At 48.0% G+C, this 117659-nt stretch overlaps 1 protein-coding gene across 1 annotated transcript; it reads right to left on the bottom strand.

Moving 5' to 3' along the window:
- Positions 1 to 2809: 2809 nt before the first annotated feature.
- Positions 2810 to 117438, bottom strand: dnai3 (dynein axonemal intermediate chain 3). Its single transcript, XM_073062514.1, has 22 exons — positions 117357 to 117438; positions 109588 to 109720; positions 101652 to 101836; positions 96208 to 96312; positions 91097 to 91225; positions 89236 to 89435; positions 87385 to 87501; positions 69287 to 69477; positions 65626 to 65750; positions 61022 to 61111; positions 59937 to 60026; positions 55134 to 55256; positions 50724 to 50797; positions 43271 to 43418; positions 41163 to 41247; positions 38619 to 38746; positions 34025 to 34088; positions 30854 to 30984; positions 28190 to 28394; positions 25156 to 25247; positions 23849 to 23959; positions 2810 to 3436 (listed from the first exon to the last, which is right to left on the bottom strand). The coding sequence occupies exons 1-22, from the start codon at positions 117360 to 117362 to the stop codon at positions 3308 to 3310; spliced, it is 2661 nt and encodes an 886-aa protein (XP_072918615.1). The 5' UTR covers positions 117363 to 117438; the 3' UTR covers positions 2810 to 3307.
- Between the last annotated feature and the right edge of the window lie 221 nt (positions 117439 to 117659).

Consider the following 117659-nt stretch of genomic DNA (forward strand, 5'->3'; position numbering starts at 1 on the left):
TCTTGTGCAAAGTTGGAGCATCAGAGCCTGAGGGGAGACTTGTTAGAAGTTTATAAGATCATTAAGATCCAGAAATAGAATAGACAGAGTTTTTAACTCAGGTTGGAATGTCTAATACCAGAGAGCATGTAGTTACGGTGAGAGGGGGTAATTTCAAAGCGGATGTGAGGGGCAAGTTTTTTTTTTACACAGAGAGTGGTGAGTGCCTGGAATGTACTGCCTGGGGTGATGGTGGAGACAAAAAAGATACAGCTGTTCAGGACAGGTACATGGAACACAGAGAATGGAGGGATATGGGCATTGTGTAGGCAGAGGGATTCGTTTAGTTAGCCATTTAATTACTTGTTTAATTAGTTTGGTACAATGCTGTGGGCCTTGGAGAGAGACAGGAACAGACTACATGGAAAAATATTTAATTTGGAGGAGGGCGAATCCTGATGTTATTAGGTAGGAATTTGGGAGGTGTTCAGGGAAATGCACAATGGAAATGTGGAGGTTGTTTTAGGAAACTCTGGGGTGGTGGAAAGGCTTTTCCCCATTGAGGCAGGGAAAGGATGGTAGGGTGAAGGAACCATGGTTGACAACAGACGTGGAACATCTAGTCAAGAAGTAAGATAGAAGGTTACTTAAGGTTTAGGAAGCAAGGATCAGAGAGGGTCTACAGAGTTACAAGGAAGCCAGGAAGGAGCTTAAGAAAGAATTTAGGAGAGATTGAAGGTGGCATAATAAGGCCTTGGCAATGGGATTAAGCAAAACCCCAAGGTGGTCTACACATACATGAGGAATAGGAGGATAAATAGAGAGAGAGTGGGACCAGGGGTCCCACATAGAGACATTTAAGAAACCCAGGCAAATGAATGAAAAAAAGGAAGCCTATGTGGGAGGGAAGGGTAAGATTGATCTTGGAGTAGGTTAAAAGGTTGGCACAACATTGCGGGCCAAAAGCTGTGCTGTATTGTTCTGTGAAAGTCCCATCAGTGAAGCATTGAACTTGAGAAAGGTAGTTTGCCTTTGACATACTACTCCCTCCTCCTTCATTCACAGATTCCCTCTGAGCAGATAAGCACATGGATAGGAGGGTATGGAGGGTTACAATCCAGGTGTGGTTTGATGAGATGAAGCAATCTGGGCCAAAGGGGCAGTTTCTGTGCTGTGGTGCTTTATGACTCTATGGACACTTTCAAGGGCTTTTCCCCTCATGTTCTTAATATTTATTGCTTATTTAATATTCAAAGATTCAAAGCATATTTATTATCAATGTATGCAGTATACAACCCTGAGATTCCTGTTTCCCAAAGACAGCCATGAAACAAAGAAAACTATGACACCTGCTCAAAGAAAATCATCAAACACTCCCCCATGTGCAAAAAAAAGCAAATTACATCAACAGCAACAAAAAATTGGGCAAAAATTACAGAATATAAAACACACGATAGAAAGAGTTCTGCAGACTGCCCCAATTCAAAATCATTGAAAACAGCAACAAAAAAGGAGTAATCGGAAACCAGGACAGAGTCGACTGTACTTCCTTAGAAGGTTGGCGTCATTCAATGTCTGTAGTGAGATGCTGAAGATGTTCTATAGGTCAGTTGTGGAGAGCGCCCTCTTCTTTGTGGTGGCGTGTTGGGGAGGAAGCATTAAGAAGAGGGACGCCTCACGTCTTAATAAGCTGGTAAGGAAGGCGGGCTCTGTCGTGGGCAAAGTACTGGAGAGTTTAACATCGGTAGCTGAGCGAAGGGCGCTGAGTAGGCTACGGTCAATTATGGAAAACTCTGAACATCCTCTACATAGCACCATCCAGAGACAGAGAAGCAGTTTCAGCGACAGGTTACTATCGATGCAATGCTCCTCAGACAGGATGAAGAGGTCAATACTCCCCAATGCCATTAGGCTTTACAATTCAACTGCCAGGACTTAAGAACTTTTTAAAAGCTATTATTAATGCTTTTTGAGATAGTGATTTAGATGCATATCATATTTTTTACTGAGTTAAGTATTGTATGTAATCAGTTTTGCTACAACAAGTGTATGGGACATTGGAAAAAAAATTGAATTTCCCCATGGGGATGAATAAAGTATCTATCTATCTATCTATCTATCTATCTATAACATCAACTACAGAGTCCAGTCCAAACCGCTTCGGTTATACCTTGCCAACGACACAGAGCTCTGGTACCATCCTCCGACTGCATTGAGAGAGAGAGTGACCATTTGAACGCAGGGACAGTCTGTTGGGAACAGTGAGCAAGAGAGAGAGAAAGAGAGACCATCACATGAGACACCTTCCTCTGGCACCCACTCACTTTCTGCGGTAGGCTCGATGATTTCCATCTTCCTTGGCACCCTACAGATGAGATTGGTGAGAAGTGTAGTCCATCTTTGGTTCATGCCCATTTTCAGGTTTTTTGGCCTTGAGGCTGCACACTTTACTCAAAGCCTCACGGAAGACCCTCGGAGACAGCAGAGCCCCAGATTGCTCAATCAGCCCAAAAACACACCAGCGAAACGCACTTGCTCTAACAGTAACAGAACCATATTTGAAAGAGAAAGACATAAAAGAAGTGAAAGGAGTAGTTAAATGAACCGTCTGGAGGATGTGGCCCATGGTGCCATCTTCTTACTACTTTTTCTCTTTTTGTATTTAGAATTTGTTGTCTTTTGCACATTGGTTGTCTGTCCATGCTGTTGGGTGTGGTCTTCCGTTGATCTGCTGTGTATCTTTATCTTTACTGTGAATGTCCATATGAAAATGAATCTCTAGGCTGTGTATGGTGACTCATTTGCTGAGGTTTCTTACATACCTAGAATCAACAGTCTTTTATCTTATCAAATTTTATTTTTCGATAATAAATTTGCTTTGAACTTTGTCTATGAGTCTATGGAGATGAGGAGGAATTTCTTTAGCCAGAGGGTGGTGAATCTGTGGAATTCATTGCCACAGGTGGCTGTGGAGGCCAAGTTTTTGGCGTATATTTAAGGCAGAAGTTGATACATTCTTGATTGGTCAGGTTGTGAAGAGATACAGGGAGAAGGCAGGAGACTGGGGCTGAGAGGAAAAATGGATCAGGCATGATGAAATGGTGGAAATGATGGGCTAAGTGGTCTAATTCTGCTCCTATAGCTTATGGTCTACTCCTGTACACACAGTCTCTCTAAGGGCTCTATGGGAAGTCAAATACAGGTCTATGACTCTATAAGTGCACAGATCTGTTGATGCTGATAACAGTTGGACTCAGTTGCTGAGGTTTCTTAAATACCTAGATTTAACATTACCAAATTTTATTTTTTAATCACAAAATATAGAGGTTCAAAGATTATCAGTCTTTCCAAGTTGGGCAAAGATGGCTTTCTTCTCCTCATTTAGATACATGGAATATTCCTTCTTCATTTCTTCCTCAATTTGTTCTGTTTTCTTTGCCTCGACATCCGAGGCAGCCTAAAATACAACAGAGTGTTGTTAAAGCCTTTTATATTCCATTTCAATGACAAAACATTCAAAAACTTGATGCCATCTCAAAGGATTCTTCCCCCAGGCAGTTAATCTGATCAACGGGGGGTGCCACGGTAACGTAGCAGTCAGCGCGCCACTGTTACAGCTCAGGGCGTCAGTGTTCGGAGTTCAATTCCAGTGTTCTTGGTAGGAAGGTTTCTATGCATCTTCCCGTGTACATGTGGGTTTCCTCTGGGTGTGCCGGTTTCCAGAAGACAGAGGAATGGTTTTAGGCCATTCGGTCCATTGAGCCTGCCTCGCCATTTTATCAATGGCTGATCCATTTCTCTCTCAACTCCATTCTCTGCCATTTCCCCGTAGCCTTGCATGCCCTGACTGAACAAGAACTTATCAACCTCCACCTTCACAACATCCAATGACCTTGCAACAAATTCCACAGATTAACCACCTTTGGGCAAGGAAATTCCTCCACATCTCTATTCTAAATTGGCATTCCTCTATTCCTCTAGTCTTAGACTCACCCAGCATAGGAAATATCCTCTCCACATGTACTCTATCTAGGCCTTTCAGCATTCGACAGATTTCAATGAGATCCCTCTTAATTCTTCCAAGTTGCAGTGTCTAAAGGCCACAGCCATCAATAGTTTCTCATACAAAAAGCTTTTCATTCCTGGAATCAATCTTGTGAACTCCTTCTGAACACTTTCTACGTCCTTTCTTAAATAAGCGGCCCAAAACTGCTCACAATACTCCAAAAGTGAGGCCTCACCAGTGCCATATAAAGCCTCAGCATTACATCTTTCCTTTCATATTCTAGTGCACTTGAAATTAATGTTAACATTGTATTTACCTTCTTCACCACTGACTCAACCTGCATGAAGACTCCCAAGTCACTTTGCAACTCAGAATTTTAGAAACATAGAAACATAGAAACATACAGCACAATACAGGCTCTTCAGCCCACAAAGCTGTGCTGAACATGTCCTTACCTTAGAAATTACCTAGGGTTACCCATAGCCCTCTACTTTTCTAAGCTCCATGTAGCCATCCAGGAGTCTCTTAAAAGATCCTATCATTTCCGCCTCCAACACCGCCCCCGGCAGCCCATTCCACGCACTCACCACTCTCTGCATAAAAACCTTACTCCTGACATCTCCTCTGTACCTACTCCAAGCACCTTAAAACTATGCCCTCTCATGCTAGCCATTTCAGCCCTGGGGAAAAGTCTCTGACTATCCATATGATCAATGCCTCTCATTATCTTATACACCTCTATCAGGACACCTCTCATCCTCCGTTGCTCCAAGGAGAAAAGGCCGAGTTCACTCAACCTATTCTCATAAGGCATGCTACCCAATCCAGGCAACATCCTTATACATATCCTCTGCACCCCTTCTATGGTTTCCATATCCTTCCTGTAGTGAGGTGACCAGAACAGAGCACAGTACTCCAAGTGGGTCTGACCAGGGTCCTATATAGCTGCAACATTACCTCTCAGCTCTTAAACTCAATCCCATGATGATGAAAGCCAATACACCATATGCTTTCTTCACCACAGAGTCAACCTGCATAGCAGCTTTGAGCGTCCTCTGGACTCAGATCCCAAGATCTCTCTGATCCTCCACACTGCCAAGAGTCTTACCATTAATACTATAGTCTGCCATCATTTTTGACCTACCAAAATGAACCATCTGCCACTTCTCAGCCCAATTTTGCATCCTATAAATGTGTCATTGGAACCTCTTCCTGTTTCTTCCCGTTTAGAAAAGAGTCTGTGCTTCCTTTGAGCTACCAAAGTGCATGGCCATTTACTTCATGACACATCTGCCACTTTGCCCATTCTCCTAATCTGTCCAAGTTCTTCTGCAGAATCCCTGCTTCCTCAACACTATCTGCCCCTTCCTCAATCTTTGCATTGTCTGCAAACTTTCTTACAAATCCTTGAATTCCACCATCAAAATAATTGATGTACAATGTAAAAAGAAGTGGTCCCAACTCTAACCTCTGCAGATCATCACTAGTCACTGTCAGCCAATCAAAAAAGACTTCCATTATTCCCACTCTTTGCATCCCGGCAATCAGCAAAAGCTCTATCCTTGTTAGCATCTTTTCTGTAATATCATGGGCAGCCATGTGTGGCACCTTGTCAAAGACCTTCTGAAAATCCAAGTACAAAGCATCCACCAACCCTCCTTTGTCTATCCTGCTGGTTATTTCTTCAGAGAATTCCAAGCGATTTGTCAGGCAAGGATTTCCCTTGAGGAAACCATGTTGACTATGGCCTATTTTACCATGTGCCTCCAAGTACCCTGAAACCCCATCCTTAATAATTGACTCCAATACCTTCCCAACCACTAAAATCAGGCTAACTGGCCTTTGAGTTTCTTTCTTCTGCCTCACTCCCTTCTTTAAAAGTGGAGCAACATTTGTAATTTTCATGTACTCCAGAACCATTCCAAAATCTAGTGATTCCTGAATGATTACCACTAATCCCTCCATGATCTCTTCAGCTACCTCTTTTAGAACACTGGGTTGTAGACCATCTGGTTCAAGTGACTTATCTACCTTCAGAACTGTCAGCTTCTCAAGCACCTTTTCCCGAGTAATAGCAACTACACTCACTTCTGCCCTCTGACACTCTTGAACTTCTAGTGTACTGCTAGTGTCTTCCATAGTGAAGACTGATGCAAAATACTTACTTAATTAATCAACAATTTCCTTGTTCCCCATTTCTACCTCTCCAGTGTCATTTTCCAACAATCCCATATCTACTCTCACTTTGACTTCCCTTGTCAGCCACAGTGTGTCATCTTGCCTTTAGAATTCAATTTCTTTGTTGGAATGAATCTATCCTGCCCTTCTGAATTGCTCCCAGAAACCTCAGCCATTGCTGCTCTGCTGTCATCCCTGCTAGAGTCCCCTTTCAATCAACCTTGGCCAGCTCCTTCCTCATGTCTCTATAATTCTCTTTTCTCCCGTGTCCTGATCATTTGACTTTAGCTTCTCTTTCTCAAAGGGCAGGGTGAATTCTGTCATATTATGATCATTGCTTCCTAAGCTTTCTTAAGCCTTTAACTTAAGCTCTCTAATCAATTCTGGTTTATTGCGCAAAACCTAATCCAGAATGGTTGATCCCCTAGAATACTCAACCATAAACTGCTCTAAAAAGCCATCTCATAGGCATCCTATAAAATCTCTGCCTTGGGATCTAGCGGCAATCTGATTTTCTCAATCTTCCTGCATATTGAAATTCCCCATGACTATCACAACATTGCCCTTTTTACATGCCCTTTCTATCTCCTTTTGTAATATATAGCCCACATCCTGGCTACTGTTTGGACTCCTGTATATAACTCCCATAACTCCAATAAGGGTATTTTAACCCTGCTGTTTTTTAAACTCTACCCACAAGGATTCTACATCTTCCATCCTATGTCATCTCTTTTTAAAGATTTGCTTTCCTCCCACAGTTCAAAGACGTATTGGTTAGTAGGTCATTGTAAATTGTCCTGTGATGAAGTAGGTGGGTGTTGGAAGCTCGTGATAAAATAGGCACTCTCTCCTTAATGGGAACCTTGCCTGACAAATGTGTTGGAATTCTTTAAGAAAATACCAGCCCGGATAGACTAAGGAGAGTCAGTGGATGTTTTGTATTTGAATTTTCAGAAGGCCTTTGACAGGGTGACACACGTGCTTAACAAGATAAGATCCCATGGCATTACAGGAACATACTAGCATGGATCGCTGACGGGCAGGAGCCAGAGAATGGAAATAAAGCCTTCCCCACCATTGAGCATATCTGCACCAAGCACTGTCACAGGAAATCCATCATCAGGGACCTCCACCTTCTAGGCCATGCTCTCTTCTCTTGCATATGATGACATATACGTACTTCAATAATACATTTAGTTTGAACTATACTGGCCATTGAAAAGCAGGGTTCTGCAGGCATCAGTACTGGGACTGCTTCTTTCATGTTACACGTGGATGATGGAATTGATGGCTTTGTGGCCAAATTTGTGAATGATAGAGAGATAGGTGGAGGGGCCGGTACTGTTGAGAAAACAGGGAGTCTGCAGAATGGCTTAGACGGATGGGAGAGTGGACAAAATGCATCGTGGAATACATAGAAACATAAAAAATAGATGCAGGAGTAGGCCATTCGGCCCTTTGAGCCTGCACCGTCATTCAGTATGATCATGGCTGATCATCCAACTCAGAACCCTGTACCTGCTTTCTCTCCATACCCCCGATCCCTTTAACCACAAGGGCCATATCTAACTAATACAATGTTACATTGCAGGGAAGTGTGTGGTCATGTACTTTGGTAGAAGGAATAAAGGCATAGATTGTTTTCTAAACAGGAAGCAAGTTCAGAAATCAGAATGGCAAAGGGACTTGGGAGTCCTTGTGCAGAATTCCTTAAAGGTTAATTTGCAGGTTGAGTCAGTGGTGAGGAAGGCAATGCAACGTTAGCATTCGTTTCAAGAGGACAAGAATATTAGAGCAAGGATGTAATGTTGAGGCTTTATAAAGTATTGGGCAGACTGTACTTAGAGTTTTGGGCCCCTTATCTAAGAAAGGATGTGCTGGCATTGGAGAGAGTCTAGAGGAGGCTCACACAAATGATCCTGGGAATGTCTGGTTTAATGTATGAGGAGCATTTGATGACTTCAGCGCTGTAATCACTGGAGTTTACAAGAATGAGAGGGGATCTTATTTAAATATATTGAATATTGAAAGGCCTAAACAGAGAAGACACAAACAGGATGTTTCCTACAGTGGGTGGGTTTAGGACCAGAGGGCACAGCATCAAAATAGAGTGACATCCCTTTGAAACAGGGTTGGAGAGGAATTTCTTTAGCCAGAGGGTGGTGAATCTATGGAATTCATTGTCACAGACAGCTGTGGAGGCCAAGTCATTGGGTATATTTAAAGCAGAGGCTGATAGAGGTTATGGGGACAAGGCAGCAGAGTGAGGCTGAGAGAGATAGTAAACCAGCCGTGATGGAATGGCAAAGCAGACTCGATGGCAAATGGGCTAATTCTGCTTCAACATCTTATAGACTTTTTTCAGTCTGGGGCTTAAATATTTGCAGATTCCTCATAAAGATTTTCATGGAGGAAGTATTTCATTAGCAGACCCATAATTACCCACTGAGCTGCTGCACTCACTCTGAGGGTGAGTTACTGGCGTCTTAATACCTGGCTGTCTGGAACTTCGAAGGAAAACAGATGTGACATTCCACAGTCTGCCAGATCTGAATGTTTTGAAAGAAGTCGAAGTTGTGTGACTGAGAAAGGAACAGGTCCACAACATCAACACAAGAGGTTCTGCGGATGGATGTTTCGAAAGAAGTCGAAGTTGTGTGACCGAGAAAGGAACAGGTCCACAACATCAACACAAGAGGTTCTGCGGATGGATGTTTCCAAAGAAGTCGAAGTTGCGTGACCGAGAGCAAGTCATGCTGTATCTATGGAGAGGAGTCGATATTTCAGGCTGAGACCCTTCACCAGATTGGGAAAGGAATGGGGAAGAAGCCAGAATGAGAAGATGGGAGAGGGGTTGAGGGAAAGGTGGACAAGCTGGCAGGTGATAGGTGAGACCAAATGAGATGGGGGTGGTGCTTGGGTGGGGGGGAGATGAAGTAAAAAACTGGAGGGTGATATGTGGAAAAGGCAAAGGGCTGAAGAAGGAGGAATTTGATAGGAAAGGAGAGTGAAGATAGAAGAGGAAGGAGGAGGAGAACCTGAGGGAGGTAATGGATAGGTGAGGAGAAGAAAAGGGGTGAGGGGGAGCCAGAATGGAGAAAGAGAGGAGCGACAATGTGGAGAAATTACATGAAGTTAAATAAATCATTATGCCTTATACCTCCAATTTCAGGTAACTCACTCCCCTCTAACCTCTTTCTCAGCCTTCCTTACCCACCCTGATCCTCCTACACCAATTCTGAACCCCGTTATCCTGTTTTTTTCATTCTCCTCAACACTATCTACTCATCACATTCCAATGGATTCACTGCTCCCACTGGTCCCAACTGCCTTCTCCACCTCCTTCCCTCTGCTCAATGCTCCATCCTCCTGTCCTGTCAGATCCCACTATCTGTGGCCCTTTGTCACCTCCCAGCCTCTGTCACTATCCCCACTCTCCCCTCCTCCATCTTCCTATCACCCTCCTCACCTGGATCCACCCATCACCTCCCAGCCTCTGTCACTATCCCCACTCTCCCCTCCTCACCTGGATCCACCTATCACCTCCCAGTCTCTGTCACTATCCCCACTCTCCCCTCCTCACCTGGACCCACCCATCACCTCCCAGCCTCTGTCACTATCCCCACTCTCCCCTCCTCCATCTGTCCATCACCCTCCTCACCTGAACCCACCCATCACCCCCAGTCTCTGTCACTATCCCCACTCTCCCCTCCTCCATCTGTCCATCACCCTCCTCACCTGAACCCACCCATCACCTCCCAGTCTCTGTCACTATCCCCACTCTCCCCTCCTCACCTGGATCCACCCATCACCCCCAGTCTCTGTCACTATCCCCACTCTCCCCTCCTCCATCTGTCCATCACCCTCCTCACCTGGACCCACCCATCACCTCCCAGCCTCTGTCACTATCCCCACTCTCCCCTCCTCCATCTGTCCATCACCCTCCTCACCTGGACCCACCCATCACCTCCCAGCCTCTGTCACTATCCCCACTCTCCCCTCCTCCATCTGTCCATCACCCTCCTCACCTGAACCCACCCATCACCTCCCAGCCTCTGTCACTATCATCACTCTCCCCTCCTCCATCTGTCCATCACCCTCCTCACCTGAACCCACCCATCACCCCCAGTCTCTGTCACTATCCCCACTCTCCCCTCCTCCATCTTCCTATCACCTCTCCTCACCTGGACCCACCCATCACCTCCCAGTCTCTGTCACTATCCCCACTCTCCCCTCCTCACCTGGACCCACCCATCACCTCCCAGTCTCTGTCACTATCCCCACTCTCCCCTCCTCACCTGGACCCACCCATCACCTCCCAGCCTCTGTCACTATCCCCACTCTCCCCTCCTCCATCTGTCCATCACCCTCCTCACCTGAACCCACCCATCACCTCCCAGTCTCTGTCACTATCCCCACTCTCCCCTCCTCACCTGGACCCACCCATCACCTCCCAGCCTCTGTCACTTTCCCCACTCTCCCCTCCTCACCTGGACCCACCCATCACCTCCCAGCCTCTGTCACTATCCCCACTCTCCCCTCCTCCATCTGTCCATCACCCTCCTCACCTGAACCCACCCATCACCTCCCAGCCTCTGTCACTATCCCCACTCTCCCCTCCTCCATCTGTCCATCACCCTCCTCACCTGGACCCACCCATCACCTCCCAGCCTCTGTCACTATCCCCACTCTCCCCTCCTCCATCTGTCCATCACCCTCCTCACCTGGACCCGCCCATCACCTCCCAGTCTCTGTCACTAACCCCACTCTCCCCTCCTCCATCTGTCCATCACCCTCCTCACCTGAACCCACCCATCACCTCCCAGCCTCTGTCACTATCATCACTCTCCCCTCCTCCATCTGTCCATCACCCTCCTCACCTGAACCCACCCATCACCCCCAGTCTCTGTCACTATCCCCACTCTCCCCTCCTCCATCTTCCTATCACCTCTCCTCACCTGGACCCACCCATCACCTCCCAGTCTCTGTCACTATCCCCACTCTCCCCTCCTCACCTGGACCCACCCATCACCTCCCAGCCTCTGTCACTATCCCCACTCTCCCCTCCTCCATCTGTCCATCACCCTCCTCACCTGAACCCACCCATCACCTCCCAGTCTCTGTCACTATCCCCACTCTCCCCTCCTCACCTGGACCCACCCATCACCTCCCAGCCTCTGTCACTTTCCCCACTCTCCCCTCCTCACCTGGACCCACCCATCACCTCCCAGCCTCTGTCACTATCCCCACTCTCCCCTCCTCCATCTGTCCATCACCCTCCTCACCTGAACCCACCCATCACCTCCCAGCCTCTGTCACTATCCCCACTCTCCCCTCCTCCATCTGTCCATCACCCTCCTCACCTGGACCCACCCATCACCTCCCAGCCTCTGTCACTATCCCCACTCTCCCCTCCTCCATCTGTCCATCACCCTCCTCACCTGGACCCACCCATCACCTCCCAGTCTCTGTCACTATCCCCATTCTCCCCTCCTCACCTGGATCCACCCATCACCTCCCAGTCTCTGTCACTATCCCCACTCTCCCCTCCTCCATCTGTCCATCACCCTCCTCACCTGGACCCACCCATCACCTCCCAGTCTCTGTCACTATCCCCACTCTCCCCTCCTCACCCGGACCCACCCATCACCTCCCAGTCTCTGTCACTATCCCCACTCTCCCCTCCTCACCTGGACCCACCCATCACCTCCCAGTCTCTGTCACTATCCCCACTCTCCCCTCCTCACCTGGATCCACCCATCACCTCCCAGCCTCTGTCACTATCCCCACTCTCCCCTCCTCCATCTGTCCATCACCCTCCTCACCTGAACCCACCCATCACCTCCCAGCCTCTGTCACTATCCCCACTCTCCCCTCCTCACCTGGACCCACCCATCACCTCCCAGTCTCTGTCACTATCCCCACTCTCCCCTCCTCCATCTTCCTATCACCCTCCTACCTGGACCCACCCATCACCTCCCAGTCTCTGTCACTATCCCCACTCTCCCCTCCTCCATCTGTCCATCACCCTCCTCACCTGAACCCACCCATCACCTCCCAGTCTCTGTCACTATCCCCACTCTCCCCTCCTCACCTGGACCCACCCATCACCTCCCAGTCTCTGTCACTATCCCCGCTCTCCCCTCCTCACCTGGACCCACCCATCACCTCCCAGTCTCTGTCACTATCCCCACTCTCCCCTCCTCACCTGGATCCACCCATCACCTCCCAGCCTCTGTCACTATCCCCACTCTCCCCTCCTCCATCTGTCCATCACCCTCCTCACCTGAACCCACCCATCACCTCCCAGTCTCTGTCACTATCCCCACTCTCCCCTCCTCACCTGGACCCACCCATCACCTTCCAGCCTCTGTCACTATCCCCACTCTCCCCTCCTCCATCTGTCCATCACCTCACCTGGACCCACCCATCACCTCCCAGCCTCTGTCACTATCCCCACTCTCCCCTCCTCCATCTGTCCATCACCTCTCCTCACCTGGACCCACCCATCACCTCCCAGCCTCTGTCACTATCCCCGCTCTCCTCTCCTCACCTGGACCCACCCATCACCTCCCAGTCTCTGTCACTATCCCCACTCTCCCCTCCTCACCTGGACCCACCCATCACCTCCCAGCCTCTGTCACTATCCCCGCTCTCCTCTCCTCACCTGGACCCACCCATCCCCTCCCAGCCTCTGTCACTATCCCCGCTCTCCTCTCCTCACCTGGACCCACCCATCACCTCCCAGCCTCTGTCACTATCCCCACTCTCCCCTCCTCACCTGGACCCACCCATCACCTCCCAGTCTCTGTCACTATCCCCACTCTCCCCTCCTCACCTGGACCCACCCATCACCTCCCAGTCTCTGTCACTATCCCCACTCTCCCCTCCTCCATCTGTCCATCACCCTCCTCACCTGGACCCACCCATCACCTCCCAGTCTCTGTCACTATCCCCACTCTCCCCTCCTCCATCTGTCCATCACCCTCCTCACGTGGATCCACCCATCACCTCCCAGCCTCTGTCACTATCCCCACTCTCCCCTCCTCCATCTGTCCATCACCCTCCTCACCTGGACCCACCCATCACCTCCCAGTCTCTGTCACTATCCCCACTCTCCCCTCCTCCATCTGTCCATCACCCTCCTCACCTGGATCCACCCATCACCTCCCAGCCTCTGTCACTATCCCCACTCCCCACTCTCCCCTCCTCCATCTGTCCATCACCCTCCTCACCTGGATCCACCCATCACCTCCCAGTCTCTGTCACTATCCCCACTCTCCCCTCCTCCATCTGTCCATCACCCTCCTCACCTGGATCCACCCATCACCTCCCAGTCTCTGTCACTATCCCCACTCTCCCCTCCTCCATCTTCCTATCACCCTCCTCACCTGGATCCACCCATCACCTCCCAGTCTCTGTCACTATCCCCACTCTCCCCTCCTCCATCTGTCCATCACCCTCCTCACCTGGACCCACCCATCACCTCCCAGTCTCTGTCACTATCCCCACTCTCCCCTCCTCACCTGGACCCACCCATCACCTCCCAGTCTCTGTCACTATCCCCACTCTCCCCTCCTCCATCTGTCCATCACCCTCCTCACGTGGATCCACCCATCACCTCCCAGCCTCTGTCACTATCCCCACTCTCCCCTCCTCACCTGGATCCACCCATCACCTCCCAGCCTCTGTCACTATCCCCACTCCCCACTCTCCCCTCCTCCATCTGTCCATCACCCTCCTCACCTGGATCCACCCATCACCTCCCAGTCTCTGTCACTATCCCCACTCTCCCCTCCTCACCTGGATCCACCCATCACCTCCCAGCCTCTGTCACTATCCCCACTCTCCCCTCCTCACCTGGACCCACCCATCACCTCCCAGCCTCTGTCACTATCCCCACTCCCCACTCTCCCCTCCTCCATCTGTCCATCACCCTCCTCACCTGGATCCACCCATCACCTCCCAGTCTCTGTCACTATCCCCACTCTCCCCTCCTCCATCTGTCCATCACCCTCCTCACCTGGATCCACCCATCACCTCCCAGTCTCTGTCACTATCCCCACTCTCCCCTCCTCCATCTTCCTATCACCCTCCTCACCTGGATCCACCCATCACCTCCCAGTCTCTGTCACTATCCCCACTCTCCCCTCCTCCATCTTCCTATCACCCTCCTCACCTGGATCCACCCATCACCTCCCAGTCTCTGTCACTATCCCCACTCTCCCCTCCTCACCTGGACCCACCCATCACCTCCCAGTCTCTGTCACTATCCCCACTCTCCCCTCCTCACCTGGACCCACCCATCACCTCCCAGTCTCTGTCACTATCCCCACTCTCCCCTCCTCCATCTGTCCATCACCCTCCTCACGTGGATCCACCCATCACCTCCCAGTCTCTGTCACTATCCCCACTCTCCCCTCCTCACCTGGACCCACCCATCACCTCCCAGTCTCTGTCACTATCCCCACTCTCCCCTCCTCACCTGGACCCACCCATCACCTCCCAGTCTCTGTCACTATCCCCACTCTCCCCTCCTCCATCTGTCCATCACCCTCCTCACGTGGATCCACCCATCACCTCCCAGTCTCTGTCACTATCCCCACTCTCCCCTCCTCACCTGGATCCACCCATCACCTCCCAGCCTCTGTCACTATCCCCACTCCCCACTCTCCCCTCCTCCATCTGTCCATCACCCTCCTCACCTGGATCCACCCATCACCTCCCAGTCTCTGTCACTATCCCCACTCTCCCCTCCTCCATCTGTCCATCACCCTCCTCACCTGGATCCACCCATCACCTCCCAGTCTCTGTCACTATCCCCACTCTCCCCTCCTCACCTGGATCCACCCATCACCTCCCAGCCTCTGTCACTATCCCCACTCCCCACTCTCCCCTCCTCCATCTGTCCATCACCCTCCTCACCTGGATCCACCCATCACCTCCCAGTCTCTGTCACTATCCCCACTCTCCCCTCCTCACCTGGATCCACCCATCACCTCCCAGCCTCTGTCACTATCCCCACTCTCCCCTCCTCACCTGGACCCACCCATCACCTCCCAGTCTCTGTCACTATCCCCACTCTCCCCTCCTCCATCATCCTATCACCTCTCCTCACCTGGACCCACCCATCACCTCCCAGCCTCTGTCACTATCCCCACTCTCCCCTCCTCCATCTGTCCATCACCCTCCTCACCTGGACCCACCCATCACCTCCCAGTCTCTGTCACTATCCCAGTCTCCCCTCCTCCATCTGTAAATCACCTCTCCTCACCTGGATCCACCCATCACCTCCCAGCCTCTGTCACTATCCCCACTCTCCCCTCCTCACCTGGACCCACCCATCACCTCCCAGTCTCTGTCACTATCCCCACTCTCCCCTCCTCCATCTGTCCATCACCCTCCTCACCTGGATCCACCCATCACCTCCCAGTCTCTGTCACTATCCCCACTCTCCCCTCCTCCATCTGTCCATCACCCTCCTCACCTGGACCCACCCATCACCTCCCAGCCTCTGTCACTATCCCCACTCTCCCCTCCTCCATCTGTCCATCACTCCTCACCTGGACCCACCCATCACCTCCCAGTCTCTGTCACTATCCCCACTCTCCCCTCCTCACCTGGATCCACCCATCACCTCCCAGTCTCTGTCACTATCCCCACTCTCCCCTCCTCACCTGGATCCACCCATCACCTCCCAGTCTCTGTCACTATCCCCACTCTCCCCTCCTCACCTGGATCCACCCATCACCTCCCAGTCTCTGTCACTATCCCCACTCTCCCCTCCTCCATCTGTCCATCACCCTCCTCACCTGGACCCACCCATCACCTCCCAGCCTCTGTCACTATCCCCACTCTCCCCTCCTCCATCTGTCCATCACCCTCCTCACCTGAACCCACCCATCACCTCCCAGCCTCTGTCACTATCCCCACTCTCCCCTCCTCCATCTGTCCATCACTCCTCACCTGGACCCACCCATCACCTCCCAGTCTCTGTCACTATCCCCACTCTCCCCTCCTCACCCGGACCCACCCATCACCTCCCAACCTCTGTCACTATCCCCACTCTCCCCTCCTCACCTGGATCCACCCATCACCTCCCAGTCTCTGTCACTATCCCCACTCTCCCCTCCTCCATCTGTCCATCACTCCTCACCTGGACCCACCCATCACCTCCCAGTCTCTGTCACTATCCCCACTCTCCCCTCCTCACCCGGACCCACCCATCACCTCCCAACCTCTGTCACTATCCCCACTCTCCCCTCCTCACCTGGATCCACCCATCACCTCCCAGTCTCTGTCACTATCCCCACTCTCCCCTCCTCACCCGGACCCACCCATCACCTCCCAACCTCTGTCACTATCCCCACTCTCCCCTCCTCACCTGGATCCACCCATCACCTCCCAGTCTCTGTCACTATCCCCACTCTCCCCTCCTCACCCGGACCCACCCATCACCTCCCAACCTCTGTCACTATCCCCGCTCTCCCCTCCTCACCTGGACCCACCCATCACCTCCCAGCCTCTGTCACTATCCCCGCTCTCCCCTCCTCACCCGGACCCACCCATCACCTCCCAACCTCTGTCACTATCCCCACTCTCCCCTCCTCACCCGGACCCACCCATCACCTCCCAACCTCTGTCACTTTCCCCACTCTCCCCTCCTCACCTGGATCCACCCATCACCTCCCAGTCTCTGTCACTATCCCCACTCTCCCCTCCTCCATCTGTAAATCACCCTCCTCACCTGGATCCACCCATCACCTCCCAGCCTCTGTCACTATCCCCACTCTCCCCTCCTCACCCGGACCCACCCATCACCTCCCAGTCTCTGTCACTATCCCCACTCTCCCCTCCTCCATCTTCCTATCACCCTCCTCACCTGGATCCACCCATCACCTCCCAGTCTCTGTCACTATCCCCACTCTCCCCTCCTCACCTGGACCCACCCATCACCTCCCAGTCTCTGTCACTATCCCCACTCTCCCCTCCTCACCCGGACCCACCCATCACCTCCCAGTCTCTGTCACTATCCCCACTCTCCCCTCCTCACCCGGACCCACCCATCACCTCCCAGTCTCTGTCACTATCCCCACTCTCCCCTCCTCCATCTTCCTATCACCCTCCTCACCTGAACCCACCCATCACCTCCCAGTCTCTGTCACTATCCCCGCTCTCCCCTCCTCACCTGGACCCACCCATCACCTCCCAGTCTCTGTCACTATCCCCACTCTCCCCTCCTCCATCTTCCTATCACCCTCCTCACCTGAACCCACCCATCACCTCCCAGTCTCTGTCACTATCCCCACTCTCCCCTCCTCTGCCCATCACCCTCCTCACCTGGATCCACCCATCACCTCCCAGTCTCTGTCACTTTCCCCACTCTCCCCTCCTCCATCTGTCCATCACCCTCCTCACCTGGACCCACCCATCACCTCCCAGTCTCTGTCACTATCCCCACTCTCCCCTCCTCCATCTGTCCATCACCCTCCTCACCTGGACCCACCTATCACCTCCCAGTCTCTGTCACTATCCCCACTCTCCCCTCCTCACCTGGACCCACCCATCACCTCCCAGTCTCTGTCACTATCCCCACTCTCCCCTCCTCCATCTGTCCATCACCCTCCTCACCTGGACCCACCCATCACCTCCCAGTCTCTGTCACTTTCCCCACTCTCCCCTCCTCACCTGGACCCACCCATCACCTCCCAGTCTCTGTCACTATCCCCACTCTCCCCTCCTCCATCATCCTATCACCTCTCCTCACCTGGACCCACCCATCACCTCCCAGCCTCTGTCACTATCCCCACTCTCCCCTCCTCCATCTGTCCATCACCCTCCTCACCTGGACCCACCCATCACCTCCCAGTCTCTGTCACTATCCCAGTCTCCCCTCCTCCATCTGTAAATCACCTCTCCTCACCTGGATCCACCCATCACCTCCCAGCCTCTGTCACTATCCCCACTCTCCCCTCCTCACCTGGACCCACCCATCACCTCCCAGTCTCTGTCACTATCCCCACTCTCCCCTCCTCCATCTGTCCATCACCCTCCTCACCTGGATCCACCCATCACCTCCCAGTCTCTGTCACTATCCCCACTCTCCCCTCCTCCATCTGTCCATCACCCTCCTCACCTGGACCCACCCATCACCTCCCAGCCTCTGTCACTATCCCCACTCTCCCCTCCTCCATCTGTCCATCACTCCTCACCTGGACCCACCCATCACCTCCCAGTCTCTGTCACTATCCCCACTCTCCCCTCCTCACCTGGATCCACCCATCACCTCCCAGTCTCTGTCACTATCCCCACTCTCCCCTCCTCACCTGGATCCACCCATCACCTCCCAGTCTCTGTCACTATCCCCACTCTCCCCTCCTCACCTGGATCCACCCATCACCTCCCAGTCTCTGTCACTATCCCCACTCTCCCCTCCTCCATCTGTCCATCACCCTCCTCACCTGGACCCACCCATCACCTCACAGCCTCTGTCACTATCCCCACTCTCCCCTCCTCCATCTGTCCATCACCCTCCTCACCTGAACCCACCCATCACCTCCCAGCCTCTGTCACTATCCCCACTCTCCCCTCCTCCATCTGTCCATCACTCCTCACCTGGACCCACCCATCACCTCCCAGTCTCTGTCACTATCCCCACTCTCCCCTCCTCACCCGGACCCACCCATCACCTCCCAACCTCTGTCACTATCCCCACTCTCCCCTCCTCACCTGGATCCACCCATCACCTCCCAGTCTCTGTCACTATCCCCACTCTCCCCTCCTCACCCGGACCCACCCATCACCTCCCAACCTCTGTCACTATCCCCACTCTCCCCTCCTCACCCGGACCCACCCATCACCTCCCAACCTCTGTCACTTTCCCCACTCTCCCCTCCTCACCTGGATCCACCCATCACCTCCCAGTCTCTGTCACTATCCCCACTCTCCCCTCCTCCATCTGTAAATCACCTCTCCTCACCTGGACCCACCCATCACCTCCCAGTCTCTGTCACTATCCCCACTCTCCCCTCCTCACCCGGACCCACCCATCACCTCCCAGTCTCTGTCACTATCCCCACTCTCCCCTCCTCCATCTTCCTATCACCCTCCTCACCTGGATCCACCCATCACCTCCCAGTCTCTGTCACTATCCCCACTCTCCCCTCCTCACCTGGACCCACCCATCACCTCCCAGTCTCTGTCACTATCCCCACTCTCCCCTCCTCACCCGGACCCACCCATCACCTCCCAGTCTCTGTCACTATCCCCACTCTCCCCTCCTCACCCGGACCCACCCATCACCTCCCAGTCTCTGTCACTATCCCCACTCTCCCCTCCTCCATCTTCCTATCACCCTCCTCACCTGAACCCACCCATCACCTCCCAGTCTCTGTCACTATCCCCGCTCTCCCCTCCTCACCTGGACCCACCCATCACCTCCCAGTCTCTGTCACTATCCCCACTCTCCCCTCCTCCATCTTCCTATCACCCTCCTCACCTGAACCCACCCATCACCTCCCAGTCTCTGTCACTATCCCCACTCTCCCCTCCTCTGCCCATCACCCTCCTCACCTGGATCCACCCATCACCTCCCAGTCTCTGTCACTTTCCCCACTCTCCCCTCCTCCATCTGTCCATCACCCTCCTCACCTGGACCCACCCATCACCTCCCAGTCTCTGTCACTATCCCCACTCTCCCCTCCTCCATCTGTCCATCACCCTCCTCACCTGGACCCACCTATCACCTCCCAGTCTCTGTCACTATCCCCACTCTCCCCTCCTCACCTGGACCCACCCATCACCTCCCAGTCTCTGTCACTATCCCCACTCTCCCCTCCTCCATCTGTCCATCACCCTCCTCACCTGGACCCACCCATCACCTCCCAGTCTCTGTCACTTTCCCCACTCTCCCCTCCTCACCTGGACCCACCCATCACCTCCCAGTCTCTGTCACTTTCCCCACTCTCCCCTCCTCCATCTGTCCATCACCCTCCTCACCTGGACCCACCCATCACCTCCCAGTCTCTGTCACTATCCCCACTCTCCCCTCCTCACCTGGATCCACCCATCACCTCCCAGTCTCTGTCACTATCCCCACTCTCCCCTCCTCCATCTGTCCATCACCTCCCAGCCTCTGTCACTATCCCCACTCTCCCCTCCTCCATCTGTCCATCACCTCCCAGTCTCTGTCACTATCCCCACTCTCCCCTCCTCCATCTGTCCATCACCTCCCAGTCTCTGTCACTATCCCCACTCTCCCCTCCTCCATCTGTCCATCACTCCTCACCTGGACCCACCCATCACCTCCCAGTCTCTGTCACTATCCCCACTCTCCCCTCCTCACCTGGATCCACCCATCACCTCCCAGTCTCTGTCACTATCCCCACTCTCCCCTCCTCCATCTGTCCATCACTCCTCACCTGGACCCACCCATCACCTCCCAACCTCTGTCACTTTCCCCACTCTCCCCTCCTCCATCTGTCCATCACCCTCCTCACCTGGACCCACCCATCACCTCCCAGTCTCTGTCGCTATCCCCACTCTCCCCTCCTCCATCTGTCCATCACCCTCCTCACCTGGACCCACCCATCACCTCCCAGCCTCTGTCACTATCCCCACTCTCCCCTCCTCCATCTGTCCATCACTCCTCACCTGGACCCACCCATCACCTCCCAGTCTCTGTCACTTTCCCCACTCTCCTCTCCTCACCTGGATCCACCCATCACCTCCCAGTCTCTGTCACTATCCCCACTCTCCCCTCCTCACCTGGACCCACCCATCACCTCCCAGCCTCTGTCACTTTCCCCGCTCTCCCCTCCTCACCTGGACCCACCCATCACCTCCCAGCCTCTGTCACTATCCCCGCTCTCCTCTCCTCACCTGGACCCACCCATCACCTCCCAGTCTCTGTCACTATCCCCACTCTCCCCTCCTCCATCTGTCCATCACCCTCCTCGCCTGGACCCACCCATCACCTCCCAGTCTCTGTCACTATCCCCACTCTCCCTTCCTCCATCTTCCTATCACCCTCCTCACCTGGATCCACCCATCACCTCCCAGTCTCTGTCATTTTCCCCACTCTCCCCTCCTCACCTGGACCCACCCATCACCTCCCAGTCTCTGTCACTATCCCCACTCTCCCCTCCTCCATCTTCCTATCACCCTCCTACCTGGACCCACCCATCACCTCCCAGTCTCTGTCACTATCCCCACTCTCCCCTCCTCCATCTGTCCATCACCCTCCTCACCTGAACCCACCCATCACCTCCCAGTCTCTGTCACTATCCCCACTCTCCCCTCCTCACCTGGACCCACCCATCACCTCCCAGTCTCTGTCACTATCCCCGCTCTCCCCTCCTCACCTGGACCCACCCATCACCTCCCAGTCTCTGTCACTATCCCCACTCTCCCCTCCTCACCTGGATCCACCCATCACCTCCCAGCCTCTGTCACTATCCCCACTCTCCCCTCCTCCATCTGTCCATCACCCTCCTCACCTGGACCCACCCATCACCTCCCAGTCTCTGTCACTATCCCCAGTCTCCCCTCCTCACCTGGACCCACCCATCACCTCCCAACCTCTGTCACTATCCCCACTCTCCCCTCCTCCATCTGTCCATCACCCTCCTCACCTGGACCCACCCATCACCTCCCAGCCTCTGTCACTATCCCCACTCTCCCCTCCTCACCTGGACCCACCCATCACCTCCCAGTCTCTGTCACTATCCCCACTCTCCCCTCCTCCATCTGTCCATCACCCTCCTCACCTGGACCCACCCATCACCTCCCAGCCTCTGTCACTATCCCCACTCTCCCCTCCTCACCTGGATCCACCCATCACCTCCCAGTCTCTGTCACTATCCCCACTCTCCCCTCCTCCATCTGTCCATCACCCTCCTCACCTGGACCCACCCATCACCTCCCAGCCTCTGTCACTATCCCCACTCTCCCCTCCTCACCTGGACCCACCCATCACCTCCCAGTCTCTGTCACTATCCCCACTCTCCCCTCCTCCATCTGTCCATCACCCTCCTCACCTGGACCCACCCATCACCTCCCAGCCTCTGTCACTATCCCCACTCTCCCCTCCTCCATCTGTCCATCACCTCCCAGTCTCTGTCACTATCCCCACTCTCCCCTCCTCACCTGGATCCACCCATCACCTCCCAGTCTCTGTCACTATCCCCACTCTCCCCTCCTCCATCTGTCCATCACCCTCCTCACCTGGACCCACCCATCACCTCCCAGTCTCTGTCACTATCCCCACTCTCCCCTCCTCCATCTGTCCATCACCCTCCTCACCTGGACCCACCCATCACCTCCCAGTCTCTGTCACTATCCCCACTCTCCCCTCCTCACCCGGACCCACCCATCACCTCCAGTCTCTGTCACTATCCCCGCTCTCCCCTCCTCACCTGGATCCACCCATCACCTCCCAGTCTCTGTCACTATCCCCACTCTCTCCTCCTCACCTGGACCCACCCATCACCTCCCAGCCTCTGTCACTAACCCCACTCTCCCCTCCTCCATCTTCCTATCACCCTCCTACCTGGACCCACCCATCACCTCCCAGTCTCTGTCACTATCCCCACTCTCCCCTCCTCACCTGGACCCACCCATCACCTCCCAGCCTCTGTCACTATCCCCACTCTCCCCTCCTCACCTGGACCCACCCATCACCTCCCAGTCTCTGTCACTATCCCCACTCTCCCCTCCTCCATCTGTCCATCACCCTCCTCACCTGGACCCACCCATCACCTCCCAGCCTCTGTCACTATCCCCACTCTCCCCTCCTCCATCTGTCCATCACCCTCCTCACCTGGACCCACCCATCACCTCCCAGTCTCTGTCACTATCCCCACTCTCCCCTCCTCACCTGGACCCACCCATCACCTCCCAGTCTCTGTCACTATCCCCACTCTCCCCTCCTCACCTGGATCCACCCATCACCTCCCAGTCTCTGTCACTATCCCCACTCTCCCCTCCTCCATCTGTCCATCACCCTCCTCACCTGGACCCACCCATCACCTCCCAGCCTCTGTCACTATCCCCACTCTCCCCTCCTCCATCTGTCCATCACCCTCCTCACCTGGACCCACCCATCACCTCCCAGTCTCTGTCACTATCCCCACTCTCCCCTCCTCACCTGGACCCACCCATCACCTCCCAGTCTCTGTCACTATCCCCACTCTCCCCTCCTCACCTGGATCCACCCATCACCTCCCAGTCTCTGTCACTAACCCCACTCTCCCCTCCTCCATCTTCCTATCACCCTCCTACCTGGACCCACCCATCACCTCCCAGTCTCTGTCACTATCCCCACTCTCCCCTCCTCCATCTGTCCATCACCTCACCTGGACCCACCCATCACCTCCCAGCCTCTGTCACTATCCCCACTCTCCCCTCCTCCATCTTCCTATCACCCTCCTACCTGGACCCACCCATCACCTCCCAGTCTCTGTCACTATCCCCACTCTCCCCTCCTCACCTGGATCCACCTATCACTTGGCAGCTTTTCTCACCCTTTCTCCTTAACTTGTTAAAAATGGCTATTCCCACTCTATATTTCAGTCCTGATGAAGGGTCTCAACTCAAAACGTTGACTGTCCTGCCCTCGCCCACAGACGCCGGACACCCCAGCACCTCTGCTCTCTTGTGTCTCCAGAGGAACCTCTCCTCACTCACCTGCTTCTTTTCATCTTCCTTTTCAATTTTTTCTGTTCTTTGTAGTTTTCTTGTTCCAAAGTAATTGAGTCGCTTCACCTCTTTCTCGAAGTAACCTTCTACAATGGACTTCTGCAAAAGGCAGAGAGCATCAGTCTGACCGACCTCCATCCTTGTTAATTCACTGCTGCAAACACCGTCGTTTATCAGGTACGTTTAGTGCACCAATTCCCACTGCTGTCCGTAAGGAGTCAGCACATTCTCCTCTGTGACTGCGTGGCTTTCCTCCCACATTCCAAAGGCACATGGGTCAGGGTTAGTAAGCTGTGGGCTGTTACGTTGGGGCTGGATGCTGGCAGGCTTCCTCCAGCACTTCCTCAGAGGGCGCTGGTCATTGTGCAAACAATACATTTCACTGCACGTTTCATTGTATGTGTGGGAAATAAAGGTCATCTGACTTCTCTACCTTTAGTCATGCTCCTGATCATAGAACAGAGAACAGTACCGGCCCTTCAGCTGTGTTGTGCTGACCTTAAGATCAATCTAACCCTTCCCTCCCACTTACTTACTGTCCATTATGCTGCTGGTATTTAGGGCAGCAACGAAGGTCTTCCATCTCTGGCAGTGTTCAGGGCTTCCTTCATCATGTCAGTAGCTTCCTCTCAGTTTTCACTACTGTCAGCCATGCAAGTCCCGGGTGGAGACTCAGGAATACCGTCGCACTCGGATGGAGAAGGATTCTTCATTGCTGTTTCCATCACAATTTTGTTTGACCAGTCAGGGTTCTTATCTCTGAGCTATACCCCGAACCTGTAGGACTGGCGGACCACTCGTAGTCTGCCCTCTACCCTTTGATCTTTTTGGCATGAGTGTCCCTACCAACAGCCAATGCATAAAGTCCTGACTCCAGCCAGCATCGTTCTCTGGGTCATTGAAGCATGCAAGCCTCCAAACCCAACGACAACCTTGTGGTCACCTTGGAGGTTCCTTCCCACATAACACTCCATTTCTCTCACTTCCAAGTGTCTTAAATGTCCCTGACATATCTGCCTCTAGGTACCACACCTAGGTTCTTTCTAGGTAATTTTTCTTTGTGAATAGAAACAGACAATCTGAGGCGATGAATTTGGTGTGAAGTGAAGCTACAATGGTGGATTGCACAGAATGATGGAAGAGGATTGACACGTCAAATGTCACTCCTTGCCTGGCTGTTCAGCAGGTGGGGTGCGAATACAAGCTGAATTTGTCTGCCAAGCCGTGAGTTCTGATGGGACAGAGTTGGTGGAGACCTGCTGGAGATGGGGCAGCGAAACAATCACATTACTCACCTCCTGGCTAAGTGGATGTCTCAGGGACCAGGGCACCTCCAGAATGTGCAGGGTTCCAAAGTCATCAGACACTGCCAGGAGATGCTGCTTCTCTGTTGAGATAAACACAGAACAGGGACACTGGAGATTCTGCAGATGCTGGAAATCCAGAACAACACACTCAAAATACTGGAGGAACTCAGCAGCTCAGGCAGAATTAATGGAAATGAATAAACAGTCAACGTTTCAGGCTGAGACCTTTCTTTAGGACTGGAAAGGAAGAGGGCAGAAAGTAGAATAAAAAGGTGGGAAGAGGAGAAGCAGGACAAGCTAGAAAGTGATGGGTGAAGCCGGATAGTTAAGAAAGGCAGATGAAGCTGAGAAGTGGTAGGTGGAAAGGGTAAAGGAATTCACTATCAATTAGAAACAGCTGTTAAAAGAGATTCTGGAACGGTCCACTGGTTGTGAGTTGTCATTGGCGTTTCCTTACAAGAGATTCTGCAGATGCTGGAAATCCAGAGCAACACACGCAAAATATGGAGAAACTCAGCAGGTCAGACAGATTCGATAGAAATAAATAAAAAGTCGACATTTCATATCAAGACCCTTCATCAGGACTGGAAAGGAAGAGGGAAGAAGCCGGAATAAGAAGGTAGAGGGAGAGGGTGGATGAAGTGAGAAGCTGGGAGGTGATAGGAACTTGAACTTGAATTTGAGGGGAGCCAGTATGGAGAATGGGAAAAAAGAGAAGAGGAGGGAGAAGAAATTACCAGAAGATAGAGAAATTGATGTCCCAGACAAAATATGAGATGTTGCTCCTCCAACCTGAAAATGGCCTCATTGTGGCAGTAGGGGAGGCCATAGAACAAGGAACAAGAGAGCACAGGTAGGCCCTTTGGTCCACCCTGTCTGTGCTAACCCTGATGCCTTATCCCTGCTGACTGTACACAGTTCATATCCCTCCACTCTCTGCCTGTTCGTGTACCTGTCTAAATACCTGTTAGACATTCCCATCAAATGTGTCTCCACCACCGCCCCTTGAAACCTGTTCCAGGCATCCATCACCTTCTGTGTAAAAAGTACTTGCCTCATAAATCCCCTTTAAATTTTCCCCTCTTTGACCCCTGCCCTTCAGTTTTTGACATTTGTTCCTTGGGGAAAAGGCTCTGACCCTATGCCTCTGATAATCTATAAGCCTCTATCAGATCTGTTGGCAGTCTCTGCCACTCCAGGGATAATAAATCAGACAGGACGGTGGAGCAGACTCAATGGGCCAAATGCCTCTGCTCCTACGTTTTATGGTCTTACGACAAGCCTTTCACTGCACCGTTCAATTTATCTCGATACATGTGACAATAATAAACCAGTGCCAATACATACTCGCAGCCATTGGTCACAGAGGAGGCCATTCAATCCCTCATGTCTGAGGCAGAATCTTGATAAAGCAGAAGAATGGTCAATGGAAATGGGAGAGGAGGAGGTCAATTGGCCCCTCTAGTCTTTTCTGTCTACCAATGAGATTGTACCATCAGTAAAATTTGGATGTCCTCTCCAGTCAATGGACATTCTCTACAAGGACAGAAGGTCTTTTCCCCGCAGTCTCAGTCACATAGAAGAAGGCCCTTTGGCCCATCAAGTCCATGCCAACAAACACCCACCCATTGACCCCAATCCCATTTCCCCTCCACCCCTCACCCATACGCTGGGGACAATTTGCAGTGGCTGATTAACCCACCAATCTTTTGGGATGTGGAAGAAAAGCAGAGCACCTGGGGGCAAACCCACTCTGTCACAGGGGGAACATGCAAACTCCACACAGACAGTGCCGAAGGTTAAGTGTATGGAGCAGCATATCACAAACATGAGAGATTCTGCAGGTGCTGGAAATCCAGAGCAACACACACAAAATGCTGGAGGAACTCAGAGCCAGGCAGCATCAATGGAGGGGAATAAACAGTTGATGTTTCAGGCTCAGACACTTCATCAGAAATGGAAAGGAAGGGGGAAGATGCCAGAAAAAGGTTGGGGGGGGAAGGGAAGGGGGATAGCTAGGAAGCGATAGGTGAAGCCAGGTGGGTGAGAAAGGTAAAGGACTGGAGAGGAAAGTGGACCATAGGAGAATAGGAGGGAAGAGGGGACCAGGGGAGGTGATAGGCAGGTGAGAAGAGGTGAGAGGCCAAAGTAGAAGGAAGGGTGAGGGAAAATTTATTTTACCAGAGGCAGAAATTGATATTCATGCTATCAGGTTGGAGGCTACCCAGACGGAATGAGAGGTGTTACTCCTCCCCCCTCAGCATAGCCACAAGAGGAGATCATGGACCAACATGTCGGAACGGGAATGGGAATGGGAATGGGAACTTAAATGTTTGGCCATGGGGAAATCGTGTCTGTGGCATAGGTACTGGATGAAGAGATTCCCCAATTTACAATGGGTCTCACCAATGTAGATGAGGCCACATTGGGAGCACTGGGGACCGGACACAGTAGATGACCCCAGCAGATTCACAGGTGAAGTGTTGCCTCACCTGGAAGCCCTGAATGGAGGTGGGAGAGGAGGTGAATGGGCAGGTGGAGTACATGGAGTGAGAGTTAGTGTGACAAGGTTGAAATCTGATCAATTTAGTTATAAATAATTGTTGAAAATATATTTTTAAAAAGAATTAAAATAATTTATTTCATGTGAATATCATTTCAAGTTGAGGAAAAGAAAGGATATTACTTTAAAAACATGCAACTGTATTTGGTTGAAAATTCTGAGTATCTGTGGGCAAGGTATCCTCTAATAGTATTGAGCACCGACTCCGCCATTGACCTGTAAGGGCTCGCATTCAATCTTCAGCATGCGACTGCCTGCCAGAATGCCAGGGGAGGGGCAGCGCACGTCGTACTCATTCACCGTAAAATGACCGATGCATGAACATTACAGACTTTATGTTTCATTTGTCTCCCCCTTTCCAGGGGCACCACATTAGCACCGAATTGGTGGGCTAAGCACCCATTTCCATCCTGTGTCCCTGTGACTGTGTACCGGCCAGTTTTCCACCCGGATACTCACGTGACACAATGCAAGGCTTCATGCAACTGATTGGGACAGATGAAATGTTCTGTGTCTGCAAGGGCTCGTGTGTCTTTTCCAGTAAATCCCAGATATCGATATTGCCGTCTTCTTTGCCGATGATGAAGACGCCAGGTCTGGAGAGGGACCAGTGCCCCGTGGTGCAGCGCCTGTCCCGGCAGGCTGAGTGCAGGAGAGGCCCAACCTGTGACGCATAAAAGGTGAGTTTAATTTATTATCGGGATTTCAGAGCATGTATCTCTCCTCAGCATCTGTCACTCCAGAGAAAACAATCCACGTTTGTCCAACCTCTCTTTACCGCTCATGCCCTCGAGTCCAGGCAGCATCCTGGTGAAACTTCTCTGCACCCTCTCCATCCTTCCCGTAATGGGGTGACCAAAATTAAATTCAATCCCCCTAATCAAGATTTACACAGTTGACTTCCTGAGTCTCATACTCAGTTCCCTGACCAATAAAGGCAAACATGCCAGATTCCTTCTTCATGACACAACCGTGGACGCTGCCTGGATTAGAGAGCATGTCTAGTGAGCTTGGGCTTTTCTCTTTGGAGTGAAGGAGGATGAGAGAGCATTCCACAGATTCACGACTCTCTGGTTAAAAAAAATTCCTCCTTAACTCTTTGTTCTAAAAGGTCGCCCATAAGTTTTGAGGCTGTGCCCTCTAGGTCAGGATACACCCACTATGGGAAACATCCTCTCTACATCCACCCTATCTAGTCATTTCAACATTCGGTAGGTTTCAATGAGATCCCTACGCGTTCTTCTAAATTCCAGTGAGTACAGGCCCAAAGCTGCCAAACACACCTCATACGTTAACCCCTTCATTCCTGGAATTATTCTCATGAACCTCCAGTGGAATCTCTTCAATGAAAACAAATCATTTTTGAGATATGGGTCCAAAACTGTTGACTCCAAGTATGGCCTGACTAATGTCTTTAAAGCCTCAGCATTATCTCCTAGCTTTTATATTCTATTCCCCTTGAAATAAATGCTAACTTTCCATTTGTCTTCTTTACCACAGATTCAACCTGTAAATTAACCTTCTGGGAGCCTTGCATGAGGACTCCTAAGTTTCTCTACACCTCTGATTTTTGAACCTTCTCTCCATTTAGATAATAGTCCACACTATTGTTTCTTTTACCAAAATGCACTGTCATACATTTCCCAACATTGTATTCCATCTGCCACTTTTTTGCCCATTCTTCCAATTTGTCGAAGTCCTGCTGCAATCGCATTGCTTCCTCAGCACTACCTACCCCTCCACCTATCTTCATATTGTCTGCAAACTTTGCCACAAAGCCATCAATTCCATTTTCAAAAATCATTGACAAACAACGTGAAAAGTAGCGGTTCCAATACTGACCCTTGAAGAACATCACTAGTCACCGGCAGTAAAACCGAAAAGACCCCTTTTATTCCCACTCACTGCCTCCTGCCTGTCAGCCATTCCGCTATCCATGCCAGTGTCTGCCAATAACGGTTATGCATTCCCCTTACACTTGACCTCGCATGAAGACCCTACGGAGGCACTGGTACACGACACGTGTGTGGGAATGGAATCATAGAGTACTGCAGCACAGTAACATGCCAAACTATTCTTCTGCTTAGTCCTATTGAACTGCAGCTGGACCAGAGCTGTCCATTTCCCTCCAATCCATGTACCTGCCCAAACTGCTCTTAAATGTTAAAATCAAACCTGCATTCACCACTTCCATTGGCAGCTTGTTCCACACTCAAACCACCCTCAGAGTGAAGAAATTCCCCCTTAAGTTCCTCTTCAAGTATTTCACCTTTCACCCTTGACCTATGATCTCTAGTTCTGGTCTCACCCAACCTCAATGGAAAAGGATTTTCTGTATTTACCCTATCAAATATATACTGTATAAGATCAGAACACCATAACCCACAGGAGCAGAATCAGGCCATTCAGCCCATTGAACCTACTCCACCATTCCATCGTGGCTGATTTGTTATCCCTTTCAACCCCATTCTCCTGCTATCTCCCTGTAACCTGACTAATCAAAAACCTATTAACCTCCGCTTTAAATACGCTCAGTGACATGGCCTCCACAGCCATCTCTGGTAATGGCTTTCACAGATTCACCACCCTCTGGCTAAAGAAATTCCTCCTTATCTCTGTTCTGAAGGGACACTCTCCAGAATTATTCCATAATCCAGCGTATAAACTTCTATCAGATCTTCCCTCATTCTCCTACACTCTAGGGAATAAAAGTCCTATCCTATTCAACCTTTCCCTATAACCTTAAGTTCTGGCAACATCCTTGTAAATTTTCTCTGCTCCCTTTCAATCTTAGTTACATCATTCCTTTAGGCAGGTGACCAGAACTGTACACCATTCTCACCAATGTCTTATACAACTTTATCATAACAGCCCAACTCCTGTACGCTTTACATTGATTTACGAAGGCCAGTGTGCCAAAAGCTCTCTTTATGGCTCTATCTACCTGTGATGGCACTTCAAAGAATTATGGATCTGCATTCCCAGAAAAAAAATCCTGATACATAATGGCTGAGTCCTGAAAGGAAGTCATGGTGATGAGGAGTTGAAGCATTGAGAAGTGAGAAGCATTTGGATTGCAGAAAACATTTGAGATTGACTTTGAGTCAGCGAGCAGATACTCACGGTGGCACCTTCTTTCCAAACTGCAATTGTCCATCCTCCGACGGTTAGGATGATATCCCTGAAGAACGGTGATCTTTGCACAGTGTTCACAGGTCCGTCGTGAACAGCGTAGCAGTGGGTGGGGCTTGGGGCTGTAATGGGAACATATACCAGAAGCCATGTCAGACACCAAGAGACTGGAACAGGAGCATTCTGTCCTACTGGTCAGCATATACACAGAAAGGTTTACATTAATTCTTCAGCTGCCCAGAGAGATGAGGATACAGCCCGGTCCAGCACGTAAACCAGCTCCTCTCCCATTGATTGTCTTCATATCCTGCTGCCTCAGGAACGCAGGGCTCTCTCTCTCATTCTCCATTCTCACCTTCCCTGTTGGGCATCAGTCTATATACTCCCATTGAGTACAGAGGTTCATTGTACAGGACACCTGTGGGCTGCACTTGGAGTACTGTGTTCAGTTTTGGTCACCCTACAATAGGGAAGATGTGATTAACTGGAAAGAGTGCAGAAAAGATTTACAGAAGATATTTCCAGGATCTGAGGAGAGATTGGCCAGGCTAAAACTTGCTAGTACCCATGTTGAAGCTGGCTGAATTTACAGTCCTCTGCAAATGGCTAACACGAGAGGGCACAGTCTTAAGGTGGTTGGAAGTGGGTACAGAGGATATGACAAGGGCAAGTTTTTTTACTCAGAGAGTGGTGGGTGCGTGGAATGGGCTGCCAGCGACAGTGGTGGAGGTGGATACAATAGGGTCTTTTAAGAAACTTTTAAACAGGTACATGGAGCTTAGAAAAATAGAGGGTTATGGGTAACCCTAGATAATTTCTCAAATAAGGACATGTTCGACACAGCTTTGTGGGCCGAAGGGCCTGTACTATGCTGTAGGTTTTCTATGTTTCTTTGTTAACTCCATCACAGTCACAATTCTCCCCCAGCACTGAGGACACCTTCAGAAGGCAAGGCCCCAAGAAAGTGGCATTCATCACCCAAGACCCTTATTATTCAGGACATGCCCTCTTCTCATTGCTACCATCACGGAGGAGGCCAAGGAAACTGAAGACTCACTCTCAATGATTCAAAAACAGCTTCTTCCCCTCTGCCATCAGATTTCTGAACAATGAACCCATGTACACCAACTTACAACTTCTTTTTGTCAACATTATTCATTTAGATTGTGAATTATAGTAATTTTTAGTATTGCACTAGACTGCTGCCGCAATACACCAAGTTTCATGACATATGACCGTGATTATCAACCTCATTCTGATCTAGGTTACAATTCTGATTCTACCTTTGACATTTTTGGTCAACATTCACGGTCCATATTAAGCAACTAATAAATAAAATGAAAGAAATGTGGATTTCAGTTGCATCTTTCACAGCATCAGGCCTTCTTTCAGGTGCTTCAGAGCAGCCAAAGACCTCTCTTGGACACAGTTGTTGATCTGCAGAGAGCAGTTTGTGACCAGTCACCACACTCCCATCTGCACATTCCACCAGGATCAAAGACAGTTTCTATCCCACTGTTATAAGACCATTAGACTATTTAGACATTGGAGCAGATTAACAGAATTATTGAATGGCCCCCTGATACAATTAGATGGACTCTTGACCTCAGTTGATATTAAACACAAGAGGTTTGGCAGATGGTGGAAATCCAGAACAACATACACAAAATTCTGAAGGAACTCAACAGTAAAGACAGCATCTATGGAAATGAATAAATTGTCGACAAATCAGGCATCATGCCCTTCTTCAGGACTGGAAAAGAAGGGTGAATAAGGCAGAATAAAAGGTAGGGGAGGGGAAGGAGGACTACTAGAAGGTGATAGGTGAAACCAGATGGATGGGAAAGGTAAAGAGCTGGAGAAGAAGGAATCTGATAGGAGAGGAGCGGAGAGTGGGCCAGGGGAGAAAGGCAAGGAGGAGCAATATCAGGGCAGAGGCAACAGGCAGATGAGGAGAAAAGGTAAGAGACCAGAGTGGGACTAGAAGAAAAAAGAAGGGGGAGGGAAAAATTTACTGGAAGAAATTGATGTTCATGCCATCAGGTTGGAGGCTACCCAGATGGAATATGAGGTGTTGTTTCTCCACCCTGAGAGTGGCCTCTTCATGGCAGGAGAGGCCATGGACTGACATGTTGGAACGGGAATGGGGATAGGAATTAAAATGGTTGGCCACCAGGAAATACTACTTTTGACAGATCGAGTTGAGATGACACAACTTACGTCAGGTTTCACCAATGTAGTAGAGGCTGCTTTGGGAAAATTGGGTAAAATAGATGACCTCAACAGATTCACAGGTGAAGTGCTGTCTCACCTGGAAGAACTGTTTGGAGGTGAGGGAGGAGGTAAATGGGCATATGTCACTTGCAGGGTTATATGCCAGGAAGGAAATTAGTGGGGAGCAATGAAAGGACAAACAGATAACAGAGAGAGCGATCCCTGCGGGAACAGAGAGTGAGGAGGGATGGAGATGAAGATGTGTTTGGCAGTAGGATCCCACTGAAGATGGCAGAAGTAGCAGAGAATGATGTGTGGATGCGTTAAGACAGCAGGAAGATTTCTCCAGCATTTTGTGTGTGTCGCTCTGGATTTCCAGCATCTGCAGAATCTGTTATGTTTATTGCGTTACCAACAATATTCACCGGACAACCACTGTGCAGGATACAGAAAAAAATCACCTCCCATTACCCTGCTTCTAGAGGCACAGTTCATCTTGTATAAACATCACTTCCAATACACAAGCTGTTTCATGCATGGGTTAGATTTATTTAATTTGAAGTGAACAGTGGAAAGACATATATCTTGAAATAGCAATATCTGTGAGTCTAAAGTTACTGGCAAACATTTAATTGATATATTTTGAAGGAAGTATTACGCTGCGTCAAAGTTTACTCTTGTTTACTCAGCATAGTTATGGAGTGATGTGTATGTGTGAGAATGGTTGTATTAACAGCAGTTGTGAGAATTATTCGTGTATTCAGGTGTGCAATAATTCCGTATTGAATTTAATATATACTTTACTTAACTGTCTGCAGTTTAATACAAAAGAGAACTCGTTTAAAACCCTGAAGAAAGCTTCCATCACAGGTGATTTTTCAGTTGTTTAGCCCGTTGCCTAGCTGTGTACATATACACAGTGAGGGCGTGAGAAAGTTATTCACTTACTGGTCATTTTCCCAGTGTCCATGTCCTTCTCCACTTGCCAGTCTACATAAGTAACTTCTCCATCCTGGTTAAAAAGCACAAAACAATGCCATCAAGGACATATATTCATCTCTCTCTATATACATAGATGGGCGGAGTGGACTTGGAGCGAGGGCCCGAAGGTCAGCGACACTCGGAGGAGGTCGACAGTGAATGATTGGCTTATCAGTGAGCTCCAATATTGCTCATTAGGCTGCACTATGTGTAGTGGAAGAATTCGTTGGTATGAACATCGAATTCTCTAACTTCCGGTAATTCCCTCCCTCTCCCTTCCCCCATCCACTCTGCCTCCTCTTCTAGCTTCCTATCATCTCTCTCATGATCCTGTCTTCTACTACACATAGTGCTTTCCCCTTACATTCCTTCTTCACCTCTCCTGCCTATTCCCTCCCTGCTTCCCCTCCCCCCCCCCCCGATCTTTCCTCTGATTGGTTTTTCACCTGGCACCTTCCACCCTCCCCCCACCTTCTTTATAGGACCCCTGCCCCCTCCCTCTTAAGTCCTGACAAAGGGTCTCGGCCTGAAACGTTGACTGCTCATTTCCACGGATGCTGCCCAACCTGCTGAGTTCCTCCAGCTTGTTTGTACGTGTTGAGTTCCTCCAGTGTTTTGTGTGTGTTGCTTCTGATATTTCATTACGAGCTTGAGGAGATTTGGTACGTCACCAAAAACACTCACAAATTTCTACAGATGTACTGTGGAGAGCATTCTGACAGGCTGCACCACCATCTGGTATGGAGGGGTGGGGGCACTGCACAGGATTGAAATAAGCTGCAGAGAGTTGTGAACACAGTCAGCTCCATCATGGGAACCAGCTTCCCCAGCACCCAGGACAGCTTCAGGGAGCGATGCCTCAGAAAGACTGTATCAGTCAATAAGGACCCCCACCACCCAGGTCACGCCTTGTTCTCATTGCTACCATCAGAAAGGAAATGTTGTCATTGGAGAGAGTATACAGGACATTCACGAGGATTATTCCGGGAATGAAGGGGTTAACATATGAGGAGCATTTGGCAGCTTTAGGCCTGTACTCACTGGAATTTGGAAGAACGTGGGGGTGTGGGATCTCATTGAAACCTACCAAATGTTGAAAGGACTGGATAGGGCGGATGTGGAGAGGATGTTCCCTCTCGTGGGGGTATCCAGAACTAGAGGGCACAGCCTCGAAGCTGAGGGGTGACCCTTTTAGAACAGAACTTAGGAGGAATCTTTTTTAGCCAGGGAGTAGTGAATTTGTGGAATGTTCTGCCACAGACTGCAGTGGAGGCCAAGTCTGTGCGTATATTTAAGACAGAAGCTGATCGTTGCCTGATCGGTCTGGACATCAAAGGACATGGTGAGCAGGCAGGTGTATGGGGTTGAGTGAGATCTGGGATCAACCATGATGAAATAGCAGAGCAGACTTGATGGGCTGAATGGCCTAATTCTGCTCCTATATCTTATGGAGGTACAGGAGTGTGAAGGCACACACTCAGTGATTAAGGAACAGCTTCTTCTGCTCTGCCGTCAGATTTTGGAATGGACATTGAACATTTCTCTCTTTGTCAGCTACTTATTAACACTGAACTCCACAGTTCCAGACAACCACTGCAGAGACATTGTACGATCCGTTACCCGATGATTGTATTACCCTACTGCCACCCTGAAGCAATGTGGATAACCTCCCTCACCCCAACACTGACTGATTCAACAAGCAACAGACTCACTTTCAAGGACCCTACAACTCATGTCCTCAGCATTATCTATTTGCAATTTGTCTTTTGTACATTGGTTGTCTGTCGGTCTTTATTTAAGTATAGTTTTTCATAAATTTTACTGTATTACTTTACTTTCCTGTGAATACCTGCAAATCTTAAGGAAATATATGGTGACAGATCTGTACTGCGCTCTGCAGTCTGTGAGAGGATTCCGGGTGGCCAAGGCAGTGTGCACGCACCTCGTAGTGGGCAGGCTAAGGATGGCACACAAACAATGCTTGGCTCCATTTCACCAGTTAAAACTCCAACTGTTCATCGATTAAAGCGATGAGAGAGTTTGAAACATCAAAGCAAGTGCAGAGGATGAGCACTGGCTGCCTATCTTGATCACTTCTGTGCCTGTCACTTCACCCACAGAGTGTTTTCCAGGTTTTTTCTGCTTTTCGGATGTGAACATTGGACGATAAACTCTTTTGTTCAGTCTTATAGCTTTCATATGTGTTTTTTTTTTTAACCAAATCTCTTTTTTTTGTGCAGGGAGAGTGATATCTGGGTTATTGTGCCTGCTCTGTTTTGTTGGTTCTTTTGTATGAGAAGTGGGATTTGGGGGCCGATGTTCTTGTTAATTATTTTTGCAGGGAGGTGTGATCTGGGCATTGATGATCGCGCTGCCTTTCTTTTCTTTCTTGGCTTCATGGCCACCCAGAGAACTGAAGAATTTCAGAGTTGTGTACTTTGATAATAAATGAACTTTTGAAACTTCGATAATCAATTTAATTTGAAGTAGGGATTGGTGCTGCGTCCATTGTTTTTGTCATCTATATCAATTATCTGGATGATAATGTGGGTAACTGGATCACCAAATGTGCAGATGACACCAAGATTGGGGGTGCAGTGGACAGTGAGGAAGGCCGTCATGGTTTGAAGCAGGATCTGTACCACTTCGAAAAATGGGCTGAAAATGGAATTTAACGCAGACAAGTGTGAAGTGTTGTACTTCAGTAAGACCAACAAGGTTAGGACTTGCACAGTGAATGGTAGGGCATTGAGAAGTGTGGTAAAACGAAGGGCTCTGGGAACACAGGTCCGATAACTTGTTGAAAGGGGTGTCACAGGTAGATCGGGTTGTAAAGAAAGCTTTTGGCACATTGGCCTTCATAAATCAAATTATTGAGTACAGGAGATGGGACGTTATGTTGAAGTTGTATAAGACATTAGTGAGGCCTAAATTAGAGTATAGTGTGCAGTTTTGGTCACCTACCTACAGGAAAGATGTAAATAAGGTTGAGAGAGTGCAGAGAAAATTTACAAGGATGTCGCCAGGTCTGGAGGATCTGAATTATAAGGAAAGATTGACTAAATTAGAACTTTATTCCCTTGAACATGGAAGATTGAGAGGAGATTTGATAGAGGTATACAAAATTATGAGGGGTATAGATACAGAAAATGCAAGAAAGCTTTTCCCACTGAGTTCGGGTGGGTCATGGGTTAGTGGTAAAGGTAGAAAGCTTACGCAGAACATGAGGGGAACTTATTTCACTCAGAGGGTTGTTAGAATGTGGAGCGAGCTGCCAGCTGCCAGAGGTCCATGTGAGCTTGATTTCTACATTTAAGAGAAGTTTGGACGGGTACATGGATGGCAGGGGTATGGAGGGCTATGGTCCCAGTGAAGGTCAATGGGAGCAGGCAGAGTTTGGCTCAGGCTAGATGGGCCTGTTGCTATGCTGTAATTTTCTATGAGTCTCTGACAGATTTTGAGAGGTCCCTCTCATCAGCCACCATCATCCCTTTTGTCATTCATCTATCAAAGTTCAAAGTAAGCCAGTGAGGGTAGGAATAGGATGATTTGTCCGATGAATTGAAAGTGAATGAATGATTGGGATTTGTAGTTAAATGTCATTTTAATTTTGCTGGAGCCATTACTGCATTTGTAATTTATTGCCACAGACTAGGCACAGTGGAGTAGGGGCTAATATAATATAACAAAGAACTGCATAATAAATAGCTAAACAAGAAAACTGCAAAAAATACAAACACTTCACAATACAATTCACTTCTAACCTACACAATCCACTTTTTACAACATTGACAACAACAGCAAAGTGGCAGGCCAGCAGATGCATCGCAGCACATAAAAGTTCCTTCTTTAGAATGAAAATTTCCCTCCAATTTTCTACTACACCAGGAGAGTTTGTTCGCTCCCGTAAGTCAGTCGGCAGAGGTGAAGGGGAAATTGGGAGAGGTAATTCATGAGGGAGACGCCGATGTCACAGCCCAAGTTGGGTGAGACCATTCAATGCTCAGACAACGCACTTCACATTCCTCATCAGCCTACCGTCCTCCCCTCCGTGCACTACATCGCTCACCAATGATCAGCCTACCGTCCTCCCCTCCGTGCACTACATCGCTCACCAATGATCAGCCTACCGTCCTCCCCTCCATGCACTACATCGCTCATCAATCATCAGCCTACCGTCCTCCCCTCCGTGCACTACATCGCTCACCAATCATCAGTCTACCATCCTCCCCTCCGTGCACTACATCGCTCACCAATCATCAGCCTACCGTCCTCCCCTCCGTGCACTACATCACTCACCAATGATCAGTCTACCGTCCTCCCCTCCGTGCACTACATCGCTCACCAATGATCAGTCTACTGTCCTCCCCTCCGTGCACTACATCGCTCATCAATCATCAGCCTACCGTCCTCCCCTCCGTGCACTACATCGCTCACCAATCATCAGCCTACCGTCCTCCCCTCCGTGCACTGTTTTATTATTATTATTATTATTATTATTACAAAAATGATTACTTGGCCCAACTTGTGTCCAATAGCAACAAAGATCAGATTGACTTACCTCGGTACCGATGAAGAGGAAGGTGTTGATGTCTGTCAGGGCGGTCAGATCTCTGGCTGAAGGGACATTCTTGCTGCTGTACTCTGTGTTTTCCCCTTTCTCTTTTAGGAGGTGAAGTTGGGACTTCTCTATAGGGAGGACAACCATCCATCACTATTGACATCACAGAATTTTCATTGGAAACACAAGTGATTAAAATGTGGTTTTTAGAATGAGAACTGCCAAAACTCAAAATTCCAAATTCTACACAATCCAATTTGCATCCACTGTGACAACAGGAGTTAGTCTTGCAGCTGGCTGTGGAATGATAGTGGACAAGTCCTGATCTGTAGACATTTCAGAACATCTTCTGGATGCGATCAGTAAATATATTTACATGGGATTGCTGAGTTCCACAGATAATTTTGGAATTGGAAATGGTTTATTATTGTCACCTGTGCTGAGGTTGAGTGAAAAGCTGGTCTTGCATACTGTTGATACAGATCAGATCATTACAGAGTGCACTGTGGTAGAGCAAGGCAAAACAATAGCAGAATGCAAAACAACGTGTAACAGTTTCAGGGAAAGAGCAGCGCAGACAGACAATAAGATGCAAGATCATATCGAGGTAGAGTTTGAGGGCGAGAGTCCACCTTATCATACTAAAGGTCCATTCAAGAGTCCTTGAGCCTGGTGGTACATGCTTTCAGGTTTTTGTATCTTCTGTCTGATGGAGAGGGGAGAAGAGAGGATGTCTGGGCTGGGTGGGGTCTTTGATTATCCTGGGTGCTTTACTGAGGGGGCATGAAACCCATGGAGGGGAGGTTGGTTTCTCTGATATGCTGAGCTGTGTCCACAATTCTCCGCAGTTTCTTACAATCATGCATTGATGGAATGCAAATGAAGCTGTTTGGCTATGGACCAAACGTGGCAGATGGGATTAGCTTGCTGAGCAACAGAGTCAGCATGGACCATTCAGGCTGAAGGGCCTGTTTCTGTGCTGTGTGACTCTACGATTGTAACATTACAGCAGAGGAACAGACTCGCCAGCCCACAAGGTCTGCACCGATCACAATGCCACAGTAAAACTCAATCTCTTTTGATTCACAAATCCGTATTCCTCCATTTTCTGAATACTCTAGTGTCTGACTAACAGTCTCTTGCATGTCCCTATCGTATCTGCTTCCACCACCATCCCTTGTGGTCTCTCCCAGGCAATCACTCTGTGTTGAGAAAAATATGTTCAATGCTTCTACTTGAACTATTAAGTTCAGTTCTGGTTGCCTCATTATAGGAAGGATGTGGAGGCTTTAGAGAGGGTGCAGAGGAGATTTACAGGATGCTGCCTGGATTAGAGAGCATGTCTTATGAGGAAAGGTTGAGTGAGCTGTGACTTTTCTCTCTGGAGCGAAGAAGAATGAGAGATGACTTGATAGAGTTGTATAAGATGATCAGAGGCATAGATCGAGTGGACAGCTAGTGACTTTTTCCCAGGAAATGGCTAATAAAAGGGGACATAATTTTAATGTGATTAGGGGACAGTATGGGGAGGATGCCAGAGGCAGGTATTTTTATGCACACAGAGTGGTGGGTGTGTGGGGCATGCTACCAAGGGTGGTGGTAGATTAGGGAGATTTAAGAGATTCTTAAATTGGCACATGGATGAAAGATGGTGGACTATGTGAAAGGGAAGGGTTAGAACTGTGCTGTAATGTTCTATGATGTGTATATGGAGTCTTTTCCCCTCAGGTTGGGTGAGACTAGAACTGGAGGTCACAGGTTTAGGTGAAAGGTGAAATATTTAAGGGGCATCTGAGGGGGATCTTCTTCAGGGTTTGATTCCCGAGGTTTGTATGTTATCTCCGTGAGATTGTGCGTTTTCTCCGGGTGCTCCAGATTCTCCTACAATACCAAAGATGTACCGGTTAGTCGGTTGATTGGTGACATGGGTGTAAATGAGCAGTGCGGGTTCCAAGGGTCAGAAGTGCCTGTTACCATCCTGTATCTCTAAATATAATAAAAATAAAAGAAAACATAAACTAAATAGCTTGCTAGGATAATAATTAGTTGAGATGGTTTGTATAGAGAGAATTTAACATTTCTGAAACAAGTTCTTCCCCTCCACCATCAGATTTCTGAAAGGTCCATGAACCCACGAACACTACCTCAATTCCTGCCATCGTCTGTAAGGTGTTTGTACGTTGCCCCTGTGACTACACGGGTTTCCTCTGGGTGCTCTGGTTTCCACCCACATTCCAAAGATGTACGGGTTAGGATTAGTAAGTTGTGAGCTTGCTGTGTTGCCGCCAGAGGTGTGGTGATGCTGGTGGGCTGACCCCAGTATATCCTCGGACTGTGTAGCCATTGACGTAAATGATGCATTTCACGGTATGTTTCGACATATGTGTGAAATAAAGCTAATCTTTTTTTAATTACCCTCTGTGATCATTCCTCATATCTGTCAAAAGCAGTGCGACAAAAACCAAAACGTATTCGTTCTGATAAAATACTCTCGTCACACAGAGACCTTATTTTAAACTCGTGGGGTGGGAGATAAAACCATACCATTTATCCTGTCAGTGCATTTCTCTCTCATGCTTATTCGTATCGGGCTGTATTCCCCGTTGCCTTCGATCCGAGGTAGTGACACCTGTGCAGAAGCAGGAAGAGAGAGATGTCAGACAATCATGGAATGTGTACTCAGCCCAAAACATCACGGGCATGTACTCCCCACCATTGGTAATATCTGTATTGGTATTAATTAATATTGATATAACCGTGGGCACCACTATTAGCACGATGTTATTACAGCTCAGGGCATCGGAGTTCAGAGTTCATTTCCAACACTGTAAGCAGTTTGTACGTCCTCTCCATAAACCCCTGCTCCTTTCGGTGCTCTAGTTTCCTCCCACACTCCACAGACGGACTGGTTAGTAGACTAACTGTAAATTTCCTGTGATTAGACTAGGGTTAATAGGTGGCTTGCTGGGTCTGAAGGGCTTGTTCCATGCTGTACCTCTAAATAAACAAACAAATAAATAAATAAATAATAAATAATAAACATCACAGGGTCATCCCTCCCCACCATCAGTTGTGTCTATAGGAGGCATTGCCTCAAGAAGGCAACATTCATCATCGAAGATCCACATGATCTTCTCCACACCATCCAACATCAGGCAGGAGGTACAGAAGCCTGAAGTCCCACACCACCATGTTCAGGAACAGCTACTCCCATTCAACCATTTGGTCTTTGAACCTGCCAGCACAACCCTAATCTTTGGAGTTCAGCAACACTATGCACGTGGTGGTGTAGCACTGAGCGTAACACTATTACAGCAGCAACCCATATTCAATTCATTCTGCTGTCTGTCAGGAAATTGCACATTCTCCATAATCAATCTTAAATTCTTTTAAGGAATTTAGCAGGAAAGTTGATAAAGAGAAGCCAGTGGATGGTACCTACATGGACCTTTGAAAAGGCTGGTCAAGAACACAGAAGAGTACAGCATAAGAACAGGCCATTCAGCCCACAATATTGTGCTGAACCAGCTAAAAAGCAAATCAAAAACACCCAAGCACTGATCCCTCCTACCTTTGCCATGTCCCTATTCCTTCATCTGCCTCACATCCATGAGCCTATCCAAACGTCTCTTGAAAGCTATTAATGTATTTGCCTCTACCACCACAACAGGCAGCCCATTCCGGGTATCCACTACTCTCTGAGTAAAAAAACTTACCCCTCTCATCCCCTTGGAACCTATCCCCTCTCACCTTCAATGCATGCCCTCTGGTATTAGACATTTCATCCCTGGGAAAAGATACTCCCTGTCCATTCTATGTCTGCCTCTCATGATCTGGTAAACCTCTATCAGAGTTTTCTTCAGCCTCCGGCGCTCCAGAGAAAACAACACGGGCTTATCCAGCCTCTCGTGATAACACATGCCCTCTAAACCGGGCAGCATCTCTTCTGCATCCTCTCAAAAGCCTCAGATTCCTTCCTATAGTGGGGTGACCAGAACGGTGAACAATACCCCAGATGTGGCCTTAAGCAGAGTTTTATAAAGTTGGATCATAACCTCATGGCTTTTGAGGTACCATAGGGATCGGTGTTGGGCCTGTTGCTGTTTGTCATTTTTATCAATGATCTGGATGATAATGTGGTAAACTGCATCAGCAAATTTGTGGATGACACCAAGATTGGGAGTGTAGTGGACAGACGGGAAGACTATCTAAACTTGCAGCAGAAACTGGATCAGCTGGAAAAATAGGCTGAAAATTGGCAGATGGAATCTAATGCAGACAAATGCAAGGGTTTGCACTTTGGTAGGACCAACCAGGGTGAGTCTTACACAGTGAATGGTAGGGCACTGAGGAGTGAGGTAGAACAGAGGGATCTGGGAATACAGATCTATAATTCCTTGAAAATGGCACCAGAAGTAGATCGCATGGTAAAGAAAACTTCTGACACCTTGGCATTCGTAAATCAATGTATTGAGTATAGGAGTTGGGATGTTGTGTTGAAGTTGTATAAGATGTTGGGGGGGGCCTGCTTTGGAGCACTGTGTGCAGCTCTGGTCACCTACCAACAGGAAATGTCAATTGCCGACAGTAAAAAGCCAGAACTACCTCCAGAGGTCTTACTCTTCACTCCGGATGGGACACATTGACCCTACCTTATGCATTGGCTTCCAGTGGAGATCCAGATGTTTGAAGGTGTTGGGAACTCCCTTGGGATTCTGGAGTTCCTTCTCGACTTTCCGTTTCTGTTGCATTGAATGGACAGTAGATTTTGTACGCCGTATATCCCAGAATAGAATGGCGCTGCGGAGAGGGGATAAGGATTCCAACTATACAGTGAGGCTGCTTCTCAGAGAGGTCTCTATAGTGATAGATCAGAATTCCCACTGGTGGAATTCTGGGAATGGTAGAGAGAGTTTATCTTTTGATCCAACCAGCAGATTCCTGACTTCTACAGAATGGTCTTTCAACTCATTCTGAAGTGAATAAGATCCAACACAGTCATACAGTGAGAAAGCATAGAAGCAGGCCATTCAGTCCAAACGGTCCATGCTGATCGTGCTGCCCAGCAAGTGAGTCCCATCTCCCCATGCCTGGTCCATAGCCCTCCAAACTTACCCTCGCTCTGTGGTTCTCTAAATGGCTTTTAAATGGTGTTAATATGTCCAATATTCCTGGCAGCTTATTCTAAATATGTGCCACCCTTTGAGTGAAGAAGCTACCCCTGATGTCCTTCTCATCTTAAACCTCTGCCCTATTTTTGTTAGTACCCCCTCCCTGGGGAGAAAGGAATACATGCTTTCACACTCACTACGCCTCTCATGGTCTGATATACTGCATCTCCAACAGGACACTCCCTAATCCACATTCCACAGAATAAAGTCCTAGCCTACACGATCACTCTTTGTAGCTCCCCCAAGTCTAGGTAACATCCTGCTTAATCTTTTCTGAACAATTTCTAGTGTATAAACATCTTTCCTACAACTGGCTGCCTGAGGAGGTGGGAGAGGCAGATGTATTACAGATTTTTAAGAGACGTTTGGATAGACACACTACTGGGAGGAAAATGGAAGGATATGGACATTGTGTAGGCAGAAGTGATTAGTTGAGTTGGCCATTTGATTACTAATTTAATTGGTTCAACACAACATTGTGGGCCAAAGGGCCTGGTCCTATTCTCTACTGTTCCAATCAGGATGGGGAAATTAGGAGAAGGTCCTAGCAAAAGCTAGGCAGAGAGGTTTTTGTAATGGACACCGGTGTGGGTCAAGGCACTTTTGCTGGTGGCTGGGAGAAGACAGGAGAGGAGATGGCCAAGGACGCTCCCTGTTGCACAAAGTGCTTTGTGCAGATGAATGGCCTCAAGGAGGAAGGACCAATGAACCCATGGGGGAGCCCATTTGTTCAAGATGAAGTTTGAATGACATTCAGAAGGTGGGTCCAGCGCATGAGTTAAAGACAACTTCAAGATGAGCAAACACGAGGAAATCTGCAGATGCTAGCAATTCAAGCAACACACACAAAATGCTGGTGGAACACAGCAGGCCAGGCAGCATCTATAGGGAGAAGCGCTGTTGACGTTTCGGGCCGAGACCCTTCGTCAGGACTAACTGAAAGGAAAGAGCAAGAGATTTGAAAGTAGGAGGGGGAGGGGAAATGCAAAATGATAGGAGAAAACCGGAGGGGGTGGGGTGAAGCTAAGAGCTGGAAAGGTGATTGGCAAAAGGGATACAGAGCTGGAGAAGGGAAAGGATCATGGGACGGGAGGCCTAGGGAGAAAGAAAGGGGGAGGGGAGCACCAGAGGGAGATGGAGAACAGGCAGAGTGATGGGCAGAGAGAGAAAGGAAAAAAAAGGGAGGGGGGAAAAAAACTAAATATATCAGGGGAGGAGAGGCATTAATGGAAGCTAGAGAAGTCAATGTTAATGCCATCAGGCTGGAGGCTACCCAGCCGGTATATAAAGTGTTGTTCCTCCAACCTGAGTGTGGCTTCATTTTGACAATAGAGGAGGCCATGGATAGACATATCAGAACAGGAATGGGATGTGGAATTAAAATGTGTGGCCACTGGGAGATCCTGCTTTCTCTGGCGGACAGATCGTAGGTGTTCAGCGAAACGGTCTCCCAGTCTGCATCGGGTCTCGCCAATATATAAAAGGCCACACCGGGAGCACCGGACGCTGTATACCACACCAGCCGACTCACAGGTGAAGTGTCGCCTCACCTGGAAGGACTGTCTGGGGCCCTGAATGGTGGTGAGGGAGGAAGTGTAAGGGCAGGTGTAGCACTTGTTCCGCTTACAAGGATAAGTGCCAGGAGGGAGATCGGTGGGAAGGGATGGGGGGGGGATGAATGGACAAGGGAGTCGCGTAGGGACTCCCAGTGGCCGCACATTTTAATTCCACATCCCATTCCCATTCTGATGTACGGAGTTCGAGAAAGGTGGTTTTCTCACCGCAGAGTCCATTGACTTGATAGTGAGGGGCTAACCAGCCAAGTTTCTAGAGGCATGTTTCATTGTGGGAACTCGTCTCTGATCTGATTCACTAATGCTGTGTATTTGCTGAAGGAAATGATGAAGTGGTTAGTGTGCTTAAGCCTGTGTTTAAACTAGTGCCGGGAAAGTGTTTAAGATACTTGATTATGGACACCGTAGAGATTAAGTGTTGGTGCAATTCAAAGAGATTACCCACAAGAAATCACAAACAAGACAAAATCTGCAGATGTTGGAAATCCAAGCAACACTCACAAGAAATGAATAGGGTGGATATCCGCAGCCCAGATGAATTGTTGATCAGTGTTTTAAGTACATTTAAAGTATTAGGGAAAGTTTGACTAAACAGCAGACAAAGATGTCATTTCAGTTCAGGCTAGCGAGGACGTGGCTAGGGTGGATCTGCCTGGTACGATTGGGGTGCCTGGACAAGCAGGGCTACGGGCCATCCATAGTTTTAGAGAAGGGGGAAGTGCAGGAGAGGGTGAAGAATTGGGAGTCGAGTTTCCCATAGCTGCAGGTGGAGACATTTAAGACGATTTACTCCCATTTGTGTGAAGTGAGGGGAGGGAGCTGCCTGACATGAAATGCCTAATGAGTCCTTCAACTATTGATTTAAATTCCCAGCTCATTTTGGCTATTACATCACTCGTTGACAAATGCAGAAGTATATCTGTGGAGAGCCAAAGTTATTGTAGGCTAGGCGTGTTCTCTGGGGTCAAGCCCACAGCCGATGGGGAAGACGAACGTGAGGCTTGGGCTGAGCAGACATTCATCTGCCTGGATGAATGGCAGAGCTCGGATAATGTGAAAAAACAGACTGGTGGAGAGTTTAAAGGGTCTGGCGGCTGATATAATGAGGTTCCGCAAAGCAGAAAATCCACTAGCCATGTCAGCTATTTACCTGCAAGCTGTGGAAGATGCGTTTGGCACTGCTGGAAGTGCAGCCGACCTTAGGTTGAAGTTTAAACACTCATTCCAGAAGAAAGTGGAGAAGTTGTCTGCCTACGTTTTCAGGTTGGAGAAGCTGCTGCACTGTTTGTGCCACAAAGGGGGCATTCAACTGTCTGAGAGAAATTGCTTGAGGATGGAGCAAGTTGTGAAGGATGCATTGTCACACGATGTGATTGCTCTACGTATTCCAATGACCCACAGGATGCATCCTCCTCCATCTTTTACCACGTTACTCAGAGAAGTGAGAGAGGAGGAAAATGCAGCGGAGGAGCTGGAGGCCACCGTCAGCAGGGCAAAATCCTCAGTCGTAGCCTCTGTTGCTGAAGCGATCCCTGATGTCACACAAACCGGGTTTTGCAGGATGTTGTGAAAGATCTGAGGACCAAGGTATTTCGTATGATATCGGTTGGTGTTGCATGACAAGGCCGATAGGAAGCTGGACCTGCTGGTGGGACATACCAAGATGAGGGCTGCCACTGAGCAGGGTCCCTTGACCAGGGAAGTGACCGGCGTTTCTGGAGAAGATGGACATTTCAAGCAGGAGTGTGAGGGACTGGAAAATCTTCAAAAAGTAAATCGGCAGTTTATCAAACAGAGAAGAAAACAGGTAAAACTACCAAGGGATCCAGTAAAGGAACAGGCTGGCATTTCAGAGAGGATACAATCCTATTAGTGTACCAAGGGAAATACTAAACTACGCAACACTATTCCTGAAGGTTTAGTGGGACCAAGCTCTAATGTATCCATACAGATTGAAGGTGTTTATGCTAGAGCCACACTTGACACAGATTCTCAAGTTACTTTGCTTTATAGATCCTTTTACAACCGGTATTTGACACACTTACTGTTGATGCCTCTCGGTGCCCTCGAGATTCAGGGGCTTAGTACTGATGGATATCCATACGATGATTACTTGTCGTTGAAGCTGGAGTTTTCGGAAGCAGATGTTGGAGCAACTGAGACTATTGGCACACCAGAGTTGGTCTGCCCGGATCCAGTTACAAAGGGTGGAGCTTCCATTCTTGTGGGAACAAGTACTGTCATTGTGAGAAGGCTCCTGGGAGCATTCAAGGAGAGGAATGGAGAGAACTTTTTGAAAACCTTATCCATTCACCGTGTTCAAAGCTGCTTTTGAGAAGGTGCAAGTTCCCCCTGAGCAGGATGATGAGCAGAAACGAGGAACTGTGTGGTACACCCAGTCTAAACCTGTCATGTTACATCCTGGAGGAGCAGCTAGAGTGACAGGAACACCCAAATTTACCAGAATGTCTGAAGAATGGAAAAGGAGATTAACTGAGATGTTGAGATGTGAAGATGCATTTTCTACTGACGAGTCTGATGTTGGTTACACCAGGAGTACTTGCCACACTATTAGAGTAACCGAGGACACCCCTTTCTGAGAGAGGTCTCACCAGTTAGTACCAGTGGAGGATGAAGATGTTTGGCAGCACCTGCTTAAACTGAAGGAAGTTAAGTTCAGTCAGGAAGCAGGGGTTCCTGAGCCACCAAAGACACAAGCGATAGACAGAGGGAGGCAACCTCTAGTAGACTGGAAGGGTCACAAAGCATGGTTGAAGCTGGAGGAGCCAAAGGTGGGATAAGGAGGTCGCAAAGAGTAAGGAAACCCCCAGAGAGGCTGGCCAATGACACACCAGGGGAACAGAGTGTTGTGTCTATCCCCTAGTGAGATATGTCACTCCATTCACAAATGGATTGGAGGTCCAGACATCAATAAACTCCTTTGGAAACTGTGTTATTAATGGTGGGTTGATGAAGTTCAAAGTCATGAGGACGTGACTATTTTTGGCGGTGGCGGGAGGATGTAACGCCCTGGCTGAGATTTTTACTGCTATACTGTAGGGATTTCATTTTGGCAGTTCTGTAAGAGCAGTCTGTTCTGCTTTCAGCCTGCTTGGGTTTGATCTAAAGATAAGGGGCTTTGTTGTTCAGCTTAGGAATGTTGTGTCATCCAGTCAGGTTGGTGGAGTTGGGAGAAGGTTTGAGAGAACACTGGGCAGAGACGTTTTGTGATGGACACTGGTGGGGTCAAGGTCTATTTGGCGAGAGCTGGGAGAAGACAGGAGGGAAGGAGGCTGAGGATGCAGAGCTTGTTACACAAGGTGTTGGTACAGATGAATGGCTTCGAGGAGGAAGGACAAATACTCCTGTGGGGGAGCCCAATTGTTCGAGATGGATTTTGAGCGTCATTCAGAAGGTGGTGTGAGCTTTCATGCAGACCAGGGGACCAGCATGCGAGTTAAAATTTACTTCAAGACGAGCTCCAACTTGTGTGTGCATTTGGACTGGGTTAACTGTAATGGGGCCTTTTTATTTTTTTCTTTTCTTTTTCCTACCAACTGTTCAATAAAGCTGAAATTTGTAAGCATACTGCCTTTATAATTGTATGTAGTGTACAATCACAAACAGGAGAAAATCTGCAGATGCTGGAAATCCAAGCAACACACACAAAATGCTGGAGGAACTCAGTTGGCCAGGCAGCATCTACGGAAAAGGGTACAATCAACATTTTGGGCTGAGAACCTTCATCAGGACTGGAAAAAAAGATAAGGAGTCAGTGTTAGAAAGTGGGGGGAGGGGAGGAAGATATACAAGGTGATAAGTGAAACCAGGAGGGTGGAGGGGTGAAGTAAAGAGCTGGGAATTTGATTGCTGAAAGAGATACAGGGCTGGAGAAGCGGGAGTCTGATTGGAGAGGACAGAAGGCCATGAACGAAAGAAAAGGGTGAGGTAAATAGATTCTTGATTGGTCAGGGCACGAACGGTTATGGGGAGAAAGCAGGATATTAAAGCAGAGAGGAAAATTGGATCAGCCATGATGAAATGACAGAGCAAACTCAATGGGCCAGTTGGCCTAATCCTGCTCCTATATATTATGGTCTTATGGCATCCCTTCATGCCCTGACCAATCAAGAATCTATCAACCTCTGCCTTAAATATATATAAAGACTTGGCCTCCACAGCTGAATTCCACAGATTCACCACTTTCTGGCTAAAGTTCTTCCCATTCTTCCATGGTCTTCTGTCCTCTCCTATGAGATTTCCCTTTCTCCAGCCCTGCATCTCTTTTACCAATCAACTTCCCAGCTCTGTACTTCACCCCCCCCCCTCCTGGTTTCACCAATCACCTACCACCTTGTACTTCCGCACCCCTCCTCTTCTCCTGGTTTCACCAATCACCTACCACCTTGTACTTCCACACCCCTCCTCCTCTCCCGGTTTCACCAATCACCTACCACCTTGTACTTCCACACCCCTCCTTCTCTCCTGGTTTTGCCAATCACCTACCACCTTGTACTTCCACACCCCTCCTCCTCTCCTGGTTTCACCAATCACCTACCACCTTGTACTTCCACACCCCTCCTCCTCTCCTGGTTTTGCCAATCACCTACCTCTTCAGCCCTCCCCCCACCTTCTCATTCTGACTGCTCCTCCTTTCCAGAGGATCTCAGCCCAGTCATCAACTGTTAACTCTTTCTGATCGATGCTGTCTGGCCCACTGAGTCCCTCCAGCATTTCGTGTGTGTTGCTTTGGATTTCCAGCATCTGTAGATTTTCTCATGTTTGGGGTCCTGGACTTCTCATGTGCTTTGCCACTAAGCCCAATGGAACCGGGTCTACTGACAGGAGAAGGGGCAAAGGCGGGTTATTGGTGCCCTGAAACCAGTCGCTTTAGGCAGATGGGGCTTGTTAGCTGTGGTTACAACTCCTCAAGGAGAAAGAAAACTCGGATCTCAAACCTCCGCTGCCTTGTGGCTATACCAACGCACGGGGAAAGCTTCTGGAGTAAACCCTGAGGAAAACTCCAGAGCTGGAGTCCCTAAGGCAGTCCTACGTTGAGATCAACGCTGACTGGCAACTCCTGTGACACCGCCGTTGCCAAACTGTATCAGTCTTTGCCATTCCTTTGGATCAATCAGCTGCGTGGAGAGTGGGCAACCTGTTACATGGGCAACAGCTTGCCCCCCATGCTGTACTGCCCTGGCCTGTGTATTGACCAACAGTGCTCCACCGACAACATAGTCAGATGGGATGCATCTTCCATGGTTGATCCAGATCAATAGGGGGTCTCTATATTATCTAAGATGAATGGTTGATGGATACCTGTGTGTGATAAATATGAACACACAGTATATACCTACCAGTCCGGAGAGCAGGTGATAAGTTGGACACACAGCCCATCTGTGTTCTCATATGGGACCCCATACTTTGTTAGCTGGAAATAAACATACATTTAATTTAAGTAATGCCAGATAAAACATAGAAATATAAAAAATGGGAGCAGAATGAAGGCATTTGATCCTTCCATTTCAAGATTAAAGAGAATCATGTTTGATCATCCAACTCGCCTGTTCCCACTTTCTCCCCATATCCCTTCATCCCTTTGGCATCAATTATGTATCTTGTTCATTCCTGAATTTACCCAGGATTCTGGTTAATTGGCATAGCCTTTTATTTGGACAACTCTTAAAGAACAAAAACTCTTCGACGAACATAGCTTGGAGTCCCTTCGTTTATTTGGGACATTTTGCCACTTAATTGGGGGCAGGAGGCTGTTGCCGAACAATTTCGAACTAGTGTCTGTCATTTGCATTTGTGTTGCAGTTAGACACTGCACTGTGCATGGAGTGAACAGTTTTTAAATAGCATCAATTACGTGTTCTTGTGTTATTCATTTGGGTCAATGGACGCCGGTTCCAAAAGCAGTGATTTTTGATAATGTGCCAGGAAACTGATTGTTGGATTGTAACACTACTTCATGCAGGAAGACAACGAAGGCATTCTGTTATCTGTACTGATTTTGTTTATTTACAGTCAGCCAAAAGAACCTGGTATGAATTCCTTTGTCGATAACTATAAGGAACTGATGCACGGTTTTATAGTACTGTAGTCATATTGGTAGTATTCTAATTTGTTCTATATTTCATACACATATATATCTTTTCAACTATTTCCATTAAACTTCAGCTAATTGAGGCAGCCACTTAATTGGGCCAAAATGTACTGGCCCCAATGTGTCCCAATTAATCAGAATCCATAATGACTTGGTCTCCGCTGCCTTCTGCGGGAAAGAATTCCATACAGTCAACACCCTCTGAGATATTTTCAAGAGGTGATGTCTCAAGAAGGTAGCATCCAATAATGAGGACCATCTAGGACATGTCTGCTTCTTATTACTACCATCAAGGAAGAGGGACATGAGCCTGAAGACCCACATTCAATGATTCAAGAACAATTCCTTCCCTCCTGCCACAAGATTCCTGAGCATTCTGTGTATAAACCTTGTTATTTCTCCCTGTCTTTGCAGAGTACTGTTGCCACAAAAGAACAAATTTCACAACAACACATACAAAATGCTAGAGGAACTCAGCAGGTTAGGCAGCATCTATGGAAATGAATTATCTGTCAACGTTTCAGGCTGAGACCTCACATCAAGACTGGGAAGAAAAGGGGAGAATGCCAGAATAAGGTGGTGGGGGGAGGAGGAGGATGAGCTAGAAGGTGGCAGGTGAAGCCAGGTGGGTGGGAGAGAAGTTGAAGTAAGCTGGGAGGTGATAGGTGGAAAAGGTAAAGGGTTGAAGAAGAAGGAATCTGATAGGAGAGGAGAGTGAACCATGGGAGAAAGGGAAGGAGGAAGAGCACCAGGGAGAGGTGATAGGCAGGTGAAGAGAAGAGGTAAGAAACCAGGGAGGGACATCGAAGAAAAGAGAGGAGGGTAGAGAAAGAAATACTGGAGAAAAATTAAAGTTCATGCTATCAGGTTGGAGGCTAACCAGACGGAATATAAAAAGTTGCTCCTCCAACCTGAGAGTGGCCTCATTGTAGCAGAAGAGGAGGCCATGAACTGACATGTCGAAACAGACTGAGGATAATTTTACACCATCTATGTCAGTGATTCAGATTCAATCGTTTCTCCTGATTTTGGTTCTGTATCAGCTACCTGAACCATTGAATGGTGGGTCAAAACTCTTCAACTCAGGAACACCTTTCCCGTATCTGGTCTGTCCAGTCCTTAAAAATGTTTCTTTGATATCCCCCCCCCCCCCACTCTTTCTTAACTCCAGTGTATACAAGCCTAACAGGCCCAGTCTCTCCTCCTACATCATGAGGTGTTTGTAGATCAAGAGACATTTTACCAGACTGGAAATAGCTCACCCACCTTCTCAATGATGGGGAGAGCGGGGCACAAGTCTAAGGAGATTGGAGGAAGGTATGGGGGCAATATCAGAGGTAAGTTTTTTTGACACAAGGAGTGGTAGATGCCCGGGTGGGTGGTGGAGGTTGATACATTAGGGATATTTGGGTGCCACATTAGCGTTGTGGTTAGCACTGAGCTATTACAGCTTAGGGCATCGGAGTTCAGAGTTCAATCCTGGCGTCCTCTGTAAGGAGTTTCTATACACTCCTTGAGGAATGCACGGGTTTTCTCTCAGTGCTTTGGTTTCCTCCTACAGTCCAAAGATAGGCCGGCTGGGCCAGTAAATGGTCCCATGATTGTGCTCGGGTTTAATAGGTGGGCTGCTGCCGATAGAATCTGGTTAGTGCTGCATCTCTAAATAAAATTAAAATAGAAGTTTAAGAGGTTCTTTGGTAGGCACACGGATGATAGAAAAATGGAGGTATGTCCGAGTAAAGGGATTGATTGACCTTAGGGGAGGTTAGAAGTTTCATACAACATTGTGGGCTGAAGGGCCTGTACTGTAATATTCTATGTGTTATGTTTATTGGTGTGGGGGTACAGACCAAAGTTTCTTGAATAAACAGTTGACTTTTCATGCCGAGATCCTTCATCAGGATTGGAAAGGAATGGAGAAGATGCCAGAATAAGCAGGTGGGAGAGGGGAAGGAGGAAGAGCTGGAAGGTGAAGCCAGATGGGTGGGGGAGTGGGGGGGGGTGAAGTAAGAGGCTGGGAGGTGATAGGTGAAAAAGGTAAAGGGTTTTAGAAGAAGGAATCTAACAGGAGAAGAATCTATAGGAGAAAGCGAAGGAGGAGGAACTCCGGGGGAGGTAGTGGATTCGGCCAGTACATAACAAGTAAAGCCAGCCAGACCACTGAGCACATCTACATGAAACACTGTGGTAAAAAACAGCATCCATCATCAAAAGTCCTCACCATTCAGGCTCTGCTCCTTTCTCACTGCTGCCATCAGGGAGGAGGTGCAGGTGCCCCAGGACTCACACCACCAAGTTCAAAAACAGTTACTACCCCTCAACCATCAGGCTCTTGAACAAAAGGGGATAATTACACTCATCCATTGAGATGTTCCCACAACCAATGATCTCACTTTAAAGACTCTTTATCTTGTTGCTTCATGCTCTCGTTATTAAATGCTATTTATTTATATTTGCATTTGCACCGTGTGTTTTCTCTGCTCACACTCTTCTGCTGATCCTGTTTACACTCACTATTTGCTGAGTATGCCTGCGGGAGAAAGAATCTCAGGGTTGCATGCACTCTGATAAAAGATTTTACTTTGAACTTTAAGGTGATAGGCATGTGAGGAGAAGAGGTAAGAGACCAGAGTGTGGAATTGAAGAAGGGGGAAGGAGGAGAGGGGAAAATTACTGGAAGTTGGAGAAATCGATTTCATGTTCTTGAAAATGACCTTTTTGCAACAACAGCAGCACAATACATTATTGACTAGACAACCATGAATTACATCAACTAATATCAACATATATTATATGACAGTACTATCGGAACGAGGCATAATGACGTTAGTGTAAATTGAGGGAAATATCATCCAGACAGAATTAGGAATTTTCAGGTTGGTTTAAGAGAGAGTGGGGACAAAGCTGTGGTTGAACTTTGAGGTGTGAGTCTTCAGGTCCCTATACCTCCTGATTCCTTCTCAGAACCATGGACTTGACCATCAAGGAGGGCGGAGGTTCCTGCAGGTTCCCCACTGAATTGTACGCCCATGTAACATGGAAGTTTGTATCTAACTGCCTCCCTGACGGTGCTAAGGAAGCTCCTTCATCTCAAGGACTGCAGTCGATCGAGAAGGCGGCTCTCCCCCAACTGAAGAAAAAGATTTCAGGGTATATATTGTAAACATTTCTCTGACATTAAAATGTACCGATTGAACTCAGAGACCAGGAGGCCAGGGGTGATAAATGGTGACCTTCCCAGTTGATGACCACAACCAATAGAACGCCACAGCACAAAAGCAAGCCCTTTGGCTGATTTAGTCCATGCCAAACTGTTATTATGTCTAGTACCATATCCCTCTATATCTAGTTATTATGTCATGACCTGCACCCAGACCATATCCCTCCATACCCCTCATCCATGTATCCAAACTTCTCTTAAATGTTGAGATCAAGGCCAGCGCCACCACGTCTTCTGGTAGCTCGTCCCACACTCTGACCATCCTGTCATTGTCCCCTCAGCTTCCACTTAAACATTTCAACTTTAACCCATGACCTCGAGTTCTCATCTCACTTAACCCCAGTGGAAAAAGCCTTCTTGCATTTGCTCAATTAGTACCCCTCATAGTTTGCATACCTGGGAACTGAGAAACAGATTTGGACGAGAGATTTTTCTTACCTGAAAGTGATCGGGTAGCCAGCACAGGTCGGTGATGAGGGATTTGTGCCCATTTTCTATGGATGACACTGCACAGTGACGAGCAATCGGGACTTCACAAGGAGATGCCGGATCCAACTCAGGCTGGGAAATGAAACAACAGGAACAACTTTACCTTCACGTTCACTACCGAAATAATCTTGTAAGCAGCATTCCAAAGAAAGACAGAAAATACTGAAGGAGCACAGCAGGGCAGGCAGCGTCCGTGGAGAGGAATAAGCAGCCGACGTTTCAGGCTGAGATCCTTCCTCAGGATTGCAAAGGAAGGGGGAAGGTGCCAAAATAAGAAGGTGGGTGGGGGGAGGGGAGATGAAGTGAGAAGCTGGGAGGTGATAGGTGGAAAAGGTAAACAGCTGGAGAAAAAGGAATCTGATAGGACAGGAGAGTGAACCATGAGAGAAAATGAAGGAGGAGAGGCACCAGGAGGAGATGATAGGCAGGTGAGGAGAAGAAGTAAGGGGTGATGGGGAAGGGGAAAAAATTACAGGAAGTTAAAGAATTCAGTGTACATGCCATCAGGTTTGTTGGAAGCCATTGTTTCTTTTAATAACATCTTCTATAACATTTGTACTTTTAACAAATTTTTCACAGTCAGTGGCCTCATCCCCACTCACTGGCAGAAAGTTGTGTGGAGGCTAAACGAACAGTTTATCACCTTCAAAATCAGAATTAAGAGAAGCAGATGCTAGAAATCCAAAGCAAGTCACGCCGAATGCAGCAGGCCAGGCAACAACCATGGAAAAGAGGAAACAGTCGACATTTTGGGCTGAGAACCTTCATTAAGACGGGAAAAAGGAGATGAGAAGTAGAGTGAGAACGTGGGGGAGGGGAGGAAGAAGTACAAGGTAGCAGGTGATAGGTGGAACTGGGAGAGAGGGAGTGGTGAAGTAAAGATCTGGGAAGTTGATTGGTGAAAGAGATAAAGGGCTGGAGAAGGGGGAATGTTATAGGAGAGGACAGAGGTCCTGGAAGAAAGGGAAGGGTGAAGAGCACCAGAGGGAGGTGATGAGCAGGTAAGGACACAAAGTGAAAGAGGGAGAAAGCAATGGGGAATGTGAAGGGGGAGAAACAGTTACCAGAAGTTTGAGAAATCAAAGTTCATGCCATCAGGTTGGAGGCTACCCAGACAGAATACAAGTGTTGCTCTTCCAACCTCTTAGCATTGTTTCACAGCTCTTTGTTTTGTTTTCTTAGCATTTGTAAGTTTGTTTGTACTCTAAGATCGTCATTCCTGACTCCTGGAAGAACTGTAAGGATGGGAAAATAAACAGAGATCCATCAGGTTGCAGGCTACTAGACGGAATATTAGGGGTCTCATCATGGCAGAGAGGAGATCATGTCATAATGGGAATGGAGATTAGAATTGAAACGGTTGCCCACTGGGAAATCCTGCTTTTTGCAGATAGAGGGAAGTGCTCGACAGCTTTGCTCAATCCTTAGGGCTGAAGATGATCATCAGGGCTTACGGGGGATTAGAACGTAGAACCTTACAGCACTGTACAAGGAAGTCCATGGGTTGTGGGATCTCTTCAGCCTTGGGGCAGATAACATTGAGTGAAGTTATCCCACTGGTCAAGATGTTGACGCAAGTGACACATTTCACTCTATGTTATGATGTATGCGAGATAAATAGTTCTGAATCTGAATTTGAGGGAGGGGTTAGATTGATCTTAGAGTAGGTTATAAGGTTGACACCACATTGTGGGTCAAAGGGCCTGTACTGTTCTATGTTCTATCCAACCCTACTAGACACGTCAACTCCTGAAGTATTTCTGAAGTTTGGCTGCTGTTTTGGCTGTGCAGTGATTCCAACCCAGAATCCACATTCCATTTACTGTTCATGGATTCTGGGGAATCAGTGGGATCTGCTGGGGGCTTCACTATTGTCTGCCTTTACGAACATCTGCCTAATTCATTTCTCGAAGAGAAACAGCCCAAGGTCTACCAGAGAGTCCCTGAAGCACAGTTGGAATGCTCTGGGGAAGTGACGGGAGAGTCTAGTCTGGTTAACCGGATTGAGGAGCTTGGCAGAGACAGGATGAGAGTCCTGACAGGTTACATCACAGCCTGGTATGGAAACACGCATGCCCAGGAATGGAAAAATCTACAGAAAGTAGTGGAAACAGCCCAGTACATCACAGGAACTTATCAACCTCCATTTTAAATATGCTTAACGACAGCCTCCACAGCTGTCTGTGGTAGGGAACTCCATAGATTCACTACCCCCTGGCTAAAGAAATCCCTCCTTGTCTCTGTTCTAAATGGACATCTCTCTAATCTAAACTATGCCCTCTGGTCCTAGCTTCCCGCACTATAGGAAACATCCTCTCCACATCCATTCTATCTGTGCCCTCTGGTCCTAGCTTCCCGCACTATAGGAAACATCCTCTCCACATCCATTCTATCTGTGTCCTCTGGTCCTAGACTCCCCCACTACAGGAAACATCCTCTCCACATCCACTCTATCTGTGCCCTCTGGTCCTAGCTTCCCCCACTATAGGAAACATCCTCTCCACATCCACTCTATCTGTGTCCTCTGGTCCTAGACTCCCCCACTATAGGAAACATCCTCTCCACATCCACTCTATCTGTGCCCTCTGGTCCTAGCTTCCCGCACTATAGGAAACATCCTCTCCACATCCATTCTATCTGTGCCCTCTGGTCCTAGACTCCTCCACCATAGGAAACATCCTCTCCACACCCATTCTATCTGTGCCCTCTGGTCCTAGCTTCCCGCACTATAGGAAACATCCTCTCCACATCCACTCTATCTGTGCCCTCTGGTCCTAGACTCCCCCACTATAGGAAACATCCTCTCCACATCCACTCTATCTGTGTCCTTTGGTCCTAGACTCCCCCACTATAGGAAACATCCTCTCCACATCCATTCTATCTGTGCCCTCTGGTCCTAGACTCCCCCACCATAGGAAACATCCTCTCCACATCCATTCTATCTGTGCATTCTGGTCCTAGACTCCTCCACCATAGGAAACATCCTCTCCACATCCATTCTATCTGTGCCCTCTGGTCCTAGCTTCCCGCACTATAGGAAACATCCTCTCCACATCCATTCTATCTGTGCCCTCTGGTCCTAGACTCCCCCACCATAGGAAACATCCTCTCCACATCCACTCTATCTGTGCCCTCTGGTCCTAGATTCCCCCACTACAGGAAACATCCACTCCACATCCACTCTATCTGTGTCCTCTGGTCCTAGACTCCCCCACTACAGGAAACATCCTCTCCACATCCACTCTATCTGTGTCCTCTGATCCTAGACTCCCCCACTACAGGAAACATCCTCTCCACATCCACTCTATCTGTGTCCTCTGATCCTAGACTCCCCCACTACAGGAAACATCCACTCCACATCCATTCTATTTGTGTCCTCTGGCCCCAGACTCCCCCACTATAGGAAACATCCTCTCCACATCCATTCTATCTGTGCCCTCTGGTCCTAGCTTCCCGCACTATAGGAAACATCCTCTCCACATCCATTCTATCTGTGCCCTCTGGTCCTAGACTCCCCCACCATAGGAAACATCCTCTCCACATCCATTCTATCTGTGCCCTCTGGTCCTAGCTTCCCGCACTATAGGAAACATCCTCTCCACATCCACTCTATCTGTGCCCTCTGGTCCTAGACTCCCCCACTATAGGAAACATCCTCTCCACATCCACTCTATCTGTGTCCTCTGGTCCTAGACTCCCCCACTATAGGAAACATCCTCTCCACATCCATTCTATCTGTGCCCTCTGGTCCTAGACTCCCCCACCATAGGAAACATCCTCTCCACATCCATTCTATCTGTGCATTCTGGTCCTAGACTCCTCCACCATAGGAAACATCCTCTCCACATCCATTCTATCTGTGCCCTCTGGTCCTAGCTTCCCGCACTATAGGAAACATCCTCTCCACATCCATTCTATCTGTGCCCTCTGGTCCTAGACTCCCCCACCATAGGAAACATCCTCTCCACATCCACTCTATCTGTGCCCTCTGGTCCTAGACTCCCCCACTACAGGAAACATCCACTCCACATCCACTCTATCTGTGTCCTCTGGTCCTAGACTCCCCCACTACAGGAAACATCCTCTCCACATCCACTCTATCTGTGTCCTCTGATCCTAGACTCCCCCACTACAGGAAACATCCTCTCCACATCCACTCTATCTGTGTCCTCTGATCCTAGACTCCCCCACTACAGGAAACATCCACTCCACATCCATTCTATCTGTGTCCTCTGGCCCCAGACTCCCCCACTATAGGAAACATCCTCTCCACATCCATTCTATCTGTGCCCTCTGGTCCTAGCTTCCCGCACTATAGGAAACATCCTCTCCACATCCACTCTATCTGTGCCCTCTGGTCCTAGACTCCCCCACTACAGGAAACATCCTCTCCACATCCACTCTATCTAGGCCTTTCAATACTCGATAGATTTTTGTGAATCTCCTCTGGGCCCTCAATAGTGTTTACTGAAGCCGTCATCAAATGTTTCAATTGTTTTAAATTATTTTTAATTGAAGAACAACTTTCTTATAAGTTCATTATGATCCTGCACTTCTATGTTTACCTGCACTGTACTTCTTCACTAACTTTTACATAGATTTCCCGTTCTACCTCACTGCACTGTGTAATGATCTGTTTGGACAGTATGACAAGACAAGCTCTTCATTGTATCTCAGTATATGTCACAATGATAACCCAATTCCAATTCCCTCCCTCTCACAAAATTACACTTTGTGTCTTCCTGTACTCACCAGCAGGTTTGATTTGTGGGTTTCGGGCTTTGCGTTTGGAAGGTAGCCCCGCAATCTCTCTGCAAACTCACTGATATCCCACAGCACGACCTGCTCAGGGGTTAGAGAGCAAACATCATTAACTGTGACAACCTTCCTTTATATACACCCCCTCCACTTGTATACGACAACCCAGGGCAATTCACAGGGGTATCACAAAACCAAATGCACCACCCCACCACAAGCATTACAGCTGCGCAGTAGGGTAGCGGTCAACATAGCATCCCCACTACTTCTGAACCTAACCCGTACATCTTCGCAACGTGGGAGGAAAACGAAGTACCTAGAGTAAATCTGGGGATTTGGGGATACAAAAGTTGGGGGAGTTGTTGGTAGTGTGGAGGGCTGTCAGAGGTTACAGTGAGACATTGATATGATGCAAAACTGGGCTGAGAAGTGGCAGATGGAGTTCAACCCAGATAAGTGTGAGGTGGTTCGTTTTGGTAGGTCAACTATGATGGCAGAATATAGTATTAATGGTAAGACCCTTGGCAGTGTGGAGGATCAGAGGGATCTTGGGGTCCGAGTCCATAGGACACTCAAAGCTGCTGTGCAGGTTGACTCTGTGGTTAAGAAGGCATACGGTGCATTGGCCTTAATAAACCATGAGATTGAGTGCAAGAGCTGAGAGGTAAGGTTACAACTATATAGGACCCTGGTCAGACCCCACTTGGAGTACTGTGCTCAGTTCTGGTCACCTCACTACAGGACGGTTGTGGAAGCCATCGAAAGGGTGCAGAGGAGATTTACAAGGACATTGCCTGAATTGGCGAGCATACCTTATGAGAATAGGTTGAGTGAACTTGGCCTTTTCTCCTTGGAGTGACGGAGCATGAAAGGTGACCTGATAGAGGTGTATAAGATGATGAGAGGCACTGATCATGTGGATAGTCAGGGGCTTTTTCCCAGGGCTGAAATGTTACAGACAGCGGTGGGAATTGAACCCTGATCACTGGTGCTGGGAAACATTACGTTCACTGCTACGCTACCGTGCTGCTGCTAACTATTGATGAGCTCTTGTAACTCACTCACGGGTCAGTCCATACCTGGCCATTCCTGCAGCCGCCTGCCACGATGTTGGTGTCTGTGGGACAAAACTGGAAACAGTAAATTTCATCTGGAGCCTCCAACATGATCTGGAAAACAGTGGGAGGTGAGGGTTAGAGAGAGGGTAGGGGTCCATCCACTCACACTGCCTGCACACATTCAGAGTGGGGTAGGGGTCAGCATTGGAGTTGAGTCGGGGTCATGATCTGCGATGGGCTTGGGTCCTGAGTTGGGGCTTCAGACAGGGATGAAGGATGCTGTTGGGAAGGAATAAGGGTTTGGGATTGAATGTGGGTTGGGTCTCCGGATGTTCTTTAAGGTTGTTACAGCTGGCAGTGGTGATAGGGACAAGCTCCCACTACCTATTAAATGCTCCCAATGGTGTGCATCTGAAATAGCTTCCGACAACCAAGTCCCCCTCCTGAACTTCACGTGTGGCTTAGCTACTAAGCCTGGTGGAACCATTTCTTCTGACAGGGGAAGGGGCAAAGGTGGGTTACTGGTGTTTTGAAACCAGTTGTGTTGGACAGATGGGGTTTGTCAGCCATGGTTGGCAGCTCATCTCAGAGGAGGAAAACTCTGATCTCAAACTTACACTGCCTTGCAGCTACACCCACTCATGGGGAGGGCTTCAAGAGTAAACTCCGAGGAAAGATCTGGAGCTGGGGTCCCTAAGGCAGTCCTACTTTGAGTTCAACACTGACTGGCAACTCTTGAGATGCCACTGGTGGCAAACTGTGTCAGTCTCTGCCGTTCCTTTGGATTCATCAACTGCCTGGAGAGTGGGAGCCTGCAGCTTGTACTACAGCTTGCTCTCCACACTGAACTGTCCTGGCTTCTACACTAACTTGCGTATTGATGGTAGACAGCTAGAATGATACATCCATGGTAGATCTTGACCAGTGGAAAGCCCCTCTCTAGGGTCAGGCTTGTGATGGGGCCAGGGTTGTGATAGGAGGTAGGGCTGCGGTGAGGGTTAGAGATGGAAACGCGGTTGCGATAGAGTCAGGGTTGTGATGGGGGTCAGGGCTAGTTTGCCCCTTATTCTCAGAGTCACAGAGACTACAGCACAGGAACAGGCCCTGCAGCCCATCCACTTCATGCTAGCCAGGTCTTCGGCCTCGTCCCCATCTACCTGCTCCTGGACCACAGCCCTCCATTGGTCTCTCATTGAGAATGTTTATAATCCCAGGCGATGCCTGGATTTGACAACGGGACACATATTAGTTCTGTTCTTTGTGTACCCATGTTTGGACAGTAGGTTAATTGCCCCTTTTACACTCCAGAATCACTTACTTGGGTTAATTATTTACCAGCGATCTTTAGAGTTAGGATGAACTATCCTACTATTCAGACTGAGCACCTCAAGGGAGTTGGATGTCTTTCAGACACAAGCCCATGCTGTCTTCTAAACAGCAGGTGGCGCTAAAGCCAGCAGACACAGTTCTAATGTCCCTTCCTCGAGGAGATGGAGAATGAGGGGCTATTAAACCTGATTTCAGTGGTAGGGTAAAGTTGATAAATTGGTTTATTATTGTCACATGTCCTGAGATACAGTAAAAAAAATTTGTTTTACATGCCATCCATACAGATATTTTCATTACACAGTGCATTGAGGTAGAACAATGTTAAAAGAAAAACAAACACAGAATAAAGTGTCACAGTTACAGAGAAAGTGCAGTGTAGACAGACAATAAGATGGACTGTAAAGTTAAGTGTCCTTTTATTGTAGTAGGGGACTGCTCAGTAATCTTATAACGGTGGGGTAGAAGCTGTGCTTGAGTCTGGTGGTATGTGCTTTCAAGTATTTGTACTTCTGCCCGATGAGGAGAAGAGAGAATGTCTGGGTTGAGTGGGATATTTCATCATGCAGGCTGCTTTCCCCAGACAACGAGGACTGTAGACAGAGTCCATGGAGAGGAGGCTAGTTTCTGTGATGTGCCGAGCTGCGTTCACAACTCTCTGGGACCAGGGGCAGAGCAGTTGCCGTACCAAGCTGAGATGTTTCCAGCAAGGATGCATCGATAGTGAGCGGTGAGGGTCAACGGGGAAACGCTGGAAGTGAAGTCATCACTGTCACTGCTGGCTTGCACGTGAAACTGAGCCACTGGGCTTGTCCCTGGACTTCCCCTGTATTGAAATACATTAGGAGGGAGGGGTTAGATTGATCTTGCAGCACAACACTGTGTGTGTGGAGAACAGTCTGTACCGTGCAGTACTGTTCAATGTACTACGTTCATGTTCTGCATATTCTGCTTTGAACCCCATCTAGTGGCCGCAGGAGGAATTCGCAGGTTGAGCAGCAACCTTGGGGGAGGGGGACAAGTAGGGGGACAGAGAAAGAAATAATTGACACTTTGGGTTGAAACCCTGAATCAGAACACTTGTGTTCCTGTCTAGTGGTTTAACTGGAAAAGATCAACAAACCTAAAACGTTAAAAAAAAGCAACACACACAAAATGCTGGTGGAACACAGCAGGCCAGGCAGCATCTATAGGAAGAAGTACAGTCGACGTTTTGGGCCGAGACCCTTCGTCAGGCTTCAGGCGACGTAAAAAAAAGTCCTGATGAAGGGTCTCAACCTGAAACGTTGGCTGCTTATTTCCCTCCCTAGTCACTGCCTGACCTGCTGAGTTCCTCTGGCATTTTGTGTATACTGCTCTGGATTTCCAGCATCTGCAGAATCTCTTGTGTTTAAAAAAATTGCTGGTGGGAATCTGAAACAAGACCAGCAGATTAAGAGGAGAAACAGAGATATTGATTCTGATCACTCACCTACAGGAAAGATGTAAACAAGATTGAAAGAGGACAGAGAAAATTTACAAGGATGTTGCCAGGACTTGAGGACCTGAGTTATAGGGGAAGGTTGTGTAGGTTAGGACTTTTTTTCCCTAAAGCGTAGGAGAACAAGGGGAAATTTAATAGAGGTTTACAAAATTATGAGGGGTATAGATAGGGTAAATGCAAGCAGGCTTTTTCCACTGAGGATGGGCTGAGCTGTTCTGAAAGACTGCACAACCCAGCCGACGATAGTGCTGACAGAAATATTCAATCTCTCTCTCTGGAACAATCTATTGTCCACTCAGTCTTCAAGGTGGCAACTATCAAAGAAGGCAACAGTAACCTGCTTAATTGACTATCACTGGTGGCATTAACATCAAACGTTATGAAATGCTTTGAGTGGCTGGTCACGGAGCACTTTAGAGCCTTTCTCCCGGGACTGGACCCTTTCCAGTTCATTTATCACTCACATCAATCCACTGATGATACAACAGCCTCTGCCCTCCACACTCTCCTGTCCAACCTTGAAAATGAGGTCTCATATCCCAGACTGCTGTTTATAGACTTCAGTTTGGTGTTCAACACCATCATATCCCAGAAACTGGAGGGGAAACGGTTCTCGGTGGGTCTCAGCACCTCCCTCTGCAATTGGATACTGGCCACAGAGTCAGTGTGGGCAGCAATGTCTCTCGTCCCATTACGCTGCTGTCCACACTGCTGACACATGACTGTGTTGCAGGGTCCAGCTCAAACCCTGTCATCACGTTGGTGGAAGACACAACTGCACCTGGTCTCATCAGTAACGATGACAAGACGCAGCATAGAGAGGAAGTGGAGTGGCTGGTGGACCTGAAGCTGAACGTGGAGAAAACAAAGGAAGATGCAGACAAACCATCGCCCTCTGTGAATACATGGCTCCCGAGTTAAATGCACTAAGTTCCTGGGAGTTCAAATCATGAATGACCTCACCTTGTATCTTAATACCACTTCCCTGAACAAGGCGGCATAGCAATGCCTCCACTGCCAAAGATTGAGGCAAGAATGGTTCCCCCACCCCCATCCTGCATTTTACAGGAGCACCATTGAGAGCATCCTGACAAGTTACATCTCCGTCTGGTATTGGACCGGAACTCCCTACGAAGGACTGTGAGAACAGTTGAGAGGATCATTGGGGTCTGCCTACATCTATCTAGCATCCTCTTTGAGTTTTTACAGATAGGAAGGAGACTCTAAAGCATAAAGACAAGAACAGTCAGGATGGGAAACAGTTACTTCCCTCAGGCCATTAGGCTTCTGAACTCCCTGCCACATCGTATTCGAAATGTTGCTGGTTAACCTATTCCGTACCTTACAATATTTAATATTAATGCACTTTAGTTTGTTATTTATGTGCAATTCATCTGTAGATTTTATCCTTACCTTCATAAGTTATCATGCATTGGGTGTTATGTGCACCCTGGTTTGTAGAAACATCTCATTTCTACATACATTATATGATTATATATGTTGTATATACTGTATGTATATAGTTAAATGACAATAAACTTGATTTGACTTAAACTTCTTCACGCAGCTTGGTGAGAGTGTGGAACAAGTTGCCAGTGGAAGTGATGGATGTGGGTTTGATTTCAACGCTTAAGAGAAATTTGGATAGGAACATGGATGGGAATGGTATGGAGGACTATGGTCCAGGTTCAGGTCAATGGGACTAGACAGAATAACAGTTTGGCTTGGACTAGATGGGCCGGAGGGCTGTTCCTGTGCTGCAGTCCTTTATGAGCATTGGTGTTTGACGGGAGTTGTACTGAAGACGTTCAGGTACCTGTGGGTGAATTGGGTCACTGAAGTTCCAGAAGAGGACGTACGAGTGACTGCGGACTGTTCTGTTGATCGACTTTATCCTGTCCTCCAATGTTATGACATCCACTACGGACACAGCCACCAACCCTTGAAAACAAAGGCGGAGTTTTCCAAGTTTAGCTGAAGAGTCACTGACAAAAACATTGAAAATAACTCCACAAAACTGATTTGACTGTTTCAAAATGAGAAACCCTTGGTCTGTCTTAATTTAATCCCTAGACCTGGTGATGCACCATCAATAACTCACGCTGAGACGTAGGAAACGAGGTATCGGCTTTTATTGACTGGAAGAATGAACAACACTACATCCTGGAGAATGAGGCCGGGCACAGGCCTCAGTCGCCTTTATACAGGGGTCTGTGGGAGGAGCCACAGGAGCAGTCCAGGCAGGTATATCTAGTTCACCACACCTGGCTTGGTTTTGAATGGACTTTCCAGCTCATGTGACCACACGGGTTTCCCCTAAGTGCTCCGGTTTCCTCCCTCAGCCTAAAGATGTACTGGTTGGTAGGTTAATTGGTCATTGTAAATTGTCCCAAGATTAGGCTGGGGTTAAGGTGGGGGATTGCTGGCCAGCGTGACTTGAAGAGTCTCTGTTCTCTGCTGTCTATAATTAAATAAATGAATAAAGTAGGAGAAACCTTTAGTTCTGTCCCAGACCTGGCTCATTGCAATGGCACGAGAGAGGTCAATATGGTGCTACTAAAGGTGAGCAACAGCTTACTGGTAGTTCAAAAGGCAATAAATTCGACTGAAAACATTATTAATAACATTTTTTCTGAGTAGGTTGTGGTAACCTAGCACTGCAAACAATGAAGAGGTAAGCGAATGTGAAGTGAATTTGAGGGATGAGCCATGTTGTAAAATTGACGTAAATGGAGTTGGAGTAAGCGATTCAAAGAGGAGGTGTTTCAATTTTTGTCCAACTAACCTGGGTGTGAGGTTGGATTGCCAAGCCAGTTTGGAGAGATCAGGAATGGGTTCGGGCTGGGCAGTGAGGTCTAGGCCCAGAGTGAATCACTGGGCAGCCTGGACTAGGCCCGGAGGGTTTTGCTGCAGTGGGCTCCGGATCCTAATGTGAGGCACATTCTGCTGTTTGGACAATTTAAATACCAGCCCAGATAGACTGGAAAGGCTGGGTGTAGGGACCAGAAGCGAGTGTCAGGCTGATTTTGCACTGAGGCTGTGAGACTATGAGACTGCCCCAGCTGCTGTGCTTCTTGTCTGCAAGCTTCGTGGCGAGTTGCCGCACTAATGTGATGAACTGAGACTGAGGCTTTGGGCCTACTCTGAGGCTGCTCTGGGATTTGGATCTAGGGACTCAGTTGGTCTGGAATACTATTGCTTGCTTCTACTATTTGCATGATTTGTGGTTTTCCTCTTTCTGTGCACAATGGGGTTGGTCTTTTTTAAAATTGGGTTCTTTAGGGTTTCTTGCTTTGTGTCTGCCTGCAAGAAGGCAAAGCTCAAGGTTGTGTAATTTATACATCCTTTGATATTAAATGACTCTTTGAATAAACCCATTTGTAGGTTGGGTGGCCATATTGCCTCCAGCCATGCACTGGGTGGGAGTGTGTGGGGATCACTGAGGCCACGTGTAGGGCAGGAGGGGCTCCAACTAGAACACTCTCAACCAGCCTCCCCTCCACGGACTCTGTCTACACTTCTCACTGCCGCAGTAAAGCATCTGGCATCATCAAAACCCCACCCACCCTGGACATTCTCTCTTCTTCCCCCCCCATGCCCCCCATCAGGCAGAAGATACAAAAGTCTGAAAGCCGAGATGCCCAGGCTGAAGAGAAGCTTCTCCTCATTACTGTGAGACTTTTGAATGGTTCCCTGGTACGGTAAAATTCAAAGAAGCTTAGCTTCATTTATCAGGTGTACATCAAATCAAAGTTCAAAGTAAATTTATCATCAGAGTGCATACCCTGAGATTCCTTCTCTGCAGTCAAACGCAGTTCGAGGATGTGCTGGAGGCAGCCCTCGAGTGTCGCCACGCTTCTGACACTAACACACAACTGACTGACCCTAACCGTACGGAGCTGGAATGTGGGAGGAAATCCACACAGTAACAGAGCGAACGTACAGTAGGGGGAAATTAAATTCCGAACCCCTGCTCTGTAAAGTGTGAGTCTAACGCAGGGGTCCCCAACCTTTTTGATGCCATTGAGCCTTGCTGTTAACTGAGGGGTCCACGGACCGGAAGTCGGAAACCCTTGTTCTGCTGGCTATGCCACCCAGATGGACTCTTCACCTCACTACCTACCTCTTTGCCATCTCGCACATTATTGTCTTCCTGCACTGCACTTTCTCTGTAGCTGCTACACTTTGTTCTGCATCGTTATGGTTTTACCTTGCACTGTTGCAAGACTTGGTCTGTATGAACAATATGCAAGACAAGCTTTTCACGTATAATAAACCAAATCCAATTCATGGAACAACTTTATAAGACAATGGTTCATCCACAACTGGAGGACTGGTTGCTACAATATAGGAAGGATGTAGTTACACTGGACAAGGTGCAGAGGAGATTCACCTGACATTTTCTGGGATTTAATTCTATTGTTTTTAATTTAGAGACACAGCTTGGTAACAGGCCATCTGATCCAACGGCCCGTCCCACCCAATTACCCCCAAGTGACTAATTAACCTACTAACCTATACATCTTTCAAATGCAGGAGGAAACCCATGGGTCACGGGGAGAACAATCCCACGGGCAGCGACAGGAATTGAACACAGTCGCTAATTGTAAAGCGGTTTGCTAACACTATGCTACAGAACCACCCTGAACGTTTTCAGTAATCAGGAAAGGGTGGAGACACTGGGTTGTTTTCCTTGGAAGGTGAGGAAGTTGAGAGGGAACCTGAAAAGTGCACAGAATTCTGAAGGGTAGACATAGGCTATAGTGTAGTCAACACTTCCTCAGCTGAGGTACTTAGCATTGGAGAGCAATAGTTTAGGGGATGGGGTGAGGGTTTAGAAGGGATCTGGGGAAAGGATTCTCTGCCTGAAGGAGTGGTACAGACAGAGACCCTCACAACATTGAACAAGTGTGTGGATGAGCACTTGAATCACCAAGGTAGAGAGGGGTATGGAGCAGGTGCTGGGGAATGGGTCTCTTTAGGACAGAGATCAGGAGGAATCTCTTTGGCAAGACAGTAGTGAACCTGTGGAATTCACTGTCATGGTCTGCTCAGGAGGCCCAGCCATTGAGTATATTTAAAATGGAGGATGGTAGGTTCTTGATTAGTCCGATTACCGGGAGAAGGCAGGAACATGGGGTTGAGAGAGATAATAAATCAGCCATGATAGAATGGTAGAGCAGAGTTGACGGGCTGAACGGCCCAATTCTGCTCCTATGTCTAATGGACTTATTTACCTTGTTAAGATCTTGTGTTTTATCATTTACCTGAGCTGCACTTTCTCTGTAGCCGTTACACTTTATCCTGCACTGTTACTGTTTTCCCCTGTTCTACCTCAGTACACTGGGTAATGATCTGATCTGTACGAACAGTGTGTGAGACACGTTTTCACTGTATCTCAGTACATGTGACAAGAATAAACCAATTCCAGTACCGGTCACCCCGTGCGCATGCTGCATCCCGTGGGCTGCCCTCACCAAGGATCGCGGGGTGCCATTCGATGCTGCTGATTCTTCTGCCCTGGCTCTTCTGCAGGTCTGTGAACGACTGGTACTCCTTCAAGTGGCTGTCGGCCTTCCCTCCAAAGGTGCTGTCCTCCTCCGAGAGCCCCTTCCAGTCATCATAAAATACGTCCATGATCTCGTTTTGCTGGAGTGCCAACTCAAACCTGTGACCAACGGGCAGCAAAGCATCCATTAATAACCTGTACTGGAATTTCAGGATACCCACTGTCTCAAACCTGTCACCAACACACAACACAGCACGCATCAATAATCTGTCTCGGGATTTCAGAACTCTATAATACACCCAACTCAAACCTGTCACCAACACACAACGAACTGTGTATCAATAATCCGTACTCCTCAGATTCCCTTTAAATCTTCCCCCTCTCACCTTAAACCCATGTCTTCCAAAAATAGTGTAGAGGATTCTAAAGCTATAGACTCACAGCACAACAAGCTTAAACAGACCCTTCAGCCTAACTAGTCTGTGTTAATCCATTATTCTGGCAAATCCAATCATAGAAACATAGAAACCCTACAGCACAATACAGGCCCTTCGGCCCACAATGCTGTGCTGAACATGTACTTACTTTAGAAATTACCTAGGGTTACCCATAGCCCTCTATTTTTCTAAGCTCCATGTACCCATCCAGGAGTTGCTTAAAAGACCCAATCGTACCCACCTCCACCACCGTTGCTGGCAGCCCATTCCACACACTCATCACTCTCTGAGTAAAAAACTTACCTCTGACATTTCCTCTGTACCTTCTTCCAAGCACCTTAAAACTGTGCCCTCTCGTGTTAGCCATTTCAGTCCTGGGAAAAAGCCTTTGACTATCCACACGATCAATGCCTCTCATCATCTTATACACCTCTATCAGGTCACCTCTCATCCTCCGTCGTTCCAAGGAGAAAAGTTCACTCAACCTATTCTCATAAGGCATGCTCCCCCAATCCAGGCAACATCCTTGTAAATCTCCTCTGTACCCTTTCTATGGTTTCCACATCCTTCCTGTAGTGAGGTGACCAGAACTGAGCACAGTACTCCAAGTGGGGTCTGACCAGGGTCCTATATAGCTGTAACATTACCTCTCGACTCCTAAACTCAATCCCACGATTGATGAAGGCCAATGCACCATATGCCTTCTTAACCACAGAGGTAATTTGCGTTGTAGCTTTGAATGTTCTATGGACTCGGACCCCAAGATTCCTCTGATTCTCCACACCGCCAGGAGTCTTACCATTAATACTATATCCTGCCTTCATAGTTGACATACCAAAATGAACTACTTCACACTTACCTGAGTTGAAGTGGTTTGCCGTTGCCTTCTTCTGGGCAGTGTCTTTACAAGGTGGGTGACTCCAGCTATTATCAATGCTCTTATTGATAATACTCCCTGTATTATCAATACAGGGAGATTGTCTCCCTGGAGTCAGTGGTTGCATAACTGGGACTTGTGATATGCACCAGCTGCTTATACGACCATCCAGCCCCTGCTCCCATAGCTTCACGTGACCCTGATCAGGGGCTAAGCAGGTGCTACACCTTGCCCAAGGGTGACCTGCAGACTAGCAGAGGGAGAGTGAGCCTTATACCTCCATTTGTAGAGATATATCTCCACCTTACCCACCACATGTGACAATAAACCAATTCCTATTGGACAGGTAGTGTGGAAGACAGAGAAAGAGAGCTGCTGTTAGGAGGTGGAATCTCTAACAAGACACCTGACCTAATTCTCAGCCTAATACAAAACCTGTATCAATGGGAAACAGCAAGCAGTAGTTGTTACTGCACTAGTACCTTGAGCAAACAGCAGATCACCTCCAATCCCAGCAACAAGGCAATTTACAGTAAATCCGTGTGTGGCCCTCCCTTAGTCGAGGGAACGAGGGAATTTACAGTAAATCCGTGTGCGGCCCTCCCTTAGTTGAGGTCGACCCTGGACGTTGCATCCTAGCTTTCCACAGCACGTTGTTGGTCAGCGCTGTGCAGGGCTGATAAGACGAAAGCGAGAGTGGCAGTCTCTGTCTCAAAGGTCACATCTATAAGTAGTCTCAGCTGGAGATGCATCCTTCCTTTCTATTGGCCTATTTGTTTTTCTTTGCCTGATTTAAGGTGTTGTTTCAGGATGTTTCTCCATCTGGTGCGGTCAGCTGCAAGTTCCTCCCAGAACTCAACGTTGATGTCCAGCTTGCAGATATCCTTGTAGGGCAGTTGTGGGCAGCCAGTGGTTCTCTTACCTGAAGCCAGGTCACCGTAGAGGATGTGACCATCCTGCATGCGGCAGACATGGCCCAGCCTACACTACCCGAGCAGGGTGTAGACATACAGTAGACATGGCCCAGCCTACACTACCCGAGCAGGGTGTAGACATACAGTAGACATGGCCCAGCCTACACTACCCGAGCAGGGTGTAGACATACAGCAGACATGGCACAGCCTAAACTACCCAAGCAGGGTGTAGACATACGGCAGACGTGGTCCAGCCTACACTACCCAAGCAGGGTGTAGACATACAGTAGACATGGTCCAGCCTACACTACCCGAGCAGGGTGTAGACATACAGTAGACATGGCCCAGCCTACACTACCCGACCAGGGTGTAGACATACAGTAGACATGGTCCAGCCTACACTACCCGAGCAGGGTGTAGACATACAGTAGACATGGTCCAGCCTACACTACCCCAGCAGGGTGTAGACATACAGTAGACATGGCCCACCCTACACTACCCGAGCAGTGTGTAGACATACAGTAGACATGGTCCAGCCTACACTACCCCAGCAGGGTGTAGACATACAGTAGACATGGTCCAGCCTACACTACCCGAGCAGGGTGTAGACATACGGTAGACATAGTCCAGCCTACACTACCCGAGCAGGGTGTATACATACAGTAGACATGGTCCAGCCTACACTAACCCAGCAGTGTGTAGACATACAGTAGACATGGTCCAGCCTACACTACCCCAGCAGGGTGTAGACATACAGTAGACATGGTCCAGCCTACACTACCCCAGCAGGGTGTAGACATACAGTAGACATGGCCCACCCTACACTACCCGAGCAGTGTGTAGACATACAGTAGACATGGTCCAGCCTACACTACCCCAGCAGGGTGTAGACATACAGTAGACATGGTCCAGCCTACACTACCCCAGCAGGGTGTAGACATACAGTAGACATAGTCCAGCCTACACTACCCGAGCAGGGTGTATACATACAGTAGACATGGTCCAGCCTACACTACCCGAGCAGGGTGTAGACATACAGTAGACATGGTCCAGCCTACACTACCCGAGCAGGGTGTAGACATACAGTAGACATGGTCCAGCCTACACTACCCGACCAGGGTGTAGACATACAGTAGACATGGTCCAGCCTACACTACCCGAGCAGGGTGTAGACATAGTCCAGCCTACACTACCTGAGTAGGGTGTAGACATACAGTAGACATGGTCCAGCCTACACTACCCGAGCAGGGTGTAGACATACAGTAGACATTGTCCAGCCTACACTACCCGACCAGGGTGTAGACATACAGTAGACATGGTCCAGCCTACACTACCCGAGCAGGGTGTAGGCATACAGTAGACATGGCCCAGCCTACACTACCCAAGCAGGGTGTAGACATACAGTAGACATGGCCCACCATACACTACCCGAGCAGGGTGTAGACATATGGTAGACATGGTCCAGCCTACACTACCCGAGCAGGGTGTAGACATACAGTAGACATGGCCCAGCCTACACTACCCAAGCAGGGTGTAGACATATGGTAGACATGGTCCAGCCTACACTACCTGAGCAGGGTGTAGACATACGGTAGACATGGTCCAGCCTACACTACCCGAGCAGGGTGTAGACATACAGTAGACATGGTCCAGCCTACACTACCCCAGCAGGGTGTAGACATACGTTAGACATGGTCCAGCCTACACTACCCGAGCAGGGTGTAGACATACAGTAGACATGGTCCACCCTACACTACCCGAGCAGGGTGTAGACATACAGTAGACATGGTCCAGCCTACACTACCCGAGCAGGGTGTAGACATACAGTAGACATGGACCAGCCTACACTACCCGAGCAGGGTGTAGACGTACAGTAGACATGGTCCAGCCTACACTACCCGAGCAGGGTGTAGACATATGGTAGACATGGTCCAGCCTACACTACCCAAGCAGGGTGTAGACATACGGTAGACATGGTCCAGCCTACACTACCCGAGCAGGGTGTAGACATACAGTAGACATGGTCCACCCTACACTACCCGAGCAGGGTGTAGACATACAGTAGACATGGTCCAGCCTACACTACCCGAGCAGGGTGTAGACATACAGTAGACATGGACCAGCCTACACTACCCAAGCAGGGTGGAGACATACGGTAGACATGGTCCAGCCTACACTACCCGAGCAGGGTGTAGACATACAGTAGACATGGTCCACCCTACACTACCCGAGCAGGGTGGAGACATACGGTAGACATGGTCCAGCCTACACTACCCGAGCAGGGTGTAGACATACAGTAGACATGGTCCACCCTACACTACCCGAGCAGGGTGGAGACATACGGTAGACATGGTCCAGCCTACACTACCCGAGCAGGGTGTAGACATACAGTAGACATGGACCAGCCTACACTACACGAGCAGGGTGTAGACATACAGTAGACATGGTCCAACCTACACTACCCGAGCAGTGTGTAGACATACAGTAGACATGGTCCAGCCTACACTACCCGAGCAGGGTGTAGACATACAGTAGACATGGTCCAGCCTACACTACCCGAGCAGGGTGTAGACATACAGTAGACATGGTCCAGCCTACACTACCCGAGCAGGGTGTAGAAATACAGTAGACATGACCCAGCCTACACTACCCGAGCAGGGTGTAGACATACGGCAGATGTGGTCCAGCCTACACTACCCGAGCAGGGTGTAGAGATACAGTAGACATGGTCCAGCCTACACTACCCGAGCAGGGTGTAGACATACAGTAGACATGGCCCACCCTACACTACCCGAGCAGGGTGTAGACATACAGTAGACATGGTCCAGCCTACACTACCCGAGCAGGGTGTAGACATACAGTAGACATGGTCCAGCCTACACTACCCGAGCAGGGTGTAGAGATACAGTAGACATGGTCCAGCCTACACTACATGAGCAGGGTGAAGACATACGGCAGATGTGGTCCAGCCTACACTACCCGAGCAGGGTGTAGACATACAGTAGACATGACCCAGCCTACACTACCCGAGCAGGGTGTAGACATACAGGAGACATGGTCCAGCCTACACTACATGAGCAGGGTGTAGACATATGGCAGATGTGGTCCAGCCTACACTACATGAGCAGGGTGTAGACATACGGCAGATGTGGTCCAGCCTACACTACCCGAGCAGGGTGTAGAGATACAGTAGACATGGTCCAGCCTACACTACCCGAGCAGGGTGTAGACATACAGTAGACATGGTCCAGCCTACACTACCCGAGCAGGGTGTAGACATACAGTAGACATGGTCCAGCCTACACTACCCGAGCAGGGTGTAGACATACAGTAGACATGGTCCAGCCTACACTACCTGAGCAGAGTGTAGACATACAGGAGACATGGTCCAGCCTACACTACCTGAGCAGGGTGTAGACATATGGCAGACGTGGTCCAGCCTACACTACCCGAGCAGGGTGTAGACATACGGCAGACGTGGTCCAGCCTACACTACCCGAGCAGGGTGTAGACATACGGCAGACGTGGTCCAGCCTACACTACCCAAGCAGGGTGTAGACATACGGCAGATGTGGTCCAGCCTACACTACCCGAGCAGGGTGTAGACATACGGCAGACATGGTCCAGCCTACACTACCCGAGCAGGATGTAGACATACAGTAGACATGGTCCAGCCTACACTACCCGAGCAGGGTGTAGACATACAGTAGACATGGTCCAGCCTACACTACCCGAGCAGGGTGTAGACATACAGTAGACATGGTCCAGCCTACACTACCCGAGCAGAGTGTAGACATACAGGAGACATGGTCCAGCCTACACTACCCGAGCAGGGTGTAGACATACAGTAGACATGGTCCAGCCTACACTACCCGAGCAGAGTGTAGACATACAGGAGACATGGTCCAGCCTACACTACCCGAGCAGGGTGTAGACATACGGCAGATGTGGTCCAGCCTACACTACCCGAGCAGGGTGTAGACATACAGTAGACATGGTCCAGCCTACACTACCCGAGCAGGGTGTAGACATACAGTAGACATGGTCCAGCCTACACTACCCGAGCAGAGTGTAGACATACAGGAGACATGGTCCAGCCTACACTACCCGAGCAGGGTGTAGACATACGGCAGACGTGGTCCAGCCTACACTACCCGAGCAGGATGTAGACATACAGTAGACATGGCCCAGCCTACACTACCCGAGCAGGGTGTAGACATACAGTAGACATGGCCCAGCCTACACTACCCGAGCAGGGTGTAGACATACGGCAGACGTGGTCCAGCCTACACTACCCGAGCAGGATGTAGACATACGGCAGACGTGGTCCAGCCTACACTACCCGAGCAGGGTGTAGACATACGGCAGACGTGGTCCAGCCTACACTACCCGAGCAGGGTGTAGACATACAGTAGACATAGTCCATCCTACACTACCCGAGCAGGGTGTAGACATACAGTAGACATGGCCCAGCCTACACTACCCAAGCAGGGTGTAGACATACAGTAGACATGGCCCAGCCTACACTACCCAAGCAGGGTGTAGACATACGGTAGACATGGTCCAGCCTACACTACCCGAGCAGGGTGTAGACATACGGTAGACATGGTCCAGCCTACACTACCCGAGCAGGGTGTAGACATACAGTAGACATGGTCCAGCCTACACTACCCCAGCAGGGTGTAGACATACGGTAGACATGGTCCAGCCTACACTACCCGAGCAGGGTGTAGACATACAGTAGACATGGTCCACCCTACACTACCCGAGCAGGGTGTAGACATACAGTAGACATGGTCCAGCCTACACTACCCGAGCAGGGTGTAGACATACAGTAGACATGGACCAGCCTACACTACCCGAGCAGGGTGTAGACATATGGTAGACATGGTCCAGCCTACACTACCCAAGCAGGGTGTAGACATACGGTAGACATGGTCCAGCCTACACTACCCGAGCAGGGTGTAGACATACAGTAGACATGGTCCACCCTACACTACCCGAGCAGGGTGTAGACATACAGTAGACATGGTCCAGCCTACACTACCCGAGCAGGGTGTAGACGTACAGTAGACATGGTCCACCCTACACTACCCAAGCAGGGTGGAGACATACAGTAGACATGGTCCACCCTACACTACCCGAGCAGGGTGGAGACATACGGTAGACATGGTCCAGCCTACACTACCCGAGCAGGGTGTAGACATACAGTAGACATGGTCCACCCTACACTACCCGAGCAGGGTGGAGACATACGGAAGACATGGTCCAGCCTACACTACCCGAGCAGGGTGTAGACATACAGTAGTCATGGACCAGCCTACACTACACGAGCAGGGTGTAGACATACAGTAGACATGGTCCAGCCTACACTACCCGAGCAGTGTGTAGACATACAGTAGACATGGTCCAGCCTACACTACCCGAGCAGGGTGTAGACATATGGCAGATGTGGTCCAGCCTACACTACCCGAGCAGGGTGTAGAGATACAGTAGACATGGTCCAGCCTACACTACCCGAGCAGGGTGTAGACATACAGTAGACATGACCCAGCCTACACTACCCGAGCAGGGTGTAGACATACAGTAGACATGGTCCAGCCTACACTACCCGAGCAGGGTGTAGACATACAGTAGACATGGTCCAGCCTACACTACCCGAGCAGGGTGTAGACATACAGTAGACATGGTCCAGCCTACACTACCCGAGCAGGGTGTAGACATACAGTAGACATGACCCAGCCTACACTACCCGAGCAGGGTGTAGACATACAGTAGACATGGTCCAGCCTAGACTACCCGAGCAGGGTGTAGACATACAGTAGACATGGTCCAGCCTACACTACCCGAGCAGTGTGTAGACATACAGTAGACATGGTCCAGCCTACACTACCCGAGCAGGGTGTAGACATACGGTAGACATGGTCCAGCCTACACTACACGACCAGGGTGTAGACTTATGGCAGATGTGGTCCAGCCTACACTACCCGAGCAGGGTGTAGACATACAGTAGACGTGGCCCAGCCTACACTACCCCAGCAGGGTGTAGACATACAGTAGACATGGTCCAGCCTACACTACCCCAGCAGGGTGTAGACATACAGTAGACATGGCCCACCCTACACTACCCGAGCAGTGTGTAGACATACAGTAGACATGGTCCAGCCTACACTACCCCAGCAGGGTGTAGACATACAGTAGACATGGTCCAGCCTACACTACCCCAGCAGGGTGTAGACATACAGTAGACATAGTCCAGCCTACACTACCCGAGCAGGGTGTATACATACAGTAGACATGGTCCAGCCTACACTACCCGAGCAGGGTGTAGACATACAGTAGACATGGTCCAGCCTACACTACCCGAGCAGGGTGTAGACATACAGTAGACATGGTCCAGCCTACACTACCCGACCAGGGTGTAGACATACAGTAGACATGGTCCAGCCTACACTACCCGAGCAGGGTGTAGACATAGTCCAGCCTACACTACCTGAGTAGGGTGTAGACATACAGTAGACATGGTCCAGCCTACACTACCCGAGCAGGGTGTAGACATACAGTAGACATTGTCCAGCCTACACTACCCGACCAGGGTGTAGACATACAGTAGACATGGTCCAGCCTACACTACCCGAGCAGGGTGTAGGCATACAGTAGACATGGCCCAGCCTACACTACCCAAGCAGGGTGTAGACATACAGTAGACATGGCCCACCATACACTACCCGAGCAGGGTGTAGACATATGGTAGACATGGTCCAGCCTACACTACCCGAGCAGGGTGTAGACATACAGTAGACATGGCCCAGCCTACACTACCCAAGCAGGGTGTAGACATACAGTAGACATGGCCCAGCCTACACTACCCAAGCAGGGTGTAGACATATGGTAGACATGGTCCAGCCTACACTACCTGAGCAGGGTGTAGACATACGGTAGACATGGTCCAGCCTACACTACCCGAGCAGGGTGTAGACATACAGTAGACATGGTCCAGCCTACACTACCCCAGCAGGGTGTAGACATACGGTAGACATGGTCCAGCCTACACTACCCGAGCAGGGTGTAGACATACAGTAGACATGGTCCACCCTACACTACCCGAGCAGGGTGTAGACATACAGTAGACATGGTCCAGCCTACACTACCCGAGCAGGGTGTAGACATACAGTAGACATGGACCAGCCTACACTACCCGAGCAGGGTGTAGACGTACAGTAGACATGGTCCAGCCTACACTACCCGAGCAGGGTGTAGACATATGGTAGACATGGTCCAGCCTACACTACCCAAGCAGGGTGTAGACATACGGTAGACATGGTCCAGCCTACACTACCCGAGCAGGGTGTAGACATACAGTAGACATGGTCCACCCTACACTACCCGAGCAGGGTGTAGACATACAGTAGACATGGTCCAGCCTACACTACCCGAGCAGGGTGTAGACATACAGTAGACATGGACCAGCCTACACTACCCAAGCAGGGTGGAGACATACGGTAGACATGGTCCAGCCTACACTACCCGAGCAGGGTGTAGACATACAGTAGACATGGTCCACCCTACACTACCCGAGCAGGGTGGAGACATACGGTAGACATGGTCCAGCCTACACTACCCGAGCAGGGTGTAGACATACAGTAGACATGGTCCACCCTACACTACCCGAGCAGGGTGGAGACATACGGTAGACATGGTCCAGCCTACACTACCCGAGCAGGGTGTAGACATACAGTAGACATGGACCAGCCTACACTACACGAGCAGGGTGTAGACATACAGTAGACATGGTCCAACCTACACTACCCGAGCAGTGTGTAGACATACAGTAGACATGGTCCAGCCTACACTACCCGAGCAGGGTGTAGACATACAGTAGACATGGTCCAGCCTACACTACCCGAGCAGGGTGTAGACATACAGTAGACATGGTCCAGCCTACACTACCCGAGCAGGGTGTAGAAATACAGTAGACATGACCCAGCCTACACTACCCGAGCAGGGTGTAGACATACGGCAGATGTGGTCCAGCCTACACTACCCGAGCAGGGTGTAGAGATACAGTAGACATGGTCCAGCCTACACTACCCGAGCAGGGTGTAGACATACAGTAGACATGGCCCACCCTACACTACCCGAGCAGGGTGTAGACATACAGTAGACATGGTCCAGCCTACACTACCCGAGCAGGGTGTAGACATACAGTAGACATGGTCCAGCCTACACTACCCGAGCAGGGTGTAGAGATACAGTAGACATGGTCCAGCCTACACTACATGAGCAGGGTGAAGACATACGGCAGATGTGGTCCAGCCTACACTACCCGAGCAGGGTGTAGACATACAGTAGACATGACCCAGCCTACACTACCCGAGCAGGGTGTAGACATACAGTAGACATGGTCCAGCCTACACTACCCGAGCAGAGTGTAGACATACAGGAGACATGGTCCAGCCTACACTACATGAGCAGGGTGTAGACATATGGCAGATGTGGTCCAGCCTACACTACATGAGCAGGGTGTAGACATACAGTAGACATGGTCCAGCCTACACTACCCGAGCAGGGTGTAGACATACAGTAGACATGGTCCAGCCTACACTACCCGAGCAGGGTGTAGACATACAGTAGACATGGTCCAGCCTACACTACCCGAGCAGGGTGTAGACATACAGTAGACATGGTCCAGCCTACACTACCTGAGCAGAGTGTAGACATACAGGAGACATGGTCCAGCCTACACTACCTGAGCAGGGTGTAGACATATGGCAGACGTGGTCCAGCCTACACTACCCGAGCAGGGTGTAGACATACGGCAGACGTGGTCCAGCCTACACTACCCGAGCAGGGTGTAGACATACGGCAGACGTGGTCCAGCCTACACTACCCAAGCAGGGTGTAGACATACGGCAGATGTGGTCCAGCCTACACTACCCGAGCAGGGTGTAGACATACGGCAGACATGGTCCAGCCTACACTACCCGAGCAGGATGTAGACATACAGTAGACATGGTCCAGCCTACACTACCCGAGCAGGGTGTAGACATACAGTAGACATGGTCCAGCCTACACTACCCGAGCAGGGTGTAGACATACAGTAGACATGGTCCAGCCTACACTACCCGAGCAGAGTGTAGACATACAGGAGACATGGTCCAGCCTACACTACCCGAGCAGGGTGTAGACATACAGTAGACATGGTCCAGCCTACACTACCCGAGCAGAGTGTAGACATACAGGAGACATGGTCCAGCCTACACTACCCGAGCAGGGTGTAGACATACGGCAGATGTGGTCCAGCCTACACTACCCGAGCAGGGTGTAGACATACAGTAGACATGGTCCAGCCTACACTACCCGAGCAGGGTGTAGACATACAGTAGACATGGTCCAGCCTACACTACCCGAGCAGAGTGTAGACATACAGGAGACATGGTCCAGCCTACACTACCCGAGCAGGGTGTAGACATACGGCAGACGTGGTCCAGCCTACACTACCCGAGCAGGATGTAGACATACAGTAGACATGGCCCAGCCTACACTACCCGAGCAGGGTGTAGACATACAGTAGACATGGCCCAGCCTACACTACCCGAGCAGGGTGTAGACATACGGCAGACGTGGTCCAGCCTACACTACCCGAGCAGGATGTAGACATACGGCAGACGTGGTCCAGCCTACACTACCCGAGCAGGGTGTAGACATACGGCAGACGTGGTCCAGCCTACACTACCCGAGCAGGGTGTAGACATACAGTAGACATAGTCCATCCTACACTACCCGCGCAGGGTGTAGACATACAGTAGACATGGCCCAGCCTACACTACCCAAGCAGGGTGTAGACATACAGTAGACATGGCCCAGCCTACACTACCCAAGCAGGGTGTAGACATACGGTAGACATGGTCCAGCCTACACTACCCGAGCAGGGTGTAGACATACGGTAGACATGGTCCAGCCTACACTACCCGAGCAGGGTGTAGACATACAGTAGACATGGTCCAGCCTACACTACCCCAGCAGGGTGTAGACATACGGTAGACATGGTCCAGCCTACACTACCCGAGCAGGGTGTAGACATACAGTAGACATGGTCCACCCTACACTACCCGAGCAGGGTGTAGACATACAGTAGACATGGTCCAGCCTACACTACCCGAGCAGGGTGTAGACATACAGTAGACATGGACCAGCCTACACTACCCGAGCAGGGTGTAGACATATGGTAGACATGGTCCAGCCTACACTACCCAAGCAGGGTGTAGACATACGGTAGACATGGTCCAGCCTACACTACCCGAGCAGGGTGTAGACATACAGTAGACATGGTCCACCCTACACTACCCGAGCAGGGTGTAGACATACAGTAGACATGGTCCAGCCTACACTACCCGAGCAGGGTGTAGACGTACAGTAGACATGGTCCACCCTACACTACCCAAGCAGGGTGGAGACATACAGTAGACATGGTCCACCCTACACTACCCGAGCAGGGTGGAGACATACGGTAGACATGGTCCAGCCTACACTACCCGAGCAGGGTGTAGACATACAGTAGACATGGTCCACCCTACACTACCCGAGCAGGGTGGAGACATACGGAAGACATGGTCCAGCCTACACTACCCGAGCAGGGTGTAGACATACAGTAGTCATGGACCAGCCTACACTACACGAGCAGGGTGTAGACATACAGTAGACATGGTCCAGCCTACACTACCCGAGCAGTGTGTAGACATACAGTAGACATGGTCCAGCCTACACTACCCGAGCAGGGTGTAGACATATGGCAGATGTGGTCCAGCCTACACTACCCGAGCAGGGTGTAGAGATACAGTAGACATGGTCCAGCCTACACTACCCGAGCAGGGTGTAGACATACAGTAGACATGACCCAGCCTACACTACCCGAGCAGGGTGTAGACATACAGTAGACATGGTCCAGCCTACACTACCCGAGCAGGGTGTAGACATACAGTAGACATGGTCCAGCCTACACTACCCGAGCAGGGTGTAGACATACAGTAGACATGGTCCAGCCTACACTACCCGAGCAGGGTGTAGACATACAGTAGACATGACCCAGCCTACACTACCCGAGCAGGGTGTAGACATACAGTAGACATGGTCCAGCCTAGACTACCCGAGCAGGGTGTAGACATACAGTAGACATGGTCCAGCCTACACTACCCGAGCAGTGTGTAGACATACAGTAGACATGGTCCAGCCTACACTACCCGAGCAGGGTGTAGACATACGGTAGACATGGTCCAGCCTACACTACACGACCAGGGTGTAGACTTATGGCAGATGTGGTCCAGCCTACACTACCCGAGCAGGGTTTAGACATACAGTAGACATGGTCCAGCCTACACTACCCGAGCAGGGTGTAGACATACGGTAGACATGGTCCAGCCTACACTACCCGACCAGGGTGTAGACATACAGTAGACATGGTCCAGCCTACACTACCCGAGCAGGGTGTAGACATACAGTAGATATGGTCCAGCCTACACTACCCGAGCAGGGTGTAGACATACGGTAGACATGGTCCAGCCTACACTACCCGAGCAGGGTGTAGACATACAGTAGACATGGTCCAGCCGACACTACCCGAGCAGGGTGTAGACATACAGTAGACATGGTCCAGCCTACACTACCCGAGCAGGGTGTAGACATACAGTAGACATGGTCCAGCCTACACTACCCGAGCAGGGTGTAGACATACAGTAGACATGGTCCAGCCTACACTACCCGAGCAGAGTGTAGACATACAGGAGACATGGTCCAGCCTACACTACATGAGCAGGGTGTAGACATATGGCAGATGTGGTCCAGCCTACACTACATGAGCAGGGTGTAGACATACGGCAGATGTGGTCCAGCCTACACTACCCGAGCAGGGTGTAGAGATACAGTAGACATGGTCCAGCCTACACTACCCGAGCAGGGTGTAGACATACAGTAGACATGGTCCAGCCTACACTACCCGAGCAGGGTGTAGACATACAGTAGACATGGTCCAGCCTACACTACCCGAGCAGGGTGTAGACATACAGTAGACATGGTCCAGCCTACACTACCCGAGCAGAGTGTAGACATACAGGAGACATGGTCCAGCCTACACTACCTGAGCAGGGTGTAGACATATGGCAGACGTGGTCCAGCCTACACTACCCGAGCAGGGTGTAGACATACGGCAGACGTGGTCCAGCCTACACTACCCGAGCAGGGTGTAGACATACGGCAGACGTGGTCCAGCCTACAATACCCAAGCAGGGTGTAGACATACGGCAGATGTGGTCCAGCCTACACTACCCGAGCAGGGTGTAGACATACGGCAGACGTGGTCCAGCCTACACTACCCGAGCAGGATGTAGACATACAGTAGACATGGCCCAGCCTACACTACCCGAGCAGGGTGTAGACATACAGTAGACATGGCCCAGCCTACACTACCCGAGCAGGGTGTAGACATACGGCAGACGTGGTCCAGCCTACACTACCCGAGCAGGGTGTAGACATACGGCAGACGTGGTCCAGCCTACACTACCCGAGCAGGGTGTAGACATACAGTAGACATGGTCCAGCCTACACTACCCGAGCAGGGTGTAGACATACAGTAGACATGGTCCAGCCTACACTACCCGAGCAGAGTGTAGACATACAGGAGACATGGTCCAGCCTACACTACCTGAGCAGGGTGTAGACATATGGCAGACGTGGTCCAGCCTACACTACCCTAGCAGGGTGTAGACATACGGCAGACGTGGTCCAGCCTACACTACCCGAGCAGGGTGTAGACATACGGCAGACGTGGTCCAGCCTACACTACCCGAGCAGGGTGTAGACATACGGCAGACGTGGTCCAGCCTACACTACCCGAGCAGGGTGTAGACATACAGTAGACATGGTCCAGCCTACACTACCCGAGCAGGGTGTAGACATACAGTAGACATGGTCCAGCCTACACTACCCGAGCAGAGTGTAGACATACAGGAGACATGGTCCAGCCTACACTACCCGAGCAGGGTGTAGACATACGGCAGACGTGGTCCAGCCTACACTACCCGAGCAGGGTGTAGACATACGGCAGACGTGGTCCAGCCTACACTACCCGAGCAGGGTGTAGACATACAGTAGACATGGTCCACCCTACACTACCCGAGCAGGGTGTAGACATACAGTAGACATGGTCCAGCCTACACTACCCGAGCAGGGTGTAGACACTGGGGAGGCCGACACAAGAGAGAACCTCTCTGATTCTGCAGGAGATGTCCCATGGGTGACAAAGCCTCCTTAAATGGAGGTATTGGGCTTTCTCTCCTGCTTAGTGCCTGTTGTCCCGGTCTCACTGTTAACCAGCAGTGTGCTGGTGACACGAGTGTTGTACACTGTCTTCTTTGTTTTGACTGGGAGTTTGCAGTTCTCCCAGACTCGTGTGGTGTGGCAGCCTTCCCGATGTGCTTGTCGATTTCTCCATCCGAGGAGAGTTTGTCACTGACGATGGACCCCCGGTATGAGAACTGATGAACAACATCGAGTTTGTAGTTATCGGTGGTAATGACTGGTGGTGCCTCCCTGTCTTGTCCCAAGATGTTTGTCTTTTTCTGGCTGATAGTCGGACCAAATTCCTCACAGGCCTGGGAGAAACGATCCATCGAGCTCTGGAAGTGCTGCGGAATGAGGGTTGTGAATTATCACAGCCTCGCGCACTTTGGTTTTGGCTCTTAGATGGTGGGGTTAAAAAGCCTGCCCTCTGATCTAGTGTGGGGGTAGATCCCCGCTGTTACTGTGTCAAATGCTGCCTCGGGAGAAAGGCAAAGAGGTCCCTGAAGAGTGTTGGGGTGAGAACATCCTTGCTTAGCACCACTCTTATGTTAAAGAGCTCCGAAGAGCTGCTGTGGGACTGCACCGTCCCCTTCATGTTGTTGTGGAAGGATTTGATCGTGTTCTACCGTCTCAGCAGGCAGTCCAGTTTAGAGAGGATCTGAAAAGCCCATCTCTGCTGACCAAGTCAAATGTTTCGGTGAGGTCAATAACTGCAACATAGAGGAGCTCTTTTGTTCTTTGCACTTCTCCTGGAGTTGGCAGAGAGAGAAAATTATGCTGTGACCTTCCAGCACAGAAGCCTCTCTGTGACTCCAGGTAGACACGGTCATCAACCTCCGTCGACTTGGAAGACTTGGGAAAAGAGCTTATGAATTTAATTAATTAATTTAATTTAACACAACTGTAATTAAAAATAGTTTGTAATGTCGACTATGATAGTCATTAAAACCCCCTGAGCTTCACCAATGTCATTACTTGGTCTGGTTTATCCGGTTTATACTCTGTCTGCACTTTATGCTGCCTCAGTGAAGCGGCCAGCATAATCAAGGACAGCACTCACCCCGGGCATTCTCCCTTCTCCCATCTCCCATTGGGCAGAAGATACAAAAGCCTGAAAGCACGTCCCACCAGGCTCAAGGACAGCTTCTAACCCGCTGTTATAAAACTATTGAATTTTTCTCTAGTACAATAAGATGTAGGATGGTGGGGTCAAGATATGTCACTCTCGAAGGAGGTATAAGGTTCCTGGTTATGTGACCATTGACACCAGACAATCTCTGAAGAGTATTGATAATGGTTGGGGCCACCCGTCTTGTAAAGACACTGTCCAGAAGGCAACAGCAAACCACTTCTGACAAAAAATTTGCCAAGAACAATCATGATCATGGAAAGACCATAACCACCCATGCCATGGCATGGCCCATAATGGTGATGACAGTAAGATGGGCTCTTGACCTCACAATCTACCTCATTACTGGCTGTCTGCACTGCATTTTCTCTGTAACAGTAACACTTTATTCCACATTCTCTATTGTTTAACCTACCTCGTGTACGGATGTGGTGAACTGATTTGTATGGATGACATGAAAGCTTTTACACTCTACCCCAGTACATGTGATAGCAATAAACTGATTTTATATGTGACTTCAAACCCTGTGGTTAGCACTGAACTATCCCCTGACAGGCCCCAGAAGGTCTTCCATGAGCAGAGGGATTTTGGGGTCCAAGTTCATAGCTCCCTGAAAGTGGCTGCCCAGGTTGATAGGGTGGGTAAGAAGGCATGTGGTATGTTTGCCTTTATTAGTCAAGGCATTGAGTTCAAGAGTCAGGAAGTCATGTTGCAGCGGTATAAAACTCCAGTTACACCACATCTGGAGTATTGCAAACAGTTCTGGTTGCCCATTATAGGAAGAATGTTGAGGCTTTGGAGACGGTGCAGAAGAGGTTCACCAGGACGCTGCCTAGAAGGCATGTGTTATGAGAAGAGGAGAGGCTGCATAAACTTGCGTTCTTTTCTCTGAAGCAGTGGAGGCTGAGGGGAGATCTAATAGAGGTTTATAAAACTATCAGAGCCATAGATAGAGTAGACAGACAATATATTTTTCCCAGGGTTGAAATGTCTAATACCAGAGGGCATGCATTTAAGGTAAGAGAGGTAATTTCAAAGGAGATGTGAGGGGCAAGTTGTTGTTGTCTTATACAGTTAAAAAAAGAGTGTTGGGTGCCTGGAATGGTGGTGGGAGCAGATACATTAGAGGCTTTTAAAAGATATTTAGATAGGCACGTGAATGTGAGGAAAATGATGGAACGTGGACATTTTGTAGGCAGTAGAGATTAGTTCATTTGGCCATTTGATTACTAATTTAATTGGTTCAGTACAACATTGTGGGCTGAAGGGCCTGTTCCTGTGCTGTACTGGTCAATGTTCTAAGTCCGGTTTGGGGCAGTTAGGGATGGCAATGAATGCTGGTGATTTCTATGAACAAAGATAAAAGAAAGGAACCTCGAGGCCACAGAATTAATGAAGTTGTTGAGGGCTTCAGATTTCAGAAGCTGTTCCTTCTCCTCCGTGGTGAACTCTCTGGGTGTGTACTGGGTACAGGCATTCCTTGGGTAGGTCCTGGAAAAGAAATGGATAATAGTTTTACAAGAAGAAAACACAAATAGAATCCTTTACATCACTTACTGCTCTGTCTCAGAGTCATAGAGACATAGAACTGCTGCACAGACAGAGGCCCTTTGGCCCATCTAGTCCATGCCAAACTCTTAATCTAGTCCCATTGACCTACACCTGGACCATACCCTCCATACCCCCCTCATCTTTGTACGTACCTATCCAAATTTCTATTAAATGTTGTGGAATGATTGAACAGGAGAAGGTTTCAGCTCCTCATGCCTGAGCCGCCTTTATCAAACAGCGAACAATGAGTCACCTTCTGAAAGGAGCTGGAGCTGAAATCCCAGAGATGAGGCTTTTAGTGAGGTGGTCACAGCCAGAGTGCAGGTTTCAGATTGCAGATGGGGAACTCTGCTCCTATATGCCTTAGGCTGCATTCTCGCCACTGCCTGGAATATGTTTTCATCCATTTTCCAGCCAGTCCGATGGAGAGTGCAACAGCTTACTGGATTAAACCTCCTACCGACTGCTTCCTGTATCTGTTATCCTTTAGCTGCTTCAGGTTGCCTTGGCTAGACTTTAAAACATAGGAGTAAAATTAGGCCACTTGGCCCATCAAGTCTGTTTTGCCATTCCATCATGGCTGATTCACCATCACTCTCATCCCCATTCTCCTGCCTTCTCCCCGTCACTTTTGACACCCTGACTAATCAAGAACCTATCAACATCCACTTTAAATATACCCAATATCTTGGTCTCCACAACTGTCTGTGGCAATGAATTCCACCCCTTGACTAAATAAATTCCTCCTCATCCCCATTCTAAAGGGATGTCCTTCTATTCTGAGGCTGTGCCCTCTGGTCCTAGGCTCACTCACTATATCCACTCTATCCTGGCCTTTCAATATTGAAAGTTCAAAGTAAGTTTATTATCAATCTTCATACACATCCCTGAAATTCATTTCCCTGTGGCCATTCACAGTAAATACAAGAAACACAATAGAATTAATTAAAGATTACACCCCATAGGACAAATAAACAAGCAATGTACTCATACAAAATGAGAAAATAAAACAAAAAAAGCAATAAATATCAAGTATGTGAGATACAGAGTCTTTGAAAGTGAGTCCCTAGGTTGTGGAAACAGTTCAGTGATGGGTTGAGTGAAGTTATTCACTCCAGTACGAGAGACTGATGGTTGAGGGGTAATAACTATTCCTGAATCTGATGGTGAGCGTCCTGAGGCTCCTGTACCTCTGCCTGTCCTGATAGACCCATTGTTTCTGCTTGTCACTGCCTCACCAAACTTATGTCGGTATGCCTCAACTCTGTTTTATCTCCCCAGTGACTACACCCATGACACTTCACATACTCTTGATGTTTTCAATGGCTGCATTCCCTGGCCCCGATTGTCTCATTTTCACTAAGGATGTCCAGACTCTATAAACCTCCAGCCTATATCAGGAGGGATCATTCTTGTTAACCTCTTCTGGACCCTCTCCATTGTCAGCTCATCTTTTTGAAAATATCAGAACTGCTCACAACAATCTACTGAGTCATTGACCTTGTAGGTTATCTCAGTTATTGTATTAGTTTGCCTGTACCTGTCCCAGGTTACCTTGGTTACTGACTGTCCAATCAGAAAAATACACAACCCCTCTACAGTGTAGATGTTCTGCACTCACTGGTTGAGAGTCATGGCTGGCGAAGTGCTCATGAACAGCCTGTGACCACTCACCATTTAGTCTGTGTGCTGCTTTCCCATAATTTTGGCACCGCCTGAATCCCGATATCCCGCTCCAGCTTCCTGATGCTGAAGTTCTTATCCTGATAGGATGCACACTCCACATAGCCGTCCTTGGCATCAGCAACATTCCAATCAGACAAGGTCACTGGAGCCCCAAACTGCCTACGGATGCGTGACACCATGAATTTCATCTGTAATGATATGAATGGATTTCGGAATATCATCATGGGCACAACCCTTCCCACCATCAGTAGGTGATGTCTCAATAAGGTGGCATCTATCACAAAGGACCATCACCATCTACAACATGGTAGTGGTGGTTGGGGGTGTGTAAGGGTGGGTTAGTGGGTGGAGGTGTTGATCAGCCTTACTGCTTGGGGAAAGTCACTATTTTTGAGTCTGGTGGTCCTGGTGTGGATGCTACATAGCCTCCTCCCTGATGGGAGTGGAACAAACCTTAGAACCATAGAACATTACAGCACAGAAACAGGCCTTTTGGCCCTTCTTGGCTGTGCTGAACCATTTTTCTGCCTAGTCCCACTGACCTGCACTTGGGCCATATCCCTCCAAACCCCTCTCATCCATATACCTGTCCAAGTTTTTCTTAAATGTCAAACGTGAGCCCACATTCACCACTTCATCTGGCAGCTCATTCCACACTCCCAACACTCTCTGCGTGAAGAAGCCACCCCCAATATTCCCTTTAAACTTTTCCCCCTTCACCCTTAACCCATGACCTCTGGTTTTTTTCTCCACTAGCCTCAGTGGAAAAAGCCTGCTTGCATTCACTCTATCTATACCCGTCGTAATTTTATACACCCCTATCAAATCACCCCTCATTCTCCTACGCTCCAGGGAATAAAGTCCTAACCTATTCAACCTTTCTCTGTAACTCAGTTTCTCAAGTCCCGGCAACATCCTTGTAAACCTTCTCTGCACTCTTTCAACTTTATTAATATCATTCCTGTAATTAGGTGACCAAAACTGCACACAATACTCCAAATTCAGTCTAATCAATGTCTTATACAACCTCACCATTACATTCCAAATCTTATACTCAACCACCATCCTCCACCATCAGATTTTGATTCGGGGCTCTTGGGTTCTTGAACTCACATCCTGCCTCATTATAATCTTGCACTTTATTGTTGACCTGCATTGTACTGTCTGTAGCTAAAGCTTTATTCCGAATCCTGTGGTTGCTTTACTTTGTTCTGCCTCAATACGCTGTGTAATGATCTGATCTACATAAACTGTATACAAGAGAAGCCTTTCACTGTATCCCAATACATATAATAACAAAATAGACTAATTCCTACATCACAAGAGTTGCCAGTCAGCATTAAACTCAACATGGGACTGCCTTAGGGACTCTAGTTCTGCATTTTCCCCTTGGAGCTTCCCCCCAAAACCTTCCCCATGAGTGGGTATAGCTGAAAGGCAGCAGAGGTTTGGGATCAGAGCCTTCCTTCTCCTAGATGACCTGCCAACCATGACTGATGAGCCCCATCTGCTTGAAGCAACTGGTTTTAAGGCACCGGTAACCCACCTTTGCCCATTCTTCTGTCAGTAGAAATGGATCCACTGGGCTTGGTAGCTAGGCCACATGTAAGGGCCAAGTGCTGAACTCGGTTGTCAGAGGCTATTAGAGATGCATGTCATTGGGAGCTTCTCCCCATCATCACCCACCCAAACCCGCTCCTCCCCTCACCCAGCTATGACAACCTTAAGGAACCAGCTTGCACTGGTGCAGATAATGAGGTTGGCCAAAATAACAAAAGCCCAGACATTTTAGATTTTCAGCCTTGCCATCTCCATCCCAGTAAATATGCACATTGATATAAGCTGTGACCTTAGTTGGAGCTTCTTCAAACTTTTCCTCTTCGATTTCAATGCCGCTACCCAGGTCAATCCATGGCTTTCTTTTAATTTCATTCACCACATCAAAGTCAGAATTTTTATTCTCAATTGCCTGGAAAGACTGCAAGAGAGAGACCAAGATTTGGTATCAGTTCCTTTCAGGTGATGTATTTTTTTTTTGCATACTTTTTATGATTAGCTTTGTGCATCGATGCAGTGAAATGCATCATTTTGTGTCAGTGACCAACGTGGTCTGAGGATTGTGGTGGCACAGGAGTCACCACACTTCCTGCGTCATCATAGCATGCCCACAACTCGCTGACTCTAGCTAAACATCTCCAGGATGTGGGAGAAAACCCACACAGTCACTCGGAGAACATAAGCCTTCAGTGGTAATGGAACCTCAGTTGCTGGTATTGTAAAATGTAGCACTAAATGCATACCACCATGGCACCCGGTAAATGCTGGTGTTTCCAGCAGTGAATGAAATTCTCTCAGACTGATGGTCACTGCCTTTTGCAGAAGTCATTATGGAAGGTTACTTTGAGAAAGAGGTGAAGCAACTCGATTACTTTGAAACAAGATAACTAACCGGTCCATCTTTGGACTGTGAGAGGAAACCAGAGAACCTGTCACTGAGTAAACATACAAACACCTTATTGACAGCAGCGGGAACTGAATTCCAATCAGTCATCGTGGATGCTGTAAAATGGTTGTGCTAACTGCTACCCTACCTGTGCCATTTTGAAAGGTCAGGAGATTGAGTCAGAGAGATACAGCTTAGAAACAGGTCCTTCAGCCCACTCTGTGTCCTGACTGGTGTTGGATTAGACTGTTTAATTGTCATCATTTTTGCAGTTTAACAATTCTTGCCTGTTAATATTTTTTATAATTACTTCAATATGTAACTGTATAGTATGTTTCCTGGTGGTCACAGTATGTATACACAGTTGTTCAGTGTGTCCCCTAGTGGTCACAGTATGTAAATGCAGTTGTTCAGTGTTTCCCCTAGTGGTCACAGTATGTAAATGCAGTTGTTCAGTGTGTCCCCTAGTGGTCACAGTGTGTAAATGCAGTTGTTCAGTGTGTCTCCTAGTGGTCACAGTGTGTAAATGCAGTTGTTCAGTGTGTCCCCTAGTGGTCACAGTGTGTAAATGCAGTTGTTCAGTGTGTCCCCTAGTGGTCACAGTATGTATACACAGTTGTTCAGTGTGTCCCCTAGTGGTCACAGTATGTAAATGCAGTTGTTCAGTGTTTCCCCTAGTGGTCGCAGTATGTAAATGCAGTTGTTCAGTGTGTCCCCTAGTGGTCACAGTGTGTAAATGCAGTTGTTCAGTGTGTCCCCAAGTGGTCACAGTGTGTAAATGCAGTTGTTCAGTGTGTCCCCTAGTGGTCACAGTATGTAAATGCAGTTGTTCAGTGTGTCCCCTAGTGGTCACAGTGTGTAAATGCAGTTGTTCAGTGTGTCCCCTAGTGGTCACAGTATGTAAATGCAGTTGTTCAGTGTGTCCCCTAGTGGTCGCAGTGTGTAAATGCAGTTGTTCAGTGTGTCCCCTAGTGGTCGCAGTGTGTAAATGCAGTTGTTCAGTGTGTCCCCTAGTGGTCGCAGTGTGTAAATGCAGTTGTTCAGTGTGTCCCCTAGTGGTCACAGTGTGTAAATGCAGTTGTTCAGTGTGTCCCCTAGTGGTCACAGTACGTATACACAGTTGTCCAGTGTGTCCCCTAGTGGTCACAGTACATATACACAGTTGTCCAGTGCATCCTCTAGTAATTACAGTATTTTGTATCATTCTGGAAAGATCTGGAAGCTTCTCCGGTGTTGAATTATTTGAATAGGGGCTATCTGATTGGTTAACGCATATCATAGCTGCTCCATGTTCAAGGCAGCTGTGTGGAGTCCTCCAGCACATTTCCAGTCTGGGTCTCAGCCTGGAAAGGGTCCCGACTGGGTGGAAAACATCATGTGTGGTCCCAGTACCCAAGAAGGGCCAACCAAAAGACTTGAATGACTACTGTCCAGTGGCCCTGACCTCACACGTTATGAAGACCCTAAAAGGCTAGGCCTGACTCACCTCTGACCACTGGTCATATCAGCCTTCAATACGCTGCAGTCTGCCTACCAGGAGCACACTGGAGTTGGTAATGCTGTCATCTATCCACTGAAACAAAGACTACTCCCACTTGGATAAGCAGAGCAGCACTGTGAAAATCATGTTTTGATTTCTCAAGTGCCTTCAATATTATACAGCCCTCATTGCTGGTGATCAATGCAGGTTGGCTCTTCCATTGTGTCCTGGACTACCTGACTGGCGGACCACAGTTTGTGCAGCTTCAGAGCTGTGTGTCAGACATGGCTGTAAGCAGCACTGGGGCCCCACAGGGGACTGTATTAGCTCCCTCTGTTTACCCTGTATACCTCAGACTTTAGATACAACACTGGGTCATATCATCCACAGAAATACCCTGATGACTCAGCAATAGTTGGGTGTATATAGGGAGGATGGGAGGATGAATACAGGGCCCTGGTTGAGGACTTTGTCGAATGGTGCAAGCTAAATCATCTGCAGCTCAACATCAGTAAGACAAAGGAGATGGTGATGGACTTCAGGAAGACTAAGCCTGCAATGCTCCCTACTACTATTGATGGTGAGGATGTGGATGAGGTGAGGACCTATAAGTACCTGGGGTGCACCTGGATCACCAACACAGAGGCTGTGTACAAGAAGGGCCAGAGTTGCCTCTACTTCCTGAGGAGACTGAGGCCCTTTGGAATATGCAGGCCTCTCCTTCACAGGTTCTACCAGTCTGTTGTCACCTGTACAATCTTCTATGCGGTGGTGTGCTGGGGCAATGGCATCAACATGGGTGATGCCAACAGGCTCAATAAACTGATTAGAAAGGGTGGCTCTGTTATAGGAGACAAACTGGACACACTGGAGGCTGTGGTAAAACAAAAGACCCTACGGAAAATCCTGGCAATTCCGGACAATGTTTCTCACCCTCTGCACGCCACATTGGCTGAACAGAGGAACACTTTCAGTAATAGACAGCTGTGCTGTTCCAAATAGCGCTATATGAGGTCATTCTTACCTTTAGCCATTAGGCTCTATAGTGAGTCAACCTAGCTGGGGAAGTGATGACCCCCTCCTGTATGAGGTAACTTATTTTTTTTATTCTTTCTTATGTCTCTTCTAATCTTTCTATATTTGTATATCTGTGCACTTGTAATGCTACTGTGACACTGTAATTCTTTTGGGATCAATGAAATATCTAACTATCTATGAATTTGAATGGAACATTTCTTATCGATGGGGTATAAAAAGAGCTGACCACGAGGCTCTGCCATCTTTTGCTTCTTCTCTCCCTTTCACTACTAGCCTCTGTTGCGCTTAAGGTCCATTTCCAATTTTCTTTGTTCTATTAGCACTTAATAAAACAACTGGGAAACACCAAGTGTTGTGTCTTTTTCCTGACTTCTGAAAGAACCTTGGATTAAAACCATCAAAACCCAACACTGATCCCATCATGGTCTGATATCCTGGAGAAGGGAATGACTTAGGGACAGGGCTGAGACCAATGGGCTACTGGGAATCCTGGCAATGGGAATGACTCTGGGATAGCGATGAGAGCGATGGGCTACTGGATATCCGGATATGGGAATGTCTCAGTGATAGGGCTGATAGCAGTAGACTACTGAGAATCCTGGCAATGGGAATGACTCAGGGGAGGAGTGAGACCAAGAGGCTAGTGGGAATCCTGGAGATGGGAATGACTCAGGGATAGGGATGAGACCTATAGGCTACAGGGTATCCAGGAGATGGGGATCACTGGGATAGGGATGAGAGTGATAGGTTATTAGTATTGGGAGTAATTTGGGAAAGACACACACTCAACATTTCAGGACAGCTCCTTCCCATCCACAATCCAATTTCTTAATGTATATTGAACTCATGAACACTATCTCACTAATTTTATTTCTCTTTTTGCACTACTTGTTTAATTTTATCTTTTAAAAATATAGATAATTCTTGCTGTAATTTAGTTTTATTTTATTAGCGGTATGTAGTACAATGTAGTGCTGCCACAAAACAACAAATCTGACAACATGTGCCGACGACATTAAAGCTGATTCAGAGTCTGGTTTATTTGACATGTGCACATTGAAACACGGTGAAATGCCTTGCCTGAGTTAACAAGCAACACAACCTGAGGATGTACTGTGGGCACACGTCCTGGCACCAGCGTAGCATGCCCACAAACAACAACAGTAACAGCAACAACAAGGCAACGCAGGTCAGGCAGCATCGATGGAAATTAATAAACAGAACGTGTTTCTGGTGGAGCCCTTTCATCAAGACTGGAAGGGAAGGGCAAAGAAGCCGGGATAAGCAGGTAGGGGACGGGGAAGAGTAGAAGCTAGAAGGCGATTGGTGAAGCCATTTGGGTGGGGAGGAAGCGAGAAACTGGGAGGAGTTAGGTGGAAAAGGTAAAGGGCCGGAGAGGAAGGAATTTGATAGAAAAGAATAGATCATGGGAGAAAGAGAAGGAGGAGGGGCACCAAGGGGAGATTATTGGCAAGTGAGGAGAAGAGGTAAGAGGTTTAGAATGGGGAATAGAAGAAGAGGGAAGAGGGAGGGGGGAAATACAGTAAGTTGGATAGAAGCAGATCCTCAAGATCCATGAAACTAGCTTAGGTAGGTACAATGGTGTGTGTGTGTGTGTGTGTGTGTGTGTGTGTGTGTGTGTGTGTGTGTGTGTGTGTGTGTGTGTGTGTGTGTGTGTGTGTGTGTGTGTGTGTGTGTGTGTGTGTGTGTGTGTGTGTGTGTGTGTGTGTGTGTGTGTGTGTGTGTGTGTGTGTGTCTCTCTCTCTCTCTCTTTCTCTCTCTCTCTCTCTCACATATATATACAGGAATTACACAACTACTTTAATCCACTGCCCCTTTTGAGCCTCCTTGCTGTTTAATAATTTAAACTCAATAATCCTTTCCTGGTTACTGTTACCAAACCAGATGGAACAAGGATATCTGGAGTGTGTTTTCACAAATCACACATAATCATACTGGATGAGTCCTCCTTTCTTTCCTTAGGAATAAAATTACTTACATGTAGGATTATCCCCTTCATCATTTCGTTGAGCGCAAGGTAGAAATTTTGTCCGTACATGGAATCGATATCATAGACGACCAGAAGTTCATCGCCGTGATAATCCTGTGTTGAATGAATAATTTATTAAAAGCAGTCTTAAAAGTTCAGTAAAATTCCCAGAAAGATATATGGGGGTGTGTACAGCTACAGATAAATACATTCAGGCTTCTGTGTGTTATGCTACAGGTGTCTCCCCCATTACAAAGGTAGAGCGTTCCTATGAAACATTTCTTAAGCCAAAATGGCGTAAAGCGAAGAACCATTAATTTATAAGGGGAACATTTTTGTAAAGGTGAAAATCCTCTTTGTAATGTGAAAACAGGTTACTTATGTAGGTCTTTTGTAAAAGCAAAGTGGCGTAAAGTGAACATTCATAAAGTGGGGGACACCTGTATTTAATACTCAGTCATCTGCTAAATTTATGTATGTAATCAGGCTTTGAGAGATTTATTAGAACATAGAACTGAGAACAGTACAGCACCTTCAGTTAAATTAGTAATCAAATGGCCAACCTAACTAATCTCTTCTGCCTACTCAATGTCCATAAACGTCTTTTAAAAGTCCCTACTGTATCTGCCTCTACCACACCTCAACCAGCACATTCTAGGCAGCCTCCACTCTCTGTGTAAAAACCATGCTCCTCACATCTCCTTTAAACCTACCTCCCCTCACCTTGACTGCACGTCCCCTGGTATTGGACATTTTAACCGTGGGAGAAAGATACTGCCTGTCTACTCTATCTTTGCCTCTCATAATCTTATAAATCTCTGTCAGATCTCTGCTCAGCTTCTGGTGCTCCAGAGAAAACAACACAAATTTGTCCAGCTTCTCATGATAAGCACATGCCCTCTAATCCAGGCAGCATCCTGGTGAATCTCTTCCACACCCTCCAGAGCCTTGACATCACATTTTTGCTATAACAGGGCGACCAGAACTATATGCAATATTCCAGATGCGGACTAACCAGAGCTTTATAAAGCTGCAACATAACTTCCTGACTCTTGAACTCAATGTTTCGACAAATAAAGGGAGTCATGCCATATGCTTCCTTAACCACCCTGTCAACCTGTTCTTTCATTCAATATCAGGATCTAAACTTCGCCAGTGAGGCCAATATTATTCCCTGTTCCTCCTTCAGCTCGATGTGAAGAGTTTGCTGGGTCAGACATAGAATCAACTCCTGTGTTCTAGCTTGAAGTCACCGTTTTGTACACAAACTGCTTTGCCTGAAGAACATCAGAAAACAAGATGGAATTTTGTGACTATCTGGGTAGCTTCAACATCACTGCAGTCTGAATTTAAACTCCCCAGTTGCCATGGTGAGATTGCAACCAGGATCTTATTCATCGGGAGCTTTGGATTAAAAGGGACAAAACCAGAAAACCAACATACTGTTCTAGACCACAGAACAGCATTGGACAGGCCATTCGGCCTACAATGTTGTGCCTATCTTAATGCCAATTTATACTAAATGTCCTTCTTCTGCACATCATCCATATCCTTCCATTCCATTCATCCTCATGTGTCTATCTAAAAGCTCCTTAAACTCCCCCAAAATGATGACTTCCATTACCACCTGATAACCCACTCCAGATACCTATCACACCCTGTGTAAAAAACCTGCCCCTCACCTTTAAACTTCACTCACCCTATCCCCCACAAACTTAAAAACATGTTCTCTAGTGGTAGGGATTTCTACTTTGGCAAAAAGATTCTGACTGTCTATGCCTCTCAGCAATTAGGAACCTCCATCAAATCTTCCAGGTGGCCTGCCTAAAGCTTCAGGTAAATAGGATGCTGGTTCCAATCTGAACTTGGCAACTGAAGAATTTAATTTTAGACTGCAGTCCCTTTAATTAATTAACTTAGCAATAGAGCACAGAACAGACCCTCCCATTCCAATGACAGACACCACCCAGCAACCCCCAATCGAATCACAGGATAATTTGCAATGCCGAATTAATGTACTAATCTGTGGGTGGAAGCCGGAGCACCCGGAGGAAAGCCACACAGACGGGAAGGAATGTGCTTACAGAGTGCGTTAGAGTTGAACTCTGAGCTCCAGCCTCCAAGCTGCAATAGTGTTCTCTAACTGCTGTAGTACCATGGTGACTTTTTCTGTCCTTCGGCTGCAGTCTGTCATTGATTCTATTATTCTCCTTAGATCTACTCAGAATGCCCGCAAGAAAATGAGCCCCAGTGTTGTAGATGGTGACATAAATTTATTATCAAAGTACATACACTTTGAACCTACCTGGATAGCTGTAAAAATCTACATGACTTTCTGCTGTCTTTGAAGCAAAGAGGTTTGTCTACGAAGATTTATCTCCCCTCAGCTCTAAGGAGAACAAGCCAAGTTTATCCAACCTTTCCTTATAGCTAGTACCCTCCAATCCAGGCAGCATCCTGGTGAACCTCTTCTCCACATCCTTACTGTAATGGGGTGACCAGAACTGTACACAATACCCCACGTGCAGTCAGACTGAAGTTTCATAGAGCTGCAACTTGACTTCCTTGTCCTTATACTCAACACCCCAAGTATGCCTTTGTTAACCACCATACGAAGATAATGATTGAATGGTTATTTATTGTGCCTGTTACTGATGAAACAGCAATTTTACCATGATGTAGTATGGTTGATACAACACTGATACTTCGTAATTATGCAGGTTATTCTAGTCCAGCAGAATAAATAAGACTGAACGCTCTGAGATATTTTGGACAGTTACAAACATTCATCATCTGGGACCATCAAGAAGGAACTACAAGACCTTGAAGTCACACATCATTTTAAGAACAGCTTCTTCCCCTTTACCATCAGATTATTGAATGGACATGAACCCATGTACACTACTACTGCCTTTTTACATTATTTATTTATTTATGAGATTTATTGTGATTTTATGTCTTTGCGCTGTACTGCTATGACAAAACAACAAGTTTTAAACTAAAAGATTCTGCAGATGTTGCAAAACCAGAGTAACACACCCACAAAACGCTGGAGGAACTCAACAAACCAGGAAGCATCTATGGAGGAGAATAAGCAGTCAACATGTCAAATGGAGTCATAGAGCACTAAAGCATAGGAACAGGCCTTTTGGCCCATCTAATTTGTTCCAAGTCAATAATCTGCCGTCCCATCAACCATAGCCCTCCATACCCCTACCATCCATGTACCTGTCCAATTGAACCCACATCCACCACTTCCATTGGCAGCTCATTTTGCACTCTCACCACCTTCTGAGTGAAGAAATTCCCTCTCATGTTCCCCTTAAACATTTCACCTTTCACCCTTAACCCATGACCTCTAGTTGTAGTCTCATCCGACCTCAGTGGAAAAAGTCTGCTTTCATTTACCCTATCTATACCCCACATAATTTTGAATACCTCTATCAAATCTCCCCTCAGTCTTCTACACTCCAGGGAATAATGTCCTAACCCATTCAAACTTCCCCGAAAACTCAGGTCCTTCAGTCCCGGTAATATCCTTGTAAAATTTCCCTGCACTCTGTCAGTCTGATTTTCACTGTTTCTGTAGTTAGGTGATCAAAAATGGACACAATATTCTCACCAACATCTCATCAATAAGCTTCAAGACATCGGCCTCAATACCTCTTTGTGCAATTGGATCCTCGATTTCCTCACTTGCAGACCCCAGTCAGTTTGGGTTGGCAACAACATCTCCCCCACGATCTCCATCAGCACAGATGCACCACAAGGCCGTCTGTGTGCTTAGACCCCTGCTCTACTCGATTTACACCTGTGACTATGCCATATATGACAATGCCTTATTCAAGTTTGTCTGACAGCACCACTGTCATAGGCCAAATCAAAGATGGTGATGAATCAGCGTATAGGAAGGAGATTGAAAATCCGGCTGACTAGTGCCACAACAACACCCTCTTATTCAATGTCAGCTGGACCGAGGAGCTGATTATTGACTTTCGGTGGAGGAAACCAGAGGTCCATAACCAAGTCCTCAATGGAGGATCAAAGGTGGAGAGGGTCAGCAACTTTAAATTCCTCGGAATTTCTTTAAATTCCTTTAAATTCCTCTATAATTTCAGAGGACCTGTCCTGGACCCAGCACACAAGTGCAGAGTACGAAGAAAGCACGGCAGGGCCTCTACTTCCTTAGGAGTTTGCGAAGATTCAACAGGATATCTAAAACTTTGACAAACTTCTATAGATGTGGAGAGTACATCACAGCCTGGCATGGAAACATCAACTCCCTGGAATGGAAGATTCTACAAAACGTAATGGATATGGCCCAGTCCATCACGGGCAAAGCCCTCCACACCATTGGCACATCGACATGAAGCATTGTCGCAGGAGGGCTAAGTGCAGGTCAGTGGGACTGGGTGAGAGTAAGCATTCGGCACGGACTAGAAGGGCCGAGATGGCCTGTTTCTGTGCTGTAATTGTTATATGGTTATATGGCTTATATATGGTTATATACTCTTGGAGACTTTGTATGCACGAGCTTTTAGTTTGATGCCTTCTTTTATTTCCTTAGTTATCCAAAACTGGCTCTCCCCACCCTCACTGTCCTTGCTTTTAACTGGAATATACTTTTGTTGAGCACTGTGAAAAGTCTCTTTGAAAGTTTTACACTCTTCCTCAACTGTCCCACCATATGGTCTGTGTTCCCACTCCACACTAGCTAAATCCTCCGACATCCCATTGTAGTCTCCATTGTTTAGGCATAATACACTGGTTTTAGATCAAACTATTCCATCCTCCATCTGTATGAGAACTTCAATCACACTGTGATCATTCTTTCCAAGAGGATCCCTGACTACAAGATCACTAATTTTCCCTGTCTCATTGCACAGGACCAGATCTAAGATAACACGTTCCCGTGTAGGTTCAGTAACATGCTGTTCAGGAAAGCCATCACGGATGCATTCTATGAAGTCCTCCTTAAGAAACGTGAGAACCTCTGACAGGATCATTGGGGTTCTCCCTTCCACTTACTCGAGATATTTATAATGAGCACTGCATGCGTAGGCCCCTTGGCATTGTTAGTGATCCCTCCCATCTGTCCAACAATCTCTTTGACCCCTACCATCAGGCAGGAGGTAACATGGCATTAGGTCACAAACTGTTTGTGTGGGAAACAGCTGCTTCTCCCAGGATGTAATACGAATGAATCCCTGCTACCAGGCATGGCTCTCATCATAGACCTCACCACGCATGAAGCACCAGTACTGTTATACAATGTACTTTTTAAACGTGTATCGTATATGCACCTTATTAATTTACTTGTGGTAATATAATTTTATGTGTTGTGTGTGATTTATATGTACTGTGTTGTGCACCTTGGTCCAGAGGAATGTTGTTTAGTTTGGGGGTGTACTGTACATGGGTATGGTTGAATTTGAACTTAACTCAGTACCAACCATGATCGGGTGTTTGTAGGGATGGAAATCTGACACAGCTGCCCTCGTCTTCATGTCATTGACGATGAACTCCTTTTTGATTAACTTGTATGGCTTCTCCTGGGTGACATCCCGGTCAATTACACATTGAAAGATTTCCTGCGTCTTGGAGGTGAGATAGAGAGGGGCCACGGCTTCAGTGAACTCTGTAAAGAAAGACAGAGATCTCTAATCTCACATACTGTTTAGCAGCAGAAAATCAAAGTACAAAGTAAATATATTATCCAAGTACATATATGTCACCATCTACAACCCTGAAATTCATTTTCTTGTGGGCTTCACTATAGATACAAAGAAACGTAACAGAATCACTGAAAGGCCACACACAAATTAGATAACCAGTGTGCAAAAGACAACAATCTGGGCAAATACACAAAAATTTTAAATAATAATAAATAAATAAGCAATAAATATCGAGGGCATGAGATGAAGAGACCTTGAAAATTAGCCCACGGGTTATGGGAACAGTTCAGTGTTGGGGTGAGTGAAGCTCTCCCCTCTGGTTGGTTGTACCTAAACCTGGTGGTGTGAGTCCTGAGGCTCCTGTAGCTTCTTCCTGATGACAGCAGGGAGAAGAGAGCATGATCTGGGTGGTGGCTGCCCTAGGTAATGGACGGGTTCTATTTTCACAGATGCCCTTAAATCCAGTTTGCCCATAAGTCAGAAAATACACTTCCTGTGATAACAATCCCTTCAGGGATATAATTAGAGACTGCTTATGGCAAATGCTCTGTGCACGACCACAAGAAACTGCAGGGCTCAGCACATCACAGAAACCATGGGGTCTGTCTACACTTCTCACTGCCTCAGTAATGCATCCAGCATAATCAAATTCCCCCTCTCTGGACAGTGAACGATGGAATAAAGGGGGATCCATTAGTGGAAGTCGATTTCTCATATAGTAATGAATGACATCAAAATCACAGAGCAACAAATTCAGAGAGCTGCAGATACACAGAGATCCATGCAGTACCTCTGCAAAGATGCTCTGCATAAGTGATCAGCATCTCTGGCTTTATCCTCCTTCCTTCCCAGCCCTGATGAAGGAGTTTGGGCCAAGGCGTCAACTGTTTATTCCCCTCCATAAATACTGCCTGACCTGATGAGTTCCTCCAGCATTTTGCGTGCGTTGCTCTGGATTTCCAGCACCTGCAGAATCTCTTGAATTTATGCTGTGCTGCCTTGTTATTCCTCTTTTGTGTACACAATTTATTTTATAATTTAGCAGAATTCTACATCTTTGCATGGTACTGCAGTACAAAATAACAAACTCCACATCATATATGACAGTGATTATAAAACTGATTCTGATTCTGAATTACTGGAGCCCAAGTTTCCTTCAGCAAAGTGCCACCAAGCTGCACACGTGTTGATGATTGAGGTTTGTTCCCAGGTTGGGAATGTCAGATACAACGGTATATTGTTTGTTGTCTTTCTAGTCCTTCGAAGGGATTGGAATATAAAAGAAAGCATGTAATGTTGAGACTTCATAAAGCATTGACAAAGCCTCACTTGGAGTATCGTGAGCAGTTTTAAGACTATAAGACATAAGAGCAGAATTAGGCCATTCAGCCCATCGAGTCTGCTCTGCCATCCCATCATGGCTAATTTCCCTTTACAGAAACCATGCTGACTTTGACTTCTTTTTTCATTAGTTTCCACGTACATCAAAACCACATCCTTAACAAAAGACTCCAACCACTTTCCTAACCACTGAACGTAGGCTAACTGGCCTATAATTTCCTTAAAGAGTGGAGTGACATTTGCAATCTTCCAGTCCTCCGACCATGCCAGAATCAAGTGGTTCTTGAAAAATAATGACCAATGCATCTGTTACCTCTTCAGCAACCTCTCTCAGGACTCTGGGATGTAGTCCATCTGGTCCAGGTGACTTATCCACCTTAAGACCCTTGAGCTTCCCTAACACTGATAGCAATGGCACTCACTACTACTCCCTGACACTCACGGACCTCTGGCACACTGCTAGTGTCTTCCACAGTGAAGACAGATGCAAAGTACCCATTAATTTCATCTGTCATTTCTGTGTCCCCCATTACTACCTCACCAGCATCATTTTTCAGTGATCCAATATCAACTCTCACCTCCCTTTTACTCTTTACATAATTGGAAAATCTTTTGGTATCCCATTTTACATTATTGGCTAGTTTACCCTTATATTTCATTGTTTCCCTTTTTTAGTTGCCTTTTGTTAGATTTTAAAAGCTTCCCAATCGTTGCCATTTGAGAACTTCTTCTGTGGGATATATGTATACTACACCCTTGTGAACGATTCCCAGAAACTAAAGCCATCTCTGCTCTGCTGTCATCCCCACCAGTATCCACCTCCAATCCACCTGGGCAAGCTCCTCTCTCATGCCTCTGTAATTCCCTTCATTCCATTGTGATACTGATACATGTGACCTATGTGTCTCCCCCTCAAATTGCAGAATGAATTCAAACATATTATGATCACTGCCTCCTAAGGGTTCCTTTACGTTAAGCTGACTAATTAGATTGGGGTTACTACACAACACGCAATCTAAGAGGCCTTTCCCTGAGTAGGCTCAAGCACAAGTTGCTCTAAAAAGCCATCTCATAGGCTTTCAACAAATTCCCTCTCTTGCAATCCAACACCAACTTTATTTTCCCAATCCCCTTGCATATTGAAGCCCCCAATTACAATTGTGTCATTACCCTTATTACATGCCCCTTCCTGCTCCCTTTGCAATCTCAACTCCACATCTTGGCTACTATTTTGAGAACTACATATGATTCCCATAATGTTTTTTTACCCTTCTTAACTCCGCCCACCAAGATTCAACACTTCATTACCCTATGTCACCTCTTTCTAAAGATGGAATTCCATCTCTTACCAACGGAGCCACACCACCGCCTATGCCTTCCTGCCTGGCCTTTCAACTTAAAGTATATCCTTTGATGTTAAGCTCCCAACTGTGGCCTTCTTTCAGCCACGACTCAGTGATGCCCACAACGTCATACTGACCAATCTCTAATTGCACCTCGAGTTCATCCACCTTATTCCGAATGCTACGCGCATTTAAATACAACACCTGCGTTTTCACCCTTTTGAATTTTGCCTCTTTGGTGCAATCTAACTCTTTGCTCTAAATGCATTTGTACCCAATCATTGGTTCGTCCTTCTTTACATTCATGTTAAACCCATCATCTACTTGTATACCAGCTGGCTCATCCTCAGCTCTATCAGACTGGCTCCCATCCCCCTGCCATATTAGTTTAAACCACTCCCAACAGCTCTAGTAAACCTGCCCGCAAAAATATTGGTCCCCCTCAGATTCAAGTCCAACCCACCCCTTTTGCACAGGTCCCACCTGCCCCAGAAGAGGTCCCAATTATCCAGAAATTTGAATCCCTGCCACCTACTCCAATTCTTCAACCACACATTTATCTGGCACCTCATTCTATTCCTATCCTCACTGTCACGTGGCACAGACAGAAATCCTGAGATTACTACCCTTGAAGTCCTGCTTCTCAGCTTCCTTCCTAACTCCCTGTCGTCTGTTTTCAGGACCTCCTCCCTTTTCCTACCTGCGTTGTTGGTACCAATGTGTACCACGACTTCTTGATGCTCACACTCCCTTGTCAAGATATTGAGATGTTCAAAAACATTGCATATCTGGCACCTGGGAGGCAAACTACCATCCATGTTTCCTTTTGGCATCCACAGAATCGCCTATCTGTCCCCGAGTACAGAGACCCCTATTACTGCTGCCATCCTCTTCAGTAACATGTCCAAACGACTGACATCCTGTTGCATTCACCTCAATAATGAACAAATACTTTGAGAGGCTGGTCAGGGGTTACATCAGCAGCTTGCTACCACCCACATTGGACCCCCTACAATTGGCCTACCGACACAACTGATTGACAGACAACGCAATAGCCACAGCTCTACATACCGTCCGTAAACATCTGGAGAAGAGGGATGCTTATGTGAGAATGTTGTTCTTGGACTACAGTTCAGCATTCAACACCATAATTCCCTCCAGGCTCGACAAAAAGCTCAGAGACCTCGGCCTTCACCCTGCCTTGTGCAGCTGGATCCTGGACTTCCTGTCAGATCGCCGGCAGGTGGTAAGAGTGGGCTCCCTCACCTCTGTCCCTCTGACCCTGAACACAGGTGCCCCTCAAGGCTGTGTCCTAAGCCCCCTCCTTTACTCCCTGTATACCCATGACTGTGTCGTCAACCATAGCTCCAATCTGCTAATTAAATTTACTGACGCTATTACATTGATTGGCCTAATCTCAAATAATAACAAGGCAGCCTACAGAGAAGAAGTCATCTCTCTAACACAGTGGTGTCAAGAAAACAACCTCTCCCTCAACATCACAAAAACAAAGGAGCTGGTTGTGAATTACAGGAGGAATGGAGATGGGCTAACCCCTATTGACATCAATGGATCTGGGGTTGAGAGGGTGAACAGCTTTAAGTTCCTCAGCGTACACATCACTGAGGACCTCACATGGTTTGTAAATACCGCTGTGTGGTGAAAAAGGTACAACAGCGCCTCTTGCACCTCAAGATGGTTGAAGAAGTTTGGCATGCGTCCCCAGATCCTAAGGACATTCTACAGGGGCACAATTGAGAGCCCCTTTATGTGCTCTGGTATGGGAACTGTACTTCCCTCAATCCCAAGACTCTGCAGAGAGTGGTGTAGCCAGCCCAGTACAACTGCAGATGTGAACTTCCCTCTATTCAGGACATTGACAGAGACAGGTGTGTAAAAAAGGCTCAAAGGATCTTTGGGGACCTGAGTCACCCCAATCACAAACTGTTCCAGCTGTTACCATACGGGAAACGGTACCACAGCGTAAAAGTCAGGACCAACAGGCTCCAGGACAACTTCTTCCACCAGGCCATCAGACTATGCTATAATGACTGTCCTTTTGTAAATACTATTTATTACAAATTATTTTAAATTGCACATTCAGACAGAGACGTAACATAAAGATTTTTACTCCTCGTGTACATGAAGGATGTAAGAAATAAGGTAATTCAATTCAAATCCCTACCCTTCTGAGCTACAAGGCCAATCTCAGTGCCAGAGGCACAGCTACTTTTGCATCTCCATGTAGGTCCTCTTCCCCCCCCCCCCCCCAACACACTTAAAATGTACTTATTCTTGAGGGGGTTGTAGGACAGCCACAGGGGCACTCTCCACTGTCTGACATTCTCCCTCCCCTCTCCTGACAGTTTCCCATTTATCTGTCTCCTGTAGCCTTGGGGTGACTACCTCCCTGTAGCTCCTGTCTATCACTACTTCACTCTCCCTGACAAGCTGAAGGTCATCGATCTGCAGCTCCAGTTCCCTAACACAGTCTCCAAGGAACTGCATCTCGATGCACCTGGTGCAGATGTAGCCACTGGGGAGGCTGGGAGTCTCCTGGAAATCCCACATCTGACACCCAGAACAGAACACTGGCCCTGTGGACATACAATTATTCTCTCAAGATTTAAATAAGAAATAAAGAATGAACTTACCTCCCTACCTTGCCTCTGCCCAATCTGACTGAAGCCTTGTTGGCCTGTTACGAATGTGCCACAACTCTGAGGGGCCGAAGGGTACAAAGTCGCCCCCTCCTTTTTGAGAATCACAAGATCGCTATTAATTCGGGTCTGGGACCCAGGAAATGAGAGAGAATCCACAAGGTTTGGAATGTGTCCTGGCCTCAGCGAAACAAAACCACTGATAAAGGCTATTGTCTCTTGGAGACGGAATTGTGTATTGAGTACTGTACTTCATGGAAGCCCTCAGGGGACGACCAGAGTAGGCTGGTTGAGGGATTGCATCATCCCAACCTGATTGACATCTGAGACCCAGTGAGTAAGGATAAAAGAGGGTCTGGGGAACAACCCCTTTAGACGCACCAGGAGAAACGCTAGAAATCCCGTGACAGCGTTTAATAGCGACAGCCGGTGGGGGGCTCGTGTGCGTCCTTCCCGTGCCTGGGATTGGTGGGCTCACCACGGAAGAACGGCTTAGCTAAAGGAGAGGCCACAGGTCAACGGCCACACCAACGGGACTCCGACGGATCGAAATCATAAAAGGAAAGCCGGCAAGTTTTTCTCCCAAATCTCTCTCTCTCTCTAACCATTGCAACCCAGCGGTCGGTCCCCAACGGCTGCAGCCTGCATGAACTGAGTGACTTTTATATTTCCATCGGACAATACATTATCCCCTAGACAATGATAGAGCGTATTTCTTATTGATTATTATTATACCCACACTTTTAGATTTAGTATTGACAACGTATATTATCTGTATATTTGCGTTGATAGTATTCTGTGTATTTTTACGAATAAATACTGTTAAAAATAGTATCATCAGACTTCAATGGACCTCTCTATCTTTGCTGGTAAGTGACCCAGTTACGGGGTTCGTAACAAGCCAAAGCCTTACAACTCTGCCTCAGACTACTCCAACTACGACCGCTCCCACAGTGACCGCTCTGCTAGCGGTAACTCTGTTTTACAGAGACTGGGCTTTTAAAGATCTTCACCGGACCCACACAGGAATGCTTCTGTTGCATCTGTGCAGTACTCAACTGTTGGGCCCCTTATCTAAGGAAGGATATGCTGATATTGGAGAGGGTTCAAAGGAGGTTTGCGAGAATAAATCAGGGAAGGAAAGGCTTATTGTATGAGGAGCATTTGATGGGTCTCGGTCTGTACTCATGGGAATTCAGAAGAATGAGGGGGGATCTCATTGGAATCTATCGAATGTCAAAAGGCTCAATAGAGTGGGCGTGGGAGAGTCTAAGACCAGAGGAGACAGCTTCAGAATAGAGGGACATCCATTTAGAATGGAGATGAGGAGGAATTTCTTTAGCCAGCAAGTGGTGAATCTGTGGAATTCTTTGTCACAGGCAGCTGTGGAGGCCAAGCCTTTGTGTATATTTAAGGCACAGGTTGGTAGATTCTTGATTGATCAGGGCATGAAGGGATATGGGGAGAAGGCAGAAGACTGGGCCTGAGAAGGAAAATGGATCAGCCATGATGAAATGGCAGAGCAGATTTGATGGGCCAAATGGATGTTCCTGTATTTTGTGGTCTTATGACACGAGAGAGCACAGATGCTGGAAATCTAGAGGAATTCAGGGGTCAGGAAGTGAGCAATTTGGTATCGGTTTATTATTGTCAAGTGCACCAAGCTACAGTGAAAAGCCAGTGACAGCCAACGCTTTGGGTCGAGACTCTTTGTGAGGATGGCGCACTAGTGTAGCAGTTTTAATTCCTGCCACAATCTGTAAGCAGTCTGTACATTCTCCCTGTGACTGCTCTGCGTTCTCCCCATATTTCAAAAATGTGCGGTTTAGACTTAGTGAGCCGTGACCACCCTACACTGGCCGCAGAAGTGTGGTGAGACTTGCTGGCTGCCCCAGCTCATCTTCCGACTCTGTGTTCCAATGTTTCTCTGTACACGTGACAAATAAAGCTGACGATTTTTGTAAATTGTCGGTGAGGAGCTGATGCTATCACTTCTTCAGCTCAGGTAGGCAAGGTCGGTATGGACGGGTCGGGCTGAATGGACTGTTTCCATCTCAGGTGGCACATTGGCGCAGCAGCTACTTTACAGGACCAGCGCTCAGCATTCAGTTCCTGCCACTGTCTGTAAGGAGTTCTTACGACTTCCCTGTAATCCTCCAGGAGCTCTGGTTCCCTCCCACATTGCAAAGATGTACCGGTTAGGGTTTCTCAGTCGTGGGCATGCTACGTTGGTGCCGGAAGCAGGGTGACACTTGCGACCCGCTCCCAGGACAATTTTGTACTGTGCTGGTTGTTGACACAAGTGACACATCTCACTATGCTTAGGTGTTTCGATGTACATGTGACAAATAAAGCTCATCTTTAACTCACCAGCTGATTTGACTTTCCTTGCTGATTTTAATGGCGTCTTGGACCTCCGTCTCTCTGAGTGTTTCGGGAATGCTTTCATATCTTTGGCCGTTGAAGGCCTTGAAGTTTGGGAGTCATCTTTCTTGTCCTCAGACTGCAGAAACAGATACAGTGCGAGTTAGAGACACTATGTGCAGGGCGGGGTTAAAGGTCACAGTGCATATAATTGCAGTAATAAGGGAAAAATATCATCATGTGGTCACTCTTCAGTCTAACAAATTGAAGACCCGCTGTCTGGGAGTCTCAGGCCAGAGACCAACGGGAGGCCCTGAGGTAGCCTGTCCTGGGGTTGGAGGCTTGACAGTGAGAGTGAATGGGGGGGGGGGGGTGTGGGTAGGTGAGTGAGAGGATGTGAATAGACCTTGTTTTCAGTTACTGTTGCTCATGGTTCAAGTGGTGCCTCTTTCGATGACGTCGAGGGATGTTATCGAGATTCTGCATTTTTGGATTGGACTGTTGCGTTTACAAACTGTGGACTGTTTTTTGCTTATATGGTTTCTATATTCTGTGCTTTCGCCTATTCTTTTGTGTTTTGGTGTGTGAGGGGAGGGGCTTCAGGGGCTAACATTCTTGTTGCATTTTGTTATTTTTTTTTGTGTGGGAGTCTGGGGTTGGGGGGTCGATGTTCTGTTTTGTATGGAAGTCTGGGGTTGGGGGGGTCGATGTTCTGTTTTGTGTGGGAGACTGGGGCTTGGGGGGGGTCGATGTTCTGTTTTGTGTGGGAGACTGGGGCTTGGGGGGTCGATGTTCTGTTTTGTGTGGGAGACTGGGGCTTGGGGGGTCGATGTTCTGTTTTGTGTGGGAGAAACGGGGTTTGGGGGGGTTGATGTTCTGTTTTGTGTGGGAGAAACGTGGTTTGGGGGGTCGATGTTCTGTTTTGTGTGGGAAAACGGGGTTTGGGGGTCGATGTTCTGTTTTGTGTGGGGAAACAGGGTTTGGGGGGGTCGATGTTCTGTTTTGTGTGGGAAAACGGGGTTTGGGGGTCGATGTTCTGTTTTGTTTGGGAAAACGGGGTTTGGGGGTCGATGTTCTGTTTTGTGTGAGGGAACGGGGTTTGGTGGTCGATATTCTGTTTTGTGTGAGGGAACAGGGTTTGGGGGGTCGATATTCTGTTTTGTGTGAGGGAAAGGGGGTTTGGGGGGGTCGATGTTCTGTTTCATGTGGGAGAAACGTGGTTTGGGGGGTCGATGTTCTGTTTTGTGTGGGAAAACGGGGTTTGGGGGTCGATGTTCTGTTTTGTGTGGGAAAACGGGGTTTGGGGGTCAATGTTCTGTTTTGTGTGAGGGAAAGGGGGTTTGGGGGGGTCGATGTTCTGTTTCGTGTGAGGGTAGATTTGACGTTTCTCTTTGAATGACGTCCGTGGTTTTCCTTTGTTTCATGGCTACCTGGAGAAGATGAATTTCAGAGTTGTACACTGCATTTGTTTTTGATAATAAATGGACATTTGAATTGGCTGCCTTGGCACACCCTTGCACGTGTTGGCTGTTAACGCAAACAACACATTTCACTGCATATTCTGACTCTGGCTCTAAATGAAAGGTGCTGGAATTTGGAGTAAACGAGAAGATCCTGGAGTGCAGCAGGGTTGGGAAAAGAGACTGGTAACAAAGGACATAGCTTGTGCTGATGATGAATCAGGGAGCCAGTGATAAAGTTCAATAGTGGAAGATGGGATCAAGGCTGCCTTAACTTCTCCAAAGTCCGGAGATTTGATGAACCACTGCTGTTTTGCTGTTTTTTTGCTGTTATTGAGGTTGAAATTTAGAGAGTGTTGTAAGCATACCAGGCGAGTTTCAGTGAGTGGTTTTATTTTATTTAGAGATACAGAACAGTAACAGGCATATAAGGTAGCAAAAGTAAGTGGGAAGTTGGATGATTGGGAAGCTTTTAAAATCCAACTAAAGGCAACTAAAAAGTCTATAAGAAGCGAAAAGATGAAATATGAGGGCAGACTAGCCAATAATGTAAAGAAGGACACTAAAAGTTTTTTCAGTTATATAAAGATTAAAAGGGAGGGGAGAGTAGATTTTGGAGCACTGCAAAAATGATGCTGGTGAGGTAGAAACGGAGGACAAAGAAATGGCAGATGAACTTAATGGGTACTTTACATCTGTGTTCACTCTGGAAGACACTAGCAGTGTGCCAGAGGTCCGTGAGTGTCAGGGAGCAGGAGTGAGTGCCATTGCTATTTACAAAGGTAAAAGTGCACGACAAACTGAAAGGTCTTAAGGTGGATAAGTCACCTGGGCCAGATGGACGACATCCCAGAGTCCTGAGAGAGGTTGCTGAAGAGATAACGGATGCATTGGTCATGATCTTTCAAGAATCACTTGATTCTGACATGGTCCTGGACGACTGGAAAATTGCAAATGTCACTCCACTCTTTAAGAAGGGAGAAAGTCAAAAGAAAGGAAATTATAGGCCAGTTAGCTTAACCTCAGTGCCTGGGAAAGTGTTGGAATCTATTTTTAAGGATGAGGTTTCGAGGGACTTGGAGACTAATGATAAAATAAGTCAAAATCAGCATGGTTTCTTTATAGATAAATGTTGCCTGACAAATCTGTTAGAGTTCTTTGAGGAAATAACAAGCAGGATGGACAAAGGAGAGGCAGTGGATGTCATTTACTTGGATTTTCAGAAGGCATTTGATAAGGTGCCACACACAAGGCTGCTTAACAAGATAAAATTCTATGGTGTTACAGGAAAGATACTGGCATGGATAGTAGAATGGCTGACAGGCAGGAGGCAGTGAGTGGGAACAAAGGGCTTTTTTCTGGTTGGCTGTCGGTGACTAATGGTGTTTTTTCACATTGTCAATAATTTGGATAATGGAATTGATGGCTTTGTGGCAAAGTTTGTAGATGATACAAAGATAGGTGGAGGGGTAGGTAGTAATGAGGAAGCAATGTGATTGTAGTAGGACTCAGACAAATTGGAAAAAATTTGGGCAAAAAATTTTGGGCAAAAAATTTGGGCAAAATTTGGGCAAAAAATTGGAAAAAATTTGGGCAAAAAATTTTGGGCAAAAAATTTGGGCAAAAAAGTGGCAGATGGAAATTAGTGTTTGGAAATCTATGATAACGCATTTTGGTAAAAAGAACAATAGTGTGGACTATTATCTAAATGGGGAAATGTTCAAACAGCAGAGGTGCAGAGGGACTTAGGATTCCTCATGCAGGACTTCCAGAAGGTTAATTTACAGGTTGAGTCTGCTGTAAAGAAGGCAAATGCAATGTTATCATTTATTTCAAGGGGAATAGAATATAAAAGCAAGGAGATAATGCTGAGCCTTTATAAGACACTAGTCAGACTACACTTAGAGTATTGTCAACTGCTTTAGGCTCCGTATCTCAGAAAAGATGTGTTGTCATTGGAGAGAATCCAGAAGAGGTTCATGAAGATGATTCCAGGAATGAATGGGTTAATGGATGAGGAGTGTTTGGCAGCTTTGGGCTTGTACTCACTGGAATTTAGAAAAATGTTGGGTATCTCATTGAAACCTACCGAATGTTGAAAGGACTAGATAGGGTGGATGTGGAGAAGATGTTTCCTATGGTAGGCATATCCAGGACTAGAGGGCACAGCCTCAGAATTGAGGGTTGGCTCTTTAAAACAGAGGCAAGGAAGAATGTTTTTAGCCAGAGAGTAGTAAATTTGTGGAATGCTCTGCCACAGACTGCAGTGGAGGCCAAGTCCGTCGGTATATTTAAGGTGGAAGTTGATCGTTTCCTGATCAGTCATGGCAAAGGATATGGTGAGGAGGCAGGTGTATGGGGTTGAGTGGGATCCGGGATCAGCCATGATGAAATGACGGAACAGACTCGATAGGCTGAATGGCCTAATTCTGTTCCTATGTCTTATGGTCTTCCGGTCTAAATTTTTCCAGATGTACGATGGAGAACATTCTAACCAGTTGCATCAACATCTAGCCTGGAGGGACCGCTGCACAGGATCGGGAGAAGCGTAGCAGAAAGTTGTAAACTCTGTCAGCTCCATCACAGGCAGCAGCCACCCCAGCATCCAGGACACCTTCAAAAGGTGATGCCTCAAAAACTGGCATCCACCATTAAAACCATAAAACCTAGTAACAGAATTAGGTCATTCAGCCCATCGAGTCTGTTCTGCCATTCCACCATGACTGATATATTGTTCCTCTCAGCCCTATTCTCCTGCCTTCATCCTGTAAACTTTGATGCTGTGATTAATCAAGAACCTATCAAACTCCACCTTAAATATAGCCAGTGACTTGGCCTACACAGCCATCTGTGGGAAAGAATTCCACACATTCACTACCCTCTGGCTAAAGAAAATTTTCCTCATCTCTGTTCTAAATGGATGCCCCTCAATTCTGAGCCTGTGTAAAGAGTTGGAAGGTTGATTGGTGAAATAGATAAAGGGCTGGAGAAGGGGGAAATCAGATGGGAGGGGGTAGAGGGTCCATCCATGCTCATGCCTTTCCTGTAATAGCATGGGCTCTTATCTTATCAAGCATCCTCGTGAGTGGCACCTTGTCAAATGCCATTTGAAAATCCAAATTAGCAAAAGCCACCGACTCTCCTTTGTGTAACGTGATTGTTACTTCTTCAAAGAATTCCAACAGATTTCCCCTTAAGGAAACCATGCTGACCAGGGCTTATTTTATCATGTGGATCCAAGAACCCAAAACCACATCCTTAGCAATCAACTCCAACGTCTTCTCGACCACTGAGCTGACTGGGATTAGCATCCTTTCTTCTGCCTCTCTTCCTTCTTAAAGAGTGGAGTGACATTTGCAATTAACCTGTTCAGAAGAACTTTTCCAGAATCCAGTGATCCTTGAAAGATTATTACTAATGCCTCCACGATCTCTTCAGCCACCTCTTTCAGAACTCTGGGGTGGACCATCTGATCCAGGTGACTTTTTACCTTCAGACCTTTCAGCTTCCCAAGCACCTTCTCCTTAGTCATAGCAACAACACTCACTTCGATCCCCTCACACTCTCACATCTTTGGCATTCTGTTTGTGTCTTCCACAGTGAAAACTGATGCAAAATACTTACTAAGTTCCTCCACCATTTCTTTGCCCCCTGTTTCTATCTCTCCAGCCGTCTGATATCCATTCTCATCTCTCTTTTACTCTTTATATAGCCAAAAAAAAACATGCTTGGTACCTACTTTTGTATTATTGACTAGCTTAGCTTTCTACTTCATCTTTTCTCATTGTATCGCTTTTTTAGTTGCTTTTTGAAAGGTTCCCAATCCTCTAACTTCCCACTAATTTTTACTCTATTATATACCCTCTCCTTTGCTTTTATTCTGTTTTTGGCTTCCATTGTCAGCCACAGTTGCCTCATCCTCCCTTTAGAATGCTTCTTCATCTTTGGGTTGTATCTTTCCTGCACCTTCTAACTTTCCCCCAGAAATAGCAGCCACTGCTGTTGTGCTGTCATCCCTGGTGGTGTCCCCTTCCAATCAATTCTGTCCAACTCCTCTCTCATGCTCTGCAATTCCCTTTACTCCACTGTAATACTGATACGTCTGACTTCAGCTTCTCCTTCTCAAATTTCAGGGTGAATTTGATCATATTATGATCACTTTCCCTCTGAGGGTTCGTTTACCTTAAGCTCTCTGATCAATTCCAGTTCATTGCACAACACCCAATGCAGAATAGCCTTTCCCCGAGTGGGCTTAGCCACGAGCTGCTCTAAAGTGCCATCTCAAAGGCATTCTACAAACTCCCTCCCTTGGGATCCAGCATCAACCAGATTTTCCCAATCTACATGCATATTGAAATCTTCCATGACTATCATGATTTGCCCTTTTGAGATCCCATTATCTACCATTGTAATTTGGAGCCCACATCCTGGCTTCTATTTAGAGGTCTGTATGTAACTTTCATCAGGTTATTCTCACCCTTGCAATTTCTTAACTTTATCCATAAGGATTTTACATCTTCCAGTCTATGTCACCCCTTCCTAAGGATTTGATTTTACTATTTACCAACAAAGCCACTCCACTCCCTCTGTCCACCTGCCTGACCTTTCGATACAATATATACACTTGGATGTTAAGCTCCTAACTATAATCTTTCAGCCACAATTTGGTGATGCCCATGATATCATATCTGCCCATCACCACAAGATCACCTACCTTAAACCATATGCTGTGTGCATTCAAATAGAACACCCTCAGTCCTGTATTCATCACCTTTTTCAATTCTGACCACTGTAACTCATCCCACTGATTCCAATTTTGCCCCACCATCAGGCTCTCCTTCCTCACAGTCTCACTTCACACTGCACCTACTTGTATACCAATTGCCCCACCACTTAGTTTCCCATCCCCCTGCCAAATTAGTTTAAACCCTCCTCTACAGCTCCAGAAAAAAACAACCTGCAAGAATATTGGTCCCCCCCCCCACCTCCGGTTCAGGGGTAACGCGTCCTTTTTGTACAGGTCATACCTTCTCCAGAAGAGATCTCAATGATCCATAAATCTAAAGCTCTGTCCCCAGCACCAATTCTTCATTCATGCATTCACCTGCCAAATCATCCCATTCCCACCCTTACTGGCACCTGGCAGCAATCCTCTTGCTTTTCAGCTTCCTGCCTAACTCCTTACATTCTCTCTTCAGGACCTCTGCTCTTTTCCTACTTCTGTCATTGGTACCAATTTGTACCATGACTTCTGGCTGTTCACCCTCCGCCTTTAGAATGCCGTGGACCCAATCCAGTACAGTCCTGACCCACTTGGGGAGCAACATACCATCTCGGTGTCTCTTTCACATCCGTGTAATCTGCTCCTCTAGTTATGGAATCCCCTATCACAACTACACTTCGCTTTCCCCCCCACCCCGACCCTTCTGAGCCACACAGTCAGAGACACTATTGCTGCAGCTTCCCCCGGTAGGTTGTTCATCCCAACAGTATACTTGTTTTTGAGGGGAACAGCCACAGGGGTATGCTGCACTGGCTGCCTATCCCCTTTCCCTCTCCAGCTAGTCACCAAGGACCTGCCTCCTGCAACTTAGAGGTGCCTACCTCCCTGTAGCTGCTATCTATCACCTCCACATTTTCCCCAATAAGGATTAAGAATTCCACCCCCCCCCCACGTAACCCATGCCCTCTTCTCTTTGCTACCATCAAGGAGGTGGTACTGGAGCCCAAAGAGACATACACACAAGTTTCAGGAACAGCTTCTTCCCTCCACCATCAGATTTCTGAAAAGATCTTGAACCCACAAATGCTTCCTCAATAATTTTCCCTCTTTTTGCATTAGTATTTAATTTATATATACTTCTTATTACAATGAATTGCAATGCACTGCTGTCGCAAAACAGCAAATTTCATGACATATGTCGGTGCGGTGAAACCCGATTCTGACATATATCGAGGTACGGTGGAAAACCTGTTCATACAGATCAAAGCATTGTATTATTCATTGAGGTAGAGCAAGGTAAAACAGTAACAGAATGCAGAGCAAGAGTAACTAAGGACAAAGTGCAGTGCAGGCAGACAATAAGGTGCGAGGTAGACTGCCCTACAGTTGTATGAAGGGAAGGAGAGGGGCACTGCAGGTCAGACCCAGTGTCGGACACTCGTCTGGCCTTCGATCTGGTCCCGAAGTGCAGAAAGTCCCGGCCAAGCGTCATCGGGTTTGCGACCGGCGGGGTCGCTGAAACGCTCGGAGGAAAGCCCATCCAACTCCCAGCTGCTGCGGCTAACGCGGCCAAGTGGCCCCGGGACACTTACATTCATCCTGGCCGCCACAGCCGTTGTCGGCCTCCCGCTCCGATTGACCACCGCTCCCTTCCGGCGTCCTCGGTCTCCAGGGGCGTTGCTAAGTGTCGGCGACAAGCGCTGCTGATTGGCTGCCGCGGCTACTGTAGGCATGCGCGATCCGCTGAATTCCCGAGATAGAGGGCGTTTCAGGTTGAATGTTTAAAATAGTTTTTAACAGACTTAAAATTATTTTTGCTGCTGATATATCATTACACAGGTTAATGTGGTCATATTGCCACTCCAGCACCACAGTGGATTCCTCATTGCAAACTG

This window comes from Hemitrygon akajei, chromosome 12 (genome assembly GCF_048418815.1).
Source record: "Hemitrygon akajei chromosome 12, sHemAka1.3, whole genome shotgun sequence".
NCBI classification, from domain to species: domain Eukaryota; kingdom Metazoa; phylum Chordata; class Chondrichthyes; order Myliobatiformes; family Dasyatidae; genus Hemitrygon; species Hemitrygon akajei.

What these genes read in the sequence shown, in the direction of transcription:
- dnai3 (XM_073062514.1), bottom strand. An exon ending in AAGGAAAGTCAAATCAGCTG is followed by an intron (nt 101,837 to 109,587) that starts GTGAGTTAAAGA and finishes CTTTCTTTACAG; the next exon opens with AGTTCACTGAAGCCGTGGCC. An exon ending in TGAAGGGGATAATCCTACAT is followed by an intron (nt 91,226 to 96,207) that starts GTAAGTAATTTT and finishes TCTCTCTTGCAG; the next exon opens with TCTTTCCAGGCAATTGAGAA.